This window comes from Amblyomma maculatum, chromosome 9 (genome assembly GCF_055883805.1).
Source record: "Amblyomma maculatum isolate TAMU_Amacu chromosome 9, ASM5588380v1, whole genome shotgun sequence".
Classification (NCBI taxonomy): domain Eukaryota; kingdom Metazoa; phylum Arthropoda; class Arachnida; order Ixodida; family Ixodidae; genus Amblyomma; species Amblyomma maculatum.
The window spans coordinates 74327269-74471447 of NC_139352.1; the positions used below are offsets into that span (position 1 = coordinate 74327269).

Sequence of the window (144179 nt, forward strand, 5' to 3'; positions counted from 1 at the left end):
GGGCGATGTCGGGAGTTTTCGGAAGTGTTCGAAACATTGCAGGAAAATTGTTGAGATGTGTCGGCACGGAGCATCAAGTTGAGGTGAAAATCTGCAGGAAGCAAACAAATAAAAAAGCTAGCCCATCCACGGCGTCGAACCCGCGAGTATCAACCCAATCAGCAAAATAACCTTTTTTTTTTTCTTTATTGCAGGGAAAAACTCCAAGAAGAAACCTTAAAAACTCATGCCTTAAATCACGATCAATTGTCCATTGTCACAAAGGTGACAATGAACAATTTAGTTTTTTTTCTGGTTTGAACCGTAAACTTGAACTGCTAGCCATTACCTACGCAATGCTGTCAGCGTATGTGTGGATGGGATCCCTAAAATCCGGGACTCTATAGCTGCCAGCATCAAACGAAAAGGTCCTCTCACACTATTTTGGCGTGCATGTGCGGCCTTCTGTTCAGAATTTTGGCTTCCCCTATTACAGAGGGTTGCATCATCTTCTATAGGCCGCAGATGTTCTTGATTTCCTACTGGAGCGCGCAATTTCCATTAAAGTTCCACCAACTAGTTCCCATCGTTGCTTTACTATAATAGATGCTGCCTGCTTCTGTCATATATTTAAAAATTGAGGGCCATATAAAATGGGCAGCATCTAGATTTGACACGAAAATGGCGCGGCACAGAAATAAAGTGTTCACTTTGTCGCCATTTTTGCTGTCCGCCATCTTTCCAAAACGCCTTCGTGGCATTAGATTAGTTATTCGCAGTGTCCTCTCAGGCTCTTGCCGAAGCTCAAAATGCTCACAAAGTCGCATCCTAGCGCCATCTGTCAGTGGTGATTAAATGATAAATAAAAAAAGTCGTGGATCGCCTGTGACGCGAGAATTGAGAGCTTTCGGTCTCCCATCGAAGCTAACTATTGAGGGATTTCACTGGGTTCACGGCTTTGTCATCATGGCTAAGTTAGTCCAAAGCCACCGACCCTTTAACGAGCGTCATATCGCTATATGCAAACAAGGAGAGTGGTTTGGTTTGGCTTGGTTTGGCTTGTGGGGTTTAACGTCCCAAAGCGACTGAGGCTATGGGAGACGCCGTAGTTGAGGCCTCCGGTAATTTCTACCACCTTGGATTCTTTAACGTGCACTGACATCGCACAGCACATGGGCGCCTTGCTTTTCGCAGGCCGGCATTCAATCCAGCATTCTTGGGCACAGTAGTCGAGCGCCTAACCACTGCGCCACCCCGGCGGGGCCAAAGAGAGTGGTAGAATATACTTGCAATGCTAAGCAAACTCGATGTGACTAGCTTTCAAGTACAAGCTGATCCAGATAACACTAAATCATTAGCCGGAGGACGAAAATGTCAGATTTGGTTGCTATACTAAAAAAGCACTGGCTGCCGTAGGGACAACTTCACTTGCAGCTGGTCCTATCAATCACACGAACTTTTCATTTAAAAGGACAATGTTTCGGTGAAGAAGAGAATGCCTTGGCCAAACGAATCGAACACGTGTAAAGGCCGGACGCTTAGTCCAAATGCTACTCAAGACCCACTATGAGGACAGCTGCCAACTTCAGTTCGATGAAATTCGCCGACTAAAATTTGTACAATAGGAACTACTTTTCGGAATTAGAGTTCCGCGACTGCAAAATTTCTCGTGTATTCCGTCAACAAATTTCGATCCAATCACGCTTCATTCAGCATACTTCCGAATAACTATAGAAACGCTGCGCCCAGGACAAAAGGTCAGTTTCGAGGAACTTGACAAATTTCTTGCCTCATTTGTGTTGGCAGTGCGAGAGTTGTTTTGATCATACTAACAAAGCATATTTGCAGACATTAACACACAGCTATTATGGTTGACGAAGACAAATGCAAGAGAAAAATGGCTACAACTTTACGTCGACTTCTGAGAGTAGGTTGTTTAGATATAGTCTAAAGAGCATGCTTGCAATGAAATGTGACCTCAGCAAAATCACCTTGATCATCACCATCGTGCTTTTTAACCTCAAATCACATGATAGTTAGTCACGCTACTCTTCGTTCAGTTATCTTGTTAACAAGTGTGTCTGTGGATATAAAATATTCATTCTACTAGCCTGCTTCGCCGTTTCAAATATATTTGTCAATATTCACCCTGTGTGATAAACGCATCCACATATTTTCGAAAGGGGGGGGGGGGGGGGGGGTTGGAAAAAAAGCGCGTTCATTATGCGAATAAATACAGCATGGTCTTCAAATTTTTCATTCTGTTACTTATTCTGGTGTATTCGATACAGGATTGAGCCATCACCTACTGCCAACAATATAGCGACGAGCTCTTCACATTGATGGTTAGTTACCTCTTAATGTTTGTTTGGGATTTGTTTCCCCGAACCAGGCCAGAATAGTTTCCGTGGGAAGAATACACCACGACTCGCTCTAAGCAAACGGCACGACTGTCCTCGATAAGCTTGCAGTCAGGAAATTGACAGCAGCATCCAAGGTTGAATGTTGATTTAAAACAACTCCTCAAAATTCACTCTCCTCGCAAGTTCGTTGTTTCTCAATAAGAAAGGAATATCATAACAACAGCTCATATAATAAGGTGGCAGCGCAAAAACAATAAATGCTTTCTTGCTTTTGGTGTCATTCGGGATGCCCGTTAGGGCTTAAAGCGAGTTTATTAGCAACACTGTACCAAAAAAAGATACAAATATAGTAATGGTCTCACAAAGCACTCTCCCTTACTCTATCAACAAGAGTGTGTCCGGTTGAGCTTAAGGAATGCCTTAGATATAATGGACGCATCTGCTACGACCATATCGTATACCACCTGCACAGCTAAAGGCGACGGCTTTTCCATAAATTAGCACACACCTTATCAAGTAACATGGTCTGGACCGCAAGCATTCTAGCACTGAGTCAATGCCAAATAAAATAAATTAAATTTCGAGCTTTAGAGCATTAGCTGAATTGCTGCCATTCGTGGAAGTCATTTGACGCCGGGATTTGACCTCAAAGACAGTGCTGCCAATCTAGCGGTTTCTGTGCTAAATTTAGCGTGTTTTTACACTGTCAAGCGGGCAAAAATGTTGCATCGCGGGAGGCGGGATTTTTGGCCGTTTTAGGACCTTTCGGCTTTTTGTCTGGAAGTTTTCGCTGGTCCTACGTGTTTCGTTAAGAATAGCCTTAGTTCTTTAAAATTATTTTCATTTCGTCAAAAGAAATTAAATTGGCGGTGAGCGCATGCTGCCAATGAGACGTCAAGGTGGCGCCGTCGGTGAGACGTCAACCATTTCCTTCAGTCGCCTTCGCTACCCATGTCGCTCTCCTCCTCTTCTTCCTTTGATATGCCCTCGACACCTTTGTGTCGTCTTGATCCTGTTGTGGTGTTCTTGAGGTTCGAATACAGCCATGCAGGCCTGTGGTTCAACCACAGAAAACCGTGTCATGCTTAATCGAGTTTCGGCTCTAGAAGCTATAGTCCGGCTGAGTTAAGCACCAGTTGTGTTTTTATTTTTTATTTTTATTTATTTATTTTTACGGTGCAACAGTTGTTAAAGACACTTTTACCGATATTGCGCCTTCGGCGTCTTGGTATAAGCGTAATAAGCGCAACACCATGCCATGCCGATTAATCAGCATGCAGTGACGTCATGCATGACATCACTGCAGCGCGACGCAGCGGCGCGCACTACGCTGATTGGTCAGCGAGCAGTGATGTCACGCATGGCGCCACTGCAACACACCACAGCAACAGCGACGAACCGATTGGTCAGCATTCCGCGGCGTCACCCACGCTTGTCAATGCAACGTGTCATAGTGATACACAATGCTGAGTGCTCCGAACACATATGTGACGTCGAGAGAGACAGCATAGTGACGTCACGTGTATTCAACAAGAGAAAACAAACAATGAAGATCTTTCTAAATCTAGAGTTTCACTGAAGTAACTGTCCTCTTTGCTCCCTCTACCTCCCCTCCCCTCTTTGCTTAAATCACTGGAAGACCACGCACCTTTAAAACGCGTATGTCTGATTTCCCCGGAGTCAACGGCCTTAATGTTTCCTTTATTTAGCAACTTTAGGAACTCTTGCGTCTCCCCAACTGCTGCCAGATAATCCCAAATTAATTGTTCTTTGATTGTCTCGGAGTCAACGACATTATTGCTTCCTTTATTTAACGGCTTTAAGAACTCTTGCATTTCTCTAAATGTATGCAGCCAGATAATCCCAAATTAAAGGTTCTTTGACCCCACTTTTAATTAGCACGCCGAGAGGACAGAGTATCATCCGCGCGCGAGAGTGCGTTTACGGAGACGCAGTAAAACAGCGCTATATGCGCCCCGGGCGTGAGAAGGATAGTGAGTGGGTCGGTTCATCAGCGCAACAAAGGCGAAGCCGCCACACGGCGACATACGCCAGAACAAAGGCACGGAATGCCTGACGACGTCACACTCACACCCATTCGTTTTTTTTTTTTTTTTTTTTTTTTCTGTGTTCACTTTGCCTCGCTCCTATTCCTTAGCGTGGCGGCAACCGCAGTGGAAATTGAACGTCCGAGACGGGAAAGCCTGCCGCTAAAAGGCGAGTGTCACGGCCTTTCGCCGGCACGGCTCTGATTAAGGTTGGAATTAGCACTCAAATGAAGCGATACTGCGGAATTCCGTAGCGCGATCAAGCTTGCATTAAACCGAAAGTGCAGAGGACGAGTTTTACTGTTTAGCGAATTAATTATGTTTCTTCGACTGAAAGTCTTGGTTTCTCGATTCGGAATATACATGCAGACTTAATAGATTCACGACTCCCGTGAAGTTTTCCGCGTTTCGTCATTTTGAGCAAGTTTTTATGTTAAGTGTGAGGGCAGCCTGAACAAAGAGCGTTATGGATACGGTGCGTGATCTGGGCGACGTTGGGTCTATGACCCAGTTATTCCGCCAAAACAACTTTCTTCTCGAAACCAAAATATCGAAAAAAGTAACTATGATTGGCGGTTGCGACTCACGCCGATTTTCATCGCTTCGAAAGCCTGCGATGTTTCATGAAAGTAGTGTCTTCGAGGAAGGTTGTTGGACAGCGAATGACTCGGCTAGCACTGCCAAGTGGCCGAACTGGTGCAATTCTGTTTTTCCAGGGGGGGGGGGGGGGGGGGGGGGGGGGAGTAGATGTTAAAAATAGGTAACGCCGTATACCACCAGCCGGAAAACATAAAAACAGGGTAATTAGGATGGCTTACGGTAGGTCGTGACTACAACTGAAGAACGCTGGACGAGCCGATAGTATAAAAAGAAAAACAAAACTCCCCAAAAACCGGGGCACTGAGTAACAATATGGATCGAAGAAATGCGGCAATCTGAAAAGATTTGCATGAATAATAAAATCGTGCGGTCTCTTTTTGTTTACTAATAAAGATATGTGAAACTGTAGACAAATTTGGAAGACACCGCGTAAGAGTTGACGCGATAACGCGCGTTTTTTCCGACACGTTTGGGAACTGTTAGCGCTATGACAGGTTACGACAATAGCGACGCTTTTTTAACGGAACGAGCTGTGTATGCTATCGCGTAATATTGTAATTTGTAGGGATTGGCAGTGCCAGTGCATGGAAGGAGATCATATATCGAACCGATGCAGCAGAGCCGCACTACTTCAGCTGATGCACTCGGATGGCTTAAAGGCACAATGAGGCTAATTGAAGTTGCCCTTGGGTGACTATATTAGTGCATTACAACGAAAAGACGCTACTTCCATTAAGAACGCTGTCTTTATCTATTTTTTTTTATTGGTACCACAGCCGCTTATAACAACATGGCTGGAAGTCAACGCCCGTGTGTACGCCTTTTCCCTCGGCCGTGTCTGGCGCGATGGGAAGAATAAAGCACAAAATTTGATACAGGCGCAGCCGTCACCAGCGTTTCTCGCATGTAGACATAAGTGCGTCTACCAAGTTTTTCGCACGAATTTCATCAGCTCTACTCCCGATCCCAAGCATCTTTATGTGGCTGTATCAGCCAAGGCTACGCAGGAAACGGAAGGAAATTGGCATTCGCCCCGTGCCATGGGGATTGGGTTTGTTCAATGTCCGTTTAGGGGCGCGGAACGATGAAAGAGGAAAACTGGAGAGAGGGTTTAGGGTCGCTAAGCGCTGTGGCACTCCACTCTTCGCAACACGTGGACTATAGCGCCCTGTACTTTTCAGTGCAAGCCACATCGTTCGCTTCGCAATGGGAGCGTTTGCACGCTCTAGTTCTGCTATAATGTGATAATGAAGATGTATTTGTTTCTATGATGTGCACCCATAGCCGTACGCCTTCTGGCGCTGCGGAGCAATATATGAGTAAAGAACTAAAGTTATTTGATGCTACGCAGTGCTGCCCAGAGGGGTTGGATTTAATTTTTTTTTTCTCTCTGAAGCTGCTGGCCATTGTTTGCGTTCATATGTTTTCCGTAACGTGGTGCCAGTCAGGTGGTGCGCTTCCCCAAGGACATAGTACTGTCACCCGCAAAAGTTTGCGGGATCTCCAGCGCGTGGCTGAGCGGCGGTAAACTGCATTCTTGCGCCATCTGCCGTCAAAGAGCACGGCGTCGAGGCTCACGGAAATGACGCGCCAGGGGCGCTATGCGCATGCCTGTCCTTTCTTCGCTATCAAGCATGTCTCATCACTAGCTTCCCCGTGATGCGCTTTTGCCACTCGCGGCAGCCGCTGATGCGCCGCGTCATCATCGTCGCGTGTCTGCTTTGGCGGGTAAGATGAACGACGAAGCAAGCCGGTGTGTTTTGCTCGACGCGCAACGTTGTCACGCGGAAACTAGTGACGAGACATGCTTGATAGCGAAGAATGGACAGGCATGCGCAAAGCGCCCCTGGCGCGCCATTTCCGTGAGCCTCGACGCCGTGCTCTTTGACGGCAGATGGCGCAGGAATGCAGTTTCCTGCCGCTCAGCCACGCGCTGGAGATCCCGCAAACTTTTGCGGGTGACAGTACATCGTGCGCAAAAGTGCGGAGACCACAACTTCGGCGGCCGGGGCGGCTGCGGGGACGCACTGCGTCGCTGCTATCTCGCGCGGCTCGCTCGCTTCGAGAGTGCCCGGCGTGACGCAAGACTTTCCCTCGCTCTCGGGCTGGCGCTTATCATGTCGCACTAGAAGTTTGTCAGTCATGATAAGCGCCAGACCGAGAGCGAGGAAACTTTTGCGTCACGACGGTTACTCTTGCAGCGAGCGAGCCGCGCAAGATAGCAGCGACGCGGTGCGTCCCTGCAGCCGCTCCGGCCTCTGAAGCTGCGGTCTACCCACTTTTGCGCACGATAGTACATTGGTTAGATCGTAGGACAGATGCGAAGATTACCCGACGAGATTAGCCAGAAAGGAGCATAGGAAAGCGATTTGGACGATTGGATCGGCCGTCTCTGTTTGCAGGCGCTGCATGGACAAAGGCCAAGCCAGTTCCCATCTTACGCAGCATGGGCTGCAGAGCCGCACAACTGTCCAGGAATATAGGGTATACCATTACACTCTCAAAACTGATAGAGGATCCCTTTTTGTTGCAGACATAACCAGTTTGAACCCAGCGGCACAAATTTCTTTAATATTTTTTTTTTTCGCGCTAAATGTTGCCTTTTGTTGGTGGGCAAACACCATCGCAGCCTGAAAAGGGCATAGAATCTATTTTCAGGAAAAATAAAGACTCGATAAGTGGTCGCTAGTGACCATTTAATGACTTTTAAAAATGGCGTGCGTCCCTTCTGGCCGCTTATGTACCACTCAGTAACACACATTCCACTAAAGCGCCCTCTCTTAGGAAAAATCTTGTTGCCACCAAGATAAAATACTTATCGTTCAGATTTCATAAACTAACACACCTTTCACATTCACTGTGAAAAACAATAGCAAACTAAAAAAATAAGTATATTCTTGCAAGCATCCCTAATATTCTTAGATCCAGCGATGCGTTATCCCGTGGATGTGAAGACGTGCAGGCACAAATTTCATCTCAAACACTATGGATATGCGGAGTTGGTGAAACGAAGGCCCCAATTGACGCAAGATTATTTCTGTCGCAGCAGCATCGCCAAGAAAGTTTTATAAAGTTAAAGCAGCCACTGCCACGATAGTCTTTTCTGTACCGAGTCAGGATTGATTGAGTATCAAAGTCGCTGCATAAATAAGTTCTGACATCCTAGAGAAGTCGGATCTAAAATGGAGTCTGTTATGAAAGCGAATGCGATTGTTATTGTAGCGAGACTGTACCCCCCTCCCGCACCTATGAATCTTTTATCATAGCAAGCTGAGTCGATTTGTACAGGAGTTTCTGTAATGGAAACTGTAGCGTCTATAAGATACCTGCAACTGTGAAATGTGACAACTCTTGGAGCACTTATCTCATTATCTGCACCATTTTTAGCAGTCATTTAACAAGTTAGTTGTACAAAATTCACCAGATCTTGGCCGGAATAATGTAGTGATTTCATTCCAATTCGGTTCTTTTTCGTCCGCTTTTCACAGATGAGGCGCCATCATCAGTGTGTTGGTCACTGCAGACTTCAGTCGTATCCGACTAAAGCGCACCTTTCCCTCAAATATTCCTCTTACAACTTCGCTTAATGGAAATAAAATTTTTCAGTGCCGAAGCCACTGATGAAACGTGAAAGACAGAAAAGCTAAATCGAAATGAGGCAGTTACATTACCCCAAACTGCAATCGGAAAACAAGGACACATCTGGAACCTCTATCCATGTAGTCTTTAGCGTATGAGTGTCAACCTCCAGCATCAAAATTAGCCCAATGTTACGCAGGGAAAATCACAAGTCAAATGTTGGTGCTAATAAGAAGGCCGTTAAAAGCTCACCTTGGCGACCCAGGCGACGGCGCAGTGACCAATACACCGGAGTGTGGCGCTGTAGACGGGCGATGCACCTTTATGCTCTTGCTCCACAGATCCTCCTCAAGACAAAGGATGGACGTTTGGAAGTCAGCAGTGACAACGGTCGAACAACAACAAGAAGACGGCGAAGGAGGGGCGAAAGCTCACTGGAAGCCGGGCAGCAGGAGGGGGAGCGGATTGGCAGCACCCCCCTGCTACGATGCTGCCGCGCTGCCTCCGCTGACGACGCGGGCGTGAGCGGCGGCGCCTGCAGCCACATCAGTTTCGTCGTCGCTCCAGCCGCCGAGCGAAAGCCCTTTAGCTCCCTCACCGAGCGGCGTTTGCAGCAGCAGCCGCAGGCCGAGCGCGGCGCAAACTTCGCCGTCGATTTTCGGTCGTGATCCGGCACCTTCGCTCCACCAACCCCACCTCCGTTACTCTTCCCCTCTTGCCGTCTTCCTTCTCCTCCTTAACGACTCTCCTCACGTGGAAAGCTTGACACTCGCAAGCGCCTGAAGCGACTGGGAGCAATTAGTTTTCGTGTCTCTAAAAACAAAAAAGTGACTAGCCTGATTGGCTGTTCGCGGCATGATGCCGTCATTGTGGTCCTTTGTGTGAAAGCCAGCTTTAGGCCCATGGTCGAGCGATTCTGCTGTAAGACAACATGACAGGCACGGCAGATTCCGGCGGATCCTCGTTGGTTGACGTAAGATGAACTCTTGATGAAGCAGTTTTGGTGAGGGTAACCTAAATGCACCAATACATTTTTAAAACAATATTCGAAGAAAATAAGAACGTAGTGTCGTTCTATGATAGAAAATTGTCCTATTCATGTGCGATGTAAAACGCTGACGCTACCAATAGACAACAGTTGATGATAATGAAACTTGCTGACTTTTATGAGCATTTATTCGAGTGGTAGCGACTTGAATTAACAAGCTATCACTACTATGAAACAATACTGTCCATCAGTATTACACAACACTATAATACTGCTTAAAGCTTACAACCTCACAGCCCGCGCTGCGGGTAAGACGAACGCCTAACGAAATACGCCCCCACGGTAGTAGGCCCGAAAACGGCGGAACGCACTGGGTTGTCTTTACTCTGCGCCCGCTTTAAACAGCGGTACCAGCGCGACCGTCATAGCTCACTTCGCTTTTGATTTTTGCCCGCCACCCTTTCCCTAGTCAAAGAAGAAGGCATGCGTGGGTCTGCGCGCGTGTGTGCGCGCATTTAGAAAAAAAAAGGGTCGCCTTTATGGGTTGTTCGTCTCTGGCAACCCGCCGGCTCTCACAAGACGAGCATTCACTCGGCGATGCCTGAGCTTCAGGGGCGCGGAGGCGCTGAATCGGCGGCAGCTGTAGTAAAACGACGAGGCCGCAATATTTGCGTCACGCCTCAGGTCTCTCAGGTACGGCTGTTTATGTGGTCCTATCTTTTTCCCGTGTTTCGCTCTTTTTTTCCCCTCGGGTTTTTTGCGTGCAACATACTGGGTTCTGCTCAAGGTTAGTTTGGACGAAACTTAGGCGTATGCTTAGAGGGCAGTTTACAGAAGCTGCCTCCCCCTACCGTCCTGCTTGGGCAGTGCTTTGTGTACTTCTTCCTGCCTGTCAGAGTACTGCGACAGTGTGAGCAGATCAGACTATCGCCGTCTTTGGTTCCTTGACCGTCCCTTAGCTGGATGAACCTCTATGGACTCAATGCCGCCGTGCTCTGGAGAATCCGATGCATAGCCTTCCCCAGACACATTTGGTGCTCATTGAAGAAAAGATCTATCTAGACATCAGCTCCCTAGTGCCGTTTACTACAGTTTTTAGTACGCTTGATAGTGTGCTGGAAGCTAGAGAGGCCGAAGAACTTCCTGGACGCGGCCTGTTCTGTCGGTCATCAAAGTTCACAAGAGTGCCTGTGAGCTTCGTGGAGCTTGCATCGAGCCGCCAACTGTAGTCATGGAGGGCGTTCGCGTAGCAGTGTTCGATCAGCGTCAAGTTCGACGGTTGTTGTTCCCAATTACCATGAGCACTGTGCAGTATTGACACATGGCTATCAGCGTCTTTGCTATTCCCCACGTGCCACAAATTTATGGTGGTGCATGACACTTCAATTACACGCTTGTACAGTGAGCAAAGGATCCACCCAACGAGACGATAGGCTCATGCGTTTACTTGAAATGTAGCGGCATCCTCGAAATATAAAGATGCGCCAAAGAACTGCCTTCAGTACGTCCGCTCTTGCACTCCGTCGAAGCCATAAGTCAGACCAAATCGCCACCTGTGCTTTGTATTAATGATCCTTTGCCGTAAACAATCGCTTTAGCCGCTAACAAGTGCTCAGCATTGCTAATTATATTGAAGCACGGAAGGAATGGATTTAATTATTTAAAAACAATTTAAAAGAGAGAAAGTGTTTATACCCAGAACGTGCAGCGAGAGACTCGCGAAACATTGAAGAAAACGTGACTGCACCCAGGCTGCCCACAAGAGGGGTCCTTCGTAACGCCGCCATAATGAATTACTGGGGTGCCCCCCGTAGGTCGTTAAAATCTTACGCGCAGAACATTTCGGGCCACCGAATATGGTAGCAAATTTTTCGATACTGTTTCGCCTCGCCTCACAAATAGTGGCGTGTAATGCGCGCCTTGAATCGAGCCATAATGTCCGATGGCCATGAAATTCCTCTGATGCGCTTTCTTTGAACGGAAATAATTTACCGACTACTCAGTGCTGATCTTCCGGTCTGAAAGAGCGTATGAATGTATTCATGTTGTTATTACTAATCATAGAGGCTACGATGGGGAAGCACTTGCTCAACGAAAGTTATGTTTCACCCGGTCCGCTTCCTGTAGAAGCGATAGCTGATTGATAAAAAGATTTCGAGATCAGCGTGATAGGAACCCCGGATATTGAGCCTACCGTCGGAGCCAGGTGCTGAGAAGAAAATAGTGGAAGGCCTCTGTAAGTGTGGATGGGTCAAATAAGCAGACAGCCTGGCCGTGAAACCCAAACTTACTCCTCCGCCGTTTGAACGCGTCTTGAAAAGCCTACAACTGCGGGTAGTGGCATTTCAAGAGGAAGCTGTTAGGGCTCCCTAAAACGGCTGAAATGAAGACAGCGCTAGAAAATATAGCCGCAAGGCAAAAGTAGTTCAGCTACGTGAAAATGTCGATCTGATTCGGATAAACTTGTCGACGCCTCCGAATGCTCTTTGTCACTCTCTGCATGCCCTTGTCATACAGCTTATTCATGCTATACTTATCTGAATTTTAGCAGCTGTCATCGACAGGCAGGGTTTGGCGATATAGAGGAGTTTCGCATCTCAAAGCAACACCTGTGGTATGCGAGAGGAGCGCCGCGTATTGAAGGGAAGGCCGGATTATTCGAAGGGACAGCGTGGCTTCCTCCTTCTGAGGTACAAAGCAATCTATGCACTTCCGGAACTGTTTGTGCGGCGTCCTCAGGAAGACTCGGCCACCTGCGCCGGGAAGAACTGAAGGCCAAAGCAGTGTCCCGAAGACTACGGGCAAAGAGATGACGCGCATGAATAGAGGAGGAATTCGCTCGCATTCGAATACCGGTAGCCCCAAACAAACTTTCTCCAAGGGCTGAAAGTATTAGAGGCAGGCGAGGGAAACCAGTTGCACATTGCTGCAAGGCGTTTGGCGTACCGCTGACAATTTCGCTTTGAAATTAATTAATTAGTAATTAGGCTTACTTATATTCACTAAATATTGACTCAAGGCATTAAATGGGATTTGCAAAGTTAGCGGCCATCTTCAGAAACATCCATTCCATTACTTGCTGTAAGGAAATGCTCACCTGTGCCTCTTTTTGCAGCTCCAACGAATGTCTACGATATACAAAAAGGAAAATACATAGTTGACTAGCGCTTTCGCGCGCCACAATCATGCTGCTCTGAAGAGGCGCGAGAGCCGCCATTTTCAGGGTCAGCGGAGCAGTTTATAACTACCGCTACCCTCTGCACCTCCCCGATGGAAAGTAAGCGCGCTGTCTTTGGAAAGGTGCTTTTTCATACTGGCACAAACGTACAGCGTCGATCACACTTGTCTACAACGCTCGAGCAGTGTTCTTCGGAGCAAATTGCGTGAAATATTAATGCAGCTGCTTTGTCGGGGGTGTCACGTTTGTGCCTGGGCAGTTAGCATATGGCCTTACGGCTCCGCTAGAAGTCAAGATTAAGTGCCTGCCTTATGATCCAGGTAGAACGAAAGGAAGAAGACGGTTTGCACAGTATGAGGAAGAACCGAGCAAGGGTAAATGGGGTACGACGCCTTAGTTCGTGGCTCATTTGCGAACTGAGGCGTACCCCATTTACCCTTGTTCAGTTCTTCCTCATACCTGCCTTATAGTTTCACTTCCTCCGCACAGTAATGCTCGAGCGCTCTACACAAATGTGATCGACATACTTGCCCACACACGGCGATGACGCGCTGAGCCGGGCGAAAACTTGAGTCCAAAAAACATATGGTGTAATCAATAGCTTCCTACACAGTTTTCGTTTCAGCACCGAGCCTATTTGATCTAAGTCCAGCTCTCTTAGGTATCGCTTTTAATCATGAGGCATTTGTAGAATATCATAATATACTTTTATGAACCTATCCATGGCAATGGCGTGGGCTTTTCAAGCCTATCGAATATTTACTTTTCGCGTCAAGTATAGTTAAGGCTGCCAGAGGAAACCGATAGTGTGCATTCTTGACGACAGAAGGCAGAAAAGTGCAAATGTCCAGAGGAAGGGCCTGTGGGCATATAGATATTTATGATTCAGTCGTTCGGTATGCGAGGAAAAAAATGTGTGTTCGTAAACGCTCTACCGCCGAAAAAAGGAGAGCTTGTTCAGAATTTCTGTGTTTTTGTATGTTTGCTGGAGCGCTACAATGAAATACAATGGCTGAAGGGACGCCATAGCGGACGACATTGTACTAATCAGAAAAACAGCTTTAACGGTCGGTGTAGTCTATCGACGATAAACGACAATCTAGTATCTGCAGTTTAAACATTTCTGCAAAAATCGAATCAAATATTATTCCGAATAGAATATTACTCCGCGGTCAGACGCCGTCTCTGCGGTCGTTTGCTCAAGCTACACCTCCTTACGTCCTTTTAATGTCATATTTATTTTATTACAGAGCAGCATCCATGCATTCGCATGGCTATAGAGCCCATATGCGTTCGAGCTGGCGCCTTCACCATCCTTCAAGGCCGTGATGACATAACACGACCGAAGTGGGCGTGGATGTGTCGCATCCAGTCCGGCCGTGAGTGCGGTTACAATGAACACGGCCTGATTAGATGAGGCAGCGATGCGCACTGACACCGCAGCATTCTGTGTGGATGTGTCATAGACGGCAAGCTTAGGTAGTCATAGAGTTACTTCCAGAGCGCTAGTCGGACGAAAACAGAGGAGGCAATATGAGTTTTGGAAAGTTAGATTTCCTCTTTTGCTGCTCTGAGTTCGGCCGTAAAGCTGTCAGTGTAAACAAGCTGTTATAACGTGCGAACTTTCGCAGAAAGCCTGAATCCCTGAAGCTATCGCTGACCATGGAGGAAGAGGGCAAACGGTTAATCACTCATGCATCCAGATTTGTTACATATGCTATGCGCAACATAAAGTAAGGTAATATAGTAACCGGATTTGAAGTTATACCACTACCTTATTGCGTTACCATTAAACGACTCGTTACCATCAAACGACTCATGGGTGTTTCAACAGGTGGTACCAGAGGAAGAGGCCAAACGGTTAATCACTCATGCATCCAAATTTGTTAAATATGCTATGCGCAACACAAAGTAAGGTAATGTAGTAACCGCTACCTTATTGCGTTACCATTAAACGACTCATTACCATAAAACGACTCATGGGTGTTTCAACAGGTGGTACCAGACCTAACTACGTAGCGCGCCTGCCGAACTGCGGGAGTTTCGCACGACAGGCACATGGCGAACGCATATGATGCTGCGTTAGTGAATGGCAACAAATCGGCGGCTTACGCTCGTAAGTCAAGTTCTGGGGCTTAACTTATGACCGAACCTTCCCTAAGGGCACGACAGATGGGTCACGCATCTGAGTGCGCAGGGAAGGAGTGCTTCCGGCCCTGATCCGTGGGGAACACTCAGGCGCGCGCTCACAACATCTTTTGTTCATAAATCGCGGCGGCGCGTGGTCCCCGATTCTTCAAGGTTCGGTCACGTGGCCCAGCAGGCAGACCCTCATCAGCACTCTGCAAGAACTGTGCAGCGCTATGAAAGCTGCAGTTGCGGGACGTTAACTAGCCGGGGATAAAAACATTTGTTGGGCGAGTTGGTGTTTTTGGTGACCCATAACTACAGCGCAAACGACAGGACAGAGATGGAGGGACACCACAGCGCTGTGTGCTGTCCCTCCTTCATCTCTGTCCTGTCGTTTGCGCTGTAGTTATGTAATTAGCCGGGGATGCTTTTTCTCTTCCGCTTTTCACAGCATTTATCCTCTAGCCCTCGGCGATGTTCCGTCTATCCACACAAAGTGAGATACTTACAGCACTTTTCCTTCCATGACAGCCTCCTTCACCCAGCAACAGGGGATGGCCCCCACACAGCCGTTTCCCACAACTAATAACTATTTGCGATTCGTCTGCGTTCTGGGCCACGGTAGACAATAGCACGATCGCCAAGACAGCTCCCAAGTCATTGTAATGTATGCACGACTGGGCGAATTCGATTACCCTCAATATCCTTCAGCTACCCTTAAGGTTCGATACTCATTGCAATGCACGCTTTTAGTGGCGTGGAATACAGGTGGAGCATTTCCTCCTGAGGCACTAAACGTCTAATTATGCCAGGTCACGCTCGTGCACAGCCTAAGCTCTTTATTGTGCACATGACAAGATAAGACGGCAAGCGGAATTGACTTCAGCTACAGGAGGCCTTCCATTAATGTCCGAGTCAATGGACAGCTATTTGACCCTTCGTAGCCGGATGTGCCCAGTTCATTAGCATAAATCATTCAGCATGCTGCTTCACGCGCGTGCGAGAAAGGCAAAAGCAAGATTAATCATCCCGACTTTGGCAGGAAGACAAGAGAGGAAAATAAGAACAAAATTTGCGCACTAATCACTCTCGGAGAGCCTTCAATACACGCTTATAGTTGTACTTGGACGGTGCAGCCTCACGTCTACCGAGACTCAGTGCAGCGCTCTGAAAAAGAGAGGCTGATTGGCAATTCCCCTGATAGAGACGTTTACTTCCACTGCTTTTTTTTACCACGTTTTTCTTGAACTAATATTTTGTAGCTAATAACCGATGGCCTTTTATAACATGGTCGATAAACGACAACAGAGCGCTCTGGTGCACACCGGTGCCCCACTTGTCCGCCGATAAGTTGCAGCGCACTGGTTTTAGGCAAGTCTCACGCTAGCTCATCAAAGATGCTATTAGGATAGCGGAATGGATTTTAAGGAATTAAAGGAAGACGCAGCAAGGGGCGTTGGGAGTCAGGTGTACGTACAGTCGAGACTATGAAGTTTTGCGGCGATGAGATTGCCGCAGCAGGCACATGGCATGGTTTGCTTTAGTTTGCATGATTCAACGTCCCAAAGCGGCTTAGGCAGGGGGACGTCATAGTGGAAGGCTCCGGAAATTTCGACCATCCGGCTTTCTTCATAGTTCAACTCCAGCATTTTTCAACCTCCCTGGATTTGGCTGAAACATTTACGGTACGCTCTCCTCAATTTCCTGATCACCTGAAAACCCGTTTTTGCAGCTGCTTGATATTCTGTTGCAGCGCAAATTAGTTTTGAAATTTCCCCGTTTTGTGGCCTCAGTCAGGGAGATTTCTATGGCAACATTGAATTCGTGGCGTCACTGTATACACGGCCCTACACACTAGCTCTCATCGTCATCATCATCATCAGCAGCAGCAGCAGCAGCCCGATTATACCCACTGCAGGACGAAGGCATCTCCCATATTTCTCCACTTAACCTGGTTCTGTGCTAGCTGCATCCACTTGACCCCTGCGAACTTCTTAATCTCATCCGCCCACCTAACTTTCTGCCGCCCCCTGCTACGCTTTCCTTCCCTTGGAATCCAGTTTGTTACCCTCAGCGACCATCGGTTATCCTCTCTTCGCACTACATGTCCTGCCCATGTCCATTTCTTCTTAATTTCAACTAGAATGTCGGTAACTTGAGTTAGTTCTCTGACCCACCCTGCACGCTTTCTATCTCTTAATGTTACCCCTACCATTTTTCGTTCCATAGCCCTCTGAGTTGTCCTCAACTTAAGTAGAACTCTCTTGGTTAGCCTCCACGTTTCAGCCCCATAGGTGAGTACAGGCAAGATGCAATTGTTGTATACTTTCCTCTTGAGCAATACCGGTAAGCTGCAAGTCATAATCTGCGAGTGCTTGCCAAATGCGCTCCATCCCAATCTTATTCTTCTTGTTATTTCCTTTTCATGGTCCGGATCTGCGGTTACTACCTGTCCTAAGTAGACATATTCGCCTACTACTTCCAGTATTTCGCTACCTAATGTAAACTGCTGTTCCTTCCCAAGGCTATTGAACATTACCTTAGTCTTTTGCATATTGATTTTCAGGCCTACCTTTCTAGTTTTCCTGTCTAGGTCATCAATCATTATTTGCAGTTAATCCCCCGAGTTGCTTAGCAAGGCAATGTCATCAGCAAATCGCAGATTACTGAGGTATTCTCCATATACCCTTATCCCTAACTGCTCCTATTCCAAGTCTCTGAATACTTCCTCTAAACAAGCTGTGAATAGTACTGGGGAGATTGTGTCTCCTTGCCTAACACCTTTCTTTATGGGAATTTTGTTACTTTCTTTATGCAGAACTATGGTTGCTGTGCAGCCACTATATATATCTTCCAGCGCTTTCACATACGGCTCGTCTACCCCCTGATTTCGCAATGCCTGCATCACCGCCGAGGTTTCAACTTAGTCAAATGCTTTTTCGTAATCAATGAATGCTATGTATAGGGGCTGGCTATATTCCGAGCATTTTTCTATCACCTGATTGATGGTATGGATATGATCGATAGTAGATGTACCGTTTCCGAAACCCTGCTTGATCCTTTGCTTGATTGCAGTCTAAGGTTGTCCTGATTCTATTAGCGATTACCTTAGTAAATACCTTATACGTAACAGACAGTAAGCTGATTGGTCTGTAATTTTTAAGGTCCTTAGAGTCCCTTTTCTTGTGAATGAGGATAATGTTTGCATTCTTCCATGGTTCCGGTACCGTCGATGACACCAGGCACTGCGTGTACAGGGTGGCCAGTTTTTCTAGCACAATATCCCCCCCTTCCTTCAGCAAATCTGTAGTTATCTGATTCTCTCCAGCTGATTTCCCCCTTTTCATAGTTTCTAGTGCTTTCTTGACCTCGTCCTTCGTCACTGGTGGAACGTCTGACTGTTTTTCCCTACCGCCAATCTCATTACGGTCCTGACTACTTTGGCTACTGTAGAGATCTGTATAGAACTCCTCGGCTGCTTTGACTATCTTGTCCATATTAGTGATGACGTTGCCCGTCTTGTCCCTTATCGCATACATCTGATTTTTGCCTATGCCCAATTTCTTCTTTACCGCTTTAAGGCTTCCCCCGTTCTTTACAGCATGCTCAATTTTCTCCATGTTATACTTCCTTATATAGGCCACCTTGCGCTTATTGATTAGCTTTGATATCTCGGCCAATTCGATCCGGTCTGTTGGATTGGAAGCTTTCATACTCTGGCGTTTCTTAATCAAATCTTTCGTCTCCTTAGACAGCTTACCGGTATCCCCTCTAACTATCCTACCGCCTACTTCTACCGCGCACTCAGTAATGATATCTCTGAAATTATTGTTCCTTGCTTCTAGGGTAATGTCGCCATCCTCAGTTAGAGCTGAATACCTATTCTGTAGCGAGATCCTGAACTCTTCTGCCCTCCCCCTCACCGCTAATTCGTTGATGGGTTTCTTTTTTACTAATCTGTTGCGTTCCTTCTTCAGATTTAGGCTAATTCGGGACCTCCCTACCTGTGGTCACTGCATCGCACTTTCCCGGTTACCTCTACATCTTGCATAATGGCGGGGGTTGAACACATTATGAAGTCGATTTCATTTTTAGTCTCTCCGTTAGGACTTTTCCATGTCCATTTCCGGTTCTTCCGTTTGCTGAAGAAGGTATTCATGATTCGTAAGTTATTGCGCTCTGCAAACTCAACTGGTAACTCCCCCCTACTATTCCTAGAACCAATGCCATAGTCACCTACTGCCTTGTCTCCTGCCTGCTTTTTCCCTACCTTGGCATTGAAGTCGCCCATTAGTACAGTATACTGCGTCTTTACTTTTCGCATTGCCGATTCTGCATCTTCATAGAAGCTTTCAATTGCCTGGTCATCATAACTACATGTAGGTGCATAGGCCTGTACAACCTTTAGTTTATACCGCTTATTAAGCCTAATTACGATGCCTGCAACCCTCTCATTAATACTATAGAATTCATCTATATTACCCGCTATATACTTATTGACAAGGAAACCTACTCCTAGTTGTCGTCTCTCTGGTAAACCTCGATAACACAGTACATGCCCATCCTTCAGTACAGTATATGCCTCATTCGGCCTCCTAACCTCACTAAGCCCTATGACATCCCATTTCATGCCTTCTAGTTTCTCTAACAGCACTGCTAAACTAGCTTCACTAGCTAGGGTTCTAGCATTAAACGTTGCCAGGGTCAGTTTCCACACTAGCTCTGGGTTTGTTCTAGGACAAAAAAAAAAAAAAAAAAAGAAGCCTGAGCTTGCTTTTTCTCTTTTCAGGCAAATGGTGACCCCAACTCTCACAGTCGCCTCTTTAGCTTGTCAGTGCGCACACCATAGGATTTCTGGTCGTATCCATGACGTCATAGGTTGTATGTCGTGGCTTCATAGATTGTTCGAAACCTACTTTCGGTTACAGTTTTCAGCTCTTTTTTCTTTCTTTTTTTTTTTACGTCAATCATTTTTGCAATTTATGCATCACCATCCTGCCAAAACGTTCTTTTGAGATTGGAAAGTTTGCAGGCTCATGATGACCTACAGCTGGCTCGCAACAGGCTTAAATGGAGACCAGTGGGAGAATTGTTAAAACGATGATGATGATGATGATGACGATGGCAATGCGCGACTCACAAAGGAGGAGGATATATGCTACTAGAACTAACAACGTAACTTTAAAAGGCCACGTAGAAGAAGGAAGGACACCGTTCGTCTTGTCGCCAATTGGTGGTAGTTTTAGGCTACGTTCTTCGTTTCAGTATTATATCTCACCACTGGCCCCCGAGTTCTTACTGCTTCGGTCACGCTACAAAGTCGAGCGTAGGACTACTTAAGGACAGCGGTTTTAGGATATGTTAATCGTTTAAAATGAATGTGCCAAAACGATCCATTTTTCTTTTTTTTTTTTGCTTTTAGCACACACGTGACATCATTAGCACACTGCAATGAAAGATACCCAGAGGCGTCAGCTTGGCCGAAAATGAGGACACTTTGCCAAGAAGTATGCCTTCCCAATCAATTAACCTTCAATGTTCCTTCTCTCTAAGCAGATAGCCGCCATTTGAATTTTAGCCAATGTCTTCCATGCTCAGTTCCAGGCATACCAGCTAGGCTCATTTCCACGAGGTTATCTACTGTGAGGTTGTGGTCACTGCAGCATAAAATTACTGCCTCCCTCAACTTCACTCTTTGCAAAGTGCATTCATCGAATCAAGGTGGACTCCTTCATCTAAACACACCGGAGTAGAATTCCCGCAGTTTCATGCACGTCCTTTTCAAGTGGCTTTGTGTCTTCAGACAAGACAAACGGACAAAGCTCCTCTCGTGAACTTGTTTTCAGTTAAATTTCCTGCTAGACTTTCTCGCCCTTGTACATTTTAAGGGCTTAAGAAACTTGCTTTTGGTTCACGTGGACAAGAAGGCGTGCATGCAAGTATTGATGACAAGGAATGTTTAAAACGTATTTCATTTTCAGTTCAAGGTGTGTACGGCCGGGACTGATTGGCATTTACCACCAGAGCCTGTTTCGAGCGGCAACATCGTGATGTATGAAATGGGTTTCAGGAAGACTCCTCCACACCGGCAGCTTGTACAGTGTGTCGCGCGCGCGATCAGTCTGCGATTGGACTCTACGTGCGCGCGGCTATGTATATACAGCCTATTGTTACTATATTATAAATAATTGCAGTGGCCGCTCACGGGCAGTAATTTGCGGACAATGTTTGGGACAATGTTTGGACGCTTGTGCGCGAGCGACGCGAACTCATTCACTTCTTTTTTTGTATTTTCTAAATCATGTGCAAAGCTCCAACTGTATACCCCTGTACTCTCTTACTATCGCTACCTTCTGTACTTCTCGCTACCCTCTCCATATCCATTTTCTTTCCTGCCGGCCGTAGCTCGGATGCTTAAAATATTAGATAGCAGTCCCCGCGACCGGCAAACTTTATTTCCTTACCTTTTGATTATCATTTTAATAAACCACGAACACCACCACCGTAACATTACCGGCCTGTGCTCGTGGTATACAAAAAACATTCGGCTATTGACAGCGTGCACGTGTAACTTGAGCGAAGAAAATGAGCAATTGTTGTCCCCGCTTGTGGCCGTAACCCAATGAAATAAATCAGCACTGGTGCGCAGTAGTTAAATGATATTAAATTATCGTAATGGTAAGCAATTCATTGCATTAATTCAGCAGGTACTGTAGCCGTATATAAGCGAAGTTCATAGCACGGGCAGAAAAGAAAATACCAGCGCTTACCCTTCCTGGTGAGAAGCAGAACTCAGTGATAGGTGCTTGTCGCCGGCGCTGTTGTCTGTATAATATTTCTTCTTTCTAGGCATCACGGGGTGACGGTTGAAACACTAGAGTCAACGGCGTAACCGTTGTGTCATTTGTGACTGCGCTTTCGAACGCCTGCGCAAATGTTCTAACACTTGTTAAACCTAACGCAGCTCAGGTATACACTCCAACGCGTAGTAACGGGTAATCTACTGCTGAAGCGGACTGGCCAAACAAATGTGACGTCACACATAGGTCACGTCGCACGTGACTAAACCGGAGGGTCGCACAACGCAACTCAAGTGATTAAATGCCATAAATACAAATCCTGCCGTGGAAAGAAAACAATACCCACAAATGTTTATGCCCTTGTTCTTTTAAGTTTTCGTTACGCATAGCAGACGGGTTCGACGGTGTGTCCCGACAAGAATATATTTGCGTAGTGAGAGCAGAGATGGGGGAACACGGGGCTGACACGGACATTTGGCACGAATCCCCGCTTTAGCGAACAGGCGACCCTCGGTCACGATTCGGCAATTAGGCCACCGCAATTAAGGCTGCCTCGGAGGGCGCAAGCAGCAGCAGTGGGACTGCGCGCAGCTCAGCACATCTGTCTCGTGCGTACCCCAGCACTCCTGCTAGCGACGGAGCTCGCGAGCACAGGAATGCATACACGCAACAGCGAACAGCAGCTTTGACTGCAGAGGCAGGTGAATGATGGACAATCTGTGTTCCGTATATATGGCGCTGTCGTTTGCATATAGATGTCGCGAAGTTTTTTAAAAGCACCGCGACATGCCGGAGTGGCTCATCTTCGCGGCAGACGACAGTTAGCACGAGGTCGCGTGATTGAATACCAGCCTGCGGTGTAGCCGTGTATTGCAATTGAGGCGAAACGCTAAGAACGACAGGCGCTTGTACCGAATGTCAAGGCAGTCAGCCTAAGCCGGTTCTCGAAATTAATGATTTAATGATGACGCAGTGCATCGAGTTTGGTGATGGTCGCTTCGAGAGTAACGGTAGGCTCATGCTAGCTGACGAGGAAAAGGAGGAGGAGGAAAAACCCTCGTAATTTTTTTGTGCCTGGCCACAGCGTTTTCTTGTTCCAATTCATTAATGACTGCGACATTACAACTAGCGTGGGACAACACAAAGGACAGCGACAAAAGGTACCGACGGGACAGCACGCTGATCATACTCCATGATCATACTTGTTCTAATGTGCCGTGTCCAGTTAGTTATTGCATCCCGATTATGTCTGCTCTGTAGTTATGAAAAAGTGTGCATATGCGCGTAATCGTTTTTACACTACCCTCCCTGCTGAATCATTTGACGAGTTCCGTGATGTTGTCGACTGCATTCTTTCCTTGTGCTTCGCGTGACCAAAAAGTGTAACCAGAAAGGTCCTTCGAACTAACACTTAAGAAAGCAAATCGTGTCACCACCAGGAATCGAACCACCATCCGAGCAGACTAGGTTCCTTGGTACAGGTGCGAGATCACTATTATCGCCGGAGCTGGTGTAAGACTGTAACACACTCTCGCGCTGTGCAGTAAACATATCGTCGTCGTCTTGAAGTTCCATCTGTGCCACTCCTTAACTTAATTTAGGTAAAAAGCTCCCCCCCCCCCCCCCCCCCCCTTTCTAAGACGGTACACGTTCTTCGTGAAAATAACGGAGTGGTAGTGATAGTAAGAGAAATTCTTTCGCATTACTGCACCTAAGCAGACTTAAGTGCACCCCAGGAATTTTTTGAGACTGTGGACCCACTATGCGGCGTGGACAACGAATGGCTTGTGGTTCGTGATATCGACTTTGACGCGGACAAAGCAAGGACAATTGACAAAGTGCGATGAAACCAGCGGTGGTGGACGACGAATTTCAGTGTTTGCACCTAAGCGCTGCTCGGCAGGTTTCACCGGCATCGCGGGCGAACGTTACTTGATTCAGGTTCAGTTGTTTGGGAGCCGTAACAGAGGTCGGAACAAGTTTGTTGAGGGCCGCCTATAGCTTCAACTTTAGGCGAACTGTAACCACGTTTTCCAAGGTGTCTTCTAAGTTTGTTTGCCAAAGAAATCGTTATTTCTTGCACCCGTCTCGTCGAGACATCGCTACGAAAAGGAGAAAGGATACATTTTAGATTTTTCGAATCTAACCCCTCTCTCTTCTCACTTTCGCAACGCAATCGTGAGAAGAAAAAAATGAGAGGCGGGGGGCTTAGAATCGAGAAAATACGGTATATCTGTAGAGATTTGGAAAGGTGTCTCTCTATTAGCTGTAGTCTCAATACTACCGCTTCTGCTGTGCTGAGTTCCCTATGTGGTGCCAAATAGGTCCTGCTATTCAGCCGCTCAGCCTTGAGAAGTTAGCTACAGTTGCACTACAGGGGCATGCATATTGGAAGGATCTGGTTGCCCCGCCCGGTTCGGTAGCGCACGGGCACATGCGCTCGCCCTTTCGTTCCCCACTATTTCCACGTGGCCTGGAGTTCGCGTGGTTTGATGGTATATTTCCAGCGTTGCCCCTAGAGTATCTGAGCTGCTAGTCGTGATGTTCTTCCATTCATAAGATTTCGACAGGCCTACTGCAAGTCCATGACGACGCGCTCTTCACTACCGACTTCCAGCTTCCACAGGGCCAGATCTCGAATTTCGCCGCTGATACTGGGGTACTTGGAGCCGACGTTGTATTTAACGGGTGCTGTCCACTAAGCGAATTGCAGAATGCAATTAAAATTCGACTCTAAAGTGCGCTGCTTTAGAGCGTCCCCTTGGAGCGGTATAGCTGCAGGAGCTGTCCAGCTTTAACATGATTCGACGGAGTTTCTCAGGCGTTGAGCAGCGACGAGTGCATAGTGCGCTGCACTTGTGGTATAGCCTTCTGTATCCCAAGCAGTATCACAAAGGCCTATCACATAGTCACCCACATGCAGCGTTCAGATAACTGGCGTTACTGGTCGCAGGCCAGAAAAATTCACCACAGTACATGCTTGGGTGCTTCATAAAAATGCAAAGGTTTGTGCAAATAAACCTCAGTTGAAAATTGGCGCCGGTGATGATGATGATGATGACCTTAGACAAAATGGCACATATCCCCGGCGGGGGGATTGGCCAGGGTGCATTGTAGATTGTAAACATATATGTTCAAGGACTGGAGTATTCAGATAAATATGGATGTTTAACTGGAATTTGTTGTCTTGTTTTCGTGTCCCTTCTTTGTCCTCGTCCCTTTCGCGCCGTCCCCAGAATCAATATCAGCTATGAACCAACTAGCCCAAACCAAATTTCTTCTACTGAGCGTTGACGGATGCGACGGACATTTGTGGTTCGACGTCCGCCGAATTGCTTACTTCTTTAGCGAGTGCAAGTTTTGGTCTCCTCGAATTGTGGCTTGTCGCTACCACGTGGCAGTACAGTGCGATGTGCACAGCTCTACACGTATGAAGCTCCGCTGGCCTGGAATACCTTTCTCTGAGGACAAAAAAGGTAAATGGCGTCTCTCATAGCCTGAGTCGCTTTAGGACGTTAAACTTTATAAATTAACCGACCAACCAGATATCGTGCTATCCGCATTCCTGAAATGTCCAGCTGTTATGCTGCGCCATGTTACGCAGCACTTCCACTACTGACCTTGTTGAAGCGCAGGATGAACCAGGGGCGCACGCGTCCATGAAAAAAAAAAAGAAAAAGAAAAACAACGCATCCAGCCAAACAAAATTGCATCGGTACTTTTAATCACCCGCGCCTTATCCGATAGCCTGCAAGTGGTGAGTAAGCCGCGGTGACGAGATGCAATCCTTGTAAGAACATAGAAAGTTGCTACCGGCAACCTAGCCATAGCCATAGACCAGCGGCACCATCCGCTTCCGTCGCTCCATTAGCCACTCGGACGAAATTCCTGCTATGTTATCTTTCGGTTCGGATTATGGTCTTCCTACTGTTCACCGCGATTCTCGGATAATGTCCGCCCGAGTTTGCCAAGAATGGGCTATAGTCGGATACTACTCAAAAACCAAGTTGCAGATACTTCTCAAAGGAGGCCCTTCACCAAATGGTATCGACATGCAAGATTGTTATGTCCATACCATGGTGGCTATACCTTGCCAGGGGACCTGCTTGCGATGGCCGAGTGTCCGAGACGCGTGGGGAACGAGGTTACACTACTTGATGCCGTTCACGCTGGCGCTCGTTCGAATCCCACTCAGAACAGAATGAAGATGTGCAGGATCCCAAAGCAGGGGAAAAGTTCGACAGACGTGAGCTAATTAGCGTCTTGGCTAAACAGTTTGACGAGCGATTGCTCTTTTGCTAATGCCAAGTGTTCGGTTGACGTCCCGCGCGAAAATCACGTGATGTCTGGGTTACTGAGAATCAGTCGCATTTCAAGTTGAAAGGCCAGAGGTCAAAGCTAGCGGTCGAAGTCAAAGGTCGTTAGTCATGCACCACATGCAACATAACACATTGGGCGAGACTTATCGCCAGACAGGCTGTTCCAGTTTGGCCTTGGTTCAACTTCAAGGTCACCTGGACGAAACCAAGCGGCCCCGTGGTTTATACCTGGAGTGGGGCTATCGCATTAAAAAGGCCAGACGACTACGATATTCAGCATACTGTGAAATTTGAGTGCAGCTTTAAGCACTTTAGGTTGAGATATGCTGAGGTAAAAAATTTGGAACTTGCATATAGTTGTGTGTGTGTGCATTTAGAAGCCTGTATATTCTCTAAGTTCTGGATAATTATAAGAGATAAACCATTAATAAAGGAGGCACAGGAATGACCCCTGCTAGCGCTGCCATTGTGCCTTGCCGGTCTTGTTTCGAGAGGTGCGTGGATGCGTTTTTCTATGCGATTATACTGAGGTGAAAACCCTCAGCAGCGAAACCGGGCGTTGCGGGCTCGAAGTGGTCCAAAACCTGACTGGTCAAGCAGGACTGCGGCGTCATCACGCTGGGACCAACCAAGAACCGGAGCCAAACTCAAAAGGGTCTCTGGATTTCGGCGGATTAATGATGGGCTTTTGTGCACTGAGAGTGAATTATAGTGGATTTAGGTGATAAAATTGGATAGCGGTAGATTAAGATCCTATTGCATTGAACTGAGTTGCAGCAGGGTGAATTGAAGACTAGGAAGATTTTGGTGGCTTATATTGGAAATAACGTAAATCAGAGAGATGGGTGTTTGGACAGTGGAATAAAAGTGGCTGGAGCTTTCAACTTCACAGCACAAATGTAGTCTTAGTGTCCTCCGTAAATTTTTTCGCTGCGGCCTATTACGCACGAGCCGGCGTGAACTGCACGCAACCCCTCGTTTGAGCCCGCGTTAACCCCTCCTCCACTCCTCATCTTACGCTTTCGCTTTCTCTCTTTCACCACTACCTTCCTCCCACCAGTCGCATTCCCTTTCTCTGCTTTTCATTCTCGTCCTGCTGTTGTGCATGCTCCCCTCTGTCTCCACAACCTCCTGCTTTCCCGGTAGCCATACTTCACCTTTTTTGTAGCCCGACCTCGGCGGCTGCGTTTCGATTGAGGCGAAACGAAGAGGCGTCCGTGTGCTGTGCGATGTCAGCGCACGTTAAAGATCCCCAGGTGGTCGAAATTACTCCGTAGCCCTCCACTACGGCTCCTCTTTACACTTTCACTCCCACCTTCTTCCCTTCCCTTACGGCGCGGTTGCGGTGTCCACAGAAAACTAGTGAGACAGTTACCGCGCTTTCCCTTCCTATAAAAATAAATAAATCAGTAGCATCATACTCAGGTTGCACATTCTCCAACCCTCGCCATAACATCCTACTCCCACAGCCACCCCCCAGGTTCTTCCCGTAGGAACCAACGTCTGGATTCACATTCCATTGCCCTCACTACACAGCCCAAGCTACCCGTTCCCCTTCTCCATCTCACCTAAAAATCCCTCCAGTCTGCCACCTGCTAGGAGTGGCAGGTGGCACTTCACTCTGCTAATCAGCCACGGCTGGCAGATAGTCATTTACGCCAAAAACTATGCGTATGACATGGAATCCAGGAAGGGCACCATTTCTGTGCTTTTATCAGCATTTTCGTCCTTCAAGGAAGCCTTGCAAACCAGTCCTCTCAAGATATGGTGGGTAGTCGAACCCGGTTATATCGAACCCGGATATATCGAACTCACGGAATATCCCCTTGAAAATCCCATGTAAAAGTATAGGAAAGCCGCGTCATATATCGAACTTAATTTCACCGGTCGTTCGATATATCGAACTCCGCACCACGCACTGGAAAGTGTGCTTTCCCCAAAGACGATCGCATCACCCTTGGCCGTTTGCCGCGTGCCGTTTTCAAGCCACGTGCGGAAGGAATGAGAGGGGACAGCTCGGCGACGGCTGGTCTGCAGCGCCGCGCCTATTCCCCAAAGGCGCGCGCATCTGCAGTTACCGTTTTTCGCGCGCCAATACATGACGTTTGCTCATCCTTTTGCCAAGCTATCTCTCACCTTCAGCACGCGCTACGCATGCGTCAAGCCAGCTCAGCCCGTTTTCAGACAGGCGTCAACGCTTTCTCCAGCGTGTGTTGCGAACCCTGTGCACGTGCGGCGGCTGAGGTGGCTATGGTGCCTGCTGACGTTAAAAAACGGCAGTTCGTTCTTTTTTTTTTCTTTTTTTGCGAGTCATCCTTTCTTATAGTTGTACTGTTCGGACGTTAACAAGCGGCAGTTTTTCTTTTCTTTTTGCGGGAGTCGTTTATCCTTGCATGTATGAATCAACGAAAGCACGCGGTCAGCTGCTGCGATCATGACGCCTACCCCAAGCGCGGCGTGATAAATCGAACCAGGCTTGTGCAATCAGGCCATCACGGGCACTCTGCCAAGTTTGCTCCCCGCCACCGCAAGAGCTATCAAAAGATAAACGCGCCCCGACGTTATCGCTGCGCAGCATCTTGGCACGCTGCCAAGAAATGAGCTGTGAATGAGACGACCGAAACGGAGTGACGCGCGCCATCGACATGCAAGCGAAAACGCTCGCGATTTCTGCCGCGGCAACACAGAAACCTAGTTTAGAGCTGCCGCGGTGGCTCGAGCAGCGAGAGGGACGCAGTTCCAACAAGTTTGAAAATTTTCGCTCTGTCGCTGCCGCTCGTCCCCGAGATCGCTCAATCGCTTGCATGTGAGCGAGCTGGCCTTAACGCTTTTCTATTTTTTTTTTTCAAATTCTCCGTGCAAAAGTGCAGGGTGGGTTCATTATGAGAGTGGGTTGCTGACGCGACAAATACGGTATCGTTTTTTGGCATCGTAAGTGCCGTCACAAGCAGATTTTTGTATGTCGAATTATCGATATATCGAACTATTCGCGATCCCCTTCGAGTTCGATATATCCGGGCTCGACTATATATATATATATATATATATATATATATATATATATATATATATATATATAATGCTCCAGCTTGTGCTTTTTGTGATGAGGGATATGCTAGTGTGCACCTTTGAAGCAGTAGCACACGTGTTCAGCACTTCATCCTCCATTTACTGATGTCTATTAATCACCTATTTAAAGCACTGTGCTTCAGAAGGCAATTTAACAAATTAATAGCTCATTCTGCCCTCCAGTTGTCACAGCGCTTTTTCAGAAAGGATTGAATGCAATGCAACAATAGGGCTAAGTATTTTGCTTGCCCTTCTTAGGCTGGTAACACACCTGAGCATTTAAAGCCTTTCCTAATAACAATGAAATATGTTCTTTTCCCTTACCTTCTTCAGTTTGACAAGAAGTATGCGTGTTGTTTGTCACACTTTCAAGGCACACGGTCATCTTGGCTAAAAAAAGGTTTGAATTATTAGCTAAAAGGTAAGCTTAAGATAATTTCCCAAGTGCTAATTGTTCCCTCCTTTTCCTACAAGTACAGGCTGTCTCAGAAAAAAGAAGGAAAAATTGATGGTTCTGGTTATACTCTCGCGACTTTTACATAGTGTAAGTCACACTAGAGAACTGTTATGAGCAAGGGCAGCCCTCAAAATCAGGCGCCGCCACACGCCAAGCTTTCTGTAATATAACTGCCAACGACAAAGCCACCATGTGGCTAAATAACGACAGCACATAAGGAAATCAGAATACCTTCTTGGTACAAATGAGAGATTATGTACATCATAAATTACAAAGCACACGAGAAGTCAATGCACTGAGAAGCAATGAAGTTGCACAGACATATGGTGCCCTAAAACAACACGCTGACTCATCTGAGACAAAAAAAAAGGAACTGCAGGGCAGCGGAGAATTCAAAGGAGTCACAATTCAGCACAACCAATTCCTCTGAAATACCAAACATTACATGCTAGTGCCGTGGCTTAAAGCATCGTTCGGCCCCCCCTGATTCGATCTTGTCAACACGAATATCAAGTCACTCAGTCATCGACGTTTGAATGAAAACGCCTTTGAATTGCAGTGTGGCAGCCGGACCGCAATTACGCCGAACAGTACTATTTTGTAAAACAGGACTACCCCGTACCTTTGGCTAACATTATTCAGCACCACATGACTGCACATATTTAAACGCGAACATAACACAATTCGAAGACACTGCCTTGATGGCACGCTCATAGCCGTTTTTTTTTTACATACAGGCACTTGCACGGAAAATACCAGTACAACATAACCGGTATAACATAACCGGTTGCAGCACATGGCAAAAACATGCAGCTCTCGACGCTAAAAGACTCTAGCTGAGGTGAAAAGGTAAAGCAGTTAGCAGTGTATGGATGAGATGCACAGAACGTTTTTGGTACAAACGTCATTGCGCCTGACACAATGATGCTCCCCCAGACATAGGACACGCAGGCCATGCACACATTTCCTGGCCATTTTTTGAGTGCAAGTCGTTGAACAGCAAGCAGAGGAAACTGGGTCTGCACATGCTGATGAAGGACAACTATACAGGACGAATTCAATGAAGGCATGGGGAAAAGCACTGATGCAAGACGACTCATTAAAGGTGGAACTGCGCAGAATGCCCAACTAACACTGTTTCCGACCTACATGTGAATGCACGCCAGCAAATAGATTAAATGACAATAAATTGGTTTTCTTGTCAAGTGCTTTTGTGGGACTTCTATTGCTTGTTTTCAGAAGAAGTGGAGCCTTCCTGCAAACTGTCATTCAATGATTGTGAAAAGGGAAGAAACTAACACTCTTAAAAGTACTTAAGTGGCATGAGCTCCCTGCCCAGGTGCATTTCAGTCGGAACAGCAGTGCCAAGGCATGTTTAATGCTCCCCGCTGTCGCCATTAAGTTCCTGCTGCAAAGTTGTCCCCATCAGATATCCCACATTTTAACAAAGTAATCCGTGGGATGTCCCCCCTAGCTCCCGTCTGGAATATGGTCTAACCTCCAAATGAGGATCTCCATGGGATGTTCTGCATACGTTCCCTTTAGGACTATGCTGCATGGGCCCTTAACTTTTTTGAAAAGTTCTGTTCCCATAAACTTATGAAACTTAAGTAAAATAATAAATTTATTTTTGCGAGCCTTTGTGCCTAGGTTTAGGAAGACAATACAGAAGTGCACTCAATGCATGCCCGTGGAATATTCTCCCTCAGTAAGTCTCAGGGCACTTACGGGAACATACTGGTGTCATCATTTGCACAGTAAAGGTCAGTTTTTTTCTAAAAGGTGCAGATCTGCAAAGACACTCATTCCATAAACACACACATTGCATCTTGCATTCTCAATGGGTCTCGTTTCCCCTTTTCTAGAACTTGCACAAGACGTGGGAGATAAACACGCGCAGCCATTTCTCGGCTACCGTATTCGCTCGCATAATGAATGCACTCCCTTTTTCTTTTCTGTTTGCCAAAAGTGAAAAATATAGCTAATTCATTACCCTGAGTAAGAAATGCATGCTGCATTTCCACAGGTTATTAAAAAGAAAGATAAGAAAGTTTACATATTATGTGAGCTAGTACAGTATTTCTGGCTGCCACAAGATCAATCACTACAAAGAGCACAATCCCAAAACATCACCGACTGGCATACACACAATTTTTCCCTTCTTCAGTATTCTACTTGAAATGTGAGGACAATTTTTACAACCTGAATGGAAACAACACTAAGAGAGGACTGTGCTTCCAGTACCATGAAGCAGTGCTGTTTACTAGTTAGAGATAATTGCAGGGGAAAGGGGGATGAAATGGTAACAGTGCAGTAACCTGCAACTTTACTCCTATTTTTTTCCCTGCCTTTATCTACCTCTCATCACGACAACAAAAACATGCAAAAACTGGAAACGATGGGCAAAAGATGAGGACTCGCACTTTCACAGATAAAAGGAAACGAATAAGAGACTGCACACTTCCCTGACCAATAGGAAGTGTCCATCACACGCATCACCCCTCCTCTTTCTCTCTCTCTGCGCCCCACGCGACAAAATTTCGCGTCTTCAATTGTCTGTCCCACGAACGCAACACACACACACGTGCACTCATATTCCCCTCTCCCTCAGTCCTCATTTCCTTTTCCTCTCGTTCGCTATCCGGTATACGTAGAGAGAGAGACAGAGAGTTAATTGGTCGATTTGCGAGCTCTACGGGATGCTGCCTTTTGCCTGCTGGTTCGTCGCACAGCTGTGCAGTTGTTACAAGCCGTGAGCACTGCTTCAATCTATTTTGACCGCAGCGTAGATCTTGCAGAGGAAAAAGTATGCAGCGTAGAAGCCGATGGTTCCCGTAAGAAGCCAGAAAGTAAGAACCATGATGAAGGTGTAGCCAAAGTAAAGCAGCGTCGGGATAAACTCTGTGATTTCCAGCTGCAAAAGAGGTAATCGAGAAAGTCGCCCATCAGGGGAAGTACAGCTATATTGTCAAATGGCAAGTGTGAAGCGATGCCAAATTGAGCTTTAAAACAAACTGCGCACTGGTAAACTTAGTTCCTTTAACGAAGAGCAACTTACAGATGGTATAGGTAAAAGGCGAAGGATATTTCAATTTTTATTCCTTCAGTTTGGCAAATTCTTCTTTTTTTTCTTTCAGTGTTTGCTACAGAACATAGTTTCATGTTTGCTTTTAGTGAATGTTGTTTTCTGGTTATGAATTACTTTTTTCCTTTTTTTTTACTGACGATGTAACGTGATATTCCTTTGTGGTCAAAAGTCCCTTATAGTTTATTTTGTTCCCTGTCAGGCCAGGCGATTGATTCTTAAGTAACTAATGTAAAAAATGGTCGTGATGAAAAATGCCATTGCAACAGTCACAACTTTGGATGTGCAAGGGAAAAACTGCAACTTCCTTAGGGTTGATCGGGACAGAGACAACACTGGATAGGAAGGTTGATGTCTTCTCTGTCTACAGAAGCATCTAATAAGGAGGACAAATGCATCCAAAATGCAAATTTTGACTAATCAGGCAAAACTGCATTTAAAGAAAATATGAAAATCAAGCAAATGAAATGGAGTGCACACACAATATGCGACACTCAAGAGACCCGAAAAAGATGTCTCTTGTAACCAAAGAATTCCTACTAACTCGTATAAGCGGCAGTTTAGATTCCCTTAACTAAATTCTGTTTCATATCAGTGTCCTGTTGCACTATGCCAGGAACCAAGAAGGAGTACCTCCTCTTGACTGGAAAGTCAGAATGTCTTTATTCAGCCACTGTCATTACATTCCTGTGTGAGTGAAACAACAGGGGCATTTTGATGTGTGACTGAAACCATAAGGACATTTTGACTTCTCAGTCAAGAGGAGGCCCTTCTATGTTCCTGACATATTGCAACAAGAAAAGGACACTGATATGGAACAGAATTTAGTCAAGAGAATCTAAACTGCCGCACATACGAGTTGGTACCAGTCAGCTGTGTTGCATGAGCGTACCTGGGTTGTGTCTTTTATAAATACATAGTGAAGTTACTTTAGGGGCCTGCAAAAGTTGTCCTTAGTAACCGAGTGTCTCTTGTAACCATGTCTCTTGTATGCAATGTTGTTAACATGGCAAACATAGGAAACCCAGCCAAACCATTTTCAAGTGTCTCTTATAACCGAGTTCCTCTTGTAACCATGCCTCTTGTAACGAGATTCTACTGTGTATATATACAGTACAACCTCGTTAATTCGAAGTCATCGGGACCGCGAGAAATCTTCGAATTAAGCGGGTTTTCGAATTAACCGAACACACCAAGAAATAAGACTTAGGCAAAAAAATGCGTTGCAGGTACGTGTTACCTTTATTCGGCATATTTTGAATTACTACTGAAAGTAATCAGAGATGCTGGTTTGCCGCGTCCGGTAGTTTGCGGCTCCTAAGGTTTGCGGCTCCTAAGGAGTTAGTCAAATAGACGAAACATCTCTGAACTTCCACCACGGCACTCAACAAAACTGCGGATAATGTTCAGCGATCCGATAACTTCACCAAGAGCAGGTGCTCGGGGAGGCTCGTCGGTGTAGTCGTCACTATCGTCGCTGTCATCGCGCATGTTTGTACCAGCAGTGATCTCACTCTCCAAGTCAGAGTAGCCAGTCTGCTCTTCGCTCTCAATGTTGATATACCCGGCGAAGCCGACTGCGTTGGACTCATCCTCTGCGCAGAGCGCATTGATGCGGTCGCAATACTCTGCTCCTTCTTCGTCAAGAGTAGTAGTACATGGGTGGTCTGCATCGGCATCAACAGTGCTTTCATTGGAAAAACCAGCGTGTTCAAAACACCGCCTGATCAATGTGGGCTCCACTTGTTTCCAAGCGTACACCATGAGGCATATGGCTCCGAGGAGGTCGATGGAGTACTCCTTGCCATTGTCGTAGCAAAGGAGCATGCGCTTGAGCAGGTGGTACCGATAAATCTTCCTAGTGTGGTGAATGACGCCTTGGTCCATCGGCTGTGAGATCGAAGTGGTGTTCAGAGGTAAAAATACCAACCTGATCGCCTGGAGATGTGGGATGTCGTCATGTGCCGGGCAGTTGTCGACGACAAATAGGACATTCCTGCCAGTGGCCGCGAACTTGCGGTCAAGTTGCCGCACGTACTCTTCAAATATTGCACCTGTCATCCAGGCTTTCTTATTGTGCCTGTAGACGAGTTCATCCTTTGGCGGCAGCCGCGCATTTTTGAAGCAGCGAGGCTTCCCCGTCTTCCCGACGACCAGTAGCGGCAGCTTGTGTTTACCGCACATGTTTGCGCCGAACAGCACAGTAATCCTGTCCTTGGCCTGTTTCCTACCCTTGATGGCGGTGTTCTTCACTGCGAATGTTTTTGTTGGCAGCATCTTATAAAAAAGTGCAGCCTCGTCAAGGTTGTAAACGTCGTCTGCACCGTACTCGCTAAGCAGCGGCGCCAATGTGTGCTTTCTCCAATCCTCGACAACGCTCTCGTTAGTGCTGCCGCTCTCACCACAGACGGTGAGAAAGGTTAAATTATTGCGTTCTTTAAAACGGCAAAACCATCCATTGCTGCACTTAAATTCCTCGTGCCCAAGTTGTAGAGCTAGGTCGTTGGCCTTCTCCCGCAGTAGCGTTCCATTGACGGGAAAGTGGGCAGCGTTTGCTTTCTGCAGCCAGCGAAGCAGAGCAGCTTCCACATCTTGATACGTGGGAGCCCGCACTCGTGACCGCTTCGAAGAATAGGTCTTGCTGTAAGCCTCTAGTATTTTTGACTTGTTGCTCAATATTGTGGACAACGTCGAGAGGGGCACGCCATGCCTTTTGGCCAACTCGGTCTTCGAACAAGCGCTCTTGCCTGCTTTCTGGATCAAGCAGAACTTCTGCTGCAGCGTTAAAGTCTTGTACTTTGGCATTTCTGCACCGCTACGGTCACAAAGCTAGCACTTCTGCACAGTCCCGCCCAAAAAAACGGCACAGTAGCCGACCCCTAACCACAGCGCACAACACAAAGAAATGGCGCAGGCGAGACCGGCGCGGCGGTGGTGGTGGCGTACTTGCAGCGTCGGAGGTACGGGGGAAGAGTGGGCGAAGCACACCAAGGGATGGAGTGGGGGCGAGGTCACGTGATAAAAACCGGTATGCCCGCCGTGTTGCAGTGAAGCACGTCTTCTCCTCTGCAGGCGCGTGTTTCGGCGGTGCGCGAGGCGCACTGTGGACCGATTTTTGTGCAGAGAGTGCTCTGGCTGGGGCGCTTCGCCTATAAATCATCACCATTACTATGTGGCTTTGCCTCGCGGCTCCGTAGGGCCGTCGTTTCGCCGGGTTTGCGGCGAAACATGGATCAGGCATTACCGCATAGCAGTCCAAATTTTCGAATTAACCGGGCTGGCGCAGGCCGCCTGTTCAAATTATCCGGCCAAATTTACATTGGAAAATACGGGACCGCAGAAAACCTTCGAATTATCCGGGATTTCGAATTAACCGAGTTCGAATTATCGAGGTTGTACTGTATATTTTGTTCGCAAACTGAATGGCTTGTCCTGGCAAACTAAAAAAGATCAAAATGTGTGACTCAAAATATATGAGGCTTATGATAAATATTACCTTCCTGTTGTGTGACCATTTTAAGGTTTTACTTATGCTTTACTCATTTGTCCCAGGATACTTTTTAACTGAGAAAAGTGCAACGACATATATCTTTTTTGTCCCACCTTTTAAAGAACTCCCATTCCTGAAATGAGCACATCTAGCACATGGTTAATGCAACATCAGAGAATTTTTTTACCGCAAGACAAAACAGGATGAATTCTGCAGCCTGTGACAAGACAGTTAACAATTACAGATGACAGACCAAAACAACTTCACCAGCCAGTTACATCAAGCATGCAGCCCTGTCAGGTAATGCCAATATTAAGGCTAGAGACCTATACAGTATTTCTGCGCGTGCTCTGAAGACATCTGAGTGCGTTTAGCAGCTGGGAATAAGAAATTATATTGTATAGTTCAATATGAAGACTGGTAGCAAAAAAGACCTAAGGATAAGCTCCACTCTACTGGTACTCACTCACACGCAAATATTCTGCAATATTCTAAACACAGTCTGCAAAACCATTTTCAAAGGATGCCTACCTTTGTGGCAAAGTAGAACACAGCGTAGGCGAATACGTAGACCGCCGATCCTCCGGACACCACGAGTGACCGCCACCACCAGTGGTAGTTCTACAGCAAAGACAAAACAAAGGGGCAAGTCACAACCTACCAGGACAACGAGACGAAGCTGATGGCAGCAGAGTTGTGACGGTGGCAAGAAGAGCGCCACAGACACGTGCAGTGGACAGGTTAAAGAAAAAGCCACGTCCTCTTGCACTGTGACCGTTCTTGAAACTGGTGATCAATCATTTTATGGTGACCAACCATGTGTGACATGTGGAAAAACACCCCTGCCCCAATTTCGTTTGAGTGGTGTCTAACTGTCACCGGTCCACACCAAAAACAGTGTAAAAGAATGGTGCGCCCCTATACTTTCTTCTGGAAATTTACAATGAATCTTTGGTTAATTTGTCCAAATATTATACTGTGATTTTGCTACGGTCAAATTTATGATAGTAAACTGTATTTAGTCACTCTCAAATATTCTAAAGATTCTTGAATGTTGGAACCAAGTGACAATATCAGCAGGTGATGAATGTATCTTGAATGTTTATATATCAATTTGTGATCCACAACTCAGTATTTGTGCTTTTACTGTTTCCAGGTCGTTAAAAGTTATCCAACAATACCAATATCCCCGTGCAGATACCGTATTCGCTCGCATAATGAATCCACATTAAAAAAAAAAAAGACGTCAGTTTGAGGGGAGGGTCAGAATCCAACAATACCAATATCCCCGTGCAGATACCGTATTCGCTCGCATAATGAATCCACATTAAAAAAAAAAAGAAGTCAGTTTGAGGGGAGGGTCAGAAAACCCTTTTTTTTCCCGGAAGAACTCTTTTTTTTTCCGGAAGTCCTCCATCCACAATCATCACTGAAAGCATGTGGTCAGCCATGGCCACGGTACTGGCTTTTAGCATCGTTCTCTTCAAAAAGGTGTTTGCTTCTAACACGCGTTACAATGATTCCGTGGCAGTGAACTGTAAACAAGGCATTGCTGCTTAATTCCTGCTTTGTTTTCACCATCTGTACTCGTTATCTAAATTTTTCAAAGATACTATTCGCACACCTCTAATATACTGTGACGCTATCAACACCCAAAAAAGAATCGTAACAGATCAGTGCAATGAAACGCACCTCTCCACATAACTGAAAGTAGACCATCACAATGGAGATCTGGGAGCAGGAGATTATGAGGATGATGAACACCAGGAAGAGGAAGCCAAACAGGTAATAAAACTGGTTCTCCCACAGAGCCTAAAATAAAAGCAAAAAAAAGTAACATGTTGAGAAACGAGCTTCGAGCGAGGAAAAAAAAAAAGTACGGGTGACGACGCGATCTGATGCAGCAAACCTGCGTGCCAAAACTGGATTACACTGCTAAACACAGTGAAATAAAAAGCATGCCGTACTATTACACATGCTCTAGCTACCATACAGCGTCCAAATTTGAACTCACGGAGAAGATGAAAAAGAGCTCGATGAACATGGCTCCAAAAGGAAGGATCCCTGCCATCAATGTGCTGGAAAAGAGAGGAAGAACATAATAATGTACTAAAAAACAAATCTGAAAAATGAAAGGGAATGCAAGGGAGATTAGGAGAAGGGGAGGGGGAAAGGAGTGCTCACTTACCAGAGGACTGGGTTCATGTACCAGACCTGGTCGGGCACCTGTCGCGGGATCTGGTTAGTGCGCACAGGGTGCTCGTAGGGTTTCTTGCGGTAGCCGAAAAAGTAGCCTAAAAACACCAGGGGCACTGAGATGCCAAACCAGAGGCACAGCAGTGCCACCATGGTAGCAAAAGGAACCTGCAACACCAACAGCGCCACGCCGCAAAGTAACGCATTGCTGCTAAGTGATGCTGAAGGTGGACGAATTGAGCTTAGTCAGTTGTTCATAATGGAGAACTGCGCTAAACTTTTTACAAACAAAACCGAAACATGGTCTTTGTTGTGCCTTCATTTCCATTTTCTGTAAAATGTTTAGCATGGTTTTCCATAACTGCTACGTAATGGCCTTAATGAAATGCTAATTAGTTTTAATTATTAGTACTAATTAGTAGTGCTATTTAGGAGTACCAAGTAGCAGGGCTAGGTTGTAGTGCTACTCAGATTTGGTAACCAGTGTAGCTAAATAGCACTGCTACTTCGGAGCGCTGTTTAGTAGAGGTAATTAATGGTCAAAATTTCAAATAACTGTCGTTGCCGAATGCCGACTGGTTTACGGAATGCGTGACATCAAAAGACATGACCTGATTTAACCAATCTGAGAATAATAAGACAAAAATCATCGCCTTTCTCTTGGAAGGTGGACTGTCACCTGCCAGGCCACCTGCCAACACTGCTATGAAATTTCCTGAATGGTTGAGTGGTTGATGGTCGACATCATAAAGGTCATGTCACCCGGCCAAGCGCTACTTGTTGGGGTCCGCACGGTGCGTGACCTTTCTCGACCAATCAGGGAATTTTCTGATACACGTCACTGGGTATTTGGTGTGACGACAGTTCTAATTCTTTTGCACCAAATTAAGTGAATAAATGGGTTCTAAACCAAATGGTATTCTCCAAGATTGTGTCATCAGTCAAAACCTGTCTGAAAAAAGAAAACTCAGGGTCAACCTAACCTAATATAAGAAACAGACTCACCGCCCCTGATGAGTGCTTTCCCCAAATGAAGAAATTGAGGAAAAAGCAGGTCCCAAACACTATTGCTGGGTAAAGGAATGAAGTCTGAAAGGAAAGGACAATTTAAAAGGCTGTAATATACAAAAGACACCACTTACTGGGACATATTAAAGTAGAAATTCACAGGGTTTTATTGAGTTCATGCCTTTTTTTCTATGAATTTGATCACTTACACCTACTTCAATAACGTGATACCACTTGCTGAACATGTTGTTTCTAAAGTCAACCTAACATTTGCCGCTAAAAATGCTCACTAAGCTCAGGTTATCTGCATAAACGTGTGCTCTTTCATTTACTCTGCGTAAAACTTTTGCACATACTCTTAACCTAACCTACTGTTACTAACATACTGTTAGCCTGTGGCGCTCTTCGGCCTGAGATGCCCTTGCGCCATTAAAACCCACCATCATCATCATACTGTTAACCTAAAGAAGCCTTTGGTGCTACGACAAGCTCCATATGAATGAAAATGTTTTAAATGTTTTCTTTTTGAAGAGAAACTGACTACGCACAAAAACAAAATTCTTTAAAGCCACAGTTCGAACGAAAACGAAGTCCAAAACAGGACTGCAAAATGGCACTGCGGGCAGGAGAAAAAAATGCACGGCGTACCAGGAAGGCTGCTTTCCTCCACTGCACACCACGAAGGGTCTTGTACAGACGAGCTGAGAAGTAGCCGGCAAACAGGCTGGGAAATGAGGTAAACAGGTCACGAATTACACTTAGCTGATGACAACGTTCATACTATTCTCGTGACTTATTTACACTGCACATGATGTCTCAGTGAAGCCCACTGAAAGAAAAGTGTAGCGTCCACGCAATGTGACATGACTTTTAGCATCGCCCAGAGGAAAATCATGTGCAAGGGGCCTGAATTGACTGATAAACAAATCATAAGGACTCAAATGTTTCACTATGACATGAGACGCAGAGTCGAAAGTGCCCTATTTCACAAAGGTTTTGTTCAAAATGCTGCACAAGACTATTTTCGAGTTCCTTTTTCCCCGTAAAACAAACACATTTGTTTATAATCCCAATGCTGAAAACCGTGATTAGCACATGAGACGGCAATTGCGTGTTAGCAAAATCGATGATCTGAAAGCATAAATGGGCCCAGCAGTCGGGTGATATTTACCAGACAGTTTAAGTACAGTGTAGTGTCACTTTAAGTTTTCACACCTGAGGCTGCTGCAACACAGTGAGGTAAGCCTAGTTGATGACAGTTTTAGTATACTGTGGTTACTGCTCCAACCAAGAAAGAACACTGCAAAACCGTCCGGTAACAAATGCTCAGAGCTGTTCGTGGCCAATGCCAAGGATGCACCAGGTACAATGTAAACTGCACGAACACTGCTAATAGAAAATAGGAAAGCGCACATGTGGTGACGTGGTGGGACATACTGACCGTGGCTAGATATCAACACATTGTCACCAACTTATTTTTTTGTACACTTTTTTGCAAGATAGCAACACATTGTCACCAGCTTTTTTTTTTATGCGATACTCAATGCTAGATTAATGTGTATATAAATTGTTCTCAACACTATGCAAACTTAGAACATTGCATGTTTTCATGCCCTGTTGCAATTCAATCACCTCACTTTCCACACCCTCCTCCCCAACGTAGCAGGCTTGGTTAGCATCTGACCAGCTGAAAGATCAGTTGGCCTTGGTGACCCTGGCCCAGGACATTCTTGACGCTTAGTAATGTGTTAAATAAAGTTGTTTCCCCCTCCTCTTCCTCTGTTTATCTGACATTACAGTACTCGATACTCTTGCAATACAAGGCGAAATCTTTTCCTTTCTCCCACTATCTCATGACATACTTTGGACAGTCATTCGTCCCTTTATTAACCCATTATTTTGTTATCAGAAACTGCATAAAAACCTAATTGGTTACCAAGATATGATAAGATTCAAGATAAGATTTGAAAAGCAGGAAGACCCCTATTCCCATGATGAATGCATAAAATCTGCTATTCTGACACCAATTCATGCTGAATGTGACAAAGCAACTTGACACTGACCACGAAACCAGCAGACACAAAAAAAGCAATGTTGGATCTCATGTAATGCAAGCTCACGCTGGCAGGATGCCAACTAGTCCAATGTGATACAACACCACGCTTGCATCGTTACTTGAGGCAGCTAGGAGACTATTGATACGAGATGCACCCAATATGGAATCCACTCTGTATTTCTATGTTTAACCACAGCAAGCTCCCATTTTCATGTTCCCAAGGACCGCAACAATGTTCCTTGTTCTGAAGACATAAACCTACGCAAGAGACAGCACACAGAAAGGATGTAGACAGGAGGAGCGTAGACTAACAACTGATTTATCAGTTGTTAGTCTACACTCGTCCTGTCTGCATCTTTTCTGTGTCCTGCCTAGCCTCTCATCACATACTTTTAATGTTCCTGAGCCTTGATAAGTAAAGATTTTGAAAATGGTTAATTGTATGATTAAATTGTTTTATTCAGCAAAGTAGTCGAAATAGTCACTCTGAAATGATTTGCGGCAAATGACTGTTCCCTTCAAATTCACTTTAAACAATAAAAAAAAGCACAATTTGCATGAGCGTGAACAAAAGTGCCTGTTCCTTGCTGTCTTGGAATGATCTCACTCACCCCATAAAGACGTAGAGGAAGATGGCCGCCGTCATGAGGGCACCACGAGAGGCAGGCGACAGCATGCCCAGCATGGCAAAGACTAGGAAAAAAAAAAATAGCAGCGTGAAAGTGTCAATCATCCAGATCCAGCCAGGCACAAGCAAATGAACTACAGATGGCCACCTGAAAGAATGACTCTGGACCACATTTTACTCAAAACTTTCAAAGTATGATAATACCCAAAGTCCCCCGACATTTTGTGCCGAATTTTGCAGATGGACAATGTTTTGCTTCATTATAAATGAATTTCAAAATTTCCCTTGCATTCGCAATGTCACACCAGTCAATATTCACTCTGTGTTTGCTGAAGGACAAAATGTCGAGCTTTCAATTTCAATTTTCAACTTTAGTTTCCTCGCTTTTAGTCTTTAACAACAGTCTTCCATAAAATTTGCAAGTAAGAAGAAAAAAAAGGCAAAGTGAAGAATGGGTTGAAATTCACTCAGCCTGCCTCTGTGTTGGCCTATGTTTCCAGTAGATAGCCATTATATTGTTAAAATAAACCCTAGGTAACATTTGTGATTGTAACCAACTATGACACTGAGGAGGAAGAATATGCAAGCTCCAAGATGTTGGCCTTTCCTACTGCTCAAGGCGAGCAGGTATACCCAGTAACTTTTCTTGGCAATGGATCAAAGACTATGAAGCTGAAATACACTTCTTAACCAGCGAATATAGTTCCGTTTTAGGACTTTACCACGGCTGATGACAACTCGAGTGTGGCGCCTTGGCGCCTGAACTGACCAACCAAGAAATCATCGATCAGTTGATTCCCACAAACGATGCAGGTGATGGAGAGCTGGGAAGAGAATAGCGAGCTCTAAGCAGTGCATAGGCCGCCGACATGGTCAAGATTGCACTGTGTTTTGAATCAACTTGTTTGCACGCAAAGGTAACGTCCATACTCGAGTGCTCATTCCTGCTCTTCAACACTAAACGAAAGGAAAGGGAAACGGCACGCTTTTACACCTCTGCGTTGTTATTAGTGCGCATTTTTGTTTCATTTTATTCGCACACTTATTAGCAGGAATTTGTGCATGCACTTTTAGAATGAATATCGAACATAACGAACAAATTTTTCGATATAACGGGGTTTGGGTGTAATAGAGGTAGCACAGTCACAATGTCGCTGCGATCGTGAAGGTTGACCGTAAATATTGCCACAGTGATTTCACCTACATTCATGCCTAATTTTGGTTATTGCAGACTCTATTAAGCTCTATTCGATTTCGTTACATCTATGTTTAATGGTACTAATTACAAGGCAAATTCAGTGTTTCAACATGAATTGTGCAAAATAAAAGACTGCATTTTTGTCAATTTTCTCCCACACTCACAAATTGTGATGAACATCATGAAAAAGATCTGGATGCCACTGCCAACCACGGCAACGAAGAGCTTCGAGTATTGCGGTGGCCGAAAGACGTCGCCATGAACCAGCTTCCAACCGGTCTCCTCCATCGCATCTTCCTAAGCGCAGGGGATAAAAGCAGAGAGAGAGAGAGAGGAGCTAAGTAAGAAGGCCCGTCTAGCCTTGGTATGGACTCTTTATGCAACCTCACATTCTTCAGCGTGTCCTGTAGGTAAAAGAAGCATCAGCCAATCTCTGATGTACAGCCTCCAAAATCTCTTAGTTTGGAGACTATTTTCCAGCATTGCAATCGTACAATAAATTTGTTATAATTTTAGAGAAGTGGGACACTGTTTTTGGTGCTTTGGATCAATTTGATTTGATTCAACTCGACTGATGAGATTCGGCTTCACTTTGAGATGGCAACAAAAAATAGAGTGAGTTGGCTGCAATCCACGCGACACAAAGCCTCCAAAACTCACCGAATCTTCGTCCTTGTTGTAGCGGGCAATGTCTCGCCGAAGCGTCCGGACAATGATCATGGTCAACATGCCTGAAAAACAAGATAAAAATGGACTGGTATAAAATTACGGATTACGGGAAACCAGAACCACAACTTCATGGGATCGAAGGACTGTCCCAGCAGCCAAGCTTTGATATTTGCCAGATAAATAATAATAGAAGCATGGTAAGCCATGGTTGCTATGGTTATGTGCACTTGCTTGAGGACTGCACTTTAGACGCTGCTCAAACTGAACCAAGCATTTCTTGATAGCCCTATAGTGTCTCATTAAATGCAAAAGGTGGCTGCACTAACGCACCGGACAGGAAGAAGACGACGATGACCGAGTTGATGATGGAGAACCAGTGTATCTGGACGTCGGTCATGGCCAGGTAGGTGTCCCATCGGGAGGCCCAACGGATGCTGCTCTGTTTCCACTCGACCTCGTAGCTGAAGTACAGGTCGGTGATGCCCTGCTCGTTGACCTCCTGCTTCCGTGCCTGGCTGGGGTCAAACTCACAGCCACCGCCCTTCAAGAACTTTATCGAGTCCTTGTGCACACTGCGGTATACATTATGTAATTAAGCATTTTGTGACAATAGTAACTAATTACAGTCACTAGTCCTAATAAGTCATATAATTGGTAGGCGATAGAACTAGGCAGATGATAGAACCAATCTAGTATGTTAACCTAGTATTACTGGATGCTACAACCTGAGAGCTCTCAGCGTCAGTCAGGGCCAGAGAAAATATGTGTGAAAGGTCAGAAGAATTGTGTGCTTAAGATAAAGGAGAATGTGCACATTGCAATAACAACTCAGCAATAATAAGCCTTGAAACTCACTCGAGTTTCAACAAAAAGCATAAAACATATGTACAGTCTTTTCAAAAGTATACGGCCCAACAGGTTTGTTTCTAAGCACTGTAACATGGCTGCTGGCAGCAATACTGGAATATGAATGTAAGCTAGAGGAGAATGAGGGCGAGATTTGTCATCTATGCGATTTCGAACACTAGAGTTGCTTTACTAGCCCCGTTACTAGGCTTAGAGCAAAAACCCTTGGGCCGTATACTTTTGACTTTGACTGTACATACACTAGAGAGACTGACAGGGTTACTTCGACAAGCATTCATCAAGCTGCTCCCTTGCTTTACATAAAGTAGCGACGGAAAACGAAATCTTTTTGCGCGCAAATAGCAAAGTAAAAAAAAAAAAAGGCAATTTCATACGAACCTTTTGGTGGCCACTTCGAAGCCGACGACTCTGAAGTGCTCACTGCGGCAGAAGATAACACCGACCGGTTAATCAGATGAAACAAGATTAGCAAGCCACTTCCCTCTAAGCTTCAAAAATATCTAAGTTCAAAAAAACTACAATCGCAGCTGCATAGCACCAATGTCAGTCCACAGATAATTACATAATTAGACTACCGTATTTACTCGCATAATGATCGAACTTTTTTTTTTAAAATACTGACGCAAATTTCGGGGTGCGATCATTACGCGGGGTAAATTTTCTACAAAAAATTTTTGAGCACCGAAAATGCAAACAAGTTGCAGGTCAGACGTCTTAGAACATATATCTCGATTACAACCAAAAATAAAAGCTGAGTAAGGCTTACCTTCGCAATAAACACGCACATTAAGCATCACATGAAGTGCACAATGCCCATTTATTTTTTTTAGTCAGTACTCTAATCAAAGTCTGAATCCTCGCCATCCTCGCTTTCACTGCTGCACGACTCATCGGAAACGGCAGTGTCGTCGCTGGGAGCATCTTCACAATCCCACAGGAAGTCATCTTCCGTTCCATCCAAAGCGTTAGATATGACTCTTAGCCACTACCTCGTCGGGGATACTGCTCCACGCTTCTGTGATCCACGAGCACAGCATCTCCACGGATGGCCTTCTAATTTTTCCGCTCGGCGTCAAATCATGCTGGCCCATCGCCATCCACTCAGCATAAAGTCGTCGAACGTTGTCCTTGAACGGTTTGTTCAAAGACACGTCGAGAGGCTGCAGCAGCGAAGTCAGGCCGCCAGGAATGACTGCAATGTCCGTGCGCAGCTCTTCCAGCTTGCAACGCACGCTGTCCACAAGGTGACCCCTAAAACTGTCCAAAACCAGAAGCGACGGAAGCAGAAATACTCCTGGTCTTCTTCCCCAAACAGTCTTGATCCAGTCGACCATCAGGTCTGCAGTCATCCACCCTTTCATCTGTGCACGTATATGGATGCCACAGGGAAAGTTTCCCTTCGGAATAGTCTTCCGTTTGAAGATCACGTATGGTGGCAGCTTCTGCCCGTCGGCCGTCACAGCAAGCATGACTGTGCATCGCTGTTTTTCTGCGCCAGACGTCTTCACGAGGACGCTCCGAGCACCCTTCTCGGTCACAGTTGTATTCCGGGGCATGTCGAACGTCAGTGGAGTTTGATCGGCGTTTCCAATTTGCGACATGAGGTAACCGCATTTTTCGCGAAGCCTAGTGACGAAGTGATGGAAGTCTATCACTTTGCTTTCATACGCGGCTGGGAGCCGCTGGCACAACGACGTCCGCTGCCTCAGGGAAAGTCCATTCCGTCGCATAAAGCGAGTCGTCCAACCGGAGCTAGCGCGGAAATCCTTTGCGGCGATTCCCAGCTTCCTGGCAGTTGTGCGCGCCTGCGTCTGTATCATTTCTAATGACACTGCACAACCATCCTTGCGCAGGTCCCTCACGTATTCTAGGACCGCCTCCTCAACACGAGAGAACTTGCCCGTTTTGGGTCCACGGAAAGCCCGCCGTGTCTTGTTCGTAGCCATCAGCTTCTCGCACTGCTTCTTCCAATAGCGTATCCTCATTTCGTCCACGCCGAAATGCCTACCAGCAGCGCGGTTGCCATGCTCCAGTGCATAGTCGACAGCCTTGAGCTTGAACGCGGCGGTATAACTGGCATACCGCCCCATGGTGAAATGGCGTAAACTCGCACAAAAACACAAAGCACGCTACGACGCTGCCGAATTGCAAAATGGCGAACGCCGCAAAGCATGGAATCATGGGAACTCCAACGTTACTAGACTAGGTTGGGAACTCGTCGGAATGCATTCGCTGCGGGATGACTGCAGATCAACCACCAGGCGGCTCCATGTTCGGGGTGCGATCATTACGCGGGGAATTTAAAAAATGGAATTTTGACCTCAAAATTCAGGGGTGCGATCATTACGGGAGTGCGATCATTATGCGAGTAAATACGGTACTATAACTCGTAATTTCTTTACTACAATTGATAGGTTCTTTCAACAAAGCTATCGAAAGGCGATAACATGTCCATAAGGTCATTTCATAGAAGCCTTTCTAACGTTACACACTTTAAGGTTACAGCATTATAGTCAAAAACTGCACATTGATTCTGCAATTTTTTTTACACAGATGACATTTCTGTACTGCGGTGACGTAACCATCGTTGGTAGGAGTAAGCTTCGCATTCCAGACCAAGTGCCTTGCAAAGAACAAAGCCCAGCTTCATGCATTTAAGTTTTGCTTCATCTTGAACAAAAGTTAGGCCTTTTTTCAATTTTCTACAAGTCATCTTTCCAAAGTATGCAAGCTAGTCACGTTTCAATATTTAGAAAGCCGAGTCATACGCGTCTCTGGGCGACTTACTTGTCCTCAGTGTGGTAATAGAGGATGAGCTTCAGGTGGTTGTTGATGTATGGCTGCAAACCCAGATGGAAAGAAGATGAGCACGCAATGGTCAACACAGGAGATATACTCCAGTTACTGCAGCAAGTCACAAAGAGGCTCGTAGGCAAATGCGTGAAAAGGAACGTGCATCTACTTCTGCTGATGGATGGCAAGGCATGGCTGTGAGGACTGGTAGTCATCTTAGCTAGAGCACTTCACTAAGGTTCCATCCATGCTTCCCATCACTACAAAATTTACTGCCTTCCAATAGACAACACTGGCACTACAACTTATTACGTGGCGTAAAAATTACACTATGATCAATTTGTTTTGTTTTTTTTTCTAATTTCATTGGGTAATACAGGGGATGCATTTATTATGCAAATGTGTTTGTTATGCAAAAAAAAAAAAGTGCAATGCTGAGCAGAAAGCATGCTTTAAAGTATAAGCTACTAATTACGGTGCATTAAAACACAGCTCAAGTGTTGACAATACATTTTTATTCCATGAACTCTCACTGCAACTTTTAAAAAACTCGCAGGATTGTTACGTGCATGTAGCACCGATGTTTTTGCATCGGCTATGGTATAAGAGCACAAACTCTTCCTCAGACATGTTCGGCTTTATTATTATTTTTTTCTAGCATCGCCAGACCAATGTTCAGATTTGCCCAGTACTGCATTGATGGTTAAAGTGAGCTTCTTTTAAGGGACCACTAAGAGAATTGGCAGTTAACCTGTACTTCGATCTAGACATGCTGGTTAGTGGCTATCGTAACATGAAACATATTCAGACCCGCCGGTTACAACATACAAACTTGAACGCCATGTGGTTATGTTGACATGAACCACTTTGCAGCTAAGGTGTTGATAACTGCATTTGCCCCCAAAAAGAGGATTCAGAGGAGTTTCAATACTACCCCTCCAAAGAGACGGAAAGGGGATTTCACTCTCTGTGCTTTTCCACCTGCCTGCGCATGCTGATGGCGTGATACTGAAGTGTGAGCTAATAAGCGCTAATGCTCTAGAACAGTAATTCCTCCAAGAATTTAAAGAATGAAATGCAGAATGACAATAGTACCTTGTCGTTTTCAACGAATCCAAGCCGGTATCCATGTTCGTAGAGTGGTTGCGAGCTGTCGAGCGATTCTAAGCGGGTCGCGCAAGGCATGTTGTCGGCAAGCCTACAAAGTGAACAGAGGAAATTAAAATTTTTAGTACATTGTTAAACTGATGCTCTTTTTTCATGACTGCATGCTTTCTTAAAATTTCATGTGCAATGACAAAGAGTTTTTAATGAACACGTGGGACCCAAAATAACACTCCTCATCCTCCCCTCTACTTCAAGCCCCTGCCATGTTAGACTGGTTTCAGCGTCAACAGCACTCCTGAGAGCCTGTAATTCTTATAAGAAAAAAAGAACACTAAAATATTTGACGTCTTTACTCTATCAATTCCTTTAAAAATCCCATCTCTCTAGCAGAACAAAAATCTAAATAAACCTAATGCCAAGTATGACTATAACAGAATAGTTTTGTAAGCATGATTTTTTAAATGTCTGCAAGCAAGCACTAGTAATAAAAGCATGGAATATCTTTTGTGTCTGAACACAGAAGTCCACTCAGTCTAAAAGAGAAGTGTTACTTATAACAGTGAGGCACAGCACTGCACAGCAACAATTCATCCACTTTACTGAAATAGGAGAATTTTATCATCGTTCTAAATGCAAAACGTTGTGCCCATGCTTATTTACCTTTCTTCAATTCAGCCGTCATATCATTCATTCATTTGCATTTGTTTCTTAACCAAGCTATTCTCTTTGTGTTTATTCAAACCAACCCTACCATTTCGCTCTCCGTAGCTCCCTGCATAGAGCCCTTTCAGTTGACAGCCAGTTATTTCCCATTTACATAATTTATCGCAGCGAAAATTTCTTCAGTGCTTTCCAGCATGTTAGGAACCCCTTAGGGCAGCCCCGCAAGATGCTTAAAAGTTTGAAATATGCACAATCTTAAAGCTATGAGCCCCTCAACTAGCACTACCGACTACGGTTACATTTGATAAGCAACTAACCGTCCCCACCCTTTTTTTCACAGTAAGCACCAGAAAAGTGGGGCCCTTCACTCACAGGTGGACGAAGTACTGATGACGGATGCGCTGTGCCGCCGTCTGCGAGTCCTCCAGCTGCCACGAGATTGGCGGCGGGTTGGTGTCCCGTATGTGGCACAGTAGCCGGCACTTCTGGTCCACGGCCATCTGAACCTCATAGGGGGTGTTTACAATGCGGTCCCCCCGGAGGACCTCACCTGCACGCACCACACCAAACGGCGTTGTTTTTTTTTACGCTGGTCCAAATGACCACAGATCCCCGAGCTCTTTCCTCTCCCTTATTTTTTTTTTTTTTTTTACGTGTCAAACCGGGCAGTATTGCTACAAAGTGTGCACGTAGTGTGCTCAGTATCACTCCTGCTGGCTTTTTTTTTCTTTTTTTCTCCTTTCCCCCCTCCGTTTTTTCTTGCTCTTTCCTGCGTGCATAAATTTTCTCCCCTTTTGTTCTCTCTGTCAAACTGCACAAGGGCAAGAGAATTTTGGCTTTACTCCAATTTTCAGTAAGGAAGCGGAACGTAAAGAAGCTTGGATGCATGACATCTTTAGGTGTCTACGACACACCTGGGCCTTGAAGCGTTCCACAGAAAACTCAATATCAGTACCAACCACCAATAGGTCTCTCGCTGTAAAATGTGAGATATGCGAGCTGTTCGGCTACGGGGCCAGCTTTCCGAAAAGTAAACACGCGGAGCAAAAGCACACAGACATGCAAGGGGCACACAGCTGAATATGACAGTGGCTTATGAGCTTTTGCACTGCAAATAACACGTGAAATGATTACTGAATGATAATCTCATGAACACTACAAATTAATAAAAAAATAATTGGAAACAGTCTCCTATCATTTCCTTGGTTTCGTTGACTATAGGTTTCCTTCAGGTACACGTCATAACGAGCCCCTTATTTCCTTACATTCGTCTGCTGTACTACGTCAAGACAATCTCCTTTGCGGGAGGATCACTCAGGCTATGCAACACAGCCATTCGCTTACAAATGTGAGGATGATAGAGCCAATTCTTATCTTGACGCCACAAGTTTGCATACAGCGACAGAAAAAATTTTAAATGCAAAATTCTTGCGGAACTAAATGCTTCCTTTGGAGGCGGATAAACATCAACAAGCACAGAAGGAGCCACAGAGTGAATTGTTCCTCAAGAAAAAAAAAAAAAAAAAAAAAAAAAAAAAAAAAAAAAAAAACTTGGGGGCCATCATAGCTGTATCCTCAATGAAGGAAATGCAATGTCATTTGGGTTGTTGGTTTAGATATTTGCACTGTGCATCTGATGCCTTTTCTGTGATTAAACTGTGTCTTCTGCTCAACTCTCTCTTTTTGTACCTGCACAGTATTTCAAGCATTTCAGATGCTGACATGAAGCTTCTCTTTATGCAAGTTCTGGTAAACTGACTCTCCGAGCCTTGCAGTGGTGAGCCAACTGCCAGAGTAAGCTTGTTGATCATCGATTGGATTAGAGGGTTGAATTAGTATCATCTAGCAGTAGATGATACTTCCCAGATGCCACCCAGCCAATTTTGCACGTCTTCAGGATTTTAAAATTTGGCAAAGCCCTCTGAATGAACCCTTGGAGTCACATGACAGCAATGATGTCAAACCCTTTAAAGCAATCAGAAATTTTGTGCGGAATCTTCAGTGTTTTTCAAATTTAGTGGCACCTCCTGACTGGCTTCTTGGGGGTCATGTGACACTTATGACATCACCACCCTCCCAACCAATCCGAACATTTTGTTGCAGAGAAGCCAGGTTATTTTTGCAAAGACGGCAACGTTAATGCTGTTGTGCAATTATAATTTGAATGGAGTCATACTCAGTGTCTCTTAAGCATTCCAAGGCTTCCTCAGGTAAACATAACCACACTGTAATGGCAGCAAAGTGCCTCTCTTTACCGAGGTTCTCCGACTTGTAGGCCAGCGTGCCGTTCTTGGGCTTGCACAGGTTGAGTGAGTAGTAGGCATACGGCAACTGTGTCAGCGTGCTGGTCATCTTGACAGCCTTCACCTCTATAGGCTGGCCCCGGCTGAATTCCACGGGAGCCACGCCCGGCACGTAGAAGGCGCTCGCACTGCCCACCAGAAATGTTGCCAGCAACCACCACCCAAGTAGCCTGGTCAGCGGCAGGGTGCTGGCGCAGCAGCCAGCTCTCTTCATGGCTGCCTGTAAATGCCACATGACCAGCATATTGAGAGACCTTCATAGGATGCTCTAACGGGCGACTGCCCAGCTTACCTCATAAACCGCATATGAATTGGGAAAGAAAAAAATCTGTTTAATGATTACGGGGTGCTAAAATTAGGGCCTTGTATTATGCAAGGATTTAGACTGAGTGTTTCAGAAAATCCCCCAAAATGAGCAGCTTTTCAAGCTGATGAAACATACTAGCATTAATGATTAAAGGCAGTTTACAAACAACAGACTACTGGCTTGCATTAGGCGATCACTTTTGCGAAAACACAAAAACTGGCTGATGTCACCAGCCGTTTCACGACTGCGGCTACACAAAAGGCGCACTCCAACATGTATGCTGTGTCTCTAGAGCCACCTGTGAATTCATTGCTCAATGTCCTTCAGACAAAGCACACGATGGAAACACAGCTGTAACAATGAGAGCCAGCTGAACATGTTTTCAGACCTCCCTTTCTTTTGACCATAATTATTTTCAAATAATATATAACTTGTCTAAACAAAGGGCTACTCAGGTTTACATGATTAAATGTCATGTTTTTTTAGGGTGGCAATGCAAATGATGTTACTTTTAACCTATCCTAATATTTTTGTGGCCCTCACTATATTCCGTAGCATAAGTGGGAATGTCCCTACATATCTATATAAACCTAGGTTGTTTGGCTAAGTAACGCTGCCATCTTCTTTTATCTTATCTTACATCTTAAAAGAAATCCAAGCGAGGTTAAATCCAGTGTCGTAACTATTTCAACTCTCACCAATCGCGAACAATGCGAAAAGACACCACATATGACCAGGTGCGCCTCGCAATATGATCTTGAGGTGGTTCGGAAGAAACTACGGTGAGTTTATTTCATTTGGAGATTCCCTAAAATGCGCGCGCTGGGTTTGTAACCGAACAAAACGATACGCGCCCCAGCTGAACCAGGGTACGCAGGCCAAGGTTGTCACGCTGAGACAATGGAGTTCACAAAGGCACAACATCGGGAACTTTAGTAGGTCAATCAGCGTTTGCGCTCACACAATATGATGTGCAACAGGACTAAGAAAGAAAGGTCTTCGGACTGATCGCTCTCGTAGACACGAAGACTGCGATCTCAACAGCAACATAAACAGAAATACGGGAGTCTGAAGTGAGCATATTGCGGTTATGGCAGTAGGTGAACTTTAAAGTTTCAAAGGATTTCTTGGGGAAGCTTCACGAACACTGCTTGTTTAGTGCTTCGACAGGACAGCTCATTGCTGGTTTCGATATTTGAACAGCAGCAATGGAAAACCTGCGCTCGCGATCATTCAGCTATTTAACGCTAGCTGTAAAGCATGCCAGATGTCGTCAGGAGGATGACATCGTTGCGGATGGCACATGAGCTACATAGCAGCTGCTCCTTGCCGAGCGGTGATTTTCTTTAGTAGATATTTCATGGTGCTACCGTGCTTCTGGCAGTTATGAACAGTTGTGGAAAAAAAAAAAAAAAAAGTAAAAGGGTCGCTATTAAGTCACTAGTGGGGACGAATGCTGCTCTGTGAACGAAACTACGCGTTAGCGACGTGGATTCGGAGGCACTGTGAGGGCTGTTCAAGCTTCGTCGCAACACCCAGTTGTAGCGACTCTGATAGGGGGGAGAACGAAGCTCATACAAACGCAATCAGAACCTCTCTGACAGAGCACAGCTGCTCATTGTAATTGTTACAGATCAATGTAGTCCAGATCGAGTTGTGCAAGATGTGTAAACGCTGCCGTACTACGCGTCACAAATTTTATAAAAGCGTTGTTTCGCCCAAAAAATACACTTACCGATCGGCACAGCATAGACGTCGCCATGCTAGGAGAGAAGGATGAACGGAAGTTACGTCATCGGCGATGGGAGCGCGCACAGGTGTTGGTGTTGCTCTGTGGCACAGACAAAAGCGCTTTCGCATGCAGAATATGAAATATTTGCACGTTAAACGCACTCCTTAGCTCTCATCTGACAGTTCATAAATTTATATTACTCTGAAAAATGCGATGTTATCGTGCGAAGTCGAGAGACGGTGGTCGAGAGAGACATGGGAGAGAACTTGAGTGCAGAAGCTGCAGAAGCCACCAAGAAGCAGACAGCTTTCCGCGTTTCCTACAAAAAAGGAACAAAAAAAACTTGCTAAAGTATTTTTTTTTACAAATATAACTTTTTGCATATATACATAATGTTTAATTTTTGACAAACATTCATGAGGGTTTTATTTGAATGTTTTAAAAACTCGTAAAATGGTGTTATTAGCAGCTACTAGGCGGCGGCGCGGTCGAAAGCGGTGCTTGCTGTTTCCTTTTCCTCTTTCACCACGTTACTGTAGCGTGTGGACGCAATTTCCCTGGCTCACCGCTGTTCAAGTATTTCGACTGGAAATAACTTGATTAAGTCGGCCAGAGGAGTGTAAGATTTGGTCGATATGGTAAGTATATCTCTCGAAATAGTACATTTTCCTCACCCTGGCTTGATTCAGCCGTTCTAGATATTAGTTTGCGCGCGTGCTAGGCCTAGTGCCGGCAGCGTGCAACTGGTGTCCACCGCTGCTTGTGCTCGGTTACTTCGTTGCACATCTTCGTTACCACTTTACACTGATTACGCCCTTGTGATTTTTACGTTGCACCTGCAGTCTGTATACAAGGACACCGGCAAGCCCGTCGATGACTCACAGTCGTGGCCCGTCCATCGGATCAGGATCACGCTGACGAGTCGGAATGTGGCCAGCTTGGAGAAGGGTGAGCTAGTTCGCTTTGTGCTGAGGCATTGCATTGTCTTCATTCTGGTGGAAGTGGTTGCGATTATACTTCATTACTAGTAGGCCGTGTAAAAGAACTAATGTGCTCTGTTTGGCTTTTAGCTTACGCATACGGTAGTCGACGATCTTGCACACGAAAGGCGTCCGTAGGGACCAAGCGCCTGTGCCACAGGTTCTTTGTACAGCTTGTCAAAGGTGTCACTGATCCAAAACTGAATCATGGAATCACTGACCTTCTGCTTTGGGGTTTGAATTGTATATTCTAAGCTTCCAGCAAATTTTTAGAACTTAATGCACGTGAAAGCTTTTGACTCGTGTAAGCGTGGTGGAAGCACAGTGCAATCAATTTCCGTATCAAGTGTTACTCACACATTACATCGGGATGAACCTACTGCGAACTACAGCCCTAAAATGGTCAAAATGTTGTCCATTTTAGGGCTGTGGGTCATAAGAAGTTCGTCACTGCAGGAGGAAGCCAGTGACAACTTTTTCATTGAATATGAATAGCTTAGGATGCATGGCTACAGAGAACAGAACATGCCCTGACACTGTCACCTATTCATTTGTATTGATTTGGGGTTGTGGTGTGATGATTGCTGTCCATTCCGGTGTAGCTATAGGATAAATGAGGCCATGGTAATTGCAGAGTTGTCAGGTGCCTGCTACATTTTGGTATTGTTTTATTTAATAAAATTCCCACGTCAGGTCAAGGTGGTTTTCAATGGTAGCTCCTCAACATGCTTTGGAAAAGTCTAGGAACATTGAATGAAGGGAGAGGAACAACAGTATGTCATACAACAAAGTAATTTATGCAGTTAATACTGAACAAGTGTAGGTATTGACACCTTACCAGTGGAATTGCATTAAAATGATTGGTTTATTTGAAATTTTGGCTTATTCACATCATTTTCAAAATTCCCCTTTAATTGGCACGGATTTTCGGTCCTCTTTGAGATCAAATTATGAAGCATAAATGCAAACGGTCAGTTCCAAGAAACTTTGCACTTAACTGCACTTCTGCCTGGTTCCTGTGCAGTGTGCGCTGACCTCATCAAGGGTGCCAAGGACAAGGAGCTGCGCGTCAAGGGACCCGTGCGCATGCCCACCAAGACCCTGCGCATTACCACCCGCAAGACTCCGTGTGGTGAGGGCTCCAAGACCTGGGATCGATACCAGATGCGCATCTACAAGCGCGTCATCGACCTTCACTCGCCCTCAGAGATTGTCAAGCAGATCGTATCCTTTGTCTGTCTCGTTTACGTGTTCAACTTGAAAGCTGTCTGACTATGCTTTTTTTAATGTCATCCTGTGTGACTTGAAAGTACAACGTTTGGCTGAGGAAACAGCCCTACAGCAGTGTAGCAAGGCTCTTGTAGCATTATGAAAGTCAGTGTCTTGGAGAGATGAAGGTGAGAGCTCATCAGCTCATTGCACCTGAAGAAATTTGGAATGCCGTCTATACATAGCAAGCTACATACCATAGCCTGCAGGAAGCCCCCTGGGTTCTTTACTTCCGATGCAGTCTGGGCTTCATGAATTTCTTTGGCCTGGCAGATGCACCTGGAGCTTTTATTACTTTTGTTTGGGACTGTGTAGTCTTCTTTGGTAAACCAATACTGAAATCGGTATAAATGGAGTGCGGTAGTGAACAGTCATCAGTGAAGTACTCGTAAAGTTTGCAAAGTCGTCTCTAGGTTTCAGCCCCCCCCCCCCCCCCCCCCTTTATTATTATTTTTTTTTTCATAGTTGCTTGCGTTTCTCGTGCTTCTGAATGAGCACTTGCTTTGGTCTGGGATGAGGCAGCATTTAATTGTGTGGCAAGATTCAAAGCCAACTGCAAGTGATAAGTACTTACCTTCTAGATTTACAGCTTCACTCATGAACCTTCAGCTCTCGATCCAGTTTCTCTTATTGCTTGGCACTCTACATTCACTTCTCTTTGCATGTACAGTGAAATCTTGTTAATTTTACCCGTATTCTGATCATTCGAACTAGGGCCACGATCCTGGCTGACGCAATGGACGCTCGAGAATTCAAGTACATGTGGGCCTACTGGGTAATTTGAATGCATGGTCGTGTCGGGGTACTGCCCGCACAGCTAGCAATTTTTGTGAAGAGCCACCATTAGTACTGCTTCGCAGTGCGAAAAGGGGAGCGGAAGCCTTTACGATTCTGGACCACTTAACATTCCCGGCACTTTGGCAGAGCAAAGCATGTGATATTACGGGGGGGGGTTCTCACCTCGGCTTCATCTCTGATGCAGATAACCTCACGTTGATGTTCATTAGCCAAAATTGCTGTGGTGCATACAGTTTTAGCAGTTCTTCTACAGGCTCATTCAGTAATTCGATCTTTCGTTTAATTCAAGCATTTTGTTTCGTCCCTTGAAAGCCAAATTAACGAGAGTACTGTACCTTTCAGTGCAGGGAGAGAAGTCAGTCAGCTGCACAGTTCATTAACTAGTGTGGATATGATAACATTGCAATTGGGGTTGGGGGTCTAGTCTCTGCCTGAGAACTGAACTTTAGAAAGGTCATAGTTTGCCATGTTGTTCAGAATTGAGCTCGTCTTCTGGTGAAATAATAAAGCTTCAGGGTTCGAGAATATTCGAGATGAATAGGATAGAAAAGAAATCTTTCTTCATGCATATGTGTATTGTCTGCTTACAGCCCCTGCTAGCTTGATGTGCATGGCATGCATTTGAAGGTGAATGCTTGTATTTCTGCTTTCCTTGACCTGATGTTACACAGACATCAATCAGCATTGAGCCTGGTGTTGAAGTTGAGGTCACCATTGCCGACTCTTAAGCTGGGTCCACATGCCAGAGTGACATCTGAAAATAAAGACATGTGACTGAGCTTACACAGTGAAACACTGGGTTTGTCTCATTGTCCCTTTTAGACAAGCAGAGCTCGTTTTTGTGAAGCCATCCGCAAATTGTTTTGCACAGGCATAGCTAACAGTATCGTGACGGCGTTTCGGCGAGAAGCGCTTGTCTGCGGCTTCGTGTCCACTGACCAGTTAATTGTTGTGTGTTCTGCCACTGGAATGCTTTTCATATGGCTGGCTACCTTGGTTACAAGAATGGCATGTGGTGTAGGTGACACATATTGCTGACCCGTCGTCACAGAAAAGATTTTTTCGTTGTCTGATTGGGATAATTTAGACACCGAGAACATTCATATATTAGTTGGTCTGGTGAAGGTGACACCTCAGAAGAGGCTCTTGTAAGAGTACGAGTGGTGGAGATCAATATCATTCTACAAATCTTCCTCGGTGAAACCTGGATATTAGACCTCAGTGGAAAAGTTGAAGAATTGTTACCTGCACTTCTTTAATTTTTTTATCTGCAGGTAGCCAGTTTTCCCATACATTGAATAATAAACTTCATTACATATACTAATTCAACTTAGCTATTGACAAATTTTGTTTGAGTGTTGGATATATTTTTAACTGCGAAATTCTTGAGGCACTGAAGAGCGATTAGGCGAAAGCCTCTGGGTCTTGGAGAGAGAGGGGACTCGTTGCTATCTCAGTCCGTCACTCTAACCAACACTCGAGATATTCACCATGAGCAAAGTAATGCTGAATTCCAATGGCAGATTGTGAGCGCTTAGTCAGATTGCAAACAGGTCATCGCTCTGGTGTAGGCCCTTTCCTCCTTATTTGCCATTGGAAGCATTCACTCTTGTGGGAGGATGTTCCCTGGTCGACATAAGCCAATCAGCATGCACACTAGTTCTTGTGGCTTCGCCCTCTGCGATGGCTGCCTTCGCTATGTTGCGAGCACATTTTTAAAGCTGTCGGCAAAACAGGCGTATCTAATGGCAATGAATCTACGTTTCTGATAAAGCGTAATCAGATCTTGGATTGAAGCTAACATGTCTTTAGAGGTGCCGTTTGAAAATGCTGCCGAGCACAGAGTGACGGCATCTCGTGCAAAGGGAATGAAAGTTTTTCCTACCTGCAGTAATTCAGGGGCTCGCTCGTTGTAATAGAAATAACGTAAGGAATGCTTGAAACATAATTGCATTGTTTGGGATGCAGAACCATTTACGAGATCCGAATGCGAAAAAAATTAGCTTCAAATGTCTACTTCATGGGCTGGCTGCATGGTTTTGTCGTCTTGCTGCTGCCGAAGTGTGCAGGAAAGGTACCATGTTGAGAATCATGCATACAGCTCACGTGAGGTGCTTTGTAAGGTTAACATAATAAAAGAAAAGCTTATGGCGATAAGTTACTCTGTCTTAAGAAATAGCAACTAATTTTGCAACCGGTAGTCACTGCTTGTCTATACAGTGTCGCTGCGACGGCTGCCCACTGTGATAGGCCTGATGTCAGTGCTTGCCAGCAGCGTCCGCTCAATGCAGCCCGCCGCACAAGATATTTCACCGTGAGGATTTCGCAGTGAAATTGGACTCCTTGGAGGTCAGCAAGCTGGCACAGCTTTCATGTTATTCACATCTGCTCGGACCACTGTACAGCGATGACGAAGTGAGGATGCGCTGGTCGTGGCAGGGAGCAGAAGTGAAAAGATGAGATGCAGCATACAGGCTTCCGGCCAAATCCCCCGATTTAGGCGAAAATATTGCTGCTCCACGGAGCGATCCGGGATTCACACCGGATCCCAATCTGCCATTGGAACAGACAGCTCTTGCTCCCATTCTGCCATTCGAATACGGCGGCCCTAAAGGGAGCAGAAAAGCTTGATATAAATTTGCCTTTGGATTCAACATGAGGCTTTCGTTTTAAGTTAACTGTCAAAGTCAGCAGCAAGAGCAATTTCCATTAGAAATTTTTCAACAAAATGGTTTGGCTTGGTTTTTAACGTCCCAAAGCAGCTCAGGCTATGAGAGACGCCATAATGGAGGACTGCGGAAATTTTGACCGCCTGGTGTTCTTTAACGTGCACCGAAATCGCACAACACAGAGATGCCACTCCCGTTTCACCTCTGTCGAAACATAGTGGCACCCGTGTGCTTTGCAATATCAGTGCTGAAGGGTTAAGGAAAGCTTAAAGCATCGCTCTCTACAAAGAACCACTCCAGTGTCCTTTCGTAACCACTTTTATTTTTCAGGCAAATTTGATAGGGGGCATGTTTCTGTATACAATATAACAAACATCAAAGTTAGCGATTGCCTGAAAATTGTAATTTCAGTCTTGGTGGAAGCCATTGCTGAAAGAAATGAGCAGCCAGAGTCGGATAGCGCAGAAGCTGTCGCAAATGCTTTTTCACGATAGTTTCATTAATGGCGATGTGTGCCTAAGCAATCATGCTAGTGGCCTCTATTGAGATGTCTTTTACTCAGGTTTGCTGTCGTGGGTGGAAAATGCGAGTGCATACCTTGCACAAATTTTTGCAAGGTTAATGCACTTGATACATTTACTCTGGACTAGCTTAGAACGGGGAGGGATCTGTTGATGCACGATTTCGTTCTGCATGGTAATATGAAATAGTGCTGCTGTATTGCATCTTATTAAATTTATTTTGCAATACAAAGCACAGTATGAAATATTTTTCTTGCATGTTGGTTATCTAGTCAAATCCTGATGCACGCTATACATAGAGTTCATACCATTTATGCGAACATTTGTACCGTATGAACTTGTTTGTTGTTAGCGCAGATGCAATATTATTCACTGAGGAACAGCTTTATGGCAACCTATCAAAGAACTGTAAGGGTTTTGCTTTCTACTTCTATTTTTTGATTTGGCCTAATTGTCTTCAATTTTTCTCAGTTGCCACTCGTTATTAGTAAACATTGTTGGCATTTTTATTCTCATTTGCTTGTTTTTAGCTGTTCTTGCCATTTAGAGAGATGGTTCTTGCAGGAAATATAGCTCATGTTCATCTACACTGTTGCACTGTAAATGGCTATCTAACTAATGATTAAAAATCTGTCGTGCTCTTGAAAAAGTCATGGCATATTGTGTTTTCGTCACGAAGCTGACTATATTGTTGGCGGTGCCCTAAAACGGCCTGCAGCCATGTCAGAGCTAGAGTTTTGAGAAAACTGAATGTTTATCTTGTGGTAGTTCTGCACTAACCTAATTTTTTTTATTGTTTCGTGAAAAATAGTAAACAGGAGATGGGTGACAATATTGAACATTAAGCAAAAAACGTAGGTGCATCTGGGTGGAATCACAGAACCCTTTCAGTTTCTATGCTAATAGCAGTTGTTGATCAGCCAGAGATAGCACCAATAATTAAAGCAGGTATCAAAATGTAAGGTAGCAAACATTTGCAAGTTGGTATTGACCTGAGTATAGGAAAGAATGCAAACCTGACCTCTGGTTCAAGTAATTATAGTCTATGCATCTTAATGTTGCCAAAATGTGTATACATACTTTTGGCACAAACTATGCTCAGTCATATTATGAACTTTATTTAGAGTTATGAAAGATGTTAAGTGACAGACTTTATGCAGATCAGCACGTCCAACTGCATTTTTCTTAACTTGGCTGCATAGTTCCGTAAAACATCATATATTTGTTTTCTAAGAAATTTTATATAACCTTTTAAGCCATATTGCACATCAGTGGGACATAGTTGATCTTTAAAGATGGTTACAAAAATGCTCTGTTACAGCATAACTCTGTAGCTTGCATTTTTCCAATATGTGACATATTGCAGTAATACATATGCACAACCTGTAGTGCTGGAATTGTGACAAGGATGGAAGCAATGGGCGAGGTGTGCTTCTGAAGTCAGCGCAAAGCGTCACAGGAAAAGTGCCTGCTTCCCTTTTATGGCATGCATCATTGTACTAAGCATACCCTGAATGGTCGCATGGCTGGAGTCCAATCAAGGCCACCACTCAAAGCAGTCCAGAGAGAATGATCAGGAAATGGAGAAGAGAATGCTTTGGCGCATCGAACTGGTCGGCAGAGAAAGAGAATAGAACAGAAAGGGAACCCTTCATTACAGCAATTTGGAAGGAAACATAGTGAAGTAGAAGTAAGCAATAAACAAGCAAGGCAGCAGCAACCTTGCACTAATTTCATGCAAACTTGAGTTGAACAATTACAACTATTTGCTTGACCAAACTGCTGCTTGGTTAATGGATGTGGCGAGAGAGGCTGCTTAGTGCATGATCAAGACCATGCGCACCTTATTACATAGGGCTAAAGCCATTAAGCAACAATATTGTCCAGTAACTGCTGATGCTGATCATTTCAATAGGTGGTTTCCTGGTTTGGCTGAATATTTTTTTTTTTTGTGGGGGGGGTCCAACTTTCTCCTTTTTTTGCTTGGTTCATCACAGTTGTGTATATTGCTCATTGTGAAAAATCATCTGTCCTTTAGCATTACTCATTTCACTGCATCATCATAAGACCAGTGCGACACAGACTGTACTCTGCTTTGTGGCATATTCTCACAAGAAATCATACCTGCAGTGCAACCAAAATAAAGATATGACAAGGCTTTTATGAGCACATCTTGCGATGAGTGCATCTAATGGCACATATGAGCCATTTCGCCATCCTCTAGCAACCTTTACATGCTGTAGGAAAATACATTTATTGTCTTCTCGCTTGTATATGCTTCACCACTCCGCAGTCCGGCAAGAAATTATCGTTCGCATGTTAAATGTATCCAGCCACACGCAAAACTGGCTGCAGCACATTACCAAGCACATACTTACCGTTTGGTATTGTATTTCTGCAAGAGTGTCGTGCACAGTACGCATTGGTCTTGCACTGATTCAGCATAGGTATGTGAGTAAACAAACAATGCCACCATGCAGAGGGACTGCAATACAATTGGCAAGCAGTGAAAGAAGATGGAACCAGATGCGCCTAGCAGACAATTTTCCCATGATTCTTTCCATCACCTCCAGAAATGCACCTCACACACTAGCTAGTTTTCCAGTCCTATTGAAGCACATTGATGAGCACACTCAGTCTTTTTTATGTCACGTTAAAGAAGGGAAGACCTTGGAATCCATCATATACAGAACAGAGCCTGATTTGAACTTGGCTATAGTGACTTGTGTGGCATGTTGGGACATGCTAGTTACAAGTAGGTTCACCTCCTGAATTTCGCTGTTCCTGCAGTACAGGCACTGATGTACTGACTATGCGAAGCATGAGACTGAGGGCAAAAGATTTCAGGCTATCAAGCACGCACACATCCGGGGTGGTTAGCACACTGGAGCTTAGCTGATGCTGATACTTGCTGAGAGTCTTTCTTGTAGGTGGTCCCATATTAAGCACACATCATTTTCCGATACACTCTAGCTACAGTTGTTGCATGTGGCAGTCGTGTGACATCGGCCTCTATTCCAGGGAAGTGCTCCTGATACTAGAACACCATACTCAGAGTAGTTCCGTATGACCTGCTGTATCACTTTGAGCAAGTGTCGCACACATTTGTCCAACAATGCGCACCAGGGAAGGACCAGAAGCGGGGCTACGATATCGAGTCGTAGACGGAATCACTGTCCATGTGCGATGTTCCGTAGCCGTCGTCTCCTGTCGGTTCGAAGTCTCCGGCCTTGATGGGAAGCACGTCCCTGGACAGCAGGTAGCGAGGCGTCCGCGTCGGGCGAGGCCTGGGTATCGACTCATAGATGTGGTCTGTCGTGGATGCGAACAACCTCGTCGATGCGTTCGGCCCGACGGTCCTGAACACGCCGAGCTTCTCGAACTCGTCGGCCGTCTCGGACCCATCACCTCCGGAGCCGAGCTTGGCCGCCGCCTTTTTCGAGGATGACCTGTGGAGGGACCATAGCCTCTTGAAAGGGTTGCTTGAGGTCGAGGACGCGGATGACTTTTTGGACAGCGTGGACATCTGGGACTTGAGTGTAGGCACCCCGGAGGAAGGCAGATCGACGAACGAGCATGATGACTTCTTACTGACTGAAGACAGGGACTTCTTGAGGCTGACACCAGCACGGCCTGCTCCGCCGTTGAGGAGGAGTTGCTGTTTGGGCACAACGTGATGTGCCACCTTGATCTCGCTGCGCCATCTGTCGGCTTCCTCGAGGCAGTGGCGCAGCATGCGGTTGTACAGCTGGCTGGACTTGCCCATCTTGCGCGAGTCGCGCTCCGGCACGAAAGAGAATGTGGAGCCCATGTCGATCTCGAGCAGCGTGGGTCGGCCTTGTTGCAGGCTACAGGCCAGCACCACTTCTTGCTCCTGCAAGCAAAAAAAAAAAAATGCCGAGGAAAAGAGAATAGTGTTAATCGTTTTGACGGAGAAATTGAAGGCGCACTGACAATTCACTGCAACCTCATTTCTTACTATGCCCAGGCAGCCAGTATGGCCGTTAATGTTACCGATAAACTTATTAAGCCACAAGTTTTCAGCCCTACAGCCCTATGTCTTTTCCGCGCGGAGAAATGTATCATGAATTCTTCGTCGGTTGTACTTTAAGCTAAAGGTTGATTTCTGCGGCGATGGACAAGGCACATAACAAAGCGTTTGCCTCGTTTCTTTTTCCATTTAAGCAGCAGCCGCTGTGCCAACATCTAATCCTATACATCCCGCCGTTCTGGCTTGTGCCAAATTGTGCAGTTGGTACCCATGCTACAAAGTTAATGCCTGTGCAATTGCAAACAAATTTCACTGCGTTTGAAAAGAGGCGTTAAATACGCGTTTCAATTATATAGAAATGAGTGGGGCTGGGGTTGGTCGTAGCGAAAACTTTTAACAAAAAAAAAAGAGTGCAGGCCCAAAAAGGCCCGTTGCATGAGTGTAGTCCGTAGTCTGGGACCCCGCTGGACGCAGCCGCCGCCCTTTCCAGTTTGGCCAGAGCCCGCTGGGTGGTCAGGAGGTAGTGACGTTCGCTCCTGTTCGACAAGCTCCTTGCGCTGTTCATTTGTCTGAGACATGATGCACCTACTAGCCTGTGTTTTTGCTATTTTTTTTTCTTGTATTTCAGTGGAAGCATTGTCCTTCAGCTTTGTAAGGTTTGTATATCAATGGAAGCCAGAAAATTGCTTTCAGGTCGTTGTGTGTATCAAATCATATGCTTATATACATAATTTCGTCATATACGTTGTTGTAATAACTGCGTTTAGGTGTACAGTTTTTGCCTTAAATATGTATTGCATTGCATATGGGCCAAAGTAAAATCAGCTGCGCGAGACGCTGTAGGGGGGGGGGGGGGGGGGGGGCTGGGGTAATTTTGACCATTCGGAACTCTTTATCGTGCATTGACATCCCACAGTACGCGGGTGCCTAGCGTTTAATCCCCATCGAAACGTGGTCGAGGTCGAACCCAAGCCCTCGGGCTCAGCAGCCGAGTGCCATAACCACTGAGCCACCGCGGCGGGGCGCGATAAATCTATTTTCGTTAATTTCAGGCCTTCGTAATAAAACTTTTTACCACCACCGCGACCACCATAAAGCTCAACGGGTCCGCTTCTAAGCCGTAAAGCGGGGCTCCTGTAGCAACGGTAGAATTTCCATAAGGTGATGCCTAGAGTTGCTTTATTTGGTTTAACGTCCCGAAGTAACTCGGGCTATGAGAGACGCCAGTGACTATAGAGTCGCTAACCTCATAGGGAGGTTTATGACGTTGGCGGTGCATAAAAAATCCACACGGCATCACACAGATGCCAATTACTTGGCATCTATACTCTTAAGAGGACTGCATATTAAACATAATGCCATGTAAGCCCTTATATAGTGGAATAATGCAGATTTATGAATGTAATCTGCCCCCGAGTGCAACCGTGTGCGTGTTCTACGGCGATGAGCGAAAGGTGGTTTTCCTGCATAGAAACTTATATGTAGGTGAAGCGCGCTTTCAAGGAACCCACCTTGAACGGCGTCATCAGGTGCAGCGCTCTGGAGGACCTATCTTTGATGTTGTTTGAAGAAACATTTCGCAGAACCTGTTTGCCTTGTGTGTGTGTATATATATATATATATATATATATATATATATATATATATATATATATATATATATATATATATATATATATATATATATATATATATATATATATATATATGCCGGGTGTCCCAGCTAACTTGAACCAAGGGTTACAAAATAATATATTTGAGGTAGGTCAGCGAAACCAGTTGCGTACAACTACCAGCCTGCTTGCGCACTACAGGCAATTTTTTGTTTTGCAATTAGTTAATTGGCTAATTATGTTAATTTTTCTAATTTCATAAATATTCACCTTAGACCGAAAATGTGAATTGGAAAGTTTTAGAGCACCTTCAGAAACCCCCATTCCATTAATTGCGATAAAGAAAGTCTCACGTGTATCTTTTTTTCCGGGCTCAAAAGAAAGCCCGCGAAATACAAATAATACCACGTGACTAGCACATTTGAGCGCAGCGATCGTGGTGCTCTCAGTCGTGGTTTGAGCGAACGAAATCAGCTGCGGCCGTGACCCGATGGTCCCGTTGCAGCGGCAGGCAGAAACTAGGCTGTCCGATTTGAATTCCGAGGTTTCTGAAAGGTTAGATTCTCATCTCACCCTTCCGTCTCAAAGTGGAGCCCCAGTTGGCAGCGCCTGCCAACACAGCCATGTCACGTGGTCTCATGACGTCACACAGCCCGCCGACCAATCAGTGCCTGGTCATGCCACCTGCCAGTGCCATGCTCGTGATTTTTCGCTCACAAAGCCGACGCCAGCTTTTCTATAGAACAGGGCCATTGACGTTATCGTGTTGAAAAAGCCCAAGCTTTTTTTATGCCTGTGTCACTAACCGGCAAGCTGGTTAGCAGAACCAGAAATGGTATCTGCATGCGAGAGAATGGCATGTGCGAACACCCTGTTGAGTTCTAGTCTAAACCAAGCATACCTGTTATAACATATACAGGGAATTTGGTAACGAGGGGACTCTCTGCTGAGATTCATTAGTGCGGTTTTTTTTATTGCGAAAGCAATACTACTCTAGGTTTCGAGCCTTCAGCGTAGCGCGGCCGATAGCCATACCTTACCCACGTGACGCTGTGACGTCACACCCCACGTGACACTAGGGTGACAGCTGGACTACCAACTCAAGCGGTCGGCAGGAGCTGCAATCTTGGGTCTCTCGTTTCACACGGAGCGGTTATGTCAGAATCAGCCTGCTAGGACGCTGGCATACACGTTACCCCTATAGGCCACTAAGGCACGTTCATACGGCTTGGTTAAAGCGGGGCTTTACATGTGGGCTGAGAAAGAAGAAGAAGAGAAGAATAACGCTCGGTCACCCGCAACTAATGCTTTCGCTCAATATTTGGTTCAGCAGCGTTGAACCCTTATAATTTTTGTTGTTTGATAGCTTCTAGTTTTATTTCTGTTCATTCCTATAAGCAGCTGCCTTAGAGTAACATCAAGCATCGCAGCGAGTCACTTATTGCTGGTAAGGAGGAGGATAAACATTTATTTGACGAGGAAGAAGTCAGGCAGCAGGGGCTACTGCTCTAGGTGGCCAGGAGTCCTTGGGCTCTGGCGACCTGGGTTGCACGCTCGATGGCCCGGAGTTGGTAAAAGCTTCGTACACGACGGCCTCTCGTTTTATAAAATAGGCACGACGTGCCGGAGGAGGGCAGATAATGGAGAGTACAGGCACCTACCTGCACGTGTTCGAGCCTGAGTATTCCGGTGAATCCGCACGGGGTCCTTAGCAGCGGTCCGCACACCAGGCGCACAGTGAGCGGCACCCGGGCGAAGCGGAGCAGCTGCGTCAGCGGGAACACGTGGTTGGGCGAGCGCGACGACCGGCGCGCCACCGAGTAGAACTTGCCGCGCGACGAGAGGGGCACGAAGACCACGTCGCCCGTGGTCGCGTGGCAGCACTTGGCGTAGCGGCACTCGGAGACACCTCCACGCAGGGCGCCAACGCAGCCCGGAGCGCGGATGTTCACGTCTTCGTAGACGCCAAGGAAGCCCAGAACCTGGCCAGGGAGGACCTGCGCCGAAGCAGGGCATGTCATCATCACCACCAACAATGACAAAATCTGAACATTGTCACGCCATTGTAAACATATGCATTGCTCCTATGCGGTGTTGCAGCGATGGCGAATTGTTAATGGTCACGAATATGACGAGGTACCAATTTTGTTTTAAGGGGTTCTCAAAGCGACTCAGGCTATGAGACACGCCGTAGTGAAGAGCTCCGGATAATTTCGACCACCTGAGATTCTTTAACGTAGACTGGCGCTTCCGTTTTGTCTCTATCTAAACGTAGCCGGGAACGAACCCTGACCTCATGGGTCAGTAGTCAAGTGCATTAACCACCAAGCCACCTCGGCGGGCAAAGGTAACTGAATTAATAGAATTTCGGAGAAGGAGCCTTGTGGAGTTTTTCTTCCTGTGCCTCCGTTCTAGTTTGCGGCAAAATATCTGCTGCAAAGTTGTAGATGAAAGTGATACCCGCAGAGTATAGAGCTTATATGGCTGATGCCTAACGCACTTGGAACGAGCATCGCCCTCCAGCCAGCAAAGGATTTCGTTAACATAACAGGCGTTTGTAACAATAGAAGAAAAAGAAAGGATATGCTTTTGACAAGAGGTGAGTATCGCCCTTTCTTGCTTCTTGCCTTTTAAAATACCTCTTCGTTATTTATCTTCATGGGGGGACTCTGTCACTGCATGGGCTGGAACGACGTACGAAGTGAGAGGGCGTGATGCCGCAAACTCTAGAAGGGATGTACAGGCTGATTGGAAAATGTGCGCGCTGACGGTAAGAAAGTGACGGCGCTAAGACGCCGAGACAGGCGGCTGATTGTCTCAATCTCTGTCTTAACGTTCTTAATTACTTTCCATAAACTCCGCACACGAGTGCGCCAGCTTTCGTGCCACCAAGTGCAGCGGGAGGATCGGGCAGGGACATAATGATGGAAATTCTACTCTTATTTACACAAGATCGCCAAAAGTCGAATGTAGAAAAGCGAAGGGTGAGCACCCAATGGGAATCAGAATTGCGGTAATGTGCTTGTGTGCGCTCCTTCGTTGAGACACCCATTATCCACCTCTTGTTTCCATTTCCCCCACAGCTAGAAAATTTAAGATATTTTAGTTAGGAACAAAAAGACCAAGTAACGGTTTCAATCTCTGTGGGTACGTGAACTCAGTGTGTGGTCCAGGTTTTACATCATGAACAGGGCCATGAGTGTACCTTTGCTTTCCTCCTAAAGCGAAAACATTATATGGCCCATTGTTGTTGTTGTTGTTGTTGTGGCGGCTGTAGGAAGAAAGAAAAGAAAATGCGCGGACGTGCTACTGGCTCTGTAGCTCAGCCACCTCCGCTGCCTCGTGCAGACAGAAGAGAAAATAGACAAGAAAGAAAAAAGATGAGGGAGAGAAAGACGCGCGCCGCAACAACAGCCGTCGTCCACCACCACCGAAGCGGTGGCGGGTGCAATGACGGCCCACAACAGACAAAAATCAGTGGCAGGCCAGCCCCTGTCGCAAGCGGCGATGACCCACCCATCCCAGCCCCATCAGGGCAAAAATTTTCGCGGTTTGAAATGAAACACAGCGTTGTCCAGAAAACCGAATCCATCACGGCCGCATTAACGCGCAGAGAATTTCAAACACCCGACAACGCTGACGGTAAACGTGGCGTCACGCGTAGAATTAAATATTTATTGAAATGGGACAAGCAATTCAAATTTAAAGGCCGCCGCATGTCCAAAATGGTTCAAATTTGTAAGGTAATTGATTCCGCTTAATAAAATTCCAAGCTAGAGGCGGGATTCGAAACCACGACGCCTTTTTCTTCGTGCCAGACACGCTATACCGACTAAGGCACGCAACGTTCACTTGTATGGCATGATAACGAGCGGCACTATGTACGTGTCGTGTGGACGCGCGAATCAAAAACGGAACTCGCGATGAGACACCAGTGTAAATTCTTGGCAATAAAGCAATTACAATTTTAATACTGATTTTGCATTCACATCACGTAATCAGGCTAAAGTGGTATTTGTAAACTTGGGAGTTCGATGTCACATGTACTCTTGCTACCTGTGAGGATTGGTACACGGAGGAGCCAACTGCGGCCTCTTACCGACCGGCAGGAGATAGGAGGAAGAGATAGAAGGAATCCCTTAGCCTAGGAGAGAACAGAAGGTACGTGCCACGCGAAGACCTCTTCCCCGTAATAAACAAATTACTTGTTTGCTTTTTTGTTATCGCATAGTCAAAACTAATGGTAATTAGGTGTCTCCAAGTTTTCCTCCCGCTTTGTCTCGCGTGGTGCTGCTCTCGTGCGAAGGATAAGAGCCACCAGCTAGCACCACACTTCGTATTATCTTCCTGTTTATCAAGACGGCGGCTGCGATGAGTCAACGTGAACCATTTAATAGAAATATGTGCTGTATATACGAGAGGGTGGGGACAACGCACCACGGTGCGGCTGTACTCTGCCCTGCCGGTTTCGTGACTGTGTCCCAGTAGACGGTAGCCTTGCAAGGGTTCCCTGGCCAAGAAGTGAGACACGTGCGCCAGCGCCACCTGCTCCAGGCAGCTGAAGTAGCCCGCCGTGTGGCCGTCCTCGGAGATGATGGCGAACCAACCTGCGCGTGACAACAGACGCGGATCAGGCACACGAGTTCAAAGGACAAATAATCTTTCTAGCTTTCTCTCTCGCGGCAAGGGTCGGATTTCTTCAGAAATGACAAAGTAACGCTAGCGCATGAGTAATGCATCACGTTGTCCCTAACACGGCCACGTCTTCACGATTAAGAAAGGAAACCAAAGAGCGAAGCTTGTTATTTCAGCTGGTTTGAGACGACTCATAATACACCTTGCTATATTCTCTGCTGAAAAGGTCCAGTTGAAGCATGGTGGTGTTAGTTCTCACGGCTCAACACAATCAGGTATTATTATCAATACACGGGCTCGACTGGCCGTTCAAGGACTGAACCCTCGCACAGTATTTCATTTTAGGCAAGGCTTTCATTCACAAATCCTGTTTGAAGTGATGATGTCTACACCCATTGTAACGAAAGCAACTGCCGTGTTGCGTTTTTTTTTTTTTCTAGATATCTGCCTCTGTTACAGTGATGCGGACTACACATTGGCTTTTTGAAAACAACAAAGGAAACGAAAACAACCAAACAGCGGGAGTGAAATATCAGAGAACCATGGTATGATATACTATACGGCACCATAGACCTTAGTCATTGGGTCCGTCGTCGCGGGATCATATCTGGTGTTGAGGCGTTCGATACGTAGCTACCTCGCGGCCTCGATCTATGTGTGTTGGATCAACACCAGAATGTTGTTGGACCCATCTTCATGGTCCCCTGTTCCACAGTACCCACTCCATTTTAGCTTTCCTGTTTCACTCCTGTACCAACGTCGTGGAGATTTCGACTCTTGGTTCGTGCTGCCGTCGGTCGAAATGCCACATCGCTACAATGAATGATTAGCCAGGGATCGGACCAATACAGAAGTAAGGCTGGATTGCTCCTCACAGATAAGCGAGGCGTTTTTGGGAGAGGAAGTATATAAGAAATAGTTAGGAACAATATTTATATCAGATATTGAAAGACGATCGACAGAATCGTGTATTAGTTTAAAATAAATTGTGACAGTTCTTTGACGAATTCAGACTTAACAAAGCTACCCCAGAAATGCATTGATTGCAGCTCTGGGATACCGATACACTGCCTTCACGGCATACTATTTGATTTAAGCATCAATTCAGAAAAAGAATGGAACAGATTGGTGAGTATTAGATTTGCGAGGGATCTGCACGCATTTATAGCAATTTTTCCTCCCCCCCCCCCCCCCCCCTTGTGCCTGAAGGGCGCAGGCATTAAGACAGATTTTCTTTTTCTAAGGAACGAACCAAGCCAACGGGAAGAACGAGCGCAATACCGAGTTACGTATCTCTCCGCTCCATCACCACCGGCGTGTGACGTGACGGGTGTTTCCCAGACCTTGCGCTCTGGGACGCGAACTGCGTCTTCCGCCCTTGATGGGGGAGCATCATCGCACCGTCCAAAAGCAGAAGGCGCCGCGTCGACTCGGGCAGGCGCACTTCTTGGCGACCGGGTCAGACGGGCCTGACCGAAAGCGAACATGACGGCTCGTGCCGTACGAGAGGGAAGAACAGCCGAGCCAAAGTGAGAAGGGAACGGCGGTGAGAGCTCGGACCGTGTAGTACCGGATTTTACTCAACATAACTTGCATTGCTTTTCTCGCTTTCATTAGCAAAAAAGAGGGGGTTTGGTTTGGTTGGTTTGTTCACAGGAAGGGAAAGGCGCAGTATGTCACACTTGCTCTGTGGACACCTGAACCGCGCAGTAAGGGAAGGGAGGAAGGTGGGAGTGAAGGTGGAAAGAGAGAAAGGGGAGCCGTAGTGGAGGGCTACGGAGTAATTTTGACCACCTGGGGATATTTAACGTGCGCTGACATCGCACAGCACACGGCATAGAGTTTCTTACTCTTACTAGAGGGAAAGCTGTGCTGCCGTCTATGGGAGTTTACATGGAGTTTCCAGACGGCCAGTTCAGCCACCATGGGCGCTCAAAGCATCATGGGCCGGAGAGCTACCGAGTGCAGAACTACAACTTTTGGCCAAAACTAATGCTAAGATAAACGTTGTTCTACCGTAAATAATGTCCTAAGATTGAATATTGTGACTATAAATTGCAAAAAGAGAAAGAAACAGCATGCCAGTGTGAAATTTATCCAATATAAGCGATGGCTCTTTCTCCTATTTGCTTAGTTTTGCGCAGCACAAATACCAAAATTTTGCACTTAATAAGCAAACTTTGAAATAAAAAAACGTTATAAAAATATTTAAGATTGTGCAATCACTTAAGGAAGTTTTTAGTTGCATTTCGGGAAACAGAAACTCTTAATTGGCGACGTCTGCTTTTGCGCCTTCGCTACTATGGCTTTCGCGGTCTATGTACGCACCTTCAAATGATGATGATGACGAAAAAAAGAAACATCGCAGTAACGCCACTCCCCGTATCCGAGAAAAACCGACTGTCCCGCAACAAGTAGCACACCGGCCCACGATTCTTAGCGCGCCCATGGTGGCTGAAGTGCAGCGCCCTCAGCTTTCCCTCTAGTTAGTGTAAGGAACTCTATGGCACACGGACGCCACTTCTCAAGAAAGGAAAGGCACAGTAATTGCCACATTCTATGGGGGACTTTTGCAGCATGTCATAAGGGAAGGAATGAAAGAGGAAGTGAAATGACAAGCATATGAAAACAGGCCGTAGTGGACGGCCCCTGGTATAATCTCGATCACAGTCGGACTCTTTCATGTTCGCCAGCATTGCACAGTCACGCGGGCGGTTTCATAGCTCGCCCCCATCGAAATGCCACAGCTGGTAGCCGAATGCCATCACCAGATGGGTGATGGGTACTTAAGTTACTTATTTCTAATACAGCAGGCGGTGCGTTTAAAGTGGCCGTCAAAAATGCCTAATGATGACTTTAGATGGGACGTTTCCGTGCCGTGTAGGTCCTCAGCTGAAATCTCGGTCCCTCCTGGTTTCTGGTGTTGACCCTCGCCGATGTCGCGTCTTGTCACTTGAGTATGTCGCACTTATAGGCAACGTAAGACAGCATCGGGACCAATGTCTTGAAAATGCGCAGTAGAGTTTCATCCTAAGATTTTCTTTGTGTGCGCAACAATAAAGCGAGAAAAAAAACATAAGGAGCAGGTAGTCTTGCTGAGATAACCACTGGAAGGGTACGGGTGGGCTCCTTGTCTGGCGCCACCTACCCCCGGATACGCGACTCAGTTTCTGTTTACTTCAACCCCAATCATCACCATTCATTTGTCTTTAAGGTTTCGTTAAGAACATTACATGATGAAGATTAGGGGTAGGCAGCGTGTGCTTAGCGTTCAAAAAAGTATAAAAAAAGAAAATAATTGGAACAAAAAGAGTAATAAAACTAAAAAAAATGGATAACAACATACAACAATAAAGTGAAGATAAATATGAGAAACTCCTACAGGCATATCGAAAATCATGTAGTAATACAGGCAAATCTGACTTCAGTAAACAAAAATTAGAAGGGTTCAACGCAACGCTGCTGAACCGAATATAGAGTGAAAGCATTAGCTGCGGGTGACCGAGAGTTCTTCTTCTTCTTCTTCTTCTTCTTCTTCTTCTTCTTCTTCTTCTTCTTCTTCTTCTTCTTCTTCTTCTTCTTCTTCTTCTTCTTCTTCTTCTTCTTCTTCTTCTTCTTCTTCTTCTTCTTCTTCTTCTTCTTCTTCTTCTTCTTCTTCTTCTTCTTCTTCTTCTTCTTCTTCAGCCCACGTATAAGGCTCCGCTTTAACCATGCTGTATGAACGTGCCTTAGTGGCCTATAGCTGTAACGTGAATGTCAGGGTCCTAGCAGGCTGATTCTGACATAACCGTCCCATGTGAAACGAGAGACCCAAGTTGGCAGCTCCTGCCAGGGGACCACGGACACAGCGACGAGTGGTTAGACCTGGCGTAGTATTGCTTTCGCAATGAAACATTGCAAAGGGCGAAGGATAAAAAAAAAATATAACACGCTGCAGTAACACAAGCAAATCTTGTTGCAGAAGAAGATAAAGGGGAGAATTAAGTTTAAATGGAGCGATGTCATGTGCCTGTTATAGAGTGCAGGCAGCCTAGCCAGTCTTCAGCGCTCGAGGAACCAGTCCCGTTAAGTTGCGTCGACTGCGACCCGTGAAGGTTATGGAGCGAAAGATGCGGTGCCCCGCTTTCCGCGATATGCGGAAGTCGGACCGAAGGCGACGCTCGGAGCGCGCGCGCGCATTACGTGAAGACGCCGACGTCTCGCCCACTGCTATTCCTCGCCCATTGTCCCCCTGCCGGCGCAGAGGCGGCGGACAGATGATGAAGAGAAAAAGGAGGGGGTCCCAACACTCCGCCCGATCTTCCCACACAACGAAAACCAGTGTGTGCGCTGCACACCGCACGTGGAAAACACAGCTGCTTCATAGAGAAACGGCTCGTGTGAAGATTGGGATCCATTCTTACTTTTGTGCGTGGCTAATGTCAACTTCAATACAGACTCCGTATTTTCTCTACAACTTACACGCAGCATGTACGTAATCCAGACTTACCACTCGAGCAAAACATGCAGGAAGTTAGGAATACGTACGGACGGCGTATGACGTCACGCATGCCATGAAGCAGCCAGAGGAAAAGCAGTCGCAAGTTAGACGAGAAACTTGCGTACAGCATACTCATTCTCTCCACATCTTACGCACCTCACATCCCAGTGATTCAGCCGCTTTGCTCGTAAGAAAACATTTTAGGGGGCTTTTAAAACTGAATTTTTGTGCAGCCAACGCCCCATGCAGACAATAAAAAAAAAAAAAAAAAAACTACCGAGTTGACATTGTGGAACACCTTCATGACTTTAATAAAGATCCCATGCCTTCGATTACAAACGTAAAGCGTAGTAAGAAAAAATAAAAATTGTACCGTAGTGATATGGCGCCGCATTGTCACGGCGGAGGATACAAAGTAGAAGTTAGAAAAAAAAGCTGCGAGTTCCCAATGCACGAAATACATTTGTTTTTCTTTATGCAGGACTTCGAGAATTCGGTCGATGATTGCGCAGAAGGGCTGCAGGCGGGGCCCGTGAGTAGCGGCCAGGCGATGCTGTGCTTAACATGTATCCTACTATTGACAGAATAATTTTCCGGAAGTTACTCTGCTGTGGCAGACAGCTGGCTTGCGACGAAACACCGAACACGCGCGGCCCGTCTTTCGGGGCTTCCTGCTGGCCAGGCGAACGCAGGTATGCGCCTCGCGGTTTCACGTTTCGCCTGTCGGCACGTAATAGCGGGTTTGCTCTACAGTGGCCGTGACCTGAAGCGCAGTTCGCACCCCTTTTTGTGGATGGTGCCAGCATATGCCGCATACTTCGCTGCATTAGGCGTCGCTATACCCTCCAAGCTGCTCTTGGATGGAGTAGTTGAAGTGGCGGATGAGGCAGCCTGGGGTGTGTCTCTGTTAGGAGGAGGGTATATGGGCTATATATATCTTCCGCTTTCTTGTTCAAATAAACAACCAGGTTCTTTTTGTTATGTTAATATAAATTTCAGTGACGTGAGTACTTAAATGCATCCTAAACTTATCAGCAAGGAGGCTGCAATATATAGCATTCGAACAAAACGCACCACTGATCTAACATCTATTAAACGTAAAACTCGAGCATGCTCACGCGTATCCCACTGGCCTAGACTCGCCAGCCCACAGGGCCTGCTTTTGAGCATTGATGCTAAAAATTTTGGACAACTCCGATGCTCGATACACCAGCACCTCCCCGCTGCGCACCTTGGCGCCATATATGCCCGGTTATTTTGCTTAAATGGAGTACCTGCGCTCCAAGGAATGAAGACCAACCTTGTATATGCTTTGTGTACAAGATAAAAAAGAATCATGAAGCATACATGTGTGCAAGTACTTGTTTAGCTGAACAATTTTGAACTTTGAACGCAATACCTGTGCCTTGCACCTAGCACAATTTTCGTAACGTCAAATCAGTATGCTTTACTCTACCACATTATTTGGCTTTAAATTGGTATTTATTTCACTCCGAAGTGGGGGAAGGCCTCAGCTGCAGAGCGAATGAAACGGTATAATACATGATTTCGTTGTCTTTCTTTTTTCTAGCACGCTGCTATCTGCAGCCTCCAGAGTGAAGTTGTTGAGTTACTATGCTTTTCGAGGCAGGGCCACGAGCGTGAGGCCACGCATGCACGCCGGCGGGTCCCGGACTCGTCAGCCGAGGCAGCGGAGAGCTCAGCGGAACGCGTTGTGTACCATGTTATACAGGACTATATAGAGAAGGCCAGGGCGGTGCTAGGTGTGATACACGTGCAACCTCCAGAGGCCAACCTGAAAAGCCACGCTGTGGATGCAGACGTGGAGCTGCCTGTCTTCTAAGAGACGACTATGTATGGAGGCGGCGAACGCGGAACGAAGAAAAACTAACTTAAGCCGCTTATGAAGCGATGGCGCTGCTTGAGAAGTGAACAAAGGATAAACAAGATATAAGTTGAACGGGAAAACCCTTCTCTTATCGCGCGAATAGATCACGGAAACGGGTACGTCCAGAAACGCTGTAATTTAAGGAGGTACGCTGACTCTGATAACTTAAGCGAGCGCTCAGAAGACGGCAGAAAAATGGAAAATAAAGACGACAAGAGGTGCTATTCAAATTCTGGCGTCGATGTACTGACAAAAAAATCATGGGCAATGCATCTAGCAAGTGATAGTTGCCAGGTGACAGGGGCGGGCGATGATTGGTCGCCAAGTTGTGTGACGTCACGAAACAACATGACGTGGACGATTTGGCAGGAGCTGCCAATTCAGGCTTCTCAATTCAGATGGGTGGGTGATGGTAATCGAACCCTCCAGAATCCCAGTATTCACAGTCGGGCATGCTACTCCAATAGTCCAAGCAGGTATAGTCCGCATGGCTTAGTTAAGTGGAGCTTTGTATCTATGCAGAGTGCATGCTAGCTAGCCTACGACTGTATGTTAATGAGTATGTGTAAGATAAGCGAGGCACAAGCTAAGGGATTAGAAAAAAGAGTAAATTTCAAAGCGTATGCACCCGAACTAAAAACTGCAAGTAAAGTTACAGAGCCATTAACACTGTCGTATACGTGCACTCAAAGGCGGACCTTATATGCCCTTATTTTCTTTTTTTTTTTTTGTTTTTTTACTTTCTAGGTAGCGAGCAAACTGTATACACGCGGGTCACAGAGCTATCAGCATGCAGTAAGTTGAAGGGTTGACTGAGGCAACTGCCTGTTGATATAGTATAGAGAAAGTGGACAGAACAACGGGAGCATTAAATCGGCTAAGGAAATGTAGGGGCGACGTGTATCGCGAGCTTCTGTACATCGCATTTGCTGGCTGCTAATATTAAGCCGCACACGAGCAGAATCCAAGGGACTAGACTGGACAGATTTAGATTTAACTCGCGGATGTAGCGCAATCTTTTGACTTGGCTGCCTTCGCCAGGGGCCATCACACCAGCTGCTTATCTGTTAATACTATCATTACTACTCAATTGTATCCACTATTCCGCCGGAAAGAGGCTTAAAGGTACCACCTGCATTCAACTGAGAAGGGAATGCATTGCGCCATTATGAGCTCCGAATCGTGGTGAAGCGTTTCCTGGATGTTTGATGAATGCGCTTCAAATGACAAAATATGCTAGTAATTTCGTCGCTCGCGAGTCTTTTTTGGTTACGTGTTTAACTCTTTAAAAAGAAAGGGGAAGTCAAGGAAAAGGTCGCGATAGGCCTGACTTGGCTTACCACAGTTATGACAAAAGGTCTACACGAGGAAGAGATAAAAATAGTCAGACAGCTTTACCTATTTCGCAACGCCTAGTGGTAAAAGAATTGACCAGTTCTCCAACATCAGGCTTAGCTAAAGTAGGACATCATATCTGAAGCCTAAACAAGGGTGCGCAAACTTGCACACTAACGCATAGCGTGCTAGAATTTCTCGCAGTCGCTTAGCCCACGTTACCGCACTGGCGAACGCCTGCAGTGCGTTTGTGGCTGCAGTGGGATGACGTCATCACGCGCGCAGCCACTCATCATCGCGCAACACTAGCGCGGCGCTCGCCTTAATGAATAGGAGAAAGCGCGTAGCTGAAAGCGGAAACTGAAGATGGACGGAACGTGCGCGAACAAGCGATGCAAACTTCGGCCACAATGGCGGAAGAGTCCGTGACACGCATACCTCTTCTCTTTCCCACCTCGTCAGTTATTCTTTTTCATCGCCAACTCTCGCTTCTTCTTTCTATTCTTTCCTCTTCTGCCACAGAATGCGCCACTGCAGAAGGTCAAGGGTCCCTCTAGACGCGAGCGAAGCGTCCTCAGCTGATGGCTCTGTCGAAGAAAGAGGAAAGTGCTGCAATAAAACGCGACCGTCTTATTTCTATTCTCTCTCAGTTTTTCTTTTTCATGAAGTGGAACTGAAAACTGACAAGAGAAAGGCGCTGTCGATAAACAGCTCGCGGGTTGTAGAAACCCTAATACGCCGAAGGGGCCTCAGGCCTTGGCACAGATGAGCTGTCGCGCGGCCTCTTGCACATTCGGTGTGGCCGCGGATGGGCTTTCCTGGGTTTACATCGCAAAATCCGCACACATGCGGTCGCCTGACCCCGGCGCAATCATTTGCAATTTCTGCGTGCGCCCGTAAATGGGTGCCGTGACGCCATATCGTGGTCGAGTGAGATGCGGCGGCGAAGTTGTAATCAATACACTGACAGCGCTCATCAGTCCCTCCTTTCGGGCATCTGTATCAATGTGGCGTACCGATGTCTCGTGGAAGTCAGCTGCATATATCTACATGATGTGACGTAGACACACTACAGACATATAACTAAGTATGGTAATTTTGTGCCATCTTTGCTTTTGCTACGCTCACTTTCACAAAGCGTTTTGTTTTCTTCTATTACTAAGGAACTTCAGTACGGGAAAGGTTAGGAAACGTGTTGCTGACTTCACTTCCGATATGTCTGTAAACGTTATTTCATTTCCGGCTAAGGATGCCAGAAGTTAATTTAGGCATATAATGCGCAAACATTTCCGCTTACATATATCTCTATAGTTAGTCGGTTGTTTAGCCGGCTAACTAGTAGCTAGCCGGTTAGCAGGTTGCAGAGGGCAATAAATGGTTCAGCGAAAAAAAAAAACGCTACAGGTGGAATCGCAGTTGAAGCTAGAAGACAAAAACGCCCAGGAAAAAAAACAAAAATACGACAATTATCTCGCCTTTGTGTGCGACAACACCGTCGAAATAACTGTGTAAGTTTACGTCATACTTCACCCGCAATGACGTAAACGTGCATGCAGGGCCCCTGCGGCGAAAGTTGTCACCGTGCGCACAGTCAATGATGACGTGCCGGGCCCTGCGATTTCCGGTCACCCTAATCGCCTCTCTCACATTTATTGCACGTGCATGTTTTCTATTCTTTTCGTTTTGTCTGTTTTTGTGTGCGCGCGCACTGTAATGGCGCTGTTGTTGGCGTCGAGCGGCGTCACGACCAACGTTCTCGCGACGACAAAACGACTCAGCCAACGACGCGTGTCACCTCATGGTCACGTGACCCAGATCTTTCTCACCAAAGTCGTGCAGCGAATGAAAGTCTGTGTATGGTTTGGCGTCCTCCAGCCAGTCCGGACGTCTGGACTCCCGGAGCTCTTCGTAAGGGTACAAGTAGAACTAACACATGCCGCCGATATTAAAGAGAAAACTGCGCTCACACGCAAGCTGCAATTATGTCGTTATTTTGCTTCAAAGCTTGAAGTGTCTACTGGGTGTTACTCGTCTGGACGAGCACTATTTAGGGAAAACAAAAACAAAAAGCGCGCTTCTCATCCGAACTTGAGAATTCATCACTGGTGCAATACTTTTAACATTGTAATTCATAACAAAATGGTTACTGTATACATTGTTCAAGATAGTGATGTTAATATTATAGTACCATCTCGTGCGCCTTGAACTCGACGGTTATCAGCTTGTCATCGCGTGTGAATAGTCCAATGAATTCGACTCCTGCGCACACAAGCCGACGTTGGCCGTAGCCTATTGTAGCGTTGCATCATTTTAACGTAGCCTCGGTGACGTGCGTGTGGAGATCAATTTGCGTGTGGGGCGCGCGAGCGACCTGCCTGACCCGAGAGGCGCTTGGCAGTGTGACGAAAGCCTTTGTGTAAACTCTGCCCGAACGATTATCGGCTCTGGCTTTCGTTCGCCAGCGCGCATGCGCTGAATTGAAGCCTGGAAAATACGAACGCCTTGGGCCGTACAATGAAAAAAAAAAAAAAGGAAAACGATGCTCAGCTAGCACTTTCTGTGGTCGCCCATGACGGCCTGATGAACCCCTGCTTCTGAGGGATATATCTGCAGTGTTTTTCGTAGCACAGCTGACAGGCTTTTTTTTTTCTTTTTGCCCAGGTTTCATCACTGGCTACACAGTGTCTTCAGAGCCTTTAACACTAAGTCTAACGCTGTGTTGACTGGAAAGACAGACAAGCAACATTAGTTAGGTCGGGAATCGAATCGTCGACACTTTGCTACCAATCCTGGCACTCCATTCTCGAATCCCGCTCATTCTTTAATAAGTATAGTTCAAATGATCCATCCCTATATCGACATATATTTTCATTCTTGTGAGAGGTATACCTTTTGTATAACCGCTAGGGTTGCATGTTCAGTATTAGCCATGCATTTTTCTCTAGCAGTGTCATGCTTACATATTCCTGTACCCTCTGTAAATACTCTTGTTTCCTGCGGTTCTGTTATCGTAAATGTTCTGTATGCTGCTCTACTTGGTCCTTTGGTCCACAGTATTCTACAGACAAATAACTATAATAAACACTGGCTACCCATAAGTTCATTTTTGTAGTACGTCACAATTGCAAGAAATCAACGTCTGTGTGGAATGATTGTTTACAACTTTTTTATGCTTGTTGTTGGCTCTTTGCACAATGCTATGTTCTTGTAAGGGTTCCCGCCTGTGCATTCTTATTCGCTGCATATTCCTGACCTCACTAATGCAGGACTAAGCTGTATAGGCATGAAGTAAGCAAGCGAATTGCCAGCGAGCGCGGACTCACGAGGAGTGGAAACCACGAAGAGAAAATAAAGATAAAGGTATAGAGAAGACAAAATAGAGAGAATGAACTTCATTGTCTCTAAGGTATTACGTGGCGGGTTGTCCGCCCAGGTCCGGGAAACCATTGTCGATACGGCCCTTCAGACTTGGCCGATCAGCTGGCGCTGAAGCGGGATGGAGGAGGCAGCAGCGCGCCAGCCATTCCTTCAATGAATTTAACCTCTGACCTCCGACAGCGGATCGCGTGCGCTTTTGAGTTTGCGAACTGTTAACCCATAATCGTTCAGCGGCGACCGAGCCACGCGCCTTTTGCTCACAGCCTAGCGCGTGCCACTGAGGTTTCGCCGTCCTCTCCGCTTTCACTTGATGACTGCGACCCCAATAGAGCGATGGGTCGATTGTCGCAGCTTATAAGGGCCTCACGCCACTATAATGTCACGGTAATTATGTGCGTTTAGCCCTCACTAATGCCATTCTTCGTTAATTCAGCTTGGGACATTAGGTAAGTTTTCCTTCTCCTCTTCTTCGGTAACGCAAGCTACGGAAGTAGATTTCTGAGACAGCCGAAGCAAAGTAGCCTGCGTCGGAGGCTTTGAACTGCCGAGACAGCTCCGGGCAGCAAACACTGCAGGTGACGAGTGTTTGGAAAAGCTTCTGCTTTTTGATGTCTTGTAGTTGTCTCTCTGTGATGACCCGTGCTATAGGAAAGAAGATGGATGGGAGAAATAGTTGGCAGTGAAGGAATTCGGCAGGAATTACGAAGAATGTGTGCATAGCTTCTGGATAGACGTTCGTGTTTCTCTCACTCTGCTTATTTTAGCATATTGTCACAAATATCCAAAATAGAGACAGCTCAGTTGAGCCCCTGTGGTCAGCGCTCGAAGAACCTAACTGCGCGAGCTCCTTCTTTTTTCTCTGCCAGCTGGTAAGCCAAGTGGCATGATTGTATGCATCAAGACCAAAAAAAAAAAAAAAAAGGATTGAATAGTACTTGCGTGCGGGCTAGTTGGTTCGATGACTCTGAAGACCTCTGGCGCTGCATAGTTACACACAACCACAACACAAACAAAAGAGATTACAGTAAGACGTTCACACCGATGATGCGATGATGGTGAGAAAAAAGGACTAATTTAAGGCAGATTGAATTACTTGTCGGGAGTAGTTGTAATGTAATTTAATTGCATTCTCTCCATTAGTGTAATAAGTTGTTAACGTAATTTAATTACTTTTCCAGCGTGATTTCGACATGTATGCTAACCGTTGTAATGTTTCGGGAAAATTGGTCATTTGAACATGACATGCCAGACTTGAAGTAGCAAGAATAAGCGCACAGCAGGCGGCACTGACGGCTTTCCGACACCCGGCTTTATTTGTCCCGCATAGCTTATAAATCATGTTACACTGCATAGCACGTGTCTTCCGGGCGGCGACCTGACATGCTTCGCCAGTTTTTTTATCGACAAAAGGTCGTGTCAGTGCGTCCGACTCCAGAGATGGTGGTGGTGGTCCCGCGCCAAAAAGGCCGATATCGAAGGAAGCCCCGGGCATTCGTTGCCCTAAAGAACAATCACTGTCTTCCTGGTGTACAGCCGGTCGACCCCACGGTACCGGAGAAGTGAACCCAGGAAAAAGAAAACTGGAACGTTGCACAATCAGCGTCAATCGGGTCTCCATGTCAGGCCATTTCACGCATCGGGGAATCGCCGCCCCTCCGAGAGAATAGGTGCTGTAGAACGTGAGATGAAAGTGTAGGGGGAAAGGGCGGGGCCGATATTGTAATAACGGTTGCCGCAAAAGTGCCGGAACGGACGCACGGGTGCCAGGAAGCGCGGCTGATTCTGCTGGTCGGCGTGAATTTTTTCGACACCGTGGTTCAAGGATGGTGAAAGTGACGGCGAATTCCGTGTGCGTGCCGCTCACGATATGGCAGGAGGCAAGTCATAAGGTCCTCCTTCGTGCAGCGTTTTAAGTGTCAGTTGGTTCCCTCGCTCTAAAGGTGAAGAAACTGACCTCCGCCACCTCAATCCTTTCCCCACCGTGTCTTGGGGCGCCCTGTCCACTGCGGTGGATCAGTAGACGGGGCAATCGACTACTCAGCCGGAGTACCCGGGTTCGAACCCGTCTGCGGCGGCCGCGTTTCGAAGAAGCTTGCGGAATGCAGAAGTTGTCCGTGTGCTGTGCCGTGTCAGCAGCGCAGGCTTAAGATCCCCAAGTGGTCGGAATTATTCCGGAGCCGTTCATTATATGGCACCTCTTTCTCATTTCACTACCACCTTCCTCCCTTAAAGCAATGTTGAACCGTCAGTAAGCGTTCGTAAGCGTAGCACCCAGAGACGCATCGACTACATCCATGATTTGCTCTGAAATATATTTTGAGAAAGAGCAATGGGGCTACTTAGATCAGGACGAAAGGAAGACGTACACGTGCGTACACGCGCGCGCGCGCGCACGCGCACACACACACACACACACACACACACACACACACACACACACACACACACACACACACACACACACACACACACACACACACACACACACACACACACACACACACACACACACACACACACACACACACACACACACACACACACACACACACACGCGCGCGCGCGCGCGCGCGCGCGCGAGCGTTCTCCGGCTCTGTAAGGTGTTATTCAGGGTCGTCAGCCTAGGCGTCGGCCAAGAAGGCACAACAGTCGAGACTATACTTTCTTTTTACAGCACGGACAAGTCAGTAGTCGGTGCTTATTTACTTCATTGCGAGGCTGGCCCGTAGTTTTAGCCGCCTGCTGTAGCCGGAGCGGTGCATAGCTTTAGCGAGACAGGCACTGCGATGGAGGAGGAGTGAAGTGTAGGAAACACGGAATGGAGGGAAAGACGTGCGGCGAACATTAGGGTGAACTGGAAATACTCCGGTGATATAAAGCGCCCGCTTCAAGCCGACGTTGTTACAAAAAGTCCACCAGCGCATCTCTCTGTGAGATGACCGCAGCAGTGGAAAGTGCCGCGTCGGTGGAGGCATTTCTCGGCTTTGGATTTTCGGATTCTTTATAGGCTGGGAAAGGCAGCGGCTGAATGAAAATGAAACAAAGAAAAGAAAGAGTGCGCGTCATGATAAAAACTGGCAAACAGGTACATCATCCTGTGCCCAGCAGCGAAGGGGCCTCAGGTGGGCGACTGGTGTACCTATAGTGACAGATAGCGCCGCCAGAAATGGCGAACGATGACGGCGAGTGTCAGATGCTCCCACACAGATTCCCCCCTTATCAAAACAAGGACACTGAGTGAACACAGATGCTGCTGGACTCGGACGTGACAGCATCCGCCGGGCGTAGGTCGTGGCCAGGTAGGTTAAGGGGGTTGGGGGACACGGTACACGCATCTCGGTCGGTGCTATCTTCACCCTCCGGACGCGAGCGATCCATTTCTGGGGAATGCGGGGAGAAAGTAAGACGTCGACGGTGGGTGCGATAAAAACGCGCTCCGTCTCGCGGCTATCGGAAAAGTTTCGACCGAGAAACGAATTTGGAGAGGAATTATTTTTTTTTTTTGTTTTTTTGCTAACGACACCTGGCGAACTAGTTTTACGAGTGACATCATAGCGAAAAATGAGAAGGGAAAGTCGAGGACGGCTGAGTGAAAGTACAACGCGGTTGCTTCAAAAGTCCCAGCGTCTCTGCGCCCTGCATTTCAGCAGTGATACCTTTTAAACTGCGCGGGTTGAGTTTGCGCAATCGAAATGATCGCCTATTTCAACGCTGCTTGTTGGCAAGAATAGTAAATGAACGGGGCAGAAGTCTTGATATGATACGAGACTTTTTGGCGGTAGTGTTTCACCGGTGAGGGGAATCTAGAGCTGGTTCCGGTCAACGGAATGCCGAATTTAGAAAGCCTTTCATCCCTCCAAAAAATGCTGCTCAAAAATTATATAGGAAGCACAACACCCTCCCACATTCGTTTGACTCCTGTTACCCGCATTCACGATTTCGATAGCGGCGTTAACGAAAAGTTCACATACTGTTTGTTGTCAACATGCACATTGGGGTTTGCTTTGGTTTTGTTAGGGGTTGAACGTTTTAGATCTACTCAGGCTATGAGGGACGGCGTAGTGGAGGGCTCTGGAAATTTCACCCCCTAGCTAGGGCTGTTTAGCGTGCACTGACAACGCACAGCACACGGACGCCTTGCGTTTTGGCTCCATGGATTCGATCCCGCATCCTTGCCACTGCACCACCACGGCTAGGCCACATTTGGATTAATAGCGGCTATTAAGGACTGTTAGACTTCACTTTTGGTTTGCTCTTTTAATTAGTCATAATTTCCCGTTTTTCGCCGTTTTGTTTCCATTACAAGTGTTTTTGCTTAGATTTTAGTTAGATTTATCTTTTAGATTTCAAAATTTTCGTTTCCAATTCTTACCACGTCTCCCGGGCAAGCTTATTTTGTAGATGGCATGCATGGTAGCCAGTCACTGTTTTAAACCTCATAAACCATAAACTGCAAACCATAAACCAATTTCTTCACAATATCGCGCGACAGTGTGCCGGGTGGTATATCATCGCCTAAATAATTAATTTCCGGAGAGCAGGGGTGCGCGAAGACAGCTCACGCTATTTCGTTGACTCCCTTTTCCAACAATTAGCACGTATACACAGCCCACTCCTGCCGTTGTTGGCTGCCACTAGTGCTGAGGTGTGATAGAGACAGCACTTGGTAAAGACAATCTCCGTCCATTACGGGAGGTACGTCATGCTGAATTTGTTGTTTATATGCGCAGACCTGGATAAAACAGGAAATGAAGTAATATCACGTGAACATGCATCGAACAGTGGTTAGATAAGATTGGTAACTTGTGCGCGGATAGCCGGGTTTATATTTTTTTTCTTCATCTCTGCCGTTGGTTTGCGCGCAGTACACGGTTTTGAACCAAGCTTATTGTTCTGGGAACACTGCACTGTAATTCAGCCCTAAGTCACTTCCTATTTGAAGAATTCGGGAGGGCGGGCTTTTTGAACACACGAAATGGGAACACCGAGAGCTGACGCATTTCTCGCTTCGGCGCCTTATCAAACCTCACGCGGAATGTGTTTGCAAATATGTGTCGTCTGCACCGATGTTTTTCCAATCGCTGCGCATAAGGCGTCGTCTGCACCTCCATTCATCATCATCACCATCAGCCTGACTATACTTACTGCAGGGCGAAGGCCTCTCCCATATTTCTCCAATTAACCCGGTTCTGTGCTAGCTGCATCCACTTGACCCCTGCGAACTTCTTAACCTCATCCGCCCGCCTAACTTTCTGTCGCCCTCTGCTACGCGCTTTCCTTCTCTTAGAATCCAGTTTGTTACCCTAAGCGCCCATCGGTTATACTCTCTTCGCACTACATGTCCTGCCCATGTCAATTTCTTCTTCTTAATTTCCACTACAATGTCGGTAACTTGAGTTATTTCTCTGACCCACTCTGCACGCTTTCTATCTCTTAATGTTACAACTACCATTTTTCGTTCCATAGCCCTCTGGGTTGTCCTCAACTTAAGTAGAACTCTCTTGGTTAGCCCCCACGTTTCCGCCCCACAGGTGAGTACAGGTAAGATGCAACTGTTGTTGCATCTGTTGTTGCACCTCCATTACCGATGTCTTTTTGAATACCCTGTCATTGACACCGGAAATGCCATTGTTCCTATCATCAGCACCCATACTGGATGGCAGCACCATCATGATGATGTAAGCACGGGGTGACACTGATTAACTTCAGTCCACGAAAACCGGCCTCATGATGAATAAAAACTAGACAGTGAAACTCTGGCCTCTCGTGCAGTGGCCCGCGAAGCTGATACGTTCGCATCGTCGCGGCCATGCTTACTTCACTCCTGCGAGCCTGGCTGGCTTGAAACAACACATGAACAACGGGAAATAGTCAGGTTGAGAGCCTTAGTGCTGACGCAGGAAAACTCACAACCCAAATAACTTATCCCACGCACAGACGACAATTCGTCGTGGCGCAGCTAGCGATTTTGAGGAAGACTCTATGTTTTTGACTCAAACAATAGCCAAGCTCAATACTGAACCGCTTCTTCCCGACATTCCCTCGTCAGTTGACGTGTTCTAATAAACTAGCGTAGACAGCGGCACCAGCTCTTCCTATCTACTCTACGGTATTTTTTTTTTTTCGATATATGCAGTGATAGTGTACCAACGGTCATGCGGTACAGAAAAAGAAAAGAAAAAAAAAACAACTAGCCGGTAGTAGAACGAATTCCGTGGATGACGAGTGGACGCAACTGACTGAACTTCGTTGTTGAGGGAGAGAGAGATATATATATTTTAATGGCAACAGGAGATGTCTACCTGGTGGTGAGCCTAGCATGCTACTCCAGATGACTTCGTTGTTGAGACACATCGCGTCATTATTGCACGTCATTCTAAAAGAGAGAGAGAGAGAGAAGAAAGAAAGCCATATAGTGTTGATGGGAGCGGGAAAGTGCGTTTTAAAGGTGACGGCGTTCCCCCTCGGTGATTGTACGTTCAGCGTTCAACCATGGCGGCCAATTCACCTCCTGACTGTACCGTCGAGACAAATCGGTTCTGCGTCGGCCCCTCTACGCCCTCCTATCCAACGCCGCGTTGCGCAAGAAAGCGCGGAAAGGAAAATAACCGAGACCGCTCGCTTGGCCGTTGAAAACGCGTGCGAAAAAAAAAAAAAAAGACATTTACTGTGTTGTGACGTTGAAATCCGTGGTGCGTCTCCGTATCGAGGTGAATCGGCCTCAAGGAAGGCAGCCGCTGTTTCACACCGCGCAAGGAGCGGGCCCGTCCATTCTTTCTCCTTCGCTTGAAGGGGGCATTCGCACCCAGCCCTTGCATTCGTGGCCAGACCGTTGTTAGCAATATTGATGGAACGTGCGCGATCGAAAATATACGAGATATGTGTGCGTATATGACCAGAAACACATACGCATGCGCATAATTAAACATGTGGACTGTCTGAAAGTGACGAAGTTCTTTTTGAAACGGAGCGGGAGACTCGATAAATGCCATGGTGCGGGAAGATCAAAGGAAATGATAACAAACGTATCCACCCTTTGAACCATTTGTATAACAGGTTGACTGAAACGGGATGAGAAAAAACAAAAAACGGTTCTGTGGAAAGGAAAGACAGGTTTGGTTTGTGGGGTTTAACGTCCCAAAGCGACCCAGGCTATGAGAGACGCAGCTATAGAGGACAACTTGTTAGCCACCTCAGAATCGGTCAACGAGGGATGTAGTGAACAAAGGAACAAAGAAAGAATCGTGCCCTAGTAGAGTGTCCAGAACAATTTCAGCTAACTGGGGTTCTTTACGTGCACTTCCGCCGCACAGCACACTGGGATTCGAAGCGGTCGATCCAATGTGGAACAAAGTAAACTCTTTCGTCGTCATCGTTCAGTCGTGTCCGACTCTTCGTGACCCTATGGACCATGTCACGCCACGCTTTCCGGTCTCTCACTATCTTCCTAACATCACATAACTTCATCTGCAGTGCCTCGAGGATGCCATCGAACCATCGCGTTCGCTGCCTACCCCTTCTCCGGCGACCCTCAACCTTTCCCAACATCAAATCTTTCTCCAGCGACTCCTCTCTTCTCATCAGATGACTAAAGTACTCTGTACACGAGCGCAATTTTCGCCCGGTCTGTTTAGACATTTTTTTTTGCATCTCCACTCTACGAGACTGTGACATTAGCTCTTCTCGGCATCTCGGTGAAATCAGAAGGGCATAAAACTAGAGCATAATCACATATACGCAAGCAGGGAAGAATAAGATACGAACCGCACAAATGTAAGTACGTTTCACCTGCTAAACATGGTCTACAATCGTTTTCCGTCTCCCGGAAAGCGGTGCGCCGATAACGAACAAATAATTGCTTCTTGTTTCGTTCAATACGTGCACCGTGATTTTGAGGCTTTCGAAGGTCTTCCCTCTTTGCTGAAAAAATGACTCGCCACGTGAGGCGGGAAACGTCGGCGAAGAAACCGTGAGGCTGTCTCGAAAGGCAATGTTCGCGAGCATTCTAAAAAGAAACAGTGGGGAAAGAAGGGAGATGAACGGGAAAGCATAGAAGAGAAACAGTCGGTAATGAACGTTTTCCTGGGGAAGGAAAAACAAATGCGCAGTTGTCAAGTTTGTTTACAGTCAATGAATGAAGAATCAATCAATCAATCCATCCAATCAATCAATCCAATCATATTCCATTCAATGTTAATAGTTATCCCAAGAATTTCATCAATACGTCATGAACGGCAGTCAGTGCATGAAGTGACTACGCTCACGCGATATAGGATGTGCCAATATTGCACTAGCAATATAGTTTTAATGATAACAAAAAAAAATGCTTGAAAAGTTACTATACTTAAAGGCCACAGTGGCTACCGAGCCGTCATATTCAATCCCAGCATTGGCGGCCGCGTTTCGGAGGACGAGAAATGTAAGGTGTACTGTGCGATGTCAGTGCCCGGTAAAGACCCCCACCCCATTTGGTCGAAATTAACCGTAGCCCTCCATTATATCGCCCCTCATAGCGATATTCACTTTAGTATGACAAACCTTATAGAATAAACTTATAAGCAGCTTTACCTCAAACTAAAACAAAACCAAGGCGGAATCGGGGCCCGGTTACCTTTCCAGGACCCAGAATGTCCGACCACCACACACCACGCTATCATACTGCAATTTCTTCGAAAAAATCCCACGCCTAAAAAAAGACGCGCCGGACAAAACGACTCCGAACGCACGCAGGCCGCAGAAAGTTATCGACTTCAATTTGGCACAGTCGTGCGGCGGCCTGCAGTGAGCAAGACATTCCCTCGTGTCCCTGGGCAGCCTCGAAGACCCGCCTTCAGTGTGCTGGCACTGCGAGTCAAGGTTGCCCAGTTTGCGCAACAGAAGCTGAGGGGCGCCGTGCTAATATGTAAGAGCTAAGAAGCAGCACGACTCGCTCGAAGGCGCCGACGCTTTGAGTCGCCAGCGTTCTTGGCGCGAGCGACACGTGTTATGTCACTACGTCACCGGACAAGAAGCTCGTTGGCGATACGTGAAAGGTGGAGGTAAAGGAACAGGCATGTGCGACATTTCTGCTTCCAAAAGCAATTATGTAAGCGTTGCGTTGCGAACATATGCATTAGTGTGCGTAGTTGGCCACTGGGCTTCTTCTACCGGCTGTTACACCAGCTGGAGAATAGCACACAGTGAATTGATGCCAGCTTCTACAGCGCCAGAATTACTAGCCGTGGTTTACTCCGAACGAGCTTTACGGTATCGTGCTCGGACATGTAGCATACCTGGATTTGATTCCTCTTCCTCGTGTACCAGCGAGTGAAACGAAACTCTGAGCCTGTGTGGGCCTTGATGTCGCAATAGCTGCGTGCGGTGTTATTTGGAAGCCATGCGCATACTTTAACAAAAGCCTTGCAGTGTGTTTTAGTTCAGTGTGTAAAAGGAACAACGGTTATCTTTTTGTCTGGTAAATTAATTAAGCTTTAGTTTAAATGGGGAATGCGGTTCACTGCAAATACGTCAAAACAGTGGGTGAAGTCGGCGAAGTTCTCGCCTTGCATATATCAAATGGTCTCCTTTGTAATGTGAATGGTGTATTAAAAATTAGTGCAGTTGCGACCGAAGTAATATTTGCTGCGCTACGCCTACAGGACAGATGCCGTCTTCCACGTCATAATGTCTCAGCGTAGAGGTCAAAGTTGTTTAGTTGAATAACGAATTGTTCTCCAAACTTCGCCGAGTATCAGGAATGGAAGTAAATGATGCAAATTATCATTGTCGGCTCGAAGGATGCTGAATTGTGATTACATCGTTATATATCAGACAATCATACGTCCTTCAGTTAAATACGATCCCTCTCCTCCTACCCATACAGACACAGGCACACAAAGAAAGCCTTAGACAATTTCTTGAACGACACCTTTCTGGTTCAGGTACCGTGCAAAGATTTCTTTGCTTCCATGTCCCGCCGGCCTCATGACGGACGGGACAAGATGTACGATATCACCGACGAGTCTTGTAATTTATTCGGATACCAGCATAAACTCCATAAACTGCTCTCAGAATTCGGTAAGACTTCCTCCTCTGAAATGTACAGTATAATGAAGGCGGGAATTCAAATCATCTCATCTGTGTCGCCACTTAAGGTTACTGAACTCATGCACATATAGTTCCGACATGACTTGCTCTTCATCCATGAACACCAAAAGACGGTATACTACCTCGGCGCTGCTCTGCACAATGCATGTTTTAGCGGGAAGTCGTCACGCTCGGCTGGTGGTGTTCACTGAGTGTCTAACGCGTTAAATCACGTATACAGTGAAGGTAGTCTACGTAGAGTTGACGTTGCTCTAGCTCGAATTTTAAGTGCGGTATGTGTAGCGTGTATGCACGTCACTTGAGTCCAACGGCCATGTTTTATGCAGAACAATGTTGGAAACAGAGCGAAGTTCGCACGCATTCCTGTGTTCGGCATGAATATTATTTCCTTGTTTTTCTTACAGATCAACAGCCTGTATGTAGCGTGCACGGAGGCTGTCATAACTAGCATTACATCAGCGTTGTAGAATGCCGAGGACTCTAAAGCGAGGGCCGCATGGTTGACTATTCACGAAAAAGACTGGTCATCGGTTTGTGCAAAACGTGGTTAGGTGAATATTTTAGTTAATGCTAGCTCTACTCCGCATTGGGGAATTCCCTTAAAATGTTATTTCAGAGTGCATTTTAACTTGAAACAGGAGTACATTTATTCTTTTGATCACTCGAATCGAATGACTGTGAATCGTTGAATGTCTAACAGCCGGTGCAGCTGCTTCCGTGGAATGACTGAAGCAAGCCTATAGCTGAGTACGCCATTAAGAACTACACGTGTAAAAATATCAATGGACAAACTATAGTTATTCAAATGTTTATAGACTCTTGTCTGTGCACATGGTTTCATTCCGAAAACTTTAACGTGGTTCACCTGTATCTGCCGCGGACTTGGGAGACTGAAGTTGAGTTAGGCAGAACAGCTTTCCCAGCGCTGTTTGACACCTAAACCTGTACGACTAAACGAAAACTAATCGGTTCAGAGCATGGCGTGCGACGGCTCCTCTACACGGTAATTGCGTTGGGTTTCTCCGTTCGCACGTGTTCTCCGTGGCTGCCATTTTGGAGAGCCAAAGTCCGGGTCGACGCAGACAAACGCCACCTACCGATCGACCCAACAGCAGAGTAAGTAAGCACACTTTCGGCAAAAACACTGTGCCGCCATTGCTCACACGCTGTTACAAGGAGCGGCGCTGCTCTCGCAGCTGGGTGCGCGATTCTTCTTATATTGCACGCACTGCATGAGCTGACTGCCTGCCTTTGCAAAGTCCTGCAGCGGGCGCTCCAGCCGAACGAGTTCCTGCATCGCTATATGAGCGTGTGCGTGCATTCGGGGAAAAAAAAAAAAGGAGGGGGTACGTCTCGTTCTGCCGCCCACTCCTCCTGTGCGCCTAACCACGCGGTCGCCCAACTACAAGCGTGCCGGGGACGAGATTTCCATTTCTCACGATGGCAGCGACGGAGGCCAAACACTTCGGAAGCGTCGCTGCAGCGGTCGTATATAAGGGCCGTCGTCATACATCAGGGCGGAGTCGAATTGGCGCACAAGATCCGACCGGCCCGGTCATGGTGAGGCGCCTCGCGGAATGGCCCGCACCTTCTCTGGGATGTTCGAGTCTTGCTCAGTTATGAGCGTGAAGCAAACTGCGACGACTTCTAGTTACTTCACAGACTTGGACATACTCTCATTGCGCCTTTTGCTCGTCATATGACACATAGATGAAGCGTCTTCTTTCAGAAAGAAAAGGGAGATGATCGCAGAAAGGTTGGTTGGTTGGTTCATAGGAAGGGAAAGGCGCAGTATCTGTCACACTTGCTCTGTGGACACCTGAACCGCGCCGTAAGGGAAGGGGGAAGGTGGGAGTGAAAGTGGAAAGAGAGAAAGAGGAGCCGTAGTGGAGGGCTACGGAGTAATTTCGACCACCTGGGGATCTTTAACGTGCGCTGACATTGACTTCATTAACAGCATAACAGTTTACTGTATCAATACAAAACTCAATTATTTGCATTCTGCGACGCTGACATCGCAGAATGCAAAGAATTGTGTTTTGTATTGATGCAGTACACTGTTACGCTGTTAATGAAGTCAATGAACCTTCTAAATTATTACCGCCCAAAATGTTTCATGACGGGATCCTCTCATGGGGTGTCATCTAGTTTGGTTTTGTTTCGGTTTAAGAAGTTTCCTTTTGGAGTCAAACTGAAAACATTGGAAGGCTGCTTTTTCGTGCAGCGGCGCGTCGATATTTTACAGACGATATGGAAGTACCTATATTCCGTGGTACGGTACGAGTCGGCGCATCAGACACCATGCTTGTTGGTGTCAAGATCCTGGTTATGCTAAGCTTGAAATTTTCTAGGCAAGCAAAAAGGAACGGAACAGGACGTCGTTAGTCCTTTCCCGCCTTGTTTTACTATGTCTCAATCTGGCCAAAGACAACTAGACCAGCAACGAATCTTCCTAGTTAATAGAAGATCAACTGGAACGAATTGGTTCCTATATTGGCTCCACAATTGAACTTACTTGGTTCTAATTGTGTTCTCACAAGTTCGAATTGGTTTTTTTTTTTTACTGGGTTGACGAATCGGCACGTGATGCAGGCTTATCACCCCTCAACCAACTCCTGCAGAAATAATAAAAAAAAAAAAAAGTTGAGTAAGAGAAAGAAAACCGGATTCTCACTGCATGAGCCAATACCGGCAGCATGAGACTTTCGTTGAAGCTATGCAGTGCGTGTCAAAGGTACCCGTGACCAGGGCATGCGTGCCGGCACCTTTAGAGCATTGTGCTTTGTAAGCAAGCCTTTGTGACATCTGGTGTCCTTGCAACAGTTTATATAGCCTTGCATAGAGAAGAGAAACCTCACCCGAAATCCACACCGGTGGACTAGCGCTGTCACTTTTCTTTATTTTTGTTTGCTGCTGTATTTTTTCCTCGCCTCTCTCGGCCACCTTCTCTATTTTGCATTTCGCCGCGTTTGGGTGGAGGAGAAAGGCAAAAGGCGCCTCTGTAATCTCCGATGTCATCAGTGGCAGATTTGTGGGTTGCCCTGGAGTGGGCGCACACAGTTGAAACATGTGTATCTTCGATTTTTTTTTTTTTTTATGAAAAATTAGATTAAGTTTGTTTATTCATGTGACATTTGCTGTCTGAGGAGAAAAGATAGCCACTCCATTAATTAACTCGAGCCCTAAATGTCAACGCATCTTAACGGAGCACAGACACAAAATTTTCTGTTGCTGTGTTTTCCTCAAATTTACGGAGGGACTTTACGCCTGCCGCGAATGCGAAATACTGAGATGGAACGAGAAACGGATCAAGGTAGATTAAGAGGTAAATTAAGGTGTCTAAGAGGTGCATTAAGGGATGGGTCCAGAGTTCGATTAGGGTGGAATAGCAGTCGTTAGGCGTATACACTGCACTGACTATTTTCGCTCAGGCTTTCTCGGTTTTAACGAGACGGCGTTCAGGCTCCCTCCTACGGGAAATTCGGCCTTTCTCACCGAAATTCACGGGCACGCACCGCTGGCATGTGGTACAGCTGGCAGGGGACATGGCTGTGTGCTAATTGGTCGGCGGGTTTGTGACGTCACAAAACCACGTGTTACGACAGAGTTGGCAGATCTTTACAGAGTGTGAGACGGGTATCGAACCCGGGACCCTTGGATGCCAAATCCCGCTAACGAACTTTCATACGGCTTGGTTGAAGCGGGGCCGACGCATATCTTCGGGTGGTATTTCTCAATATGTGTATGTGAGTGTACACACATCTGTGCGTACACATACATATACTTATGCACATATACTTATTAACATACTTATAAACATACTCGTAAGAATACACATGTATGCTTACGAGTCTATTCGTTAATGAGTATGTGTGAGGTATAACAGAGCCTATTGCTGATTGATCAAGTACAGTAAAATCTCTGGTAAAGTGGACGCACGTGAACGGTGAACACAAGAGGAGCCGCGAATGAGAGCCATATCTGTCTTAACATACGTCTAAAGGTGGCGGTTAAGTGTGCCCGAAATGTTTGGTTACAACATCCGAGTGACAGGTACGAAATGAAGTTCAGTATAATTGATGTGGGGATGAAAAAACTGCTTGGTCGTTTTAATTTGCCACAACGCTAGAGCTAGCCTGTTTGATGAGTCGGAATGACAATGAACTAAGAAGCAGTGATGATATCGCAGTTTATTGATGTCTGATGTAACATGTACTAAGTAACCTTTGACCTCACTGCCATCGCTTGGGTATTGAAACCAAATTAAACCAGAATAAAAAAGTTCGATTATAATTTATTTCTCTTTCGTAGGCAAATACTAGCTCCTTCCATTGCACTGCAGAAAATGCGCGACTAAAATGTGGTGTTTATACTCCCTTAAAAAACTCCAGATGGTGAAAAATTATTCCGACCCTCCCCCCCCCCCCCCCTCCGCTATTTTTTATTACGTTTCTTGCTCTCTTCCTTCTTTCATTCCCTCCTCCTTTTCTTTACTCACGGTGCATTCAATTTGAGCGATATAGCATCTACCGATACTGAGACCGTTTTTGTGGCTTACCTTTCCTGAAGAAAAAACAGAAGACGACAGCAATAGTCGATTCAGTAATCAGTCCTGATACACTATGCCCGGGTAAACAGATGTGGTGTACACACACTCACACATGTACACATACAAAAAAAAATACAAAAAACCTAGGGACCTATTACCCATCCCCGAAGCGAGTAGGCGGCGGCTGTACCGATAGCTGCGTCAATTTTAAAATGAACAGACGTCAAAATAAAAATAGTTCAAACTTGACAGTCCACGCTGCCAACGCCAACGAGATCGGAGAAAGTCTTCTGTACACAAGTCACTGTGTATACAACTGCGTAGGCTCGCGACAATCGCAACAGAACGAGCTCAAGGGCAGAAATGAAGGGCTACAAAAAAAAAAAAAAAAGTCATCCACGGCACCTTCTACTGGCTAGCGCATCCAGTATTTGTCTCGACGAAACTCCCAGTCGACACAAAATTGTCTCCCAAGTGTTTGCCGCAGTCAAACCAACGAGTTGTCCAGCTTTGGCAGTTCGGCGATCAACCTTGGCTGAAGTGTTCGTTTCGAAGAGGCCCTCCTTGGAGCGTACTCATGCGTGAGCGTCAAGATTACTCTTTCGAGTGCACTCTCGACTGGTGAACATAATAAGTAGACGTAGACTTTTGACCCTGGATTAGCCGACAAACATAGGCGCTGTGAGCTTCTGACGTGTCACCACGACAGCGCATCCTGCAGTGCCTGAAAAGCGCCGCCTTCTTGGGGCGCTCGGGGAGAGTATTGTATTCTTGACTGGCGTGGCGCGTACTATCTAAAGCTGTCACCCCACAGAGAGATGCGACGCCCACGTGCTGGATGTACGTGTACCGGCGTGTACCTACCCACACTCTCCCCGTAAACATCACCGTGCGCCGTTTTCGCCCGCAGTTTCTGTGATGGCCTCGCCAGGGGTGAAATAGGAAACTTTAGAGGAAGGGGTGATTACAGTATCGAAGGGTGATTACACCTGGTCCCCGATCAGCCCATTGTATTTCGACATAACTTTCCCTAATATATATATATATATGTGTGTGTGTGTGTGTGTGTGTGTGTGTGTGTGTGTGTGTGTGTGTGTGTGTGTGTGTGTGTGTGTGTGTGTGTGTGTGTGTGTGTGTGTGTGTGTGTGTGTGTGTGTGTGTGTGTGTGTGTGTGTGTGTGTGTGTGTGTGTGTGTGTGTGTGTGTGTGTGTGTGTGTGTGTGTGTGTGTGTGTGTGTGTGTGTGTGTGTGTGTGTGTGTGTGTGTGTGTGTGTGTGTGTGTGTGTGTGTGTGTGTGTGTGTGTGTGTGTGTGTGTGTGTGTGTGTGTGTGTGTGTGTGTGTGTGTGTGTGTGTGTGTGTGTGTGTGTGTGTGTGTGTGTGTGTGTGTGTGTGTGTGTGTGTGTGTGTGTGTGTGTGTGTGTGTGTGTGTGTGTGTGTGTGTGTGTGTGATGCTCGAAAGAGAGACTCCTTTAGGAACTCGTCACAGTTAACCAGCACTGACAAAACCAAAAGAGATGAAAAATTTTGCTGTCTTTCATTCCCTACTTGAGAAGAAACTTAAAAACACTCGTATGTAGCGCGAGAGACAAGATGGAATTACTGGCGTTCGGCTTCGGAACTTTACACCCACGCATACATCAAATCCTTGCAGCCCAAGAAAGATGGCTTCTATCCCGATATCGAGCCTTGAAACTCTTTTTGGACTGCGAAGCTATCGGAAGTAATATTTACTGACGTGTGAAATTATTCTGTGCACCGTATTATCATACGGAGAATTTAGGTCGGCAGTACTATTTTGACTACAGCCACCTGTTGTCGTCTCTAAAGCTTGTTTCAATCTTTACACGACGCGAGTTACGTGACGCTGTCTTCTTGCAGAAATGTTTGCATGGCGTATTTGTTGTCCCACGCTGACAGCCGCGCTATATTTGAATGTGTCCAGACCAAACGCCTGAAATAGTCGGCCATTCTGCATAGCCGGCGCAAACAGTATATCCCCAATGATGTGCATTCAGCACGTGTTTAATAAGTCTGCCATGTTGAAACAAACCACTGTGGACATTTTTTATGAAATACAGTTTTACACTGCGTAGCCTCCATATTTTGCTAGCTTCTTTTATGGTCTTTTTTTTTTTTATTCTTTTCCCCCTGGACGGTGAAAAAGCTCAACTACGCATGTCCCCATATACATTCTATTTTGACATGTGTGTAGAATGTGTAAGGCGACGTACACATGCATGTTTCATGTATCATAGTGCACCACTGTTAAGACAGAACTGCTGTTTGTGGGCACTGAAAGTATTCAATAAATAAACAAATAAAATAAAATAAACAAAAATAACAGTTTGGTTTATGAGGTTTAACGTCCCAAAGCGACTCAGGCTATGAGAGACGCCGTAGTGGAGGACTCCGGAAATTCGACCGCCTGGGGTCCTTTAACGTGCACTGACATCGCACAGCACACGGGCGCTTTGCTTTTCGCCTCCATCGAAAAGCGGCCGCCGAGGCCGGGACTCGATCCCGCATCCTTGGGAACAGTAGTCGAGCGCCGTAACCACTGCGCCACCTCGGCATTTTTTTTTTTCTGTATTGCCTGACTTCGGCACAATACACAAAACCACTTACAGGGCACAATGAGCATTCATTAATACAACAATCAGCCAGGTGGGTTGTGGCGTCGTCACGCTAAAATTCTCTTAGGGTCACTAATGGCTCCACTCTTCCGAGCCACTCGGGAGCTTCAGGAGCAAGTTTCTGAATTTCAATATATCTATTCATGCCTTCCCGAAAATAGATCCGTGCTGGCCATGCGTCAGGATCGCAATGGTATCCTGCCATTCTCGAGCGCCAAATACAGTGGAGGGCCATTAGCATAATAAGGCCAAATGGCACTCCATCCTCATTCTCTACTGGCAAGTACCTAATATGCTGCGAGTCTAATGGAAATTCCTTTTTTAAAGTCCTTTGTAAAATATCCCAAAAATATACCCCTTCCCAACAATGTAGGAAAACGTGGTCTATAGTTTCTGGCTGTTTACAAATTAAGCAATGCGAACCCCAAGGTAAAAATAAATTCTTCCCTTCCAAGAACTTCTTTACTGGCAGTGTTTCCGTGTGTAGCTTAAAGAAAAACGTTTTTGCATTTGACGGCACCTACATCGCCTTCACCCGCTTAAGTACGTCGCGTCCTAATCCTCCACTGTATAAGGCCCTGTACATTGGTATGGGAAGAACTACGTCACACTACAGCTTCTTCCTGCTAACACAAGATAAATATTCATAAGAAAATCGAACAGACAGGAATCGCACACTAGCGACAACTTCTCTGAATTACCAAAAATGCGTCCCGATACCCTTTTGGTCGAGACAACAAAGTCCGGCAGTGCATTTCCGAGCCTTAATTGGCACACAGTACGCAAAAATGGATCTTTTACATCGCGAACAAAAAGAAATCTGCTGACAATCTGTCGTAGAAATAAATGCCCCAAACCCAGTCCACCGTCCTTCACCCGCCTAAACAAACTGGTCCGGCTACCCGGCGGAGTTAAACAAAAATAATAAAGCAGGTCTTGCGGTAAGCGACTATGTATAGGACCTCAAGTTTAGAGTAACTAATAAAACTTGTGGCAGCTTACGCCATGTCATAAAAAAAAAGAAAATCGTGTACATAGGCGTCATATGATACTGCAGGCAAATAACAAAAGCCAGAAGTGAAATAAAAAAAGGATACAGAAGTCATGCACTAATATCCATAACTACTCAAAAGGATGCTACAAAGAAAGTTGGCGCTACATAATGCAAGAAAAAGTAAATGGAAGAAAAATAACTCATCGACAACACTAAGGGTTCGCTAAGAGTTAAACAATAAATGTTTGCTTCAAACTTGCACGATAAGTTCGCATTTTTTTTTTACTTTTTTTTACTCATTCGGAAAGGTTATTCAGCCATCCATTTACCAAAATTCGGTCGAGTGCTTCCCACTATCTGTGCTTACTTTCGGAAGCAAGATATTGTTATAAAGTACAAACCTGATAATGACCGCATATATCTAGACAGAAAACTGCCGAATGAAAGTCAACAGTGATAGTGATCAATTTTATGGCGCGCCATCAATGTAGTGACTTGCAAATGCCTTGGCTTCAGTTAATTAAGCTTGGAACATCCCCTCTGGAGCTCCTACGCCAGTATTGATGGAAAGCTACGGTTAGCACAATTCACTATATGTGTTACAATGATTTGTGCACTGCTCGGACCAGTCATGTCGGGTTACAGCTGAACTAACCGTCCCTGTCATTATATTAAGCAACTATAGCTAAGAGAAAAGTTGCCAAAATGACACGAAATTCGTTAAAAGCGGCAGCTCAAATACGAAAAAAAAAATATGGGTTGGTTCTCAGTTAAAAGAGCGTGGTTGCAGGCATGTTGGTGGGACATCATAAGGAGCGAAACCGCAGAAAATGCAAGGCAGAGACAAGGAGAGATCACAGGATGGTAATCGCCCTGCGTACACCGCCCTGTGCAGGCTCTTTTTTTTGTGTTTTCTACCACTTGAGGACCAGCGCGCATTACGTTCTGCTAACATCGCTACTTCAACGTGCAGAGCCGGGGCCTACGTCTTCTTCCTGCGGAATAACACTTGTCCCCGCGATAATTGTACCGTCCTCTATTGTCTCCTTGCATCTGTCCTGTCGTTTACACGTTTTTTCCCCTTACTTTCTCAATTACTCGCAGTTGAACGGACCTGTAAGAGCATTGTTGAAATACGCAGCTAAGTTACACTTTATACCGAGCGCACATGAGTCGCTTTAAGCCACAGTGATTTCATCGCACTTCTTGAATGCATACCACGAAGAAACGCACGGGCACATTAAAGATCCACAGGTGGTCGAAATTTCTGGAGTCCTCCACTATGGCGTCTCGTAGCCTGAGTCGCTTTGCGACGTTAAACTCTAAAAAACCAACCAACCAAACCAACATTTTCAGTAGCTAATTCAACATGTCGCATTGCAAGAGTCAGGTGCAGACTAGCTGGTGTTAGGGAAGCGCCGCCTTGCGAAAGGTAGAGCTCCGCTGGCGTCACTGGGAAGGTCATTTATCTTTTGATGGACGTAGAAATGGCTGATTGCAGTAATGATTGCGGCATTACTACAGCTTATAAATTATAGACAGCCATAATTTGAGTTGACACACGTGCATTATAAAACCGCATCCCGTGACCATCGACGTGATCCCTGGGTCGCCCACGCGACCCTGGAGGGCACGTCCATAGCGCACCCTCAGCGAAGAAGTGTGGAGGGAGTGGCGAACGGCGTCTCGCAAGCACGGAGAGAGAGACAGAGAGAGAGAGAGAGGCATGCGTTGCGAAACGAGGCCAGATCGGGCCGCACCTGGGTGAAGCGAACAAGACAGAAATTTCGAGGAGCGGGCGCGTCTCTTCGCCGTATCAGTGGACAGGCGAGGCGGCATAAATGACGGTCTGCGCTCAGCGACGGAAGGAACAAGAAGCGAAGGCCGCGAAACGCTGGATGGCCAAGCTCAGCGAAACGGGACACAAGGCTTCCTCTGTGATGGCCGGCGGGAATACGGCTGCCCCCTCAGGAAGTGAGAAGGGGTGGATAACGGTGAATTAGAGAAGAAAGAGAAAAAAGGGGGCGGATTTCGACGACCCGGAGCAGTTGCGCGGGTGCCGATGGCCATCGCGTCCGCTGTGAGCGAGGTTCGCCTCCCAGTCGTCCTAGGTCTCCCAGCTGGGTCTCTGTGAAGAAGCCTCGCGCAGTCAGATCAAGAAGCTGGAAAGGCTTCCGGGTTGTCCGTAAGCAGCGCCTATCTGAGACGCCATCCCACTGGCGTAAGGCTATACGGTCAACGTTCGGTCAGTGTTCGTCGCAGCCGACGGGACGGCGAAAGGTTTCGGTATGAGCGGTACTCGGAGAAAAAAAAGGGCGTGTCTGCAGAAATGCAGCCATGGAAGTATTCCGAATATTCCGTGAAGAATGCGGATAGAGTAGCGTTTGCATGAAGCCGGTTTCGTAGTTGACCGCAGTCCACTTGCTTCTCGCCCCAACTACTATGCTGTTTGCACCACGCTGCTGGACTGGTTGTGATTTACCATTTAGAGGATGCAGACCGGAGTAATTGCTGGCTTAAGGAACTGTTGAGCCCACCACACTGAAGTGCATTCGATACTGACTTTTCTGGTGCTCCGTGACGGATCCGGAATCGGTCTTTGGGAGTTCTCGTCTTCCGTGACTGTTGATCGGTCAAGAAACTAAAAACAGAATATTGCGGCTGAGTTTACCTGCACTTATAACTCTTGCTTTGAAAAATGCCCGTTCCTCCGTTACTTCGGCACAGTAAATAGCAAATATATAAAATTTAATAAACTCGGATCCTGACTGGATTTAAGGCCGTCCCCCTCAACAGCCTTAACGCTTTGGGCATTGACGTGCTGTTGCAATAGTCGTATCGTGTACTGTGGGCCTTGCCGACGATAGTTGCAGACTTTGAATTAGTCGGGTCATAAGTGTATCATCATATGAGCCCTGCACATAAGCAACTACTGTGGTTATAATCTCGGTCGATACTGTCAGCAAAATATTACATGTTGCGCATCTAGCACGGTATTCAGTGCATACATGTACCGATGAATGGGACCTGGTAAGGCTCTTGGTGACACCTACTGAGCGGTAATTGCTGTGACGCACATGCATACACTAAGCCACTACGATGGATATTGGGTCATTGATATTTCGGCCTCTACTTATTCCGTGTATATTCTATTTATTCGTTTTTATATTCGGGTACCACAGGGACGAATACGGTAAGCGGCGAGGGGCAAGTATAGAGAGTTGATAAAAGTATACATTGCTCAATCTTCACAACAACAATGAAATGATTATTCTTTTTTTACGAACGCGATGTACAGAAAAACCTGCATAATACACTCCTATCACAGCGTAAACGGGAGACAACAAAGAGGAAGAACTTAATAATAATAATAATTGGTTCACAGGATGGGAAAGGCGCAGTATCTGTCACACTTGTGTCTGTGGACACCTAAACCGCGCCGTAAGGGATGGGAGGAAGATGGGAGTTAAAAGGAAAAGAGAGAAAGAGGAGCCGTAGTGGAGGGCTACGAAGTAATTTCGACCATCTGAGGATCTTTAACGTGCGCTGACATCGTACAGCATACGGACGCCTCTTCGTTTCGCCTCCATAAAAGAGGAAGAGCTTTCATTTTAAAACAACAAAACAAACAGGAAGATCGTGAATAAAAACGGATGACAGCGAAGATACATGTTTCTGGTAATTAGTTCCCAACATGTACAAATGCCAACAAAAACAATCAATTAGCACACTGATGCCGACACTAGTGTTTCTGACTTCTGTGGTTTCCTTTTGTTCTGCGGGACCTGCTCTAGTTTCCATTGCGTCCCCGTTCAAAGAAACAAAACGCTGGCCGAGCCGTGTTTTTCTTTTCAACTTTGCGCTGTATAGGATGGCCGGCAGTGGAGAACGCTTAATGACAGCGCACAGACAGCGGAAAGTAGCGGCTTTCGTGGCACACGTGGTGGCCCCTCAGGGACTCCCGCTTGCCAGAACAGGTCAGTGTGACAGTGCGCTCGGCGGACGGGGAGTCGCTTCCGTGCGTTAAGCGGGTGCATCTCGCCGGCCATCAGCGCAGCATTAAACGCCTTCCTGAAGACTCCACACCACCACGCGAAAGAGAGAGTAAGGCGGGCGACAGGAACCTCATTTTTTACCCCGTCGACCTTTTATATGAGGAGCAGATAGGAAGGTTATCTGAAGTCGATGCCATCCGCGACGTGAGATTTTGGAGAATCGAGAGCTTCCGGCGATCACAGTGAATTTCCGGGGCACATGGGGGTGGCAGGGAACCAAGAGGCTGACAGGATAGCTCGAGCATACACTACTTTCCGAGCATCCGACGGGTCCGCGGAACTTTTGCCAGCACCCAAGGCATACTCGCCCATACTAGAAAACTATAGAGGAAGAAGAATGCGATATCCCCCACCGCACAGTTCTCTCACCAGAGAGGAAACTGTCATATGGAGACAATTACAGACGGGTTCATACCGAAACCTACACATACTAAACAAAATGCACCCTACCTTATACGCTGACAGATGTCCGTGGTGCTATGAAAAACCAACACTGTATCACATCACATGGGCATGTCAAAACATAGATGTGGTCCCCAAAATTCGAAACCCGAGTGTGGAGCAATGGGAGACTCTGCTGTCCAGCGACCGCTGCGAAGACCAGAAAGGTCTGGTACAGCGAGCCCAACGGGCGGCAGCAGCCAGCGGAGCCCTGGACTGAGGGCAACCGACCATTGTAAAAAGTGGACGAAGTCGACGGAGAAGACTCTTGTGGATACAACAAGCAGACATCTCTGAAGACGTCCAAAAACCGCCAAATAATATAGGACTAAATAAAGTTTTTCCTCCTCCTCCTCCTCGCGGTTAGCTGCGTCTCGCCTCCGCTGGAATTCGCTGTTTGTTTATATTTATTTATCGATAGCTATGCATTTATTCCTGTTTATTCTCATTTTGTATTGATGAGAGCAAGGCCACTAAAATTAAAAGTGTGCAAAAAATCTCGATTCAATCAGGAAATATGGTGCGTATATATACAGTCAGCAAAAATATTACAACCGTCTGGAAAGAGAAAATTTAGGAGGAGCCGATGTATGATGTGCTGTGGGCACAGATGACACCTCTCTACAAGCCACAGTTTCGCATCGTCACTCACTCACTCACTCACTCACTCACTCACTCACTCACTCACTCACTCAATCACTCACTCACTCAATCACTCACTCACTCACTCAATCACTCACTCACTCGCTCACTCACTCACTCACTCACTCACTCACTCACTCACTCACTCACTCACGCACTCACTCACTCACTCACTCACTCACTCACTCACTCACTCACTCACTCACTCACTCACTCACTCACTCACTCACTCACTCACTCACTCACTCACTCACTCACTCACTCACACACACACAAATTAGCTCCGCGCCTTTAGTGTGAACGCAGTAGTCAAAAAAGAACCTCCATTCGTGATGGTGGTCAGCCCACTTTTCCCATTGTGACAAAAACCATCGCTTCTCCGTCTAGACAAGATAATAAGGCTGTGCGACGACGAAAAAACAAAAAAAAAAACAAACAAACAAAAAAAAAGAACAAGCCGCATTTTTCATCAGGTTTTTCACGAGACGTGGTAAGTGTGGTAAGTGCTCCCAGCAGCCATCATGCGGCAGCGATAACGACGAGCGAATGGCCGTTTAACGCCGCCCCTACACCTCCGTTCATAGTTATTGCCATTTTTGTTCGACCATGCCAACTCCTGCCAGGTATGAACGAGACTTCCGTCATTCCAAGCTCGCACAATTTTGTTCTTTTTCTTCTCTGACTTTTATCTTCCATTCCTGCGCCGACAACGCACAGTCGGCTTGTAGACGTGCTTTCATTTGGCATGCATGTCTTATATACGACAAGCTCGATGCAGCTCCGAACTCCTGCCGCACGCCTCCTCCTCCCCCTCTTATTTCTTAGAACGCGGCTCGGTGTGCCAAGGTTGTCCACGCCCCGTGGCAAGCATACGCTTCGCTTCTGAGCTGCGCCTTTGCGGCTCCGCACGCTGGGTATCTCGCGCTGTGCTAGAACCGTGCAGTACTGTGGAGGCTGTCAACAGCCGGGCGGGCCTTTTGGAGGGCGAAGCAAACGGCACTGGTAACACATGATGCTCAGGCAGCGAAAGAGTGGTAATATAACATTTGTGTATACAATCTTAGTTTTTCCCGTACCATCGTTTCTAGCAGTTCAAACCGAATAAATAAATTAATTAATTAACAAACAACAAGCATGCTTGCGACATCTAAAGTGAAAAATATCGTTACAGTATTACTAAATTGACAATATTTGACTAATTCATTAACGCTTCGCACAGCTGGAATGCCCACATGTCTTGGCCAGTTCAGGCGCAAGGTTCATTCAGAACTTGAATTGTGTCCTTCATAAAATAATTCTGTCTACCTCACCTCATAAAGCAGAGAAACTGCACGCAAGAACTAAGACACTCGAAGTAAATCAATAGCAAATTTCAAATAGGTTCCATCGCCCGAAAGCCTGGTTATTAATATATGCCGTGTAGAATTTTCAGTTGCTGCCCCAAGGATTCGTTTTGGAGTGAGTGGCCTTTGAGCATGACTTACTGCGTCTCTGAGGTAGAAACTACGACTTCACTTTGACTGACATGTCGCGAAGTGTGGTTGGTTTAATGCTGTGAGAATGTGAATACTATAGAAATGCAGAGCCAAATTGAATATTATTTTGTGCCCAAAAACTAAACATACTGAATATAGTGCAGTGCTCATGATTCGTGATGAGCGAGGAACTAGAGATGCACAAGCTCGAATAGACCTGGCTCGAATAGCCGGTACCTATACTATCGCATATTGCCGGCAACCGCGACTGACCAGCATACGGACGACAACCAGTCCCTCAACCTTTGATGACGCGTCACGATTGGCTTGCGCCTTATAGGCGCAAGCCAATCGTGACGTGTTCTTGGCACGTGCAAAAGCTTTGTATACGGCGGCTCAGAGTTCGTGCGAGGATAGTGCATTACAGGACCATTTGGTTAACCTACACCAGCTACACCAGTGCAGCAACACTCTATTGTGAGTAAAGGAGATTTCCTACACTAGTGTAGCTGGTGTAGGTTAAACAAATGATCCTTACATTTCACACGGTGTTGCACGGTTCTATCGGGAGACAGCGGATCCGTGGCGGAAGGGGTGCAGAATAACTCTCGTGCAATTTTGCAATTCGGGTCGGCACAATAATAGGAGAGAAAAAAAAAAGGAAAAAGAAAAGTGCCTTTGAGACACGCGTGCAATATGTGCCTAGTACGAACGAGAGGTGGAGGAAAGGGGAGATCACAAAATAAAGAAAAGGGACAGAGTTATTGAGAAATAGGAGGAGAAAGAGAAAATCTGAGAAGTCCGCGTGCGCGAGACGTGATTCACGATTCGAGATTGGAGAACAGGGAGAAAGTAGACAGGCTTCGATGAAAAAAAAAAAAAATATGGAAAGATTGTCTTAACCACCTTGAAACGTCCTAGCGGCGAAAGGGAGGGCGTTCTCGTCTCACGCTTCTGCTGGCAGTAGAATTCTGGTAGGAATTTCTCCGAAATTTGAGCTTTGTATAGTGCACTCTCTGAGAGGCTCTTTTGCTTCGGGCAGAACCGCGATAGCCGTCAAACTTACCGTTACACTTGGGAGAACACCTAAGCGATAACCAGTCAGGCATTCGGATGAACGTGCGACTAATGACAAGCAAACGTCTTCGAGGTAACCACAGCATTCTTGCGTTGTACAGATCATCGCTGCATTTCATGAGACATTCCGATGAGGAAGAAAAATACGGAGAAAGTGTGTGACAGTGAGCTTCCGGAATGCAGGGAAAAACTTCAGGACATTGTTGATAGCGATTGCAACAGGAATCCAGGAGACGGCGTTTTTCTTTTTTTTTTGTCTCGAATAACAGTTTCCAGTTGCGCCAAAAATCGCGACTGATGTAGAAGTTGTGGTGGTGGTGGTGAAAAACATTTATTAGATAATATTTACATGAGAGAGAGAGAAAAAAAAAAGTGGGAGGCAGGCCATAAGGGCCAGCCTCTTACAAAGCTTAGGAGGGGCGTGGCGCCGTTTGAGCCTTATACATTCGCCGATATATGGAAGCCAGGTGACCGCGAGGCCACTTTACTTTCTTGTATGCGGTTATCTCGATAAAACATGAAAGGAGATACTAATGTCTTTTAGTTCGCTTAGGATTCATTGAATATAAATCCCGCGCACTAGCAAGTCCAGAGGTACCGGAATGTGATGATGCATTCATCTTTTCTTTTGCGGCGCAGGAATTTTGTCAAGGAGGAAGCTAATTCATGTTTGTTCTGCTCGAAGAGCGGCCACTGACATTTACGCCAATCATTTAGCCCCAAAAGAAGACGAGCATCATGCCTGCGTAAAACCTGTACCAATCGGAAGACCAGCGGCTACTCTGCGGCGCTGAGGATCGAACCCTGCACCTCAGGCGGATGCTGAAACTGGAAGCCCACCGCTGGCTTAATGATGGTGGAGTAGAGGCGAGTCCGAATATTACACAAATTTCTTGCGAACGTCAACTCCTGTGAATACTGCAGAAGATTTAAAATGAATGGAACCGATCACATCTACAGCAATCTATAAGAGCTATTAGTGGCATTTAAAGCTTCTGCGATGTTGGCGTAATTCCGGGCTAAGTGTACCAGTAAACAGCAACGTCACGCTCACTTTACTGAAGATGGAGACGCAATTGCAAAGTACTCTCTATGAATCCCGCGCTGCACATTAGAGAGATTTAGCTTACCGCGATCCGCCACCATGTTTTCCACTGCGCATGCCCAGATCCCCTTGACGCCGATAGATGGTGCCATATATTGACCTGCCGCGTCGGGACCAATCAGCTTGTGCGCCCCGCCCACGCGCGGTAGAGGGTCACGGTGGCGGATCGCGAATCACGGTAAGCTAAAACTCTCTAGTAATATCTACCGTGTAAGCTTTCGCCAGCCTGTCATGTCCTGCAGTACATTAGTCTGTAAACTAACAAAGCAGCAAACAAGAGTGCGACACACAACCTTCGAAACGTCCAAGATGAGAAAAAGCGCGAACTCACCGGCGTAGCTGTCAGGTATGACGAGCGGCGGGCCAGTGGTGCTGAGTCCCGCGTTTCGGGCGTCGGGCGCCAGGGAGCGCGCGTGCACCTTTCGGCATCGGTAGGCACCGTACAGCACGAGAGGCTGGCTCAGGTCTAAGGTGGAAGGCGAGTGCACTCGCTCAGCAATGCGGACCACCTGCGGCAAAGGCACCCTCCGCACAAACTCGCGAGGCGGGAGTCCGGGCTGCCAGCTGCCGCTCCTGGGCGAGCCGTCCGTGTTCTTCGAACTCAGAGACATGACTGTGGGGACTGTGCTGCCGTCGCTCCCCACACCACTGCGGTCTGACGAGCGCTGCTATGCAGGATAAGGACGATGACAGGGTCCGCGGACGACTCCACCAGCCTGCAGAGAAGCGGGATGGAAATGAACATGTGGAAGGATAGTTGAGGATTGTTGAGACAATTTAACGCAATAGGGTTAAGGATCCCGGGCTACAGAATGTACGGCGTCGGGAGTACGCGGAAACCACGCGCTTGCCTCTGGAAGGTTGCAGTTGGTAGGTGATAAGGCAAAGAACTTATTAGTCGGCGGGTTGTGTGACGTCACATCACCGTAACACATAGGCGAGTTGGCAGGCGCTTCTTACGCAGAGCGAGATAGATAATAGAACTCAAACCACCATGGCCGTTAAATCCCTAGTCAGACACGGTGCTCCTAAGCCACGCAGGCCTGTTCATAATGCTTGATATCTATGTCGGGTGGTTTTTCATATAATGTGGCAATTTACGACTGTGTGCTAATGAGCTTGCGGGTGATTATAGATGCACTAATAAAGTAATTGGTCACTAAGCGGGTAACAAAGTACATATTGATGAGGGGTTAGTATACGCGACCAAGGGCCCGCTAGAGAAGAGCCGCGGATGGAAGATATTGATCCTATCGTGCCATATCCTAAAGGGAAACTGTACGCATTTTTATCGCAACTGATAAAACAGCAAAATCCAATAGTGCAGCACATTTCATGACTTTGTTGCTGCTTGCAGGACAGCAAAAGACACGTCATATTTATTGCCAAGATATTTCGATTGCACATTGCACCTGGACCAATCTAGAAGAAACACTCGGTAGCGATCACAAAATCCTTAGCTTATCCCTAATGATAACCCGTATGAAAAGAAACATTGGCTCTACTAAAATAACGGACTGGGATAAGTTCAGACAAATTAGACCGCCACACGACGGCATCACAGCAGTTGAAGATTGGGTTCAAAGCCTAAAGGATGCTCATGCAAAAACGACCCAGACCATCAACACAACGACAAAAACCCCAGAAGTAGACAGACATCTCCTACTTTTATGGGAAGCCCGAAAAAGTCTATTAAAACGGTGGAAAATGCAAAAATTAAATAGAAAACTTAAAATGAAGATAGCGCAGGTTACGGCTGAAGCACAAGAGTATGCTTAAAGCTCGCCAAGCAAAACTGGGCAGATTTCTGCAATCCGCTGAAAGGTACCCTAAGCACGGCTAATGCATGGTCAATATTAAGAAGCATGATAGACCCCTCAAAAACCAAAACGGCCACAAGAAGAACCCTCCACACCATAGCCCACAAATACCCGGGCACAGATGCAGAGTTGATCACCGCCATGCACAAGAAATACATAGGAGACCCTACTCCGGCTTGCCAAACTTCATATGCGGGTCAACCAAACCCCTCCCTTGACTCCCCCGTAACACTGGCGGAGGTCTACTCAGCCGCCCGTACATTTACAAGAAACACTGCCCTTGGAGGAGACAAAGTCACCTACGCCATGATTAGGAACTTAAGCACCGAACATCTGCAAGACCTAACGAAGTACATCAACGAAGAACTGTGGGAGAAGGGACAGGTCCCATCAGCTTGGAGACACGCGGATATCATCACCATAACAAAGGCTGGAAAGCCACCAGCTGTGGAGAGTCTCCGTCCTATCTCCCTCACTTCTTGCCTGGGAAAACTCTATGAAAAAGTAGTCCACCTCAGGCTCCAAAATTATATCGACGAAAACAACATCTTTCCTTCCTGCATGCTGGGCTTCCGCAAGGGACTCTGCACGCAAGATGCTTTCCTCCGGATTAGGGAAGAAGTCATCAACACCATACCCCGAAAAGGCGAAAATTTAATTCTGGCACTAGATCTCAAAGGAGCATTCGACAACATTGGCCACCAAACCATATTGCACGAATTAAACAATATCAACTGAGGGGAGAAAATCTTCAAATACGTGAAGGCTTTCCTTTCAGATCGCACAGCCACCATAGGAATTGGAGAGATCCGATCACCAAAAGTGCCCATGCCGAACAAAGGTACACCGCAGGGTTCTATAATCTCTCCAATGCTATTTAACATAGCAATGATAAATTTAGCAAAAAAACTGTTGACCCGCAATGATATTGGCTTCACTTTATACGCGGACGACATCACCATCTGGGCTACTCAAGGATCCTTGGCGCAAAAAGAAGAAGCTCTGCAAGCCGCTATAGACCTAGTCGAGGAATTTGCCGGGGAGAGCGGTCTTCAATGCTCCCCAGAAAAATCCGAACTTATCAGGCTACACAGAAGAAATTACAAGTCCTCAGGAGAAATTCAGCTCTCTCTAGGAGACTAGACAATTCAAGAGAAGGACAAGATCAGAGTTTTGGGGCTGTGGTTGCAAAGCAATTTGAGAGTGGATTATACAATCAAAACACTCAAAACCACAGTCAACCAAATTTCCAGAATGATTAGAAGGGTGACCTGGGACCGGAAAGGGATGAGGAAGGAGGACACCCTCCTCCTTGTACAAGCCCTAGTCGTTAGCAGGATTACCTACGGCCTCCCATATCACGAAATTAGAATCACTGATAAAAGGGCCATTGACACTATCATAAGAGGAGCCTATAAAACGGCCCTAAACCTCCCTCCAACAACTTCAACGGAACGTCTTTGGGCACTCGGAGTGCACAACAACTTCGAGGAGCTCAAGGAGGCGGTTCTAGAGAGTCAGAAACAACGCCTAACAACAACGCAGGCGGGTAGGGAAATCCTGTCAAAACTAGGGCTATGGCAGGCACTAAGAACTTCTTAGATCAAATCACAAATTCCGACATCCTCAAGAAAAAACATCTATGTGAACCCGATACCCAAGCATGCCTTAAGTGTCCCTCAAACTATTTCCCACGGACCACCACATCATCTTGGAATAAACGAACTCGTCATAAGAACACACATGCGAAAGGAGCCACCTCTCACTTACGATGGAAAGCGTAGGGGGAACGCATTTTCTGTGCTAGTGCCTGTTTGTTGGAGGCAATTGATTGCATAATCCTTATATATAGGTGACAATTTCACACATATTAGACGAAAAGAAAACCTCGCGCCATAAGCGGTATTTTCACCCGCAGTCTCATCGTGTCGAGTCCGGCGCGTACCTCTTTCAAATGAGCCGCGACTCTCTGTTCTTCTCATCCATTTTTCTTTCAATGAAAAATCGAAGGGATTAACGTATCTCCCTCCCAGTTGTACCCGTCCTATAGTTTGCGTGCCTGGCACTTTTTTTCCTCACTTGTGATCAAACGTGGTTAGAAACGTATTTAGAGGTGTTTAGGCGTGACGTACATACGGAGTTATTATACTGGTAGCACAGAAACTGTGCTTGACGCTTTAGAGGGTGCAACGCGCAGCCGCCAAGGACAAACTGCGAAAGCGATGAAATCGACGGTACTTGGAAATTCTCGATATATCGTCTCAAGAAATCGTCTTAAAACGGAGCGATGATCTTGAGCACCACATAATGACGTCTCTCGATAAAGGGCGAGGTAAAATTTTCTTCGCCGTCGGATCGAAGAACGAAGCCTCGGAGGTCGTTAGGTACATCGCGAGAATACTAAGCACTCGTAGGTTTAAGATGGCGCTCAGAGGAAAAACAGCACAACGGGAAATCTAGAGTACTGATGGGGTATCTTATACGAAATGGATTCTCCGTCTCAGTCACCCACATTGGCCACAGCCCAGGGATAGCAAGCAAGCAAGGAGACTGCTTTTTCTTTTACTGCAATAAGCAATGCAAGGAAATACGTTTTTCCTGGACTGACAGTAGTTCATTGACGCGAGGAATCCCTTTATTGAAAAGAAATTTCTCGCGTGATTGTATATTTTGTTCACTTTCTCCTTCTGGAAACAAAAGGTGGGGAGGGAGGGTGCAGTTTCTCACAGAAGTGCTTCTGCTCAGAGTTTTTATCCTGAGCTCATTCATAAACGTGGCAATGATGCATGAATTCAGAATAATGGACGAAAGTTTCCTTAAGGAGTACAATAACGCAATCAAAATAGTTTGGTTTGGTTTGGTTTGTGGGGTTTAACGTCCCAAAGCGGCTCAGGATGAGAAACGTCGTAGTGGAGGGCTCAGGCAAGAAATTTCGACCACCTGGGGTTCTTTAGCGTGCACTGACATCGCACAGCACACGGGCGCCTTGCTTTTCGCCTCCATCGAAAAGTGGTTGCCGAAGCCGGGATTCGATCCCGCATCCTTGGGAACAGTAGTCGAGCGCCATAACCACTGCGCGACCCCGGCGGGGTGCAATCAAAATCGTTGGAGAACTAGTAAAAAAAAATTGACGCGATATTTTTTTTTTTAACGAGCATTTTATATCCGTTGTTTTGCAATGAATAGCGCCTGGCTGTGGTGTAAAATTAATTTTAGCGACTGATGCTACGAGGACTCTTAGAGCTGAGCTGCATCTCCTAGGCTAAGGAAAGTTAATGCGCATGCGAAAGAAATAAGGAAGTGAATACAATGCAAATTGTTGCCAGAAAGAATCGGAGAAACGTTGGCTGCGTTTTGTTCTGGCATCAGAGGGTTGCGGTATAAGATAAACTATGGCGGAAGCCCTTCCATCACGACTACATTAATCAACTGCCCTCAACGCAATGCAAAAGTTGCTCGGTGAAGCCCACTTTCAGTTCGCCGATCACGATGCCGTGAACTAGCCGCGCCTATTTATCCTTTCATTAACTATACGGAACCTAGTAGAAAGCACGGCAGGAAAAGAAGTGGTCTGCTTACAGCGTTATCACAGTAGCAACGAAAACCGAACGCGAGTCGAGATAACGAATCGGGAGTGTTGGTACAACACAAATGAACAAAAATGCCGCGAGGAAAGCAGACCACAGTAGTCATGAGTGGTGGCAGGGATTCTCAGGCGTGGATTTCTGTGCTGCTTTTCTTATATCGAGTTGCGTTGTGTCACAGATCCCGACCGTGACGTTGTCTTGTTTCATGACAATATAAAGAACGTAAATTATTTATGTAAGTTTACCTATCAACTTTCTTGGAGCTGATTGATTGATTTGATTGATTTATAGGAAGGGAAAGGCGCGGTGTCTTTCAAATTGAAAATTCTTGGAGCTGAAGTTTCAATTGGAAAGACAGCGCACCTCAGAGGGAAATTTGGAATTCTAGCAATTTCCATGAAACGGAGGCGAAACTGAGAGGCGTGCGAGTGCTGTGTGATGTCAGTGCACGTTAAAGATTCCCAAGTGGTCGAAATTATGCTCTGTAGCCCTCCACTACGGCTCCTCTTTCTCTCTTTCCGCTTTCACTCCCACCTTCCGGCCTTCCCTTACGGCGTGGTTGAGGTGTCCACAGAACAAGTGCGACATATAGTGCGCCTTTCCTTTCTTGTGAACCAGTTATTTCCATGACGACAGCCTTTGTTGAGAGACTCCATCCGAAGTGCAGAACACACTGCTCCCACTTCGCTGGCCCGATGAGCAAGGATGCGGCCGGTGCAAGTTGGCATCCTCCGCGATCCGGTTCTGCACACGCCAGCGAACACTGCGTGCTGCTTCGCCTGTTGGCGCAATCGTAGTTGCAATCTTGGTTCGGCGCCCTTGAACGCCACCGCAGCTGAGTCAGTCGCGAGACGAAGCCGTATAACGGAGGGCGGGCACCTAAGCGAAAACAACTGCTCCCATGAGTCACTAAGAGAGCGCAATGGGCAACGGACGAACTTGCTATCAGTCATGTTTCACTCACTGTATCTCGAAATGGGCTTCCTTGTAACGTAGTAAGTAATGCATTGCCGAAAAGGAGTTGGTGGAAATCTTCAGAGTTCGGAATTACCTCCAAAGACACTATATAATTGAGATGAAACTAGAAATAAATTGCCTAGCTGTTGCGAAAGGGGCGCTGATTACTTCGATCGCTAAACGAGTGATGTGTACAATGAAGGTGCGCAGTTTCCAATTGCTTTCAGCTCTGATGCAGTGCAGTCTTTTCCAAGATAAATTCAGGCACTTGTCTGCTTGGTGAAAAGAATATATAATGGGTTTTGCACGAGGCATCTGCATTGCAAACTCAGGCGCCAGGCCGGAATTCGGTTTTTTGACCTTTGCGCTTTGCTTAACTGCCAAGCGCCGTAGCCACTGACCTAACTCGGCGGGCACACAGATCTGTCTTTAATTAGGAAGCCACGCACGTTGCCGGCGTGGGCGAAACCGTGCGTAACGAGCATGTTGGGTGTTTCCAGTCGGCAAACATTGCCTACTCATGCCTGATACAGTCTGCAGACAATGGGACCCAAATAATCTGCATGGCGAAAGGAAAAATGGCGAGTTGGTTGTTTTGGTTTGGCTTGTGGGGTTTAACGTCCCAAAGCAACTTAGGCTATGAGAGACGTTGTAGTGGAGAACTCCGAAAATTTCGACCAGCTGGGGTTCTTTAACGTGCACTGACATCGCATAACACACGGGCGCCTTGCTTTTCGCCTCCATCGAAAAGCGGCCGTCGAGGCCGGGATTCGACCCGGCGAGTGTTTGTGTGTGTATATATATATATATATATATATATATATATATATATATATATATATATATATATATATATATATATATATATATGGGGGGGGGGGGGGGGTGGCGCGATATCGTCATTGGCTTTCCGGGGGAATCCTCGTTCGCATATATACGCTTTACCATATTTACTATTTGGTTAATCTATATTCCTTTAATTTATACCTCTGTTATCACGCACATATCCATTAGCACGGTGTCGTCAGTTAAACAGAGTTATGCGAAAGGCCAGGCATAGATATCTAAAAAGTCCTCGCTTTAATCGAGCAGTACATACATGTTATGCTGTCTAATTAAAAGTAGCATTAGCATTTCCTACTGGCCAGGGGTCGTGGAAGGTTTGATTTCTATCTCATACACCTATCTCAAAGTAGAAGCCGGAGTTGGCTGGTGCTACCAGCTACCATGTCACGTAATCTCGTGACGTCACACTATCCGCCAGCCAATCTGTACTCGGGTATGTAACTTGTCGACCACCAACTACCAACTGCATGCCAGCTCAGGATTTTTCGCTCACAACGCCGCCAACGCCAATAACGTCGGACTTTCTACGGGACGGAGACTTTAACGCTACCGCCTTAATTGCTTAGCTGCACAGTTGTTTAGTCTTGTCTTCGAAGGCAGATGGCACAGATTTCCTCAGGGACACATATTAGTATCAACTGAAGAAGGCACGAATATGGATTAGAAAAGCGCATTGGTCGACCCTTGGATGATAACGACAATTCCGAGCGATCGTTGACTGAGAATTGTGTGCGGTAAAATATACAAACTTCGTAATAACTCCCATTTTAGTTCTTTTTTTTTTGTCGTCTTTGGTCGCAAGGGTGTGGGTGCGAAAATAAAGCCGAACCGTTGCTCCCACTTCCTCCTAAGTGCTCTTGCAAGCACGACTGTGACAGAAGCTCCAAGGTCGCACACACCCCTGAACATCAGAATAGCCGCATCGTTAGAGTATTCCACTCTAAAGGTCACTCGGTATATAGGCGACATACTGAGAAGGATGCAGCACCGCACCCCGTAGGCGACCCAGTCCTCGGCGCAAAATCAAACTGCTCGGCTAGAGAGACGCACTCCTAGTTCCCACAATAACGGACACGGTAAGAAACCGAATAAATGTCAAAAGACTCCAGCCAGAGCCGGGTCATTCAATTCAAAAGAATAACCCCCCTTCGCGACGGACCATCTTTTCACAGAGGCGCGAAGCACGCGGTTACGCAGAGGGCACTGCTGACTCAATGTCGGTTCCGCGGCCACTTGTCACCTCGCCCAGCCAATGGCCCACTGACTTTGTCTTCTTCACAGCTTTGCAGACTACAGGGCGCTGCTTCTTCCTGGATGCAACGCACAACTGTGCTTCTGGACAACAACAACTGTAACGACCAATCCTGGGCGGCTTCCGTGACGACCAACCGGAGCCCCCTTTTGACAACCGCGTCCTCTTTTGCGGATCCCGAAGAAAGATCCTTTTCGTGTCAATGATGCTCCAGGACTGTTGCGTGCACTGCTCCTCTATAAGGATGTGAATGTAGTCGGCAAGCAGTGATGTGCCCCTCCATATGCTACACGTTCTGACGTCAGTGGCCTACTGAAGCCACTGTATAGGCCGCGCAGCGGACGAGGCCGGTACGTGGGAGCCTCGTGAGTGGGCTGTATAGCATCTAAAGATCACGGACACGGCTGGTACAGGACAGTTGTCTGCCGAGACCTCTCTTCCTGGAAGGAGATCGACTTGAACATCGGCGATTTAACGGCTGCAGCAGAAGCATACACGCCAGGACAATTGCTCATCGAATCCAAACTTGCGACAGTATGCCTGGTCATGCTGCACTGAACTAAGCTTGGACTCTCAGCGCGAAGACCAGACCGCGATGACCACGATCGCCAACCCAGCGACGTCCGAATGGCCCTCGAATGGACAGGCGACAAGCCAAGCGAAGATTGCGGGGTGTTCGCCTTTTCAGGCGCGGTCCGCTGAGCGCGTTACGCTTGACTGGGAGCTCCCACAGCCAGTGCTGGACGTGCTAGAAGCAGCTATGCTACTTGTCGAATTCGGGCTCTCTCCAGGCTCCGTTCTTGCCTAATTTTAGCTTCGTTTTTACTGCTTCAAATTAGGCGTATATCTGCTATTCCCCTCTTGCTTGCACTGGCTGTTTGGCGCCCTTGCTTCCCCACTGATAGGCGACTGAACGCCTTTGCCGGAAGATGCATTCCTTGCTCCGGCTTTAGGGTATCCCGGCCGTCGAAGTCTTTCTTCGCTGCGGACACCCCACGCACGTTCCTGTTCCGAGGGCTGGCCGTGGGCGAAGGAGATGAGAAATTGTTGTCATTGCGGTCGCGGTCTCCGAGTTTGTGAAATTGCGGTTTTTGTGGTAAGTTTTCAAATCTCTTGGCGTTGCGAATCCGTTGCGCTTGATTTCAGTTGACTGCTGAGTCCACCTTGCACCTGACTGCGAGCGTTGTGAGGACTTTTGAAAATGTGTGTGTGTGTGCGTGTGTGTGTGTGTGTGTGCTTGCGTGCGTGCGTGCGTGCGTGCGTGCGCGCGCACTCTTCAACGGTAGGCCAGCTGCCTCTAGAACCCAATACCCTCGTCACTATTTGTAATATTTTTTTTTCATCACATGCACTTTGCACTGCCATCGTTGTGAGGAGGACATTTGAAGCGTTTTTTGCAGAGCGACAGCATGCCAGCTGCCTTTCGAATCCAATACCCGATTCGAGTGTGTGTGATATTTGTTTACATTTTGCACTTGCCTGCAACTTAGCGAGTGCTACTGCGTTCGACTTGACAAGCCATGTAGCGCATCAGACCAACGCACGCGCTTCGCTGCAAGAAATGTCTCGTTACAGTGCGCACTTACATTCCCTCGAGCGGTCGTCTCGGTTCAGGGGCTCCCTGTAAAGCCTTGTGGGACAGCCTCGCGAGATCTTGGGCCTTGATTGGTTCTCCGTCACCACGGCTGCTGGCCCTTGGAGCCTATAGCGAGAAAGTGAACAAGGAAAACATTAGCTCAAGGGACTTTATCGAGGACATTCCTAAACGCGTCACCGGGATGAGTGATTGTACACGCCTGCACAAAAATGGAGAGACCATGCGAACTGCTGCAATTATTATTCTTCTGTATAAAACAATGCACCTGACAAATTTTTCTTGGGCGAGATGGTAAGTATATTAGTGAGGCCCACCCTATGCGTAACATAAAAATAACAGCTTCACCGTCAGAAAAAGCTGGATTGCAGTTTTGGCAAAAAGCGTGGTCTCTCCACTTTTGCTCAAGGGTATAAATAGTCGACACGCGGAGACATGATTTTAATCATGCAGAAACGCTGTTTTGGCTTCCGTTTCAGAAAGGTAAAGTGGCGTAAAGACGAATAGATATGCGAAATTTGCGTTTCAGGAAAAGATACGACGCATTCCACAATGTACAATGCACCAGTCCTTACCGTTCCACAGGTAGCCAGCCGAACGCGCATAATTTTTCCTCAAGCCCATATTGCACGATGAAAGTCATACGGAAGGCACGACAAGGTGTAGAACGTGCCGTAATTTGTGAGAAGAAAATAGAGTGCTTGTAAGTGGCAGGTTTGGTTCCGTTTTCTGCCAATACTAAGAAACTGCATTGTGTAGTACCGCTACTTTCCGGCCTTCAGAATTTGAATTTTTAATTCGAACTTATAAAATATCTAAAAAAAAGAACACCTTTCTCTTCACTTCTTGCTGGACGGCGAACCCGTTGGCCGAACTAAACACGAAAGTGCCAAGTTGCAGAAGTTTTGTTACCTATTTTCTTCAGGCTTATTCATGCAGTTTCAAGACTTAGTGAAAAGGTAAAATAAAAAATTGCAAAAGTGCCCCTGTTCCCAAGCCTTCTTCTTATTAATGCACGCGCACTATCTGTAAGATGACGTGCAAAAGCAACCAAAATAATTAACGATCCGGTATAGTGAAATTGTATAGTTTAGGCTTCGGAAAAGCTCTTGCCGGAAACCCAAGTGACTCATCATATTAACATTTAAAACCAATCTTTCATTCATCCGTGTCTTTCTACGACTGACAAGACGCACGTGGACATATTCGTTTGCTACGACTGATGACAAGAGCCAAGTGACTTTGACAGACAGCTCAACATTTGCCAATGCAAAGACGCTCAGCATTTCAGGAGTGTTTGTCTAAACACACGCGACAGGCACGTGTGTGCGACGGCTTCAGCGGTGGTTGCCGTCTTAAGAACTGAGAGAGAGAGAGAGAGAGAGAGAGAGAGAGAGAGAGAGAGAGAGAGAGAGAGAGAGAGAGAGAGAGCTGCATGCAGGCACAACGCCGCTTTCTTCAAGGGCGCCACGCGAACAAACGATTCGGTCAAATTGCTGCCCAACGCGCAAATGTGCTGTTAGAGAGCGAAATGAGTTCCGGTCGGTGTGGAGGTCACTCTTGGCACTATGAATGAGCCAGCTAAGCTGCACGACTGTTACCCAAACAGCGGCTATCAGAGTGGAACGCTCGCCAGCTTTGCGATGGCACACCTCGGCCGTCCTCAAGAGTAAAGGAGGCAGGATGTGCTGCTCTGGTAAACACACGGGTTCGCTTCCTGTCTCAGTATAGGGAGTTGGCGGAGCAAGCTTCTTCGCTCTTGGCCTCGCTTACACGGTTCGAACCTTCACTTTGGTTGAAATTACTTGGTGCGGCTTGCTAATTACGAAGCCGACAAGCTACGCAATGAAAGTAGTGAAGATCTTGTTACAGTCCTTCTGCCATGAAGCATTTTTCCAATGAGCGTGTCTTTCCCAGTGATTATGGCAATCACTAAGAGGAGGTGAAGGAGGGTGCTAATGCTTTGAGTTCGAACCTTCTGTCAACCTTTCAGGTACGGCATCAAAAAAAAAAAAAAAAAACACGCACACACATACCCAGAAAAGAAGAGAGAGGGAGAGAGAGAAGTTTCACGGCGCACAAAAACATCATGTACCGAGCCATCATATTGCGCTAAATGTAGTTGGCAGCTACCATGGTATGGAGGTGGTCTCGGGTCTAAGTCCCGGTAGCCAGGCTTAAAAATTTGTATAACGTACTAGAGTATCTGCGGCCCAAGTTGCATTGCTACCGTGTCGAGTCGCTGCGATCAGGATCAATGCTAATTGATCCTGATCGGCGATCAATGCTATTGATCGCCGATGCATACTCGATCTTCGAAAATTACTCTACTGTGTCGATGAAATGGCTTCCGACGTGAACTCGCTCATGCACTTAATTCGTTGCTTTGTAGTTTACGTTCGGGCATGTATGTCCTAACGAAATATAGTAAATGGGCGGCGAATAAGGAACCAACTCGCTAGCTTGTGGCAGTAGCACACAAGGAAGCAAAACTGCAAACGCGCGTGAACGAAAAAAAAGCAAAAAAAAAAATAAAGAAGGAACGAACCAAGACAACATGTTGAGTAAGAAGATTCAGTGCGAAGAGGAGCGCTCAAACCGTCCTGACCAAGCAAACATGACAAGAGACAGTTTGTACACAGTCTGGAAATATGTTTACTAGGGTCTGAGCCCCCGAAAAATAAATTAGAGAGCGCAAGGCGGAAAAACATAAAGCTTACGCCATCAGAGCGGGGATCACAGTGAAGTATGCATGCCTTCAAAGCAGGGTGCAACAGATGTTGTGTAGTCGAGGCTGTGGGAGGTGGGAGGAGGGGGGTGTATATCAAATGAACCATGCTCCCCTCCACTTCATCTCTCTCTCTAACAAACACAGCCCAGCGCATGCTATAGGATGCTCCACCTCACGAGTTGAAGGCGTGTCAATGTCATCCCCCTCGAGGAGACATTCACGACTTCTCTACCCAAGCAAAAGAAGCGCCAGAGGCGAATACAGAAAGAAGATTCAATGCGGCGAACTCTCCTGCCCAAAGCTTCCTGGCCGAACATGCTCGGTGCGCTCATCAGTTGGTCCGGAGAATGTCTTGATCAGGAAGCTTTCGCAGAGACAGAGCCGGCGATGGGTGCACGTACACACACACACACACGCTTGGAGACCAAGGGCAAGGGAGGTTAAGCACAGAATCGCTTTCGTGGAACAAGACGGTTGCGCAATATCGGCCGCGCTAACACGAAATGGCGCAGAGGGAGAGAGGATGTCGGGCGAGGGGGGGCATCCTGGTCTTCCGATGCACTCGCTCAGGAGGCAGCTGGAAGAGAAGCCGATACCTTCTATAGAAGGAGGATGCGTTGACGGTTCCCTTGCGCCAGCGTTATTTATGGGAATCCCGCCCCGAGTTGGGAAATCGGGCGCGAGCACGACAAAGCCCTACCACTGAGCGTGCTTCGGGTCTCTGTCGGGGTGAGCGGCCTCGAAATTTTTATTGCTCCCCATATTTCTTTAGGAAATTGGGCGTGCCAACGTTGTTGTTGTCACGCGCTGTCTACGCGCGTGCGCGATGCGACGAGGCGGAGACGAAGCAAAAGAGAGAGCAAAAATTACAAGCACCGCTCCCAGAATTGTTCTCAGAGACCACTTCCTGGTTGAACCAGCTCTGAGAGATCCCCTGCCGTCTGAGATATTTTGCCAGGACACCGGGCGAGCCTCTTAACCCGCGCGACATTGACATCCCGGGTCGGAACTGCACGTCGCTCTTGTGTGTGCTGCAACCAGTACTGGAACGTGTCAGCACATCGGATGCTTAGTTTAGAGTACACCGAATTAATGGACGCCTAGCCAAAACAATATCGATCAAGTCAGTCGATATTGTCGACCATAAACCCTGACTGCTCATTGGAGGGTCAAATTCTAAAGTTAAAGCTCAACTACTTTGGTCATCCGATGAGAAGAGAGGCGTCGCTGGAGAAAGATTTGATGTTGGGAAAGGTTGAGGGTCGCCGGAGAAGGGGTAGGCAGCGAACGCGATGGTTAGATGGCATCCTCGAGGCACTGCAGATGAAGTTATGTGATTGTTAGGCAGATAGCGAGAGACCGGAAAGCGTGGCGTGACATGGTCCATAGGGTCAAGAAGAGTCGGACACGACTGAACGACTGAACTGAACTGAGCCAAAACACGCGCAGTGGCAGGAGCGGTGCCAAATTTAGCGCCAACGCCCATGCGCACCTGACAGCCGGCCATCCAATATACCTCCCCGATTGCACAGGTACGATAAATTTGAAAGAGAACACCCACTTCACCGCGAATCGCCAAATTTGTCTACCTTTGAATCAAGGGTAGAACGAGGGGAAGGGCTACGCAGTGCTCACTGAAAGATAACCGAACAAGGGTGGATGGGACCCTCAGTTCGCCAGCCAAGGGACGTTTCGACAAGGGGACTTGTCTCCGTCTTTGCAGAGTGATCATCAACGGCAGGATTTATATACTCTTTTACTTCCTCCTCATCTTCCCTTCTCCTCGTTTGCTTCCGGGGAACGAAGGCGAGGAAGAGAGAGGGAAATAAGCAAGACAAGGAGTGAGTTAATGTTTGCTTGTGTATGAATTTAGGCGAGCAGATTACTGAATTAATGTTTTATTGGGTAGGAATTTGTAAAGTTATGCCCAAAAGGAGACGTTACTGCATCCCTTGTCCTGCGCCTCCCCGCCCTCTCTCTCTTCTTTGGAAACAAAAGCGTATGTAAACCCTGCCAGTGATGATCGCGCTGCTCAGACGATTGTCGAAACATTTAGCTTAGCTGGTCAACGGAGGCTTCCCATCAGCCTTTGTTCGGAATTCTCTTTCATACCATCGAATCAAACCTGAAGAAATCACAAGAAGTTATTTCAGTGTGAAGAAACTTCTCATATAGGCAAAGATACAACTTTTACTCAAACCGGAGGGGTAATTGTGGGTTTCTTAGAAATGAGTTGTTCACGTTTATATTTCCTGTACCTGTACGTGTTTGCTTTGCTAAATCTCTCTCGTGCTAACTTCACACTTGTACGGATTCTCCGCATATATGTACAGTCGTGAGCAAAAGTGGAGAGACCACGCTAACTGCTACGATTGCTTTTTTTATGTATAAAAAGATGTGCCAGAGAAAATTGCTTGGGCAAGGAGGCAAGTATATTATGCCTGGTACCTAATGCAATTCTCAGAAATAACTGTTTCACGAAGGACTTTTTGTTGGGCTAGTTGGTACAGCATTTTTTAACAAAAGGACAAAGCGCTAACGAGACATTCTTCTTTCTTGTGAATGTGTCGTTAGCGCTTTGTCCTTTTGTTAAAAAAAAAAAAACTGTTTCACTGTCAGAAAAAGCTGGCGGGTAGTTTTCTCAAAGCTCTTGGTCTCTTCACCTTTGCTCACGACTGTACATACGCAAACAAACTTGGCTATAGTGATTCTACGAGTGAGTGGAGGTTATACGGTCGTCGTCATTTTCGCTCTCCGAGATTAGGAGGAAAGTGACGCTCTGCACTCAACTCCTGAGCATCGTATCCAGGAGCGATGTCTCTTCAAACCAAGGGTATATAAGATTTCATCAAAACCTACGTCTTACGTTTCAAACACCGGAGTTTGTGTGTTTGTGTGGGGCCAGGTCATTTTCTGGCTCCGCACCCAAGAACAGCCTTCAAGCGCTCCCCGATGAAAAGTCGTCGCGTAATAATGAACACAAGTGTCCAACAGCCTTTTCACGTTTGGGATAAAATTATGCAAACCACCGCGACTTGACGGAATGGATCCCCTCTATATCGTCTTCGGTCTGCTGAAGGACGAAAACGGATGACGCCAGTTAGTTCATTATGTAAGGCGCAGAGTCCCAGCACGTTAAGAGGGGTAGCTCGCCCCGCTTCACTGCTATTGCGACAGTCCTCAGAGATGCAAGCGTAGAGTTAGTTGATCCCGACGAGAAGGATTGTTTTGTCATTATATGCCCAACTCAAGCTGCTGTCCAAAGCAACCTCAGAGAAATCACCTCTGTTAAACAATCGAGAGCGCAAGTGTCAGTGTTGTTCTCTTCAGTCCCGTCTGTTAGTGCTTCCACAGTTGTCTCCAGCAGAGGGATACAAAGGAACAGAAGGATTAATGATTCGAACTTACACCCCATGGCATGAAATGCAGTGGTACGGTGTTTCTATGCGTATTTGGTACGTTTTTCTGTTTCATTTCTTTAAAAGTCCATGTATTCTATCCAGTTTGTGTTCTTCATGTGCTACTTGATACTTTTTATCCCGTGATCATTCGAAGCTCACCCCCCCCCCCCCCCCCTCTTTAACTCTTCCCTCAAGGAAGCCTCGTATTCAGTTCATGCTGTAAATGTCGTGATTACTGCGTGCCTTTACAAAGCGTGCTCCTCCTTTGATGTGTTAAGACGACAGACAAATTTGTGTGTGGAGGTATAGGGGAGATATTACAGGAGAACGTGAAAATTAAAATGTTTAAGGAGTTTCGTACATTACAAATAAAACACTGGAATCAACTATAACTGACCGGCCCGCACGTTGCAACACACGGAAGAACGCCCGACAACGCATGCAGGCCTTACAAGGGCCGCGCTCCGATCGGATGAGCGAGGCGTGAAACAGCGATTCCGCCATCGCGATCGCAGCGCTGATAGCGGTGAAACGTGACGCCGCGTAACGGCGAGAAAGAGCGGTTAAAACTGGCCAGTGAGCTAAGCCTATCGGGTGGATCTAGGAACTTGGGACGAACGAGCTCCGACTGCCTTCCTGCCGGTAGCGCCGACGCTCGACTCACGGCATGACCTCTGGCATGGCTCGATGCACAAGGCTAGTTAAGAAAAAAAAACAAAGCGAAGGCTTGACCACGCCATCAGCTCAGGGAGAAAGAGCTTAGCTAATGCAATGCAGACGGACAAAGAAAGGAAAGCAGACGAAAACCAGTCGCGTTATTTTCGACGGCAGATGGGAACCTTCTTAAAATGACCCTCGATAATTTGGCGAGCTATAGATCTTGGGAGAAAGCTCCGAGATGGTCGTATCGAAGTTCCTTTCTTAAACGAAATGTCTATTTCTTCCCAGTCGCGAACTTGCTGATGTCAGTTGCACGTCCTATATTTGTTTCAGGGGAACAGTAGGTAGTATATGTATTATTTAAGATTCCTCTTATGAGTCAAAGTGTTAAGCGAGCTAAGGGACGCCATAATGGAGGATTTGGGATGAATCCTAGTGACCCGGATATTTCTTTTAGTCTATATGCCGATGTCTGAATCCTAGTTCGTAATTTCTTTTTAGAGCGCAGCTCTTATACATCTGTTCGGCGGTTGAGCCGTGTTTCGTTTTAGAATACTGTTTTCGCACCTCTACCAAGAAACGAACTGCCCGCGACTGTGAATCGAGACTTTGAAATCGGGACAAGTTGTCATAGCTGCTGAGAGATGCCGATGAACAATATTGTCACGAAGACAGGGATTTATGGGAATCGGCAACAGGGGCAGATACACACAGTCAAGACAGAGGTTCCCGGGAAACGGTAACACAAAGACACAAGCTCAAGAGTCCACAGTCTTAGCTAGCCGAAGCGCGCGAGAGTCTCCAACGTCTTCGTCGTTCAAGCGCTACCTCGAACCGTCAGGTGGCAATATTTTGGTTATCATTGCCAAAACCAGGGACATTTGGCCTTTCTAACACCGAAGCGAAAAAACCCCGTCTTCGCGCAACGAATATTACCGGCAAGCATGAAGTTGCCAATGGTAACTAGCTGCGTTACTGCTACACCTATTATGCTCACCTATAATGTATGGGCGAACAAGACGGATACGATCAGGAACAAGGGTTCAGAGGCATAAAATATCCAAAAATGCGCTGCACGAGATTCGCAGCCATAAAAGCACGCTGTTCCTCGCGTACTCTCCATTCGTGGCGTGTAAAAAGCCACAAAGCGTGAGGCTTTTCCGGTAATGGTGGCGCAATAATCATTAAGGAAGCGTGCACCATGCGCCGTCGTGATAGGGGGGTAGAGAGCGCCAGACGAGGGCCACGCAGTGAAAGCAGACGGTAAGCAGACGACGAGAAACAAAACAAATGATACAAAAAAAGGAGGCGGGCGTCGGGGCGCAGACGAGAAATATAAAGCAGACGATGCAAGCAGCGAAAGCAGGCGGCGAAGCAGACGACGAGGGGAAAAGAAAAACTCAAGACAAAGCGCAGCCCTGTCACGAACACGGCGTCATTATTCAGTGGACTGCCCAATGGATGCAACCCGAGTTGTTGTGTAAACACTGCCGCACCACCGTACATGCCCCACCTAATCGTGCGTGGCGGCTATATGTGCGGCAAGACTAAGAGGAAGATGAGAAAGTTAATGAGAGCACTTGTTGAACACAACTTTTGCTTATCGTTTAAAGCGACATGCCGAAGAAGTTGTTGCCGCGTACAGTGGCGTCGCGTAGAAGCCGGTAGTCGTTGCGCCAGACGATGTGTGGAACGTCAGTCCTTTCAAGGGACATTGCCCCAACACGCTCCACCAGACGACCGCATGGCGCCGTGCAGTATACGTTGCCTCCTGAAGTAACGAATATATTGCTGTCTTCCGTCACTTGTGTCTCAATTTAAATTCTAATTCCCAGCCTTGAAAACCAGGTGCGATTAAAGCTTACTGTCGGCCGGTACCCACCAAGGAAGTCGGTAACTTTTACTCAGTAATCTGGTTCGAAGTTTTCATTGTATTGTCCGCAACTTTTCGTTCACAACGTCGACGCCGACGGGCGGTTTTTTCGGTGTAACTGACTCTTTAACGGTATGGCGTTAAAAGTCACCAGGTAGGTGTTAATTATATGAACTATATAAATTATAGCTTGGGAAAGAAATCTGCTCTCGCTTTGTCAACTTTCCATGTTAAATACAAGCTATTGTTTCGGCTGCCGGCGATGGGCCCTGCCCACAACAGCCTAAAAGAGCAGGGACATATTGATGCTTTATTCCTTCGTATATACAGGGTTTTGAATATTTGGGGGCTGGGATTTAAAACATTCCTATGCAAAATCTACTACACCATTCGAGCTGAAATAACGTTCACAAAGTAGCAAAATATCGTCTACGTTATCTGATAAGTGAGTCAACATCGGTACTTGCCTAGATTTCTCGAAATCGAGAAAAAACTGCTCTCGGTGGCGTGCACAATTTTCGCAGAAGACAGTTCGAAAAGCTATTTTAACATGATGCGCCATCTGTCGAACAGTGAGACAAGTTCCATCCCGGCCGTTGGCGCGCTTGCCTCGCTGCCCGACAGATGGCGCGTCATGTTAAAATAGCTTTTCGACTCTCTTCTGCAAAAATTGTGCACGCCGCCGAGAGCAGTTTTTTCTCGATTTCGGAAAATCTAGGCAAGTACCGATGTTGAATCACTTATCAGATAACGTAGACTATCTTTTGCTACTTTGTGAACGTTATTTCAGCTCGAATGGGGTAGTAGATTTTGCATAGGAATTTTTTAAATCCCAGCCCCCAAATATTCAAGACCCGATACAATGACCAGCTCTATACCTTTTAACCACGCCTGCCCACTAACACATGGAATACGTTGGTGTCATCAACAAATGAACAACCAAATTAAGAAGAAGCAGTCGCACATTGTAGAGGCCCACGATTGGCCGGCGTTTAGTGCTCTAAGCTGGCCTATAGTCTTTTTAAGTCACGAAATTTCATGACCATCAACGTCTCGATCGTAAGCATTGCAGATGTCCAGAGGTTCAAATTGGTACTCCGGTGATGGAAAGAAAATGATTGGGGAAGATCAAGCCGCATCTAGGGAACGACGCCCCATGATCTGGTGATTTATCTAGTTTGCCAGTCAGTATCCTTCTGCTGTGGACAGCGTTGTCTCGTGCTCGTACACACTTTTATTCGTTGCCGTTTTACGCCATGCAAAGCTTTGTTTGCCGAAAATGTGCTTGTTATGATCGGACAAGTGTCCAGTGCGTCTTTCGGGATCTCCTGCTTGGACACTTCGGCCCGCATTTCCTCACAGCAAGCGACGAAGCAACGGAGCGATCAGGCTTAGGCCTACTTCGCTCCGACGGTTGGCCGCGGTTGGCCGTGTGCGAGTGAGTGGTTACAAAGGTGAAGAAACGAAGATGGATAGGTGCTTCGGTGCTTTACCCGCCACCATGGTGAGGACAAAAACACGCAACTTTCCCGTCAACGTGCATTCGCGCAATATAAGGATATACGATACGGTGAAGAGAAACAGTCCGCAGCACCAACGTGTAAGTACGCTCCATTCTATCAGTGCCTTCAGAATATCTACTTTTCTCTGGAGGCAACAGCACGGTGCTGGTTCGAGAACCTCGAGGCCCCGTTGACCTCTTCGGAGCTCCGCATGAACGAATTGGTGCGCACGTTTGCGAACCAGCACCGGCGAGAGCATGCCGAGGATCTCCTCCAAGCTCGAATTCAGGGCCCTGCCGGCCAGCATGAACCGCGTAATTAGTTGTAATAACCGAAATAAAGTTTATCCACCCATTAATGAGGTGTGAATTGTGTTAGGTTAGTACGTACAAGTACTTACATTCCCTTTTAGCGTGAATTATGCGTAGTGCTTGAGGCTTCGAAACCGCCTTGCGATATTCAACCATGCTGTGATTGATAATTGAGCTGACCCGTTCGCGTTGCTATAGGGGTTCTTGCCCAGTGCTGTGATGGTCTATGCGAAACCCGTGAGTACACTTTCTTTGAAAAAAAAAAAAAAAAAAACCCTGACGAATAGTATTTTTATTTGTTTGCTCCTTGAACGGTATCGGTCTAAACATTGTCGCTGCGATAATTAAAGAACGCGTGCTTGCTCGCAATTATTCGTTCCTAGTATGAGTAACGCCAATGTTAAGCACTGATCAGATTTGATTGCAATCTAGTTCCTTTGTATTTGTCTTGAACCTTTCTTGTGTGCATATCTGTGAAAGTGACATGCACAGCGGCAATAACAAAAACGCTCGTCGTTGTTAGTGCTTCCTTTGAAACAGCTCTACCTTGCGAAGCGCTGTCACCTGTATACTGATGACACTCCAACATGTTACGGATCTAGTTAGTTCGGAATCTTAGGGTGTAAGCGTGTGTTTTGAATTTTAACAAATGCCCCAGAGCGTGCTTAATTCTGCCAGTGTGTGATGCCGTTAGGACACATGAATGAACTGGTTCCTAAATTTAGACTTTGCAGTAATGGTCCCTGATATGTAGAGTTCATGTGCGTGAATGATTCAACAGGTTGGTTGCAGCATGAAGGTGTGGTCAGTGAAGTGCGCGGTTGCGCGTACTATACGTGCAACACAAGCAGTGCAATGGGCATATACAGCCGTTCAGTGAGAGCAGTAGACTGATGTCCTTGGAAGCCAGCTCGTGGTCTTGTGTCTAAACAAGGTTACTTATTTCTTGTGAGATCCTTTGCTTATGCATTTATTTGCGTTAGAGCGCCATAAAATGCATATTTGGTTTTGAAAAATGGTTTTTGCTTAGGCTCGTATTGATGAGGATATATTAGGCGATTGTCAATGGTATTGTTGAGCATGACGAGAAAAGGTGTGCAAGGGAAATTTTTTGTTGGCGGTGACAGCCACGGCTGTCTGAGTAAACCAGTGACAACGTTTTCCGCATTTCGCGACAGAGATGTTTACGTTTGTTTAGAGTCGCGGCTAGTACTCTGGAAGGCAAAGAGAGGCATGTAAAGATGAAACAAGCTGCTAATGTTAATTTTTGCTTCTGAGACACGATACACAACCGCAAGAGTCATCGTTAGGTAGTTCGGCTGACGCTCGGGCCACAACTTTACCGCAACGGATCAAGTCCGTCTGTTCGTCCGTTTAAATTGAGTTAATTAGTTAACTGCGCAACAAGTTTCGTGCAGATTTCGTAATCACCACTTTAGGCTCAACAACGTTTTGTCAAGTTGCCGAGGGGGTTCAGAAATTGTCGATTAAGATTTTTGCAACAATATATCTTCTAGGTATATTGTTATCAAGTCCTGGAGCATCAAGGGACAAGAAGTGGAAGCTGTGACAGATTTCTCTTCTTGGGCTCCAAGATTATCCCGAACGGAGACTGCAGCCATGAAATTAGGAGACGCCTGCTTCTGGGAAAGAGAGCCATGGTTAGCCTTGACCGCCTAGTAAAGAGCAGAGACATTACACTGCCAACCAAGATCCCTATAACTCGTGCTATGGTCTTTCCAGTTGTGATGTATGGATGCGAGAGTTGGACTGTGAAGAAGGCTGACCGCCGAAGAATTGACGCGTTTGAATTGTGGTGCTGGCGGAAACTCTTGAGAGTTCCTTGGACGGCCAGAAGATGAAATCAGTCGATATTGTCGACCATAAACCCTGACTGCTCATTGGAGGGTCAAATTCTAAAGTTAAAGTTCAGCTGCTTTGGTCATCTGATGAGAAGAGAGGAGTCGCTGGAGAAAGATTTGATGTTGGGAAAGGTTGAGGGTCGCCGGAGAAGGGGTAGGCAGCGAACGCGATGGTTAGATGGCATCCTCGATGCGCTGCAGATGAAGTTATGTGGTGTTAGGAAGATAGTGAGAGACCGGAAAGCATGGCGTGATATGGTCCATAGGGTCACGAAGAGTCGGCCACGACTGAACGACTGAATTGAACTGATCTTTGAGGTGGTCCTTTTTTCTACGTTTAAAGAAAGCCTGGGAAATATGTGCAACGATCATGAGCTTGCGATGCCGTACTGTAGCGTTTATCAGCATGTTCTCAAATAACGTAGCGTGCACGTACGCTGACCGTATGAAACTTCAGCTGGTGATGTATGCTGTCAGTAGCGTCTTTACAATAATCTCAGTGGTGTCTTACAGTGCGTTGTTTGCGAGTTTGCCTATAGGCTCGTGCAGCAGACACGTTCTCAGCTCTGTTGACAGTTTGCTTTATCTCACGAGACCCTTTATGAGACGAGACTCCCTTTAATTTCTTTACATATTTTATTATGCCCTGAGGCAGTAATCAACGTTATGAAAAAAAAAAAAAGTCTTGGTCGATTTATCAAGAGCTGCCAGCTTGGGCAGCACGTTTGAAATCCTTGTTTAAAAGGGAGCTTTCAACCTGTCGCGCCTGTTAACTATAGGTAGAGCCCGTTATTTCGGTGTGTCAGTGCAGGCTAGCCAGTTGAGACTAAGAGAAATCATGGAAAGTCAAGATAAACCATGCAAACCAAGAATAATCGTGCTGGCGCACGATAATTCGTGATTAGCCCTAAGCTAAACCACCCAGTCATTTTTTCTTTTCTTTTTTGGTTTTCTTGTTGAGCAATATGCTCCTGTAAGTGCGAGAAGAAGACGCAAAGCTGAAGGAATGTTGATACTAAAAAATGAATCGGCGGTTCCTCAACTTTGTCTGCAACTTAAAGAAGCGCGCTTTGTCCTAAATTTGGCTTTGAAATTTTTGAAAAATTAATATAAGATTGAACTATTTCATCAGAATAAAAAATGGAGACATTTCTAGCCTGCCCACACCACGGTCAGCAGTTGTCGGGTTCACGTATATGCGACCAAATGTTTTTTTTTTTTTTAAACATAGTTGAAGTTACTCGAATGAGCTGTATATTTTTCTGGTCACTCGTTATTGTCTACTCTACTTGTACGCTGTTTACACTTGAAACATTTCATACCGACCCGACCAGCCCCAGGTTCATAGCTGTATGGGGTCTCCAGTAAAATTTGCTCATGAATTGCCAGGGTTTTAACTGTCATCTAGCACACAATCGTGACTGTTCATCGCGCAGGCGTGTCGCCACACCTGCCTCAACTCTCGTCTCGCGGGGTGCTACTAGTGAGGAAAAAACACACAGGTGATTGATACTAATCAAACCGGTCTCGCCACATGTATAGGAAAGCGTGCGCACTTTCGTGTTTAATACCGCGCAGTACTTTATACTTTAAACACTATAGCTACTGTTTTTGCCGCTTATACTACTGATCATCAACTTATTATTGCATCTGGCCAATGAAGCACCTTTCCATTCGTATAAGCATTGTCTCAAAGCCCTACACGAGCTCTAACTGCATTCTCCGTTTCCTGCGGTTGTATTGTGTTGGTGAACGCACACTGCTCGAAAGCATGTCGGTTACGCGCATCGTGCGCTAAACAAGCGGTGAACGGCGGAGAATAAGAAGGGAGTGTCCTCGCAAGGTTGGAAAACAATGGAGCCAGAGAAACTGTACCGCACCGCCTCTCGACCCGCAGAGCTCCACTTGTTCACATCTAGGGCGAACCGGAGGCCCTATGTCGGCGCCGAGGAAGAGAGCGGCCCGTAAGCAAGACTAGCACCGCCGATTCTTCTGCCGATGGAGTGCAGACTGCGCCAACTGCGCGGCTACGTGCGAAGCGTTCTTCTTCCTTTATCTACACTCCCGATCTTGCTCGCGGAATCAGGGAGCAGCGGTGCGGCAAGACAAGATAAGCCGCTTGCGAGCGAATTTGTCCGCCGCCCTCCGCTCCTTTCCTTTGCCCGCGCAGCAAGTTCGCGAATCACGCTGTGCGGATGCGGATCACGGAGGCCAGCCCGCTTGGCTTCCGCTAGCTGAACAGCCAGCCCAGTGTTACGTGGCATATACCCGGATCACGGAGGCCTGTCTTCCTTTTTGCCAGCGGGACCAGCACAATCACCCTTCCGATGATTGCAGGGGTCACCCACTCACTTTCGCTGACCCACCGTGCCGCTGTTTGTTTAACGGGAGCAGCAGCAGTGGAGGAAGTAGCCGCGCCTTCTACACTAATAAGACGCCGGCGATGGCCGGAAGCCGCTCAGCGAGACGCTAAGAGTCATAGGACCGAGCCTCTCCTCTTACCACACACGAAGAAATGCGCTGTGCATGCCTTCTTTGAATGCTTGCTGTAGAGACTTGGTCGTGATGCCGGGGCGGGCGCTGCTTCCTAGCTGCCCGGTCTCCTTTATTTGAACGTGGAGGGATCGTGAGAACTGACCGAGAAGGCACGAGACAAGTGTGCATGTGTATCGCTGCCGGCGTCGCGAGCTCCCAATTTGTTTGACCTTGTTACGTTGCAAAAGTCGCTCTGTCTGCGCTGCTCATGTAATTCATAACTACATTATCATCCGCGGAAACAGCGGGTGAGCTGGGTAAAGCGTGCCACGACGGCCTCTCTCTTCTTGTCAGCAACAATCATTATTGCTTTCTGTCAGCCGTGGCTATGTTACGTGTGCTACTACAAGGCGGTTTATTATATTTGTGACTATTGCGCGGACATTTCCGGGGAAAGTGTCCTTGTTCAGTCATTGTTTCCAGGAACACCAGCCGGTCTTAGCGTATAGGCAGCTTCAAGGGCTTCATTTGAACCTGCATAAGATCAGCGCTCGACATTAACCGCTTCTTTAATGTCGGCAGTAAAGAATGAACGTATTTGAGGGTGGAAACTACGTATAGAGCCCATATATAAGCCAGCAGCACCAACGCGGCCTAATTTGCATAACGATGACATGCAAAATACGCCCGTGTGCTACGCGATCTGATTTTCACTCCGAAGAACCAAATGTGGTCGAAATTAGTTAGGGACCCTTGATTACGGCGTCTCTCTTGACCAATGTGAGGCTTCATGACGTTAAACCCGACGTATCTAACAGTATGCACTTTACGCCGGAAGGCTATCCATTTCCCTCCACGCAGTGAAGAAACCGGTCTTCGGCGATGATTGTCCGTGCTTACACTAAGGCGAAAGCCTTTCTAGGTTCATGCAATGAAATCCCGTGCCCGAGTTTTGTGCGCGAGATCTGTCAACGAGCGTTGGATCTGTGCGCGAGATTCAGCACTTGAACTCGCGCCAAGGAACGTCACGCGACAGGAGCGATGGTCTACCTTCCAAATTCACACTTGCCGGAGAAAGTGTGACAGATACTGCGCCTTTCTTTTCCTGTAAACCAATTATGGTTATATGCAGCACTACAACGAACACCGCTAAGAAGCGAATGATAGGAGAGGAAGGTATAAGCTTTCGCCATTCTCCTCTTGAGCGAAATCTAAGGGGCTCTCTAATTTTTTATGTGATGTCCTTATGTTTTATGCATGTGCTGCATTCCAAAATTCGAGACATAGAGATGGACCGGAAAGACTATAGTGATGTGGGTGTGCAGCTACAAAAAAAAAAAAAAATCGTGTACGCTCTGTCGACAACCTTTGGTGAGATTTTCGTCGGACAGCCTCTCTAGCTCACCAGGAAGACAGAAAGCTGGGGGGGGTAGTGAGACGACATAGCGCATGTGCGAAATGGCGCTGACAGTGGCAGTGCGTATAGCACAGCGCGCACTCCAATGATGTTCCCACTGTCGCCAGCGGGACGTCCGGGGCAGGGAGGAGACATCGCGCACGCTTTCTTCCCACACACCGCCGTCAGTTTGGGAACGCGTCCAGCCCTGCCCCGGCGGCACGGCACCGACACGACACGGAAACAGGCACTGATGAGGTGCTGCAGGGTCAACAAACAGGAGACAAGGACAACGACAGACACCCCTTTCCTCTCCGCTATATGGCATGGGACAGCTAGAAAGAAAAGAATGAATGAGGCGCGGGACGAGCGAGTGTCACTGCGGGTGGAATGAAGGAAGACGGCCAAACGCAGGCTGCAATGAGTTCTGAAAATAAAGGAAAGAGAGAGAGAGAGATAGAGCAGTGCAGCAGCGCTGCTTCTTGTTTTCGGGTGGTTGATTGTCATTCTGACAGACTGCGGCGATTACAGGAATACGTCTGGGGAAAGGGTGACTTCGCACGATGAGAAAAGAACGCTTCGAAAAAGTCCCACAGAAAGATCTCATCTTTCTATACCTCTTCTTCCTTGAATGAAGGATTATTACTCTTTTTTTTTTTAGATTTTTTTCTTTCAGTTCCAAGAAAAACGCAATAGAGCCCACTGGCGGATTACTGTGAAAGAAATGTGCACGATTTTTCCTTCGTTGGTTTCAGGAGGTCGAATATGTTCGAATTAGCGCACACGACACCGGCAAAGACTGCTGAATATTCTAATCAGCGTTAAACAGACGTGACAAAAAGGTTGCGAAGCTTTTGGCCTCTGGTGAGTACCATCGATGAATGAAGGAGTGCTTTTTATTTTGCCGAAAAATAAAAATAGAAAAAACGTTGAGGCGAAAAAGCCTGAGGTGATTTACGCTCACTGAGAAGAAGAATGTTTCCCTGCAAATGGGAACCTTGTAAGGATCCATCCGCCTATCAAATTGAATCCACACGACGCAACGACTGACAGCGAAAGGCTTGGCTTATCACATGATGTTACGGCGCGGTATCGTAAAGCGTAGGGATAAGAAGCAGCAAGCTGGCTATTTGGATGAAACTGGCCAGGCCCGTACCCCTTTATCTTGTTAACATTTTAACTTAGCTGCTGGTTATAAAATGTGGAAGTTCTAATAGGAACTGAGTAAGATCCGAGTGTTCCGCGAAGGGAACATGTGAGACGCTCTTTTAAGTGAATATTTCAGTGCACCGGTACCGAGAAAAATTGGGGGACACTAAACTTCGCCTTCAGGCGTATGAAGCGATAGCGTTAACTGCTCCCGTCTGTAGTTCCTGTTGCGGATTCTCGTTCACGTAGATGCACTTTATTGTTCACCTAATCACTAACGATATGTGCATATATCATCTCCCGCATATTCATCATCATGCAGTGGTAAACTACCCAAATATAATAAACACCATAGACATAGATAAAAGTCGCGCTTTAACCTAACTGTCCGGAAGAGCTGTATACGTAGCCTAGGAACATCGTGGCGTATTCATCGACCAAAAGTCTCTGAAGGTTGAATCCCATCTCACCCTGCTAGATCAGATGAGAAGCCCGAGTTGACACCGCTTGCCATGTCACGTGGTCCCGTGACGTCACACAACCCACTGACCAATCAGCACCCGACCATGCCGCCTGCCAACTATCACCTGTCCACATTGCCGGACGTCCAGCCAGACGAGGTATTTAATGCTGCAGAGTTAAAATCACCTGGCTACCCTTAGGCCAGGCAGGTACGTTAGTAAGGCTTGGTTAATGCGGGGATTATTTTTCCACGTCGGGTGGTCTTTAATTTTATGTGCTATCTCACGGCTGCAAGCTAATGAGTGATTTCGAGATAACGGAGGAACAAATTAAATAATTACTAGCTAGTAGGAAACTGCATGCAAGTGAACGAGGGTCTTCAAGGGAAGTCGTCAGGGGGCGCCATTAACATTTGCGCGTCCTACCCTTAAAAGCTGAGCTTAAGTGTCGCCAAAACGTTCCTTTGACACCCTGACGTCTTTCTAGCGGTTGCTCCGCTCTTTAGTCTCCACCAAATATAATCCTGCGGTTGGCTTGACACTTAGCCACGCATAGTAAGTAAGCCCAGTGAGAGCGCTGTTAATGGCCACGGATGAAATTAAACGAGGCTATAAGAGAGCGAGTAAATTATAGCGCCCAGGATAATTAAAGCCCTTCGCACAACGCGCCAATGGGCCTTGCGAGTCGCTTTAGGGTGCACTTCAAGAAGGCCGCGAGCCAAGAGAAGCAACGCGCGTGCAAGGTGACCGGACGACTTTACCGGGCCTTGAATCGGACCGGAGCGGGACGCGTCGCGTACAGTCAGTAACCTTGCCTCTCCGCGGCCTCTTTGTTTATAGAGCCGGCGGCGAAGACCACGTCCGCCCCACTTTCTCTGGCTCGAGACAAATCCGAGGAGTCGAGGACAGGGAGGCGCGGCGGTGGCAATGGAATTAATGCGGGGGTGAACAAGGCGGATGAACAGTTTCGTACGACGCGTTTCTGCCCTGGTTGGTTGAAGTATAGTTGCGTATATGTACAGGTGGGTGTAACATAGCGCTGGCGAGCGTTCAATTACCATTTGGCCTGCGACAGGGAACAACCGAGAATGGGCGATTTGCATACAGATAGAAATCAGTCATCGTGTTGCAGACAAGGCACTCCTATATGCGGTTGCAGAGTTCAAGTTAGGTAACGAGACATTCGCTAAACACTGAGACATACTCAAGGTAAAGAAGAAACATCCCACAGGGAGTCCTCGCCGAACCGATGTCTGGGCCAGCACCATTGCCTGTAATGTCAGAAGTTCCAAACAAGCATTTGCATTGTTCATGTGGGTGGAGGTACTATATGTCGCCATCGCTTGATTCTGCTGTTTGTGCAGTAAACACCGTAACGTGTCCTGAATTTCGAGTATACGCCGGGGATTTCACTTTTAACCGTGAGTGCCGATGGAGACAAATTACTGGTTATGAGTATATACTTTTTTTGCATTTGTTCGTTATCGACTTTTGCTTCAACAGACGAGTAACTTTTCGGTACATGTGCCATAGCGGCGATAATAAGACAATTTATTTATAGGAAGGGAAAGGCGCGGTAACTGTCTCACGTGTTTTATGTGGACACCTCAACCGCGTCGTAAGGGAAGGGAGCAAGGTGGGAGAGAAAGTGGAAAGAGAGGAAGAGGAGCCGTAGTGGAGGGCTACGGATAATTTCGACCACCTGGGGATCTTTAACGTGCGCTGACATCGCACAGCACACGGACGTCTCTTCGTAGCGGCGATTGATTGATTGGTTCACAGGAAGGGAAAGGCGCAGTATCTGTCGCACTTGTTTCTGTGGACACCTGAACCGCACCGTAAGGGAAGGGCTGAAGGTGGGAGTGAAAGTGGATAGAGAGAAAGAGGAGCCATAGTGGAGGGCTACGGAGTAATTTCGACCACCTGAGGATCTTTAACGCGCGCTGACATCACACAGCACACGGACGCCTCTTGCGCTGACATCGCACAGCACACGGACGCCTCTTCGTAGCGGCGATATTGCGATTAGTCCGTAGTTAAGAGAGGAGAGATAGACAGAGAGAGAGAAAGAGAGAGATGAGGGGGGGGGGGGGGGGGGGGAGAGAGAGACGTCTGGAAGGCCCATTTCTTTAGGAAAAGCGGCGGCAACGCCCGGTAGACCGCAATTAGACGAGTTCATTGGTATTCGCCTCCGACTTTGAGACGCGCCCAGGCCCAGCGCTGCCTCCGCGCCAACACGCGCGAAGCTATTTCCGGAGAACGCCCATGCCCGCGCCTTCAAAAGGAAAGACCTCCTGTTTGATTTCGCTTGCCTGGAAAGAATAGTACGACGAAGTTCGCAGAACGCTATAGCTCAAATCCACGCATCGCATACGATGCCACTAAATGGACGCATTGTCATTGCTTGATTTTTTTTTTTCTGCGGTAACAGCTGTCAGGGTCCTTTATTGTGGCTTTCGAGTCGGTTTAAAGTATATAGTACTAACTGCAGTAGATCGCTTTACAGGAAGGTGGTTGCCCCGGGAACCACTTGGAGTATGGCTACTGCGCAGGAGGACGGAAACACTTTTATTGTGAGTCTTAATGCCCCGCCGCGGTGGTGCAGTGGTAAGACGCCCGACTACTGTCCGGAGTACCCGGGTTGGAACCCGACCTCGGCGGCTGCGTTTCGATAGAGGCGAAACGAAGAGGCGTCCGTGTGCTCTTCGATGTCAGCGCACGTTAAAGATTCCCCAGGTGGTCGAAATTACACCGTGGCCCTCCACTACGGCCTCACCTTCTTTCCACTTTCACTCCCTCCTTCCTCCCTTCCCTTACGGCTCAGTTCAGGTGTCCACAAGAACAATTGTGACAGATACAGCGCCTTTCCCTTCCTGTGAACCAATTATTATTTATTGTAAGTCTTAACTTAGATGCCTCAAATATCGATCCCCAGCCAAACCGGGGATCACTGTAGGTCCTCGCTGGGGACCTCCAGCCAGGTAACTCAGGTAGTGGCAAGGGTGTTCAGAGTGAAAGGGAAGAGCAGAACCATCGTTTTATGTCAGAGGGAGGACAGTTAGACAAGTGTGACTGCGGTGCAAGTTTGTATTGACATACCGTTAGAGGTTCCTGAGGAGATGACACTGCGCGTTTGGAACGGCTGGATCTATTAATATATGCATGGCACTGTTGGTTACCTAAATGTGTCGTGAAACAAAATCACCGCCAGCAGCTGTCGCTGACACTCGCATCAAGTAGTGCTTACCGCTCTGTGGGCTTTTTTTTTTTTTTTTTTTTCCTGTTATGCCGAAATTTTTATGGGCATGTATGCAGCAGCTTTTCACCAGTTTCACAAACGCACAATGCAAAGAAGTCACGCTTCAAAGAAAACGCTCAAGAAGAATGGAAAGTGACACAAAACGCTGACGAAATTAACAAATTAGTTGTTCGTCAGGACTTGAATTTTACAAGCAGAGTTTACGCTGAGAGCTGTAAGTGAAATTTACTGAGGTATCCAGCGAATAATGGTGATGTGAAGGTTTACATCACAGTCCTGCGTAGTGCAAGAATCTGGAATAACTTCGATTACCGGCGATTATTGTGCACGCGCAGTTAAGAGTTATTCGCGAGCTTCCATCGAAATGGGGCCTGCATAGACTGACATCAAAACCATGTGCCCCTTCTGGATAGATTGGAACCTCATTACTACCAGGCCACCTGGAAAAAAGTTTGGTCTTTCGCTCAATTTGTCCAGCACGACTTCCTTGCCTTCATTGCTGCAGTATTCGTGTTCCACTCAAAACCCAGTTCAACAAGAAGGTGCCGCTTCTAAACCATCCCTTTTACAGCGCTCAAAGCAGCACCACATCTGTCGCACGTCCATTCTTCGTCCCTAAACATCCAGCTGCTTAAAATGGGGTACGTGAACTATAAGGCGACTTAAAGAAGGCGGCGGACACTTTAGCCAAAAACCTAGGCGGCCGATAATCCAAAGCAGTCGCGTTAACCGTCTAGCGAAAGGCAGAACCGGAAGTGAAACGGTCGGTAATGACGTCATGCACAAGGGGGTCATTCGCATAGGTTTTAGATGCTTTCGAAAGGAAGACCGCCGCCATATCCCATAGTATACACAGCCAAGGTCAGGGCTGTACGCGCCGAAAGTGAGTCGTGACCGAAGGGCGTGCGATAGGAGAGGATGAAAAAAAAAATGCATGACTAGAAGATACCAGCTTCAGTGAAGCTATACGCTAGGTGAAGCGGCGGGTACTGCACTCCATGGCCTTTCGGAAACCTCTTTAGCGGCGCAGGTGCGGTTGCATAGTCAATGAGGCGGGCGGCCCTAAACGCGACGCTAAGCCTGAAATGTGCCGGGATGACGACGCCGGGGGCATGTTCGTGCGCGAAAGAAAACTGCCGAGACGATGCCGCAACGGCGGCATAGGCATAGGAGAAGGCGGCGGGACTTTGAAGGGAAAGAGCGCGCGCATGCTCACAGCAGACCAACGTCTATATGTGTCCGGTTTCTGTAAAACCGTGCAGCGAGTCGGTGGCAGCTGGTGCGGTGATCTGCCGTCGACCTGCTTAGCTGGATGAGGTCGGCGGTTCGATGCATACCGCTGCTATTTTTGAACTCCGCGATGGAAAGTCGAGTTTGCTTTCCACAGACGCGAAATATGGACTCGGAATGGGCGGATGTCGAAATGCAGCACCGAACATAGCAATATCAAAGCTGTAGTGGAGGCGAAAACGTACAGAACTTGAGTATCGGATATGGTGAATCACAGATACCGTATCGAACATAGAAACTTCGAAACTGGTGGAGGAAAGGTAGCATCGAACGTGCGAATATACAAAAAATACACAGAATATGAGTGTACCCAGCACATAGAATGCAGCCTCTAGCACTACACCAACAATTGATTCACGGCCCCAACCCTTTTCGTTCGTCTTCACTCCCCAGGATACCAATACAAAATACACATGTAATGCAACTCTACCCTCTAGAAGCACAGTGCTACCCTCCAAGGCACCTTCGCGCGTAAGAAATTAAAGACACAGTGAGAAAGATAGCTGCAACCCACCAGCACCAAGATTTGCCGGGCTAGTTGGTTCATAGTGAAATTGGGTTAACTGCGCGAAAAAGTATGACCACTTTTTCGCACAGCAAACACAATTCCACCAGCACCTTCCCACTACTACTGCCCGCACATCCACCGCCACTCTCAACCTAGCTCCGCCTACCTTGACGCTCAAGAAGCAGAGCCACGAATGTGAAACATTGTTTTAGAGTAAAGCATTCAGTATAGTATACAAGCAACCAAGTAATCACTAATCAGTGAGGATAAATCCAACTATTTTCGCAGATTTCTAGCGTCAGATGTCCGATGGCTCTCCAATTTTTCCTTTTATCTTCAGCAGCGCTCCAGAAACAATATCAGCCAAGGAGAAGTCGTATTCGCTGAACTTTGAACATGTATAACTAGAATATTTGAGACTGGCAAAAACATTGTGCCCCCCCCCCCCCCCCCCGTTTTTCCCCCATCCGATTGATACATCCGGTGAATTCGATTATTAGTAGGACGCGGTCAATGACAGCAGCTCTGCTCTGCAGACAGGAGCATTCGCAGACGCTGTCCAGTTTTACGGTGAGAGAGAGGGCAAGGATAGCTTGCGCCATCTGTCGCATTTCGAACGAGCAAGCTGTGGATTTAGCTTTCCGCCGGCTTTTCGTCCTTTCTGTCTTTTCTCTTGAGCCAGATTTACGGCGAAGGTAGCAACAAAGGCTTATACGCGCCGGATACTACGCGGTAAATGACGGTCCTTCTCCCCACACCTCCCCTTCGAGGCTTGGATGAGGGGTTGTTGCCTGCGCCGTCTCGGACTGCCGCATCTTTATGGCCTATCCAAAAAGTAACGCTCGCGCTTTCAGCAAATGGAGCTGGAGAAGGGTGTGTGTGTGTGTGTGTGTGTGTGTGTGTGTGTGTGTGGGTATGCGGGGAGTCACGTGACCCTGATGTTGGGAGGTCTTCTCAGAAGCGTCACGTGAGGGCGATGAACCGAAAGGTCGAGCGTGAGATTGAAAATGGGTTCTCTTAGTTCATAATCCCAGCTCAGAGAAACGTACGCGCGTAGAAAAATGAGCAGGTATTGGGGCGAAGATTTTCACTTCACGAAAAGTATAACATGCATCAAGAAGGATCCGTTATAGGGGGCTTCAGTGTCAAGAAGTGCTTGAGATTGAGCTAGTTGGAACATCTTCTCACAAATGCTGCGCTGCTTAGTTTTACACGGACAAAAGAACTGGACAAACGCTGAGGTTGAGCGCAACTAACATGCGCTTAACCTCAGCGTTTGTCCAGTTCCTTTGTCCGTGTAAAACTAAGCAGCGCAGCTTCAGTGTCAGCTGGTGGTAAAACGAACTATGGCTCAAAGGTTGCTGGCCGCGTTTAATGATAGCTAATGCCACAACTCGCCCAACGTTTCACTAAGCGATCAACTCGGGTGTTATTTACATATTAGACCTTGGAAAAAAAAAACCCGCTGGTGGGGCCTTCATAACGAGTTAGAACGTTGTAACTGACGAGGCTAAAACAAAATGCCTCTGACTACTGCCTGCTGCCCAACTCGGGCTGTTCTTTTTCTTCTTTTGCCTGGCTACGCCTGTGGCCGAACTTGTGATTAAACACACGGTTAAGCAGTGATTTCATTTGTGGTTTCGTGAAGCTTTCGCTTAAAAATTATGGTTCAAACTCCGCCTTTAAGGGTATGACGCAATAGCGTAGGCTATAGCAGCCCGCATATAAAGCCCCGCTTTAACCAAGCCGTATGAACATGCCTGCATGGCTTAGGAGTTAATGTTAGTGCAAGTGTCCTGGTAGGCTGATTTTGATATCGCTCTCCCATATGAAGCTAGAGACTCGAGATAGTAGCTTCTGCCAAATGTTATGTGAGCCAACCCTTTGTCCATTTAGTGTTCGGCCATGTCAGCTGCCGGCTACCGCCTGACAGCTGATTTTTCGCTCGCCGCCCCAACGACGGCGGATGGCTGCCAAGGCCGGATTTTCGGTGAACGGGACCTTTAACGCTGTCGCGTTGAAGCTATCGGTTTTGATTAACATCATAATTAGAAAAAAAGAAACAACTGAAGGACAAATGCTTAGCTCTTCCTTATTTTCCCTAACCGACACTGCCTTGCGTAGGGTGCCGCTACCCTTTCTCTGAAAAGCAAGATCTCGTCCGCCCACCTGATTTTCCGCGCCTCCTTCTGAGTTTGCCTTTTTTCGGAATCTAGTCAGTTACTCGTAGTGCCCATTGGTAACTTTCCCTTCGCATTACATTTTCTGCTCATGACCATTTTTTCTTCTTAATTGCAGCAAGAATGTCGTCACCTCTCGTTTGGTCAGTTGTTTTTCTGCTACCTAAAGTTACCCCTACCATTTCCATAGCTGAGATCAGTTTAATACATTTTTGTTATAGGTTTCGCTCCGTGGATGAGCACGGACAACATAGGGCTACAGTATGGACCTTCGCTCTGAGGCGAGCTGGAAAAGCTATAGCATTCACGGTCCACTTGTTAGGCTCCATCAAAGCTGGGCAGCAGGGCAACAGTAATGTCTGTGCTTGCAGTAGAGACAGGCGAGAGGCGGGCAGCACCTACGACAGCGAGACTATGTGCAACTGCGTCCGGGTTTGCATAAGGGGGCGGCGGCGAGGACGAGGTCGTCCCTCCCCACGCATCCCCCACCTATGCGTAACTACCGCACCGTTACCCTGGCGCCCTGAGCCGCTTCAACGCGCGCTTATCGAGGGCTGAACGAGAAATCTCGCGCGCATTCTCGATAACAAAAGGACGGCACTCACTCCTAACACGGTACAACTCGCACCACCGCCTTTTAACGAAGGGGTTCGAAAAGCTAAGCGACGACTCTTTCCGCACGACCACGTGTGGTGTGCAGCCTTGCTCGAGGCGAGCACGAATGAAGCAAAGCTTTTGGGCGAACTAACGAGGTGTCGCGCCGCTACTCTTTGTGTAACCATGTTTCCCATCATTTCCTTCGTTGGCGTGGGCGACAGCGGTCTCGAAAGGCTACCTTG

General features: G+C 46.7%; 4 protein-coding genes across 4 annotated transcripts in view; 1 reads left to right on the top strand and 3 right to left on the bottom strand.

Annotated features, from left to right (window-relative positions):
• The window catches only part of LOC146179440 (uncharacterized), a 51645-nt gene extending 42344 nt beyond the window's left edge, over positions 1-9301 (bottom strand). The window contains exon 1 of the mRNA XM_084579072.1: positions 8822-9301. The gene's annotated coding sequence lies outside the window, so the exon portion shown is untranslated. The remainder of the gene's footprint in view (positions 1-8821) is intronic.
• A 20423-nt stretch (positions 9302-29724) lies between these two features.
• On the bottom strand, positions 29725-53752 carry TM9SF4 (transmembrane 9 superfamily protein member 4). The gene is made up of 17 exons (XM_084579073.1): positions 53616-53752; positions 51526-51793; positions 49643-49820; positions 48596-48698; positions 47495-47547; positions 45086-45127; positions 44171-44412; positions 43832-43902; positions 43336-43468; positions 41957-42038; positions 39938-40013; positions 39287-39370; positions 38274-38449; positions 38100-38163; positions 37778-37897; positions 36617-36706; positions 29725-32424 (listed from the first exon to the last, which is right to left on the bottom strand). The coding sequence occupies exons 1-17, from the start codon at positions 53640-53642 to the stop codon at positions 32275-32277; spliced, it is 1959 nt and encodes a 652-aa protein (XP_084435199.1). The 5' UTR covers positions 53643-53752; the 3' UTR covers positions 29725-32274.
• A 346-nt stretch (positions 53753-54098) lies between these two features.
• On the top strand, positions 54099-57452 carry RpS20 (ribosomal protein S20). The gene is made up of 4 exons (XM_084579074.1): positions 54099-54250; positions 54455-54560; positions 55617-55816; positions 57331-57452. Exons 1-4 carry the CDS (start codon positions 54248-54250, stop codon positions 57385-57387), a joined length of 366 nt encoding a protein of 121 aa, XP_084435200.1. The 5' UTR covers positions 54099-54247; the 3' UTR covers positions 57388-57452.
• Positions 57453-59635: 2183 nt separating this feature from the next.
• LOC146179443 (uncharacterized) lies at positions 59636-108936 on the bottom strand. The gene is made up of 4 exons (XM_084579075.1): positions 108558-108936; positions 69891-70060; positions 67115-67450; positions 59636-63723 (listed from the first exon to the last, which is right to left on the bottom strand). Exons 1-4 carry the CDS (start codon positions 108835-108837, stop codon positions 62995-62997), a joined length of 1515 nt encoding a protein of 504 aa, XP_084435201.1. The 5' UTR covers positions 108838-108936; the 3' UTR covers positions 59636-62994.
• Positions 108937-144179: the final 35243 nt, after the last annotated feature.

Excerpts from the sequence above, each read along its gene's own strand:
- RpS20 (XM_084579074.1), top strand. Across the intron at positions 54,561-55,616 it reads TGTGGCCAGCTTGGAGAAGG|TGTGCGCTGACCTCATCAAG; the intron begins GTGAGCTAGTTC and ends GTTCCTGTGCAG. Across the intron at positions 55,817-57,330 it reads CAGAGATTGTCAAGCAGATC|ACATCAATCAGCATTGAGCC; the intron begins GTATCCTTTGTC and ends GATGTTACACAG.
- LOC146179443 (XM_084579075.1), bottom strand. The coding sequence starts at position 108,837 with ATGTCTCTGAGTTCGAAGAACACGGACGGCTCGCCCAGGAGCGGCAGC. Across the intron at positions 70,061-108,557 it reads CATACCTGACAGCTACGCCG|GTTGGTTCGCCATCATCTCC; the intron begins GTGAGTTCGCGC and ends TGTCACGCGCAG. Across the intron at positions 67,451-69,890 it reads CAGAGTACAGCCGCACCGTG|GTCCTCCCTGGCCAGGTTCT; the intron begins GTGCGTTGTCCC and ends GCTTCGGCGCAG.
- TM9SF4 (XM_084579073.1), bottom strand. The coding sequence starts at position 53,642 with ATGGCGACGTCTATGCTGTGCCGATCG. Across the intron at positions 51,794-53,615 it reads CGTCTATGCTGTGCCGATCG|GCAGCCATGAAGAGAGCTGG; the intron begins GTAAGTGTATTT and ends TGGCATTTACAG. Across the intron at positions 45,128-47,494 it reads TATTACCACACTGAGGACAA|TGAGCACTTCAGAGTCGTCG; the intron begins GTAAGTCGCCCA and ends CTTCTGCCGCAG.